Source organism: Leucopleurus acutus, assembly GCF_964270905.1.
Source record: "Leucopleurus acutus genome assembly, chromosome: 3".
Taxonomy (NCBI): domain Eukaryota; kingdom Metazoa; phylum Chordata; class Mammalia; order Artiodactyla; family Delphinidae; genus Leucopleurus; species Leucopleurus acutus.
In genome coordinates this window covers 8,736,614-8,873,216 of record NC_139145.1, presented here as the reverse complement: position 1 = coordinate 8,873,216, position 136,603 = coordinate 8,736,614, and the positions used below count along the sequence as shown (strand labels likewise).

General features: G+C 53.3%; 8 protein-coding genes across 12 annotated transcripts; 2 read left to right on the top strand and 6 right to left on the bottom strand.

Annotated features, from left to right (window-relative positions):
• Positions 1-18,686: 18,686 nt before the first annotated feature.
• Positions 18,687-35,218, top strand: IL27RA (interleukin 27 receptor subunit alpha; the record flags this gene model as incomplete). The annotated part of the gene is given in 15 exon segments (XM_082835619.1): positions 18,687-18,786; positions 19,199-19,316; positions 22,574-22,731; positions 22,814-22,971; positions 24,442-24,601; positions 24,907-24,980; positions 28,352-28,535; positions 28,631-28,819; positions 30,717-30,818; positions 30,893-31,051; positions 34,008-34,133; positions 34,504-34,597; positions 34,783-34,876; positions 34,996-35,154; positions 35,156-35,218. Coding segments are annotated over 15 exon segments (1,938 nt in total).
• A 675-nt stretch (positions 35,219-35,893) lies between these two features.
• Positions 35,894-44,311, bottom strand: PALM3 (paralemmin 3). 2 transcript variants are annotated; one of them, XM_082835381.1, is made up of 8 exons: positions 44,174-44,311; positions 41,524-41,572; positions 40,546-40,626; positions 39,884-40,026; positions 39,661-39,745; positions 37,969-38,014; positions 36,803-37,872; positions 35,894-36,604 (listed from the first exon to the last, which is right to left on the bottom strand). In XM_082835381.1, exons 1-8 carry the CDS (start codon positions 44,212-44,214, stop codon positions 36,089-36,091), a joined length of 2,031 nt encoding a protein of 676 aa, XP_082691507.1. In that variant the 5' UTR covers positions 44,215-44,311; the 3' UTR covers positions 35,894-36,088. The 2 variants fall into 2 exon arrangements, with proteins under 2 accessions (XP_082691507.1, XP_082691506.1); XM_082835380.1 differs by having other exon boundaries at positions 35,894-37,872.
• A 5,102-nt stretch (positions 44,312-49,413) lies between these two features.
• On the top strand, positions 49,414-51,788 carry MISP3 (MISP family member 3). Of its 2 annotated transcripts, XM_082835097.1 has the most exons (3): positions 49,414-50,572; positions 51,086-51,159; positions 51,419-51,788. In XM_082835097.1, the coding sequence occupies exons 1-3, from the start codon at positions 50,005-50,007 to the stop codon at positions 51,434-51,436; spliced, it is 660 nt and encodes a 219-aa protein (XP_082691223.1). In that variant the 5' UTR covers positions 49,414-50,004; the 3' UTR covers positions 51,437-51,788. The 2 variants fall into 2 exon arrangements, with proteins under 2 accessions (XP_082691223.1, XP_082691222.1); XM_082835096.1 differs by having other exon boundaries at positions 51,086-51,788.
• Positions 51,789-55,031: 3,243 nt separating this feature from the next.
• LOC309958742 (UPF0575 protein C19orf67 homolog) lies at positions 55,032-57,801 on the bottom strand (the record flags this gene model as incomplete). Its single annotated transcript, XM_082834860.1, has 6 exons — positions 55,032-55,206; positions 55,671-55,805; positions 56,147-56,332; positions 56,419-56,519; positions 56,637-56,781; positions 57,467-57,801. The coding sequence occupies 6 exons, from the start codon at positions 57,799-57,801 to the stop codon at positions 55,032-55,034; spliced, it is 1,077 nt and encodes a 358-aa protein (XP_082690986.1).
• A 1,209-nt stretch (positions 57,802-59,010) lies between these two features.
• Positions 59,011-62,493, bottom strand: SAMD1 (sterile alpha motif domain containing 1). Of its 2 annotated transcripts, none has more exons than XM_082837466.1 (5): positions 61,015-62,493; positions 60,301-60,595; positions 60,114-60,210; positions 59,904-60,015; positions 59,011-59,739 (listed from the first exon to the last, which is right to left on the bottom strand). In XM_082837466.1, exons 1-5 carry the CDS (start codon positions 61,969-61,971, stop codon positions 59,581-59,583), a joined length of 1,620 nt encoding a protein of 539 aa, XP_082693592.1. In that variant the 5' UTR covers positions 61,972-62,493; the 3' UTR covers positions 59,011-59,580. The 2 variants fall into 2 exon arrangements, with proteins under 2 accessions (XP_082693592.1, XP_082693593.1); XM_082837467.1 differs by having other exon boundaries at positions 59,011-59,706.
• Positions 62,494-63,358: 865 nt separating this feature from the next.
• PRKACA (protein kinase cAMP-activated catalytic subunit alpha) lies at positions 63,359-80,965 on the bottom strand. Its single transcript, XM_082836938.1, has 10 exons — positions 80,717-80,965; positions 73,237-73,298; positions 72,654-72,782; positions 69,878-69,976; positions 68,767-68,849; positions 67,864-67,990; positions 67,676-67,771; positions 67,450-67,572; positions 65,241-65,405; positions 63,359-64,827 (listed from the first exon to the last, which is right to left on the bottom strand). Exons 1-10 carry the CDS (start codon positions 80,760-80,762, stop codon positions 64,702-64,704), a joined length of 1,056 nt encoding a protein of 351 aa, XP_082693064.1. The 5' UTR covers positions 80,763-80,965; the 3' UTR covers positions 63,359-64,701.
• Positions 80,966-83,826: 2,861 nt separating this feature from the next.
• ASF1B (anti-silencing function 1B histone chaperone) lies at positions 83,827-91,972 on the bottom strand (the record flags this gene model as incomplete). Its single annotated transcript, XM_082835875.1, has 4 exons — positions 83,827-84,033; positions 84,415-84,591; positions 86,564-86,679; positions 91,864-91,972. The coding sequence occupies 4 exons, from the start codon at positions 91,970-91,972 to the stop codon at positions 83,827-83,829; spliced, it is 609 nt and encodes a 202-aa protein (XP_082692001.1).
• Positions 91,973-109,460: 17,488 nt separating this feature from the next.
• ADGRL1 (adhesion G protein-coupled receptor L1) lies at positions 109,461-136,336 on the bottom strand (the record flags this gene model as incomplete). Of its 2 annotated transcripts, XM_082836239.1 has the most annotated exons (23): positions 136,224-136,336; positions 132,113-132,326; positions 128,088-128,197; positions 124,400-124,414; positions 119,992-120,792; positions 118,827-119,141; positions 117,960-118,063; positions 117,485-117,670; positions 117,118-117,156; positions 116,765-116,948; positions 116,484-116,606; positions 115,744-115,958; positions 115,279-115,449; positions 114,631-114,840; positions 114,317-114,537; positions 114,041-114,107; positions 113,554-113,645; positions 112,753-112,921; positions 111,351-111,479; positions 111,068-111,164; positions 110,846-110,974; positions 110,690-110,707; positions 109,461-110,203 (listed from the first exon to the last, which is right to left on the bottom strand). In XM_082836239.1, exons 1-23 carry the CDS (start codon positions 136,291-136,293, stop codon positions 109,461-109,463), a joined length of 4,422 nt encoding a protein of 1,473 aa, XP_082692365.1. In that variant the 5' UTR covers positions 136,294-136,336. The 2 variants fall into 2 exon arrangements, with proteins under 2 accessions (XP_082692365.1, XP_082692366.1); XM_082836240.1 differs by lacking the exon at positions 124,400-124,414 and having other exon boundaries at positions 136,224-136,333.
• Between the last annotated feature and the right edge of the window lie 267 nt (positions 136,337-136,603).

Sequence of the window (136,603 nt, the reverse complement as noted above, 5' to 3'; positions counted from 1 at the left end):
TTACAGAGACACCCGCCGCCCGGGCTTCGCTGTCCTCCCCGGCCCGGCCCGCCACCCTGGGGCCGCACGGGTTACCTCGGCTTCTCCCTACTTCTGTCCGCGGAAGGGCTTTCCACAGGTCTCGGAGGCGATGTTGGGAGGGGGACAGAACGTGCCGGGGTCCCCGGGCCGGGCCGGGGGGGTGGGGGTGGGGGTCGGCCGGTCGGTTGTTGTTGTTGACTCGCGTTGCCGGGTTGCTTGGTCGCCACGACTACCGTGGCTATGGCGCCTCCGTTTCCCTCACCGGGGCAACTGTTGCTACCCACCCTACTTACGTCACGCGCCGGGGGCGGGGTCCAGGGTGATTGGCGGCACTGGGAAAAGTGATTGGATGGCGCCAGGCCCTGCCGCTAAGCTATTGGCTCCAAGGCACGTCTTTCAACATCCTCTCGACTTCCCGACGCTCTGATTCATCGGTGTGAATGTCCATCGAGGGAAACTAAGCCTTCAAAGGCAGAGGAGCCCGTCACTCCCTCAAGGAAGCTGTGGGCTAAGAATAAAGGGGTGGGGCCTGTAAGGTCGGGACTGGTTTGCGGCCGTAAAACTTGCCTTTTGGTTCGACTAAAGGGACGTCAATCTAGCCCAAAGGTTTGCCGCGCTCTCTGGCTGGAAGCTGTGCGCATGCGCAGCACGCAAGGCCAGATGGGAGTGGTAGTCCGTTTCTGCGTACTTTAAACGCCTTACCAAATATGAAGTGCAAGAAAGTAAAGCTCTTCCTTCAGACTTCTCCCTTCCCCTATGGGCCAGTTCTTGGCCTTGCGCGCTGACGTCACGGGAGGAATGCGGTGACGCTACGCTGCTTGTCTGTGACGTTGGCGGCGGAGGCCGGGCTCGGGGTTCGATGACGTCACCGGGCACGCTTTCCCTCCCCCTATTACCCTACGGTGGTAGGATGAACGTGGGGAGCCGAGGCGGGCGGGGTTCGATCCCAGGGCCGCGATACCCACCGCCACCATTTCCGCCTAAATCCATCCCGCTCTCTCCCGCCTCCCCGCCCCATTGGACCTGGAAAGGTCAGCGCTGCCGGGGCTACCGCGGCTGTCTCGGCCCTGCAGGAGGCGCGGGCCGACCTGGGAAAGGTCTCCAGCAGGCGAGGGAGACTTAATTAGCTGCTTATTCCGCGGGCGATAAGCAAAGGTCACCGTCCAGCCCCTCCCGGGGCAGCTCGGGTTGCTCAACCGACAACACACAGCTCCCCCATCCTTCCCCCACTCCCACCCCGAGTCCTCCGTGCCTCAGTTTCTCTAGGGGAGGAGAAGAGACAGAAGCGGAACTTGTACTAGGGTGAGCGTCTTGGGTGGAAAAACTCAATCATCAAGATGAATAACATTCTAATGAAGTATTGCAATATTTTTTAAATATCAAAATTAATGGGAAAAAAATAAATCCATGGTGAACAGAATAGCAAAATTTTAAATAAAGACGGGATCTGCCGGGACTGGGATTAGGGCGGGGTGAGTCATGCGAGTGCAAGGTCGAATCTTATCTTTTGCTTTTTGTTGACATTAATTTTTTTTTTTTTCCTGGCAGCGACACACAGCTTGCTTCTTTATACTTTTTGTTTTTTTCCTGGCAGCGGCACAGCTGGCCAGGATCTTAGTTCCCAGACCAGGGATTGAACCCCGGCCCTCCGCAGTGAAAGCGCAGAGTCCTAACCACTGGACCGCCAGGAAATTCCCAATTTTGACTTTTAAAAATATCTCGATGACTAACTTTTTTGACAACCCTTAAGTTTTGTGTCCTAATCCCCACCAAAGAGGGAGGGAAAAGAAAGCAACGGCTCAGAGCCTGAAGTTCTAATTCAGATTTTGCTGTGTGACAAATGAGAAAGTGGCTCCACCTCTCTGGGTTTATGTTTCCTAGTTCAACGAACATTACACTTTCCTCAGGCAAGGCCCTGCCTGTAAAAGTGAAAAAAGCAGACAAGTCCCTAGACTCTGCATTCTACTACAGGAGGAGACACAATAAGCAGTGAAATTAATACTCAAGATAGGTTCGTAAGAGCTGTGAGGCGCTACTATGTAGAAAATAATCAGAAAGGACTGATAATATAGCACAGGGAACTATACTCAATATTTTGTAATAACCTATAAGGGAAAAGGATCTGAGAAAGTGTATATATATATATATATATATATATATATATGAATAACTTTGCTCTACACCTGAAACTAACACAATATTGTAAATCAACTATACTTCAATTTAGAAAACAACAACAACAAAGACTCTTAAAAAAAAAAAAAGCAACATTAGAGTGTGCGTGATAAGAGAGACCGCTGTAGCCCACGTAACCTGAGGAGGGGCTCCTTCGAACTGCGCCTGAGTTGTAGAAAGCAGGCAAGCCCCACAAAACGGAGGTGGAGGGAACTGCAGAAGCAAAGGCCTGGGGACTGGAACAGACATCTGGCAGGGGTGGAATTAGCAAAGAGGAACGTGCCAACAGGTGAGGTCAGAAATGTAAAGGTAGTCTGATGATTCTGCCGAAATCCTCCCAAGAACCCAGCAAAGCAGAATATTCCCCCCACTTGACAGGTAAGCAAACAAAGGCTCAGAAGGGAAAGTACCTCCTCTAGGATCATGTAACTGAAGGCAGCAGAACCCAGACAGCCTGTCTCCTTCTCTGGGACTTTTCAGTGTGCTTTTCTGCCCCTGGGTGTGACCCTCGATGGAAGACTAGAAGGGGCAGTCCCCGTCTGCTTGGAAATACTAGCTGAGCCCCAAGAATTAATGAGACTTCCAGGCAGAAGGTGCCCGAGATAAACCCTGACTGGCAAAACAAGTCGCTCGACCCTTGCAGCTACTTCTGTGAGACAGGTTTGGGTGCCAGAGCCAGCCATGTTGGGTGGGGGAGTGCCAAGAAGCCCTATTTTTACTTCTCACCCATTTCCCCACCTTCCTGAAGTCCTTGAACCCCCAAGATTGGTACAATCAAGCCTGGAAATCATTTCTTCAATTAAAATTACTCATTATAAAACTTAATGGCAGGGAAGGCAGTGTGGGATTAGAAATGCTCTATATTTTTATCTGGTGGTGGTTCCACAGGTATATAGCTGTAAAAATTCCCTGAGCTCTCCCTTTAAGATCTGTGCACTTTATGTATGTTATACCTCGATTTGAAAGTTAAAACACACACACACTTATTAACCCATTGGAAGTAGCTCTCAACCAACTCCTTTCCGAAAATGTTGGTAATTAAAAGTAAGGAATTAAGCACGATCTTGCCTTCCCAGTAGTAACTTTTCATGGTCACCAAACAGTCTAAGAATGCCAGCTAAAAAATGTGGAAGGAGAGAATTCCCTGGCGATCCAGCGGTTAGGACTTCGCGCTTCCACTGCAGGGGGCCTGGGTTTGATCCCTGGCCCCATCCCTGCTTGGGAAACTAAGATCCCGCAACCTGTGTGGCATGGCCAAAAAAACTGGAAGGAATGAGAGAATTAGAACAATCACCATTTTGCAGAAGCCAATGAAATAATTGATTTGGGCAGTATTCATCAATGGGTGTTCTCAAACATCGGGTGAGAAGATGTTGGGGAGCAAGATACGCCCAGGGTTCACTAGGTGTAGGGATGCAGACTCCATCACAGAGGCCAGACTGTCACCAGTGTTAGCTGCAGTGAAGCTGAGCATCACAGTACAGGAACCCTTGGGCCTCCGGGGCCTCCTGATGTGATACCAATGGAAGTTCATAGCTTCCCCTGGGACACATCTTGCCAAAATGTTAAACTTGACTCTGATCAGGTCTCTTGACCTAACATCCAGTTTGCAGGAAATGGGAAGCATAGAGGAACAAGTTAGATGACATCAGGAAGCAACTGACAAACCCCAAGGGTGGAGTGTGCTACAGGACAACTGTCCTGGTGTCTTCAACGCGTCAGTCATGACAAAAAGGAGTGGGGGACTTCCCTGGTGATCCAGTGCTTAAGACTCCACGCTCCCACTGCAGAGGGCACAGGTTCCATCCCTGGTCGGGGAACTAAGGTCCTGCATGCCTCGCAGTGCGGCCAAAAAAGAAAAAAATAAAAGAGTGGGGACTGTTGTAGGGCAGGCGACATCATTGACATTTGAGGCCAAATTGTTCTTTGTCGCAGGGGCTATTCTGTGCACTGTAGAGTAGTGAGCAGCATACCTGGCCACCACTCACTACATGCCAGGAGCACACAACCTCCCCAACCCCTCCCTTTGCCAGGTGTGACAACGAGGATGTCTCCAGACACAGCCAAATGTCCTTGGAGATACTGCCCTGGAGGATGGTGGAGCAACCGACAGAAGGACCAGGGTCCCCAGGCTGTCTGCCAGCAGAGACAAACATTCTCTCTTGTTTAAGCCAGTTATTGGATCCCTGTTAAATTGAGAGAGAACTACAACTTTGGTAATTCTCTTCCAAGTTTTTATATTCACTGAGTTTTGCACCAGATAAGAATGCTCATTGAAGCAGGAAGTTGGAAGCAATGTAGGTGTCCATCCCTCAGGGACTAGAAAGATGAAATAAGAACGCGGAGTGATAGAGTACTAACCTAACAGTGAAAGCAACAAAGTAGCTCTTAAAAAATGTGATGCTGTTGCGGTGAAACTCAGACACTATAGCATTTTAAAATAAGGCAACCTTGCTCCTGACCCAAGAGTGAGAGGTCTTCATGGAGTTTTGCTAAAAGAGAGAAAAAAAGAGATTAAGAGCCATCCATTAATGTGCCAGTGAGTAATGAAATAAGAATCTGACACTTGGTGCATTGAAATGCAAACAAGATGTCCTTCTGTTATGCTGGAAATTCATCTTAAAAGCCTGTGCATTTCTGCTTATTAAACATGAGGTGTAGTGAATGATTAGCAGGCTGGTTCTTCTTCTTTTTTAAAAATTTTTAAAATTTATTTATTTTTGGCTGTGTTGGGTCTTTGTTGCTATGTGCGGGCTTTCTCTAGTTGTGGTGAGCGGGGGCTACTCTTCATTGCGGTGAGCGGGCTTCTCATTGCGGTGGCTTCTCTTGTTGCAGAGCGTGGGCTCTAGGCGCGCGGGCTTCAGTAGTTGTGGCACGTGGGCTCAGTAGTTGTGGCTCGCGGGCTCTAGAGCGCAGGCTTAGTAGTTGTGGCACACGAGCTTAGTTGCTCCGAGGCATGTGGGATCTTCCCGGACCAGGACTTGAACCCATGTGCCCTGCATTGGCAGGCGGATTCTTAACCACTGCGCCACCAGGGAATCCCAGGGTGGTTCTTCTAACTTTTCAAACTATGTACACAGTAGGGTAAAAGAAATATATTTATTTATTTATTTATGTTTGATATATAAACACTGTGCAGATATATCCATGAATCTGATGCATGAAGACAATCTTCACGCATGGAAGATTTCTGGAGGCACTGAAAAGAAGATTTGTAAAAGAAAGGAATGGACTGAGATTTAAAAATAACAAAGATCTGAGAGAGAATGCCCTAAATAATTGGGCTTTTAGAGAAAATGCTTGGGGTGCATGCATATCTACATGAACCTGTGTCAACCTATTCCCTGTCCCCCCAACTCTGGAAAGACAAGTTTTTGTTGGGAGGAGGCTGAAGGAAAGAAGTTAATAAATGCTTTCAATCTGGTTAAAAAAAAGAAAAAAAAAGTAAAAACAAAATAAACAAAAAATCCCACAATATATCACTGAAAAGGATACAGATGGAGATCTAGTACACAATGTCATTTTGCAAATTACAGCATACTTGTATAAGCATATAAAGTAAAAGTATGAACACACAAAATGATACATCCTATTATTTAAGAATATCTACCAGCTTAAGAACACGTAGCAAATGCCTTAGGGATGCTGGCAAAGGTTTGGGAAGGGCAAGGAATTGGGAATCTGGGATGGAGGGGACAGAAATTAAACTGGTGAGGGCTTTGCATGAACCAATGAAGGTATGATAGAATCTGGGGAGAAGCGGGGCTGGGGTGAGACCTGGGTTCATGGCAATTTGCCGGGGGGCAGATATCACACTGCAAAAGGCTGAGGGCCAAGTGGGAGGGGAATAATAGAGTGAGTACAGGTGAGATGTATTTGGGTGAGGAAGTCATATTCTACATCTGCACTGTCTTATATGGTAATTGCTAGTCCTGTGTGGCTATTTTTACAGGAGGGGATGCCTTTTATTTCTTTTTCTTGCCTAACTGCTCTGGCTAGGACTTCCAGTGCTATGTTGAATAGAAGTAGTGAGTGGGCACCCTTATCTTGTTCCTAATTTTAGAGGAAAAACTTTCAGTGTTGAGTATGATGTTAGTTGTGGGCTCGTCATATATGGCCTTTGTTACATTAAGTACATTTCCTCTGAATAGCAGTTTGCTGAGAATTTTTAATCAGGAAAGGATATTGAATTTTGTCAGATATTTTTTCTGCATCTATTGAGATGATCACATGATTTTTATCCTTCATTTTGTTAATGTGGTTTATCACGCTGATTAATTTACAAGTGTTGAACCTCTTTGCATCCCTAGAATAAATCCCACTTGATCATGGTGTATGAGCCCTTTAATGTATTGTTGAATTTGATTTGCTAATTTTTTTTTTTTTTTTGGCCGAGCCACAGGGCATGCAGGATCTTGGTTCCCTGACCAGGGGGCAGACCCTACTCCCTGCAGTGGAAGCTCAGAGTCTTAACCACTGGACTGCCAGGAAGTTCCTGATTTGCTAATATTTTGTTGAGAGTTTTTGCATCTAGCTTCATCAGGTATATCGGCCTGTAATTTTCCATGTGGCTATTAAAACTTAAAGAAAGTAAAATAAAATACAATGAAGAATTCAGTTCCTCAGTCTCACAGGAAACATTTTAAGCGCTCAACAGCCACATGTAGCTAGTGACTACTATATGGGAAAACACATTCTCATTGGCCAGCACTGCTCTAAACCAACTCTGAACAGATATTTCAGAGACTCGGGGAAATGTTAACATTCGCTTTGGTGTAAGATGATACTGAAGAATGACTGTATATTTTGTTAGGTGTGAAAATGGCATTATATTATGTACGAAAATGTGTGTTGTAGTATTTAGAGATGAAAAATGGTGTCATAAGGTTGAACAGAGATGGTGTGTTTAAAGAACCTAGGACAAAGCCAGACATGTAGCAAATCCTCAATAAACGTTAGTGGTCAGTAATCTTAAGAGTTTAGAGAAATGACAAATCGGGAAAAAATATTTACTACACATTTCATAACCATATGGTAAGCTTCCTTAACATATAAGAACTGCTAGGGGAGTTCTGGTGGCCTAGTGGTTAGGATTCCGGGCTTTCACTGCCGTGGACCGGGTTCAATCCCTGGTCAGAGAACTGAGATCCTGCAAGCTGCATGGAGTGGCCAACAAAACAAAACAAAAGAAAACAAAACAAAACAAGGGACTTCCCTGGTGGCGCAGTGGTTAAGAATCCGCCTGCCAATGCAGGGGACACGGGTTTCAGCCCTGGTCCAGGAAGATCCCACATGCCATGGAGCAACTAAGCCCGTGCACCACAACTACTGAGCCCACATGCCACAACTACTGAAGCCTGTGCGCCTAGAGACCGTGCTCTGCAACAAAGAGAAGACACCTCAGTGAGAAGCCCACATACTGCAACAAAGAGTATACCCTGCTCGTGGCAACTAGAGAAAGCCGGCTCGTAGCAACCAAGACCCAACGCAGCCAAAAATAATAAATTAATTAAAAAAAAAAAAAAAAAAAAAAAAAAAACTCCTAGGAATCAGGAAGGAAAAGATCAACAACCTGAAAGAATAATGGATAAGGAAGGTGACCAGAGAGGAAAAAGAAAACTATAAATAGCTCTTAAACACATGGAAATATGGAAACATGTTCTGTCTTGCTTGTGGTTAGGCAAATGCAAATTTTCTCTACTCTGAGATACCACTTTTCACTTGTTCTTTTGGCAAAAATCCAAAGTTTGATAATATTCGGTTGGTGAAGCTGAAGGGAAACAGGACTCTTATCCATTGCTGGAGGGAGTGTGAATTAATCTAACCCTCAAGGAAGGAAATCTGGTAATATCTGTAAAAATTACAAATGCACATAATCTTCGAGCCAGAAATCTCACATTGCAGAATTTATATACAGATACACTTGCATACGTGTGAAATGACATTGGTGCAAGGTTCTTCACTGCAGTGTTAACCTAAGAACAAACGAATGAAAAAATGTCTGTCTCTGGCAGTGAAATTAACTATGGGGTATCTACATGGCAAAATACCATCCGGCTGTAGAAAATGACAAGGGTGCATAAAGAGAGCTTTGGAAAGGGGAGCACTCCAGCATTTGTTGTTAAGTTGGGGGGGTGGAGGAGGAAGGTGCAGAAGAATATGTAAAACATGTTACCTTGAACTGAAATTCTGACACATTCTACCACATGGATGAACCTTGAATGATTACACTAAATGCAAGAATCTAGACACAAAAGGGAAAGTCCTGTATCGTTCCAATTTGCAATGTACCTTGAAAAAGCAAATTCATAGACAAAATGTGGAATGGTGGTTACCAGGAGCTGGGAGAGGGAGGAATGGGGAGTGCCTGTTTAACTGGGGACAGAGTTTCAGTTTGGGAAGATGAAAAATTTCTGGAGATGGGTGATGGTGATAATTGCATGACATTGTGAATGTACTTAATGCCACTGAACTTTATACTTAAAAATGGCTAAAATGGTATATTTTATGTTATATATATTTTACCACAATAAAAAACCCAACATTTTAATGCTACCTTTAATGTAAAAGCAGGTGTGTGTGTGTTGGAGGGGGTGGAGGGATAAGGACTTGTATTCATATTTCTTTTCATATGTGCACAGAAATTCCAGAAAGATACTCGGGAAATCAAGAGCAGTGGGTTACCTGTGGGTGAAGAGAGGGGAACTAAGACTTGGGAGGGAGATACTGCAGCATAAACCTTATACTTTTCGTTTTTTGAAGCCCATGAATGTATTAACTGTTCAAAAATAAAATTAACTGGACTTCCCTGGTAGTCCAGTGGGTAAGACTCCACACTCCCAAAGCAGCGGGCCCGGGTTTGATCCCTGGTCGGGGAACTAGATCCCACATGCATGCTGCAGCTAAGAGTTCACATACCACAACTAAGAAGTCCGCATGTTGCAACTATGAGCCCGCATGCCACAACTAAAAGATCCCGCGTGCTGCAACTAAGACCTGGTACAGCCAAAAATTAAATAAATAAAAAAATCAAAAAATTAGTTAACAAATTAGGAGAATGGCTTTATTTAGGATTGATTGGTAAGATTTGAGTGCTTTTTTTTTTAAAGATCTGCGTTGTGGGTGTTTTTTTTAATATAAATTTATTTATTTATTTATTTATTTTTGGCTGTGTTGGGTCTTAGTTGCTGCACACGGGCTTTCTCTGGTTGCGGCGAGTGGGGGCTACTCTTCATTGTGGTGCGCGGGCTTCTCATTGCGGTGGCTTCTCTTGTTGCGGAGCACAGGCTCTAGGCGCACGGGCTTCAGTAGCTGCGGCACGTGGGCTCACTAGTTGTGGATCACGTTCTGGACTGCAGGCTCAGTAGTTGTGGCACATCAGCTTCGTTGCTCTGTGGCATGTGGGATCTTCCCGGACCAGGGCTGAAACCCGTGTCCCCTGCATTGGCAGGCAGATTCCTTTTTTTTTTTTTTTGCGGTACACAGGCCTCTCACTGTTGTGGCCTCTCCCGTTGCGGATGGAGCACAGGCTCCGGACGCGCAGGCTCAGCGGCCACGGCTCACGGGCCTAGCCGCTCCGCGGCATGTGGGATCTTCCCGGACCGGGGCACGAATCTGTGTCCCCTGCATCGGCAGGCGGACTCTCAACCACTGCGCCACCAGGAAAGCCCTGGCAGGCAGATTCTTAACCACTGTGCCACGAGGGAAGTCCCTGAAGTGCATTTTTATGCTGCCCATGATAATGGTGATGATGATGATGATGACAGTAACAGTAATGATATTGGTAGCAGATAACATTTCCCAATTCTTATATATGAGTTTCCTATGGCTGCTGTAACAGTTCGCCGCAATTGGGTGGCTTACAGCAGTGGAAATTTATTCGCTCACAGTTTTGCAGGCCAGAAGTCTGAAATCAAAGTGTCAGCGGAGCTGTGGCTCGCTCCCAAGGCTCTAGGGGAGGATCTTTCGTTCTCTTGCAGCTTTTGGTGGCTTCTGGCATGACTTGGCCTCTTTGGCTACATCACTCCAATCTCTGCTTCTATCTTCACTTGGCCTTTTCTCTTCTGTCTCTGTCTATTAACACTTGTCATCGGATTTAGGGCCCACCCAGATAATCCAGGATGATCTCATTTCAGAGTCCTTAATTATATCCACAAAGATCCTTTTTTCCAAATAAGATCACGTTCATAAGGTCCTGCGATATATCACCAGGAGGTGGTCACCATTCAACCCTCTGCACTTGGGTGTCATGCCCAGTGCTAAGCACTTTGCATAATTTCACCCAAGTCCTCAAACAACCCCATTAAAGTAGATACGCTTATTATCTACATCTTCCCAATGAACTCATAGAGGTGCAGCGCCTTGCTTGCAGGAAGTGGGATTTGCACTCAGCTGTGATGGGCTCAAAATTCTGATTCTGTGTGAGGCACGAAAGAAGCTTCTGGTTCTGGGACAGTCAGTTAAAGTCAAACAGTCAGGCAACAAATATTTCCTGACGTGTTTGTTCATCAGCAACCCCTGGGCCAGGACTGGGGATATGGAGAAAAGGGCAGAAGGGTACATCCGTAGAGAGTGGCCAGGAGAAGAGGCAGAGGAGGGCAACATATTATTCATCAGCCCTTTTGAAGCAGTACAGTCAGATATGACCCCTGTCTTCTGGAGCGTTGGCCTTGGCCTTGGGGGCAACCAAGGCCAGGAGTCTGTCATGAAGAAAAGGACAAAGGAATAAAGTTCAAATCCAAAAGGGATGTGTCAAGTAGACATAACATTTAAGGGGCTTCCCTGGTGGCACGGTGGATAAGAATCCGCCTGCCAATGCAGGGGACACGGATTCGAGCCCTGGTCTGGGAAGATTCCACATGCTGAGGAGCACCTAAGCCCATGCACCACAACTACTGAGCCTGAGCTCTAGAGCCCGTGTGCCACCGCTACTGAGCCCATGTGCTGCAACTACTGAAGCCCGCACGCCTAGAGACCACACTTCACAGCAAGAGAAGCCACCCCAATGAGAAGCCCGCACACCACAATGAAGAGTAGCCCCCGATCGCCACAACTAGAGAAAGCCCTCGTGCATCAGCAAAGACCCAACACAGCCAAAATAAAAATAAAAATTAAAAAATTAAAAAAAAAGAAATAACATTTAATTAAACAGCACTTACTGCATGCCACAGACTGTTTTAAGAATTTGACGCACTCATTGAATCCTCCTTGTTTTACAGGTGAGGAAACGAAGGCACAGAGAGCTTAAGTGACTTGCCGAGGGTCACACAGCAGGAACTAGGCAGACATGGGATTCGAACCCCGTTCTGCCCATCACCAGAGCCCTTATTGTCGTTTTTTGTAAATTGAGGTGAAATTTAAAAATATATAATATAAATAATTAAATAGGACTGCACTTCCACTGCAGGGGGTACAGTTCCGATCCCTCACTGGGGAAGCTCCACAAGCTGCACGGTGTGGCCAAAAACAAAAAACAAAACAAATAAATAAATAAATTGAGGTGAAATGGACATATAAAATTAACCGTGGTAAAGTGAACAATTCAGTGGTATTTAGTATATTCATAATGCTGTGCAACCACCACCTCTGTCTAGATCCAAAATGTTTTCGTCACCCCAGAGACATACCGGTAGGAATTACTCCTGATTCCTCCCTCCTCCCAACCCTTGGCAACCACTAGTCTGCTTTCTGTCTCTATGGGTGTGGCTATTCCAGACATCTCCTATAAATGGAATTATCCACTATGTGACCTTTGGTGTCTGGCTTCTTTCACTCAGCATAATGCTTTCAAGGTTCATCCACATTGTAGCATGTGTCATTGCTTCGTTCCTTTCTAGGCTGAGTGATATTCCATTGTATGGGCGGACCATATTTTGTTTATCCAGTCATCTGTTGATGGGCATCAGGGCTGTTTCCACTTATTGGCTATTGTGACTAGTGCTACTATGAACATGCATGTACATGTAACATTAAAATGGTCAATTTTGGGCTTCCCTGGTGATGCAGTGGTTGAGAGTCCTCCTGTCGATGCAGGGGACACAGGTTCGTACCCTGGTCCAGGAAGATCCCACATGCCGCGGAGCAGCTGGGCCCGTGAGCCATGGCCGCTGAGCCTGCGCATCCGGAGCCTGTGCTCCGCGACGGGAGAGGCCACAACAGTGAGAGGCCCGCGTACTGCAAAAAAAAAAAAAAAAAAAAAAAAAAGGTCAATTTTATTTCATATGAATTTTACCTCAATATTTTTTTTTTTTAAAGTGATGCTGTCAGCTGAGAAGGCCCAGAAGCAACAACATCAACTCCCACCCTCAGTAGCAATGAGCAGACTCAGCATCCAGGTCTTGGCTTCTCAATGCCACTCTCCAGTAAAGGGAACACAGGTTCCTTGGGAAAATGGCTGATACTAGGACTGGGGCAGGGGAAATGCAACATGAGCCTGGAACATCTTGTGGTGCCAGACAGTAAGGAAGTACTTAAAAAAAAATATATATATATATATATATATATATATATATAGAGAGAGAGAGAGAGAGACAGACAGACAGACAGACAGACAGACAGAGAGACAGAGAGACAGAGAGACAGAGACAGAGAGAGATAGTCATGTCAAAAGAGCAGTGCCTGAAAGAAAATGCTTAGAGCAGAGACCAATTGAAAGAGCTCCCAATGGCCAAAGCTGGAACAATTTGGGTGGTGAAATAAATAATAATAGTATTGAATTTTAACCCAAAGAATAAAAATAACTATTCATGAGTCCATACTGGTATAAACAAATAATTGCACAAGTAAATAAATGGAGATGAAACAACTCTTCCTTACAGAAGAATTCCAAATAATAAATAATAGCAAATGCACACGCTCCACCAATGAATGCTAATATCAGTGGGTGGAACAGGAAACAGGATCTTTGCATAGCCTCAAAGCATCTCACTCAAAGCATTTATTAGTTAGTATAGTTTTAACATATGTCCACAAATTCTTCCATACTCCTCCCAGACAGTGGAGTTTAATTTCCCTGCTCTGGATGGAGGCTGGGAATGTTCTGTTTCTGGACCTGAGGGGTGGATGCAGAAGTGTGTTCAGTTTGTGAAAATTCTTCCAGGTGTCCACTGATGATCTGGGCACTTTTCTGTATGTGCCCAGATCTGTATGAACTTTGATAAAAAGTTCAATTTGTTAGAATGAAAAAAAAAAAAAGGAAAAAAAAGAAAGAAATAGACTCAGTTATGTTTCAGAGATTCAGTTATCTGTTTCAGAGATGCCCAGGTTGGTGTTAAAACTAATTCAAAGCAGGGAATTCTCTGGCGGTCCAGTGGTTAGGACTCCGAGCCTTCACTGCAGAGGGTCTGGGTTCAATCCCTGCTTGGGGAACTAAGATCGCATAAACCATGTGGCACGGTGAAAAACAAACAAACAAACAAACAAAAAAAACGAATAAAAAGCAAAGAAGTGGTGATGGCTGAAGTCAGGATGGTGGCTACCTCTGTAGGGAAGAAATTGTGACTGGGGATGCGGGGTGGGGGGCGGTTGACATCTGTGGTGCTGGCACTATCCTTCTTCTTGATCTGGGTAATGATGACATGGGTGTTTAAAAAAATCATTATTTTTTAAATTGAGCAAATTGCAATGTTTTTCACATTTTGGTGGTGTCCTGGAGCCGGCTTATACTGACTTGTGAAAACTGATTGTTACCTTTTCAGGAATTTGGCAACATCACACTGATATCACGCTGGTAGCTTGAAATTGGCCAGAAACCTATAACTGGTATAAATCAGGGCCTTTTTTTTTTTTTTTCCCGGAGAGCCCATTGGGGTTTACTTGTTGTGTTTTGTTATTGTTTAATATTTTTAAAAATTGAAGTATAGGGGGCTTCCCTGGTGGCGCAGTGGTTAAGAATCTGCCTGCCAATGCAGGGGACATCCCTGGTCTGGGAAGATCCCACATGCCGCGGAGCAACTAATCCCGTGTGCCACAGTTACTGAGCCCGTGCTCTAGAGCCCACGAGCCGCAACTACTGAAGCCTGCACACCTAGAGCCCCTGTGCTCTGCAGCAAGAGCAGTCACCACAATGAAAGGCCCGCGCACCGCAACGAAGAGTAGCCCCCGCTCGCAGCAACTAGAGAAAACCCGCATGCAGTAATGAAGACCCAATGCAACCAAAAATAAATAAAATAAAATAAAATAATTTATTTTTTAAAAAATTGAAGTATAGGGACTTCCCTGGTGGTCCAGTGGCTAAGGCTCCGTGCTCCCAATGCAAGGGGCCCGGGTTCGATCCTGGTCAGAGAACTAGATTCCGCATGCCACAACTAAAGATCCCGCGTGCTGCAACTAAGGCCTGGTGCAGTCAAATAAATAAATAAATAAATATTTTTTAAAAATTATTAAAAAAATTGAAGCATAGTTAATTTACAATGTTGTGTTAGTTTCAGGTGTATAGAACAGTGATTCAGTTATACACACATTTATATATGTGTGTGTGTATATATATATATATATTCTTTTTCAGATTTTTTCGCTTATAGGTTATTACAAAATATTGAGTATAGTTCCCTGTGCTATACAGTAGGTCCTTGTTGGTTATCTATTTTATATATAGTAGTGTGTATATGTTAATCCCAAACTCCTAATTTATCCCTCCCTCACCCCTTTCCCCTTTGGTAATGATAAGTTTGTCTTCTGTCTGTGGGTCTATTTCTGTTTTGTAAATAAGTTCATTTGTATCCGGAAAGCCCACTGTTAAACAGCCCACTGTTAAGATGGTACATTTAAAATTATGGTAACATAACATGAAATGTACCATCTTAACCATTTTAAGTGTCCAGTTCAACGACATAAAGTACATTCACATGGTCGTGCAACCATCACTACCATCCATCTCCACAACCCTTTTCATCTGCGAAACTGAAACTCTGTTGCCATAACAATGTTTTAAAAAATAAATTTACTTCTTTATTTTTGGCTGCATTGGGTCTGTTGCTGCACGCGGGCTTTCTCTAGTTGCGGCGAGCGGGGCCTACTCTTCGTTGCGGTTCGCGGGCTTATTGCAGTGGCTTCTCTTGTTGGGGAGCGTGGGCTCTAGGCACGCAGGTTTCAGTAGTTGTGGTGCATGAGCTTAGTCGCTCTGTGGCATGTGGAATCTTCCCGGACCAGGGCTCGAACCTGTGTCCCCTGCATTGGCAGGCAGATTCCTAACCACTGCACCACCAGGGAAGTCCCAAGAGTATTTTTTAATCCTTAAAAATTTTCCCTGGGGGGAGGGATGCATTTGGAGATTGGGACTGACATACACACACTACTATAAATAAAATAGATAACTAATAAGAACCTACTGTATAGAACAGGGAACTCTACTCAATACTCTGTAATGGCCTATATGGGAAAATAATCTAAAAAAACAGTGGATATATGTGTATGTATAACTGATTCACTTTGCTGTGCACCTGAAACTAACACAACATTGTAAATCAACTATACTCCAATAAAAGTTAAAAAAAAATTTTTCCCTTGGAGAGCATGAGCTCTGGAACCAGAGGCTCTGTTTGAACCCCAACTCCCACCTCCACTTACTAGCTGATCTTGGGCACCTTAGGTCACTCTTCTGTTTCCTCACCTGTAACCTGGAGACAGTCTTAGTCCTAGTCTCATAGTCCAGTGGCTCTTAAAGGTGTGGTTTCTGAACAAGGACCAACTGTATAGCACAGGGAACTCTGCTCAATGTTATGTGGCAGCCTGGATGGGAGGGGAGTTTGGGGAAGAATGGATACATGTGTATGTATAGCTGAGGCCCTTTGCTGTGCACCTGAAACTACCACAACATTATGAATTGGCTATACTCCAATATAAAATAAAAAGTTAAAAAAAAAAAAAGTGTGGTTTCTGGACCGGCAGCATTAGCATGGCCCGGAAATTTGTCGCCAATGCAGATTTTCAGACACTCTGCACATAGGGCCCAGTGATGTGTGTTTTAACAAGCCCTCCAGGAGATTCGGAGACTTGCTCAAATGAGAACTATTATCATAGGCTGTTGGGAGGATTAAATCAATTAAACAAATATACATATTTAGAGCAGTGCCTGGCCCCACAGTGCATACTGTGTAAGCACTCATTTTTCTTGTTATTATGGAGAAGGCCTGGGACCCTAGCAGTATGGTGGTGATGGGGGGCTGGCTGTGCCCTCTCTCCCGGTCTGGTGGGGATCTGGGTTCCTGGTCTCTGCTAAGTGGAGGCCTTCTCACGTCTCTCTGTTGAAGATGACAGTGAGCTGGACCACGTCACCCCATCCCTGGTGAAAGGTTAGCGCTTGGTCCGGGAAACGGGAAAGGTCAGTGCTGGAGGGGTGGAGGGGGCCGCGTGCCTGCCTCCTCTCTGCTAGTGGAGATAAAGGAGGTCACTTTGCTCCCCCATGACAGGCATGACAAGAGGGGGGAGCTAAGATGTATAAATGGGGGGCCAGGAGGCGGTGGCGGCACCAACCACAGGAAGCTGCCTTGCTGTGCCACCTCTCACATCTCAGGCAGCCCTGTCCAGCATGGCCAAACGTCCTCTGCTGCTGCTGCTGGCCATGGGGGTGCTGGCTGGGGAGCTGTGGACAGAGGCCCAGGCAGCACCCTACGGAGTGAAGCTTTGCGGCCGTGAATTCATCCGAGCAGTCATCTTCACCTGTGGGGGCTCCTGGTGGAGACGGTCAGACATCCTGGCCCATGAAGCTATGGGTGAGGCTGGGGAGGTGCTGTGTGTGTGTTAGGGGCACTGACAGGACACAAGATGGGTCCAAGGAGCCAGGGACAGAGGTGAGATGAGGGGCTGGGGCAGGAGAGTCCCTCCTCCACCACATGCAGCTGGGGAGATGGGCCAGGCCCTCAAAGCTGTGTCAAGGCTGGGGGAGCCGGATGGGGGAGGGGCAGCAAGCCATCCACATCAGCTAAAAGTCTGCTGCTACTTGGGAGCCCTGTGCCCTGCATTAGGCAAGGCTGCTCTTTGCACAACACTGGGACGTGCCTTTCAGAAGCCGAAACTAAAGTGCTTTCCAAGCCTTCAGGGAAGGGAGTGTGAGGGATGTGGTGAGTACAAGGCTAGATTTGCCACCTAGTAGGTGACCCTCCTACCAAGTTGCTTTCCTCCCCTGATGCTCTTTATCTGCAAAAGGGAGGCACAGCCCCTGTATCTTGCAGGTTTGTTAAGCAGCAAAATTCAGTGAAAACAGATTGGGACAAAGTTGAGTGCCTACCATGTGCCAGACACTATTCTAAGTTTTTTTAAATGGGTATTAATTAACTCATCTACTCTGTATAAAACCCTGGAAGGTAGGAGTTATTATTATCCCCGTTTTGCCGACAAGGAAACGGAAGCTGAGAGATGATAATGGGATTGGTGCTCAGTCAGTTCAGCTCCCAAACACATGTTCTTAACCATCAGGTCCTCAGTAAATAAATAGTAGGGGAAAAGATATGACAGAAGAGGAAAGTCAAGCTCAATGAGGTTGAGTAAGCTGCCCATCAAAGCGGGAACCCAGGCCTGAATGGAATCAAAATCTTTACTCAGGAGGCTGAGTCACAAGAACAGAGAAGTAGCTGGACCAGCCAGGATCCTGGACTCTGGGTTTGACAGATGAAATCAGCAGCCTCTGCTAGAAGGGGAACTGGGCAGCCAGGGAGCACCAGGGTGAACGCCCCAGCCCTGCCATCCACCTAACCGGTATCCAGCTGGGCACCTGTTTCTGGCCCCTCATGCATTCATTCATCAGCGAGTCTCAGAGGTCAGGCACTGTGGACTTGGACAGAGTCCCCCCACCCAATCCTGACCTTTGAGCAGCCTGCCTATCCTGACCCTACCCTGACCCTGACCTCTCCGCAGCCCATATCATGCCTTTCCTGTCCTACACTGTCTCCTGCTGCAAAGGATGCCCCTACTCTACCCAAACTGGCCACACTGAGACCCTTACCCAAACTGTGACTCTCTCCTGTCCCAACTGTGGCCACTGTCCCCTTGCCAGCCCCAATTATACCACCACCCCATTCCAGCCTTTGCCCGCTCCCGTCCCCCTGTCTGCCAGCCCCTCTTCCTCCGACCTCACCTGCTGGGGGTTCTAAAGCTGCGGACCCCAGGGTTGGTGGAGGGCCCCCTGGGTTCCCTTCATATCCTGGGGTGGGAAGCTCAGTGGGGAGAACGGATCAGAACCTTCTCCAACCCCAAAGATAAAAAGTTCCAAAGGACTCGGCATCCTGTTGGGGGAGGGGAGGGGCAGGTGTCTGCGGAGCTCGGCCACGCCTCAGCGCCGCCCACCCCCTACTACCCCTCCTCAGCCCCCGCGAGGGACTTTCCGGGGCAGCGGAGGGGCGGGGAGCCGAAGCGCAAGGTGCGGAGGCGGCTGGGAGGGGCGGCTCCGCTTCCCTTTGCTGTTCGGGTGCTGGACCCCGAGAGACAAGCGGGCGGCGCTGCAGCGCTGGGCCGGGCAGGGCCGGGCCAGACCGGACTGGGGGCGCGGGGACGCCATGCGGGGAACCCGGGCCGCTCCCTTCCCGCCGCGGCGGCGGCCGAAGCTGGTTTTGCTGCCTCTGTTGATGCTGCTATTCTGCAGGACTCGGCCCCAGGGTGAGTTACGGAGCGAACTCGTGTCGGCGCTCTGCCGCCGCGCTCCGCGGAAACGCACATCCTCCAGGGTGAACCGCAAGTTTGTGGAATGAATGACAAAGGTCCGGATGCCACTCTGCTCCCCCCCGGGACAGGGACCGGGCGATGAGAGGAGTTGGGGAATGGGCGGCAGCGAGGTGGGAGCCAGGGTCCGGGGTTGGGGGGTGGTAGGGGAAAGGGCTCTTCGGGTGGTAACAGGATGTAGCTGATAGAGGGAGGGGAGGAGTTATGCCCTAAGCCTGTGGAGCGGTGCCCAACGCCCCCTTCCTGCTGATCACTTCCGTAAGGGGTGGGGGGAGTTCAAGTTCTGGGGTGTGAGGGCGGCTGGGGGAATTGACCCCCTTCCCTCGGACCCTCCCTCCTCCCTCTCCAGGCAGCCCTGGGCCATTGCAGTGCTATGGATTTGGACCCTTGGGCGACTTGAACTGCTCATGGGAGCCTCTTGGGGACCTGGGAGCCCCTTCCACGCTGTACCTCCAGAGCCAGAAGTAGTGAGTACAATGGAGTGATTTGGGGAAACAGAGGCTTTGGCAGAGTGACCACTCAGGTTCTAGACTTCTCAGGTTGAGAGGACCCATTAGTCCTGCCCACCCGCACCCCCCAGCCCTGCCCCACTCTCAAGCCCTTCACTTCCAGGTTCCCTCATTTCCTTGCTGTGTTACCCTGGACCAGTCACTTTCCCTCTCTGAGCCTCTGTTTCTTCCTCTATCAAGTAGCGATAATAATGGAACCTGCCTCTCAAGGCTGGTTCTGAGAATTCAATGAGTTAGGCACTTGGGAAAGAAAATGCTTAATGATTAGAAGCTATTTTTATTGCTGTGTGACCTTAGGCAAATAGCTTAACCTCTCTGAGCATATGAAAAGATCATTTGGTCTGGTGCCAGGGATGCAGCAGTGAAAGAGACACAGAAAGCCTTGTGAAGCCCACATTCTGAGGGGGTGACTGATGTTGCTTCACAATGAATCACACCTGGAAACACAAATTCATTTCAAATTTGGCTAAGTGAGAGGAGAGGGAAAGGAACATTTGAAGATGGGAACAGGGATGGGAGGCTGTTTTTTTTTTTTAACGATGGTAAAATACACATAAAATTTACCACTTTTTTTCTCAGCCTTTTTTAAGTGTACAGTTCAGTGGAATTAAGTACAGTCACATTGTTGTGCAACCATCACCACCACCCATGTCCAGAAGAGGGGCGGGGGCTAGGGTTTTAAATTGGTAGAGGATGAGGGAGTAAGAGAAGCTCTTCCCCTTTTTTTTTAACGAGGTGAAATTCACATAACATGAAATTAACCATTTGCCAGTGAAGGGTTCAGTGGCGTTGAGTGCATTCACAATGTTGTTCAACCGGTGCCTCTATCTAGTTCCGAAACATGTCCATCACCCCAAAACGAAGTTCCATCCCCAACAGCAGGCACTTCCTATTCCCTGGCAACTACTAATCTACTTTCTGTCTCTGAATTTGCCTGTTCTGGACATTTCACATAAATGGGATCGTATGGCCTGTGGTCTTTTGTATCTGGCTTCTTTCACTTAGCATGTTTCTCAGGTTCATTGATGTCGTAGCGAATCAGAACTTCGTTCCTTTTTGTGGCTGAACAATATTCCACTGTATGGATATACTATGTTCATCCACTCATCTGTTGATGGACATTTGGGTTGTTTCCACCGTTGGGCAATTGCAATTGGGCGATCGTGACTAGCACTGCTTTGAACATAATGTGTACACGTTTTTGAGTCCTGTTTGCAGTTCTTTGGGGTATATGCCTAGGAGTAGAATGGCTGGGGCATATGGCAGTTCTGTGTTTAACTTTTTGAGGAACCACCTAACTGTTTTCTGCAACAGCTACGCCGTTTTATGTTCCTACCAGCAACATAACATAACACATGTGTTTTTGTTGTTTTTTTCTGAAGGCCTTGATTTGAACCTTTGAAATCCAACCCTTTGGGATGTCCTCAACGCCTCTCTCTCTCTCTCTGTCACCCACAGCAGGCCTTGCCAGCTCTACCTGCTACATTATGCAGAATCTGGCACTCCTCGCTTCCTCAGCACCCACCATAGTCCAGTTCCATCATCGCTGGCCTGGACCGTGCAGTCACCTCCTCCCTGGACTCGGTTTCCACCCATAGCCCCACAGTCTGTTCTCCACCACAGCATCCAGAGGACACCTGTGAACTTCGGTTTTATTTTTTTTTTAATATTTCTTTCTTTCTTTCTTTGGCTGTTCTGGGTTTTAGTTGCAGCATGTGGGATCTTCGTTGCGGCATGCGGGATCTAGTTCCCTGACCAGGGATCGAACCCGGGCCCCCTGAATTGGGAGCACGGAGTCTTTTTTTTTTTTTTTTAATTTATTTATTTATTTTATTTTTGGCTGTGTTGGGTCTTCATTGCTGTGCGCGGGCTTTCTCTAGTTGTGGCGATTGGGGGCTACTCTTCTTTGCGGTGCGTGGGCTTCTCATCGCAGTGGCTTCTCTTGTTGCGGAACACAGGCTCTAGGCGCGCAGCATTCAGTAGTTGTGGCACACAGGCTCAGTATTCGTGGCTCGCGGGCTTAGTTGCTCTGCGGGGCATGTGGGATCTTAACAGACCAGGCCTGGAACCCCTGTCCCCTGCATCGGCAGGCGGATTCTTAACCATTGGACCACCAGGGAAGTCCCGCACCTGTGAACTTCTGAATCAGGGCATGTCCCTCCCCAGCTCACAGCCCTCCAGGGCTCCCACCTCACTCAGGGTAAAAGCCGAAATCCTTCCTGCAGCCCAACAGGCCCTGTATAATTTGCCTGTCACCTCCCTGCCCTCACCTTCTCCCACTTTCTCGCTCACTCACTCTACCCCAGAGGACAAGCCTCCTCCTCACTGTTCTTCGTAAAACACCAGGCCCAGTTTGGCCACAGGAGCTTTGCACCAGCTGCTCCCTCTTCCTAAAATGCTCTTCCCGAGGTATTGCGTTGTTCCACACCACATCCTTCAGGCCTTTATTCAAATGTCTCATCAGAGAGCTTTCCTGACCACCTTTCCTAAAATAGCACTGTCACTCTTCATCCTATCATCACACTGAATCCCTCTCACCCTGCTTTATTGTTCTCTGTATCGCTTATACCACCATCAGTTATACATTTATGAGTTTCTCATTTGCCTCCCCCACTGGAGCACCAGCTCCGGATAGTGGATCCTTGCCTGCTTTGGTCATAGTCCTATTCCCAGCTTCTACAACAGAAGTATATATTTGCTGAGTGAACAGTTGCGTAGAAGTCAATGTGCGTATACGTAATAGGTGCTCAGTAAACAAAATAACCAATGCTCATGTAACATGTATTGTGCCCCTGACACTTGCTGTTCTAAATGCGGTCCATTTCTCATCTCATTGTTCCCCTCCCCATTCAGCCCTTTCAGCAAGCACTTTTTAAAAAAGACATTTATTTATTTGGCTGTGCCAGGTCTTAGTTGCGGCACACTCGTTGGGACACGCGGGATCTAGTTCCCTAACCAGGGATCGAACCATGGTCATTGGGAGCACCGAGTCTGAACCACTGGACCACCAGGGAAGTCCCTCAGGAGGCAATTTTATCACCCTCGTTTTGTAGATGAGGAAACTGAGGCACAGAGAAGTTGAGTTGCTTGCTCAAGGTCACACAGCTCTGAAGCAGGAGAACTGGGATTTGAACCCAGGCAGAAAATATGTTATCATTATGGCTCTGGGCCCAGCCCACCGTATGCTGCCCCGATTCTCGCATCTCTCCTCACAGCCACTCCAACAAAACCTGGACTGTGGCAGTGCCCACTGGGCAGAGCCGGGTGACCATTCCACGGGAACAGCTCACCACGTCTGACGAACTCCTTGTCTGGGTGGCCAAGGCAGGCCAACCTCTCTGGCCCCCAGTCTTCGTGAACCTCGAAACCCGAAGTAACAGGCGGGAGTGGGGGTTTGCTATGTGTGGGGTGGGTGGTCTTGGAGGCCCTGGCTCAATGCACCTCCCCTTCCTCAGTGAAGCCGGATGCCCCCCAACTGTACCCTGATGTGGACTTCTCAGAGGATGACCCCCTAGAGGCCACTGTCCAATGGGCCCCTCCTATGTGGCCACCCCATAAGGTCTTGGTCTGCCAGTTCTACTACCGAAGATGCCAGGAGATGGCCTGGATGCTGGTGAGTGTCAGGGACCCTTTTCCCCCACTCTACTCTGGGCGGAGCCCGGGACATCATTCCCAAATCAGACACCTAGCTCAGAGCTCATTCCTCAGCTGGCCCTGGAGTCTGTCCACATTCCTCACAGAAGGCCTGTACATGCATCTTGTTCAGCTAAAAAATGTTCCCCCAAGATAATCTATAAATTCCATGCAGTCCCAATCCAAATTCCACTTGGAATTTTTTTTTTTTTTGGCCACGCCGCGAGGTTGTGCTTGTGGGATCTTAGTTCCTCGACCAGGGGTTGAACCCGGGCCCTCGGTAGTGAAAGCAAGGAGTCCTAACCACTGGACCTCCAGGGAATTCCTTCCACTTGGAATTTTTGAGAAACTCAGTAAACTTCCTCTAACATTTTTGTGAATGAATAAAAATCCTCAAATAGCTTACCTTAACCTTAAAATAAGAGGTTAACAGCAGACACTTAGCATCTACTGTGTGCTGTCTATTGAATCCTTACAAGAACTCTTTGAGGTAGATGTGTTTTATGCCTACCCATTTTACAGATGATGAACAGAGCCTGGTTTTCAGTAAACGCTCAAAAGTAATAAAAGCAGCTCACGTTTCTGAGCACCTGCCACGCGTCAGGGCCCAAGCTAAGCAATCTGCATGGATTATCTTGATGAGTACCAACCTCCCTATATAGTAGATGCTTTTAAGATCTCTATTTTATAGTTGGGGAAGCTGAACCTCAGAGAGGTTAAACAACTTTCCCAAGTTCACACAGCAAAAAAAATGGAAGACAACTCCAGTGCAATGGGACCCCAGGAGTTGGGGAGCCTGCCCATGCACTTTAAGAGCACAGCACCAAAGTTGCAAGTATTTTTCATCTCATATCTCATTGGCCAGAACTTAGTCACATGGTCTCACCTGATTGCAAGGGAGACTGGGAAATGTAGTCTTTATTCTTGACACACGTTCCTGACAGATACTCAAGGGTTCTATTTCCAAAGGAAGAAGGGGAGAATGGATATTGGGGATAACCCACTGTTTCAGTTACAGCTTTTCATGCAAAACACTACAATATAGAGCAGAGTTGTTGTCACTATGAATATTCATGCAATTCAGAGCAATGCTCAGATGCAGACTTTGCAATCTAACTGCCTGGGTATGAATCTCAGCTCCAGAACTCACCAGCTATGTGACCTTGGGTATGTCACTTCCCCGCTCTTGGCCTCAGTTTTCCTCATCTGTAAAATGAGAAGAATATTAATAATAGAATTTACCACCTACTGCTATACCTGGCACAGAGGATAATCAACTTGTCTCTTTTTTCCAGGGATTGTCCCAATTTTAAAACCAAAAGCCCTGTGTCCTAGGAACCCACTTGATCCCAGGCAAAGCAGGACAGTATTGGTCATGCTATTGACATATAAGGCCAGGTACTTTCAATTCAATCTTCAGCCTCATCATTCTCCCCTGTCTCTCCCCCAGCTGGAACCTGAAGTGAAATCCATACCCCTGACCCCTGTTGATATCCAGGACCTGGAGCTAGCCACTGGCTATGAGGTATCTGGCCGCTGTCACGTGGAGGAAGAAGAGGATCTGTGGAGCGAGTGGAGCCCCATTCTGTCCTTCCAGACACCACCCTCTGGTGAGGATCTCTGGGCTTACCCCTACACCCTCAGCCCCTCTCCTGGAAGCCTGGCCAATCATGCCATTCTTATTTGTCATATTTTATAGTTGGGAAAGCTGAACCTCAGAGAGGTTAAGCAACTTTCCTAAGCTCACACAGCAAAAAAAAAATTGAAGACAACTCCAGCGCAGTGGGACCCCAGGAGTCGGGGAGCCTGCCCTTGCACTTTAAGAGCACAACCCCAGAGTTGCACATATCTTTCATCTCATATCTCATTGGCTAGAACTTAGTCACATGGTCTCTCCTTTTTTCATCCTTGCCAGCTCCAAAAGATGTGTGGATATCAGGGAACATCTGTGGGGCACCAGGCGGACAGGAACCCCTGCTTCTGTGGAAGGTGAGTTGTGAGGACCATGTCTCTGCACGTGTCAGGAAACCCCAAATAACAGTGACGTAGAGGACTTCCCTGGTGGTCCAGTGGCTAAGGCTCCGTACTCCCAATGCAGGGGGCCCGGGTTTGATCCCTGGTCGGGGAACTAGATCCCACATGCTGCAGCTAAAGATCCCACATGCTGCAACTAAAAGATTCCTCATGCCACAACGAAGATCCTGCATGCCGCAACTAAGACCCAACACAGCCAAATAAATAAAATAAATAAATATTAAAAAACCGAAAAACCATGTTGTAGGGAGTTCCCTGGTGGTCCTGTGGTTAGGACTCTGGGCTTTCTCTGCGGAGAGCCTGGGTTCAGTGCCTGGTTGGGAATAAAAATCCTGCTGAGCAGTGGGGCAAAAAAAACACAGACCAAGAAAACAAAAAAAAACAAGCCAAACCAAAAAACCCCCCAAAACAATGATGTAAACAAGACAAAGGTTACTATGCTGCCCTCTTGAGGTTGCTTCAGGGCTTCAAGGAGGGGATGCTCAGAGAGGTCCTGGCATAGTGCTGGGTGCAGAGAAAGACTCCACCAATGTTGGCTGAATCTAGGAGATCTGAGCTGAGACATGAAGATGGGTACAAGTGTTCCAGTCGGGGGGACACCAGGTGCAAAGATTTAGAAGCAAGACTAGGCTCAGCTCCGCAAAATATAGCAGAATATGCTAAGGACTTTGATGCTAGTGTTAAAGGGCATTGTGAGATGACAGACAAGAGTGAAACAGTCCTCACTGATGAAAATCTGCTGAGCACCTACCGTGTTCCAGACATTGCAAGGCCCTGGCTCACAGTAAATATGGCAAGAGACAAAACAACAGGGCTCATACTTTCTTGGGCCACACAATCTAATATCACTAACTTTAACCATGCATAATACTTACAGAGCTCTTATTATGTGCCAGGTCCTCGCCTCCAACACTTATTTACATTCACTAACTTTACAGATGGGAAAATGAGACATAGAGAGGCTACCCCAAACCAAACAACAGCTACGTGGCAGAGCTGAGGTTCTCTGGCTTTCAAACCTTAATTCACAGTTTCAGTGCCTCTGTTTTATTATTTTTTTTAATTCATTTTTTTTTCTTACTTTTTTGGCCATGCTGCACGACATGTGGGATCTTAGTTCCCCAACCGGGGATCAAACCTGTGCCCCCTGCATTGGAAGTGCAGAGTCTTAACCACTGGACTGCCAGGGACGTCCCTCGTGCCTCTATTTTATAACACATACTTTGTAATGCCCCCTTACTATACTGAAATGAAATACATAGCTAATATAACCCATATCTACATATATTTTAAAATGTGTATAATACAGTGTATTGTATTATAGCATACAGTGTACAGTGTATTGTAACATTCAGTAGAAAATAAAGGGGAAATAAGGCCACTACATAATGGCAAAATATTCAGTTCACCAGTATGATATGAATACTAAATCTGTACGTACCTCATAACGTGGCTTTAAAATACATAAAGTAAAAATCGATAGAACTACAAGGAGAACTCCATAGAGTCCACAACCGTCGTGGGAGATTTTAACATACCCCTCTAAGTAATTTCATAACAAGCAGATGGAAAAACAAGTCAAGATCCAGAGAATCTGAACATATGCATAACAAACAACCTAATGGACTCACACAGGAAACATCAGAACATGCATTCTTTCCATATGCAAACAGGACATTTACCCAAATCATCCACATGCTAGGCTATTGAGCTGGTTTCCAAGGACTTCAAAGGGATGAGGTGATGCTGGGCACATTGAAAAATTCTCTGATCAGAACACAGATTGTGCTGGAAATAGATAATAAAAAAGTGCTTAGAAAGTCCCCGTATGTTCAGAATATTTCAAAATTCAGTGAATGTTAAAACCAGGTCCCAAAAGGTTTTGTATTTATACATCAAAATGTGTTTGGTTCTAGGATCAGTTAAAATTATTAGACAGGGTTTTTCATCTACAGAAGTTTCTAGTTGGGATGACCTTCAGAAGTCACAAGGGACGTGGGACAATTTTTTTATTTCTAGGAGAGGGTAGTGTCCCTGGCTCTTGCCCATCAAATACGAATCATTGAGGCAACCAAATATTCTCACAAGTTTCCCCAAAGCACTCTGGAGAGTACTATCCTCTTTGCTATGCGTAATTACTCCTCTATACAACAGTGGGAATTTTGCAGTCCCAAAGAACTGCACAAGACAAACTAAGGTAAGGTGAGGGAAGACAGGGTCATATAAGTGCGTGGTCAGATCCTGCCTGTCTTTAGTTAAAATCTTTTTTATTTATTTATTTATTATTTATTTATTTATTTTATTTATATTTTTGGCTGCCTTGGGTCTTCGTTGCTGCGTGCGGGCTTTCTCTAGTTGCGGCGAGCAGGGACTACTCTTCGTTGCGGTGCGCGGGCTTCTCATTGCCGTGGCTCCTCTTGTTGCAGAGCATGGGCTCTAGGCGCGTGGGCTTCAGTAGTTGTGGCACACAGGCTCAGTAGTTCTGGCTCGCAGGCTCTAGAGCGCAGGCTCAGTAGTTGTGGCGCATGGGCTTAGTTGCTCCGTGGCATGTGGGGTCTTCCCGGACCAGGGCTTGAACCCGTGTCCCCTGCATTGGCAGGCGGATTCTTAACCACTGTGCCACCAGGGAAGTCCTAGTTAAAATCTTGATAATTTGTTTGTCATGGTTTTTCTTTTTTGCATTAATTATTTTTAATTAAAAAAAATTTTTTTTGACCGCGCCGAGCCTCATGTGGGAACTTAGTTCCCCAACCAGGGATCAAACCCACGCCCCCTGCATTGGAAGCGCAGAGACTTAACCACTGGACCGCCAGGGAAATCCCTGCATTAATTTTGATTGATTAAAATATTGCGTACAACAGGGTCCTACTGTATAGCACAGGGAACTATATTCAATACCCTGGATAAACCATAATGGAAAAGAATATGAAAAAGAATGTACACATATGTATAACTGAGTCACTTTGCTGTACAGCAGTAATTAACACAACATTGTAATTCAACTATACTTCAACTACAACTATACTGAAAAATAAAAAAAAAATTTTTAAATATTGCATTAAAATATAATTCATCTTGGTTGGATTTTTGGTATCCTCTTGTTTTGCCGCCAAGGTGAGTGCCTCACTCACCTCACCCTAGTTCTGGCCCAGGAGTTGTATTCTAATTCCACCTCTGCCACTGAGCCACTCTTGAGACTCGGTTTCTTCGTCTTAGAGTGAAACAAAAATATTTCCCAGACTGGTTTGTCAGGTGACCTCACTGAGAAGCACAGTATGTGCCTGATAAGTGGGAGATATTAACCACTTCTTACCCTCATCGCTCAGGCCTCGGGGCACTGCGTGCAGATGAGCTACAGAGTCTGGTTCCAGATTAAAGATCAGGAGGTGATCCAGGAGGAGACCTCATGTTGCAACATCTCCATCCCCACTCAAGCGGAGTGGGCTGGGGTGTCCGCCATCAATGCCACAAGCTGGGAGCCTCCTACCAACCTCTCTTTGGCCTGCTTGGGTAAGAGGCTGTGAGCTTCCTCTGAGCAATGCCCTGGAGGTGCAAGAGGGGACTTCCCGAGTGGACAGCTGAGATTTCTCCTCCGTATCCTCTAGGTCCAGGCTTTGCCCCGCGTGGTGTGGTGGTCAGCATCATCCCTGTAAGCTCGGATCTGCTGGTGACTTGGCAACAGGGGTCCGGGGGGCTGCAGGGGCATGTGGTGGACTGGGCTCGAGATGGTGACCCCCTGGAGGATCTCAACTGGGTCTGGCTTCCTCCTGGAAACCTCAGTGCTGTGTTGCCAGGTGAGGCCCCAGGACACCTGGGTTCCCATTTCAGCTGTTGGAGAGTGGACTCATGGCTGGATTTGCAGAAGAGAGTGTTCAAGTATCATTAATTCATGCAAGAAATATTCATTGACTACCTACTGTGTGCCAGGCCATGTTCTAGACACTGGTACACAGTGATGGTCGCTGATGCGTATTGGCATTTACCATAAGCATTAAATCATTCAAACTTCCTTATAAAGTAGGTTTCTGCTATTATCATACAGATAAAGAAAAAGGCCCAGAGAGGTTAAGCAACTCACCTGAGGCCATACAGCAAGTATGTGGTAGAACCAGGATTTGAACCACATAGTCGGGCTCCTGAAGCTGAACCCTGAACCATCACCCTACTCTCCTCTCAGCAGCATCCCCACCCTCATCCCCACCAACATCTCCATCCTCATCTTGTAGGGCAGGCACCCAATGAAACAAAAAACAAGTACATCTGTAATGTAATTGGGGCAAAGTAAATCAGGGTAAGGGAGAGGAGGGAGGATAGCTATGTCAGAAAAAAAAGGTAGGAAAGGTCTCTCTGGGAAGGTGCTATTTGAACTAAGACCTGAAGGAGGCGAGACAGAGAGCCATGAGGATGTCTAAGGGAAAAGCAAGAGGGAACAAACAGTGCAAAGGCCCTGGGGCAGGATTGTGCCTGATGTGTTAGAGCAGCAGTGAGGAGGCCAGCGTGGCTGGAGTGGAATGAGCAAGGGGGAAAGTGGGAGGAGGTGAGGGCAGGGAGGTGATGGGGCAGAGTGTGCAAAGCCTTGTGGGTCATGGGGAGAACTTTGGCTTTTGTTCTGAGTCAGGTGGGAGCCACAGAGGGTTCTGTGCAGAGGAAGGATGTGTCCTGACTCAGGTGCTTACAGGCACCCCCTGGCTGCTGTGGGAGGAACAGACTGGGAGGGCAAGGGTTGGAGGTAAGAGACCCAGGAGAAGGGACTGTGTATGTCCAGGTGGGACATGGTGGGAACTGGACCAGGTGGGGACCAAGGAAGGGAGAGAAGCAGGCAGATTCTTGTTGGGGAGTCTTAGAGCAGAATTTTGGGGACCCGTTTGGATATGTTGCACCTCATGTGCTCATCCAAGTGGAATTGTCCATGGGACTATCAGATACTCAAGTCTCAGGTCTAGCAATAAGTTCTAGGCGGAGATTTAACACTGGGGAGTCTGTCCTTGGTGTAAAGAACTTGGGAGAGCACGAGAAGGTGTTGAGCGAGAGATTTAGCACAGAGTCCCAAGACCCATAAGTATATATGGACAAAAGAAGAGGAGCCCCAATTCTGGAAAATTCCCAGTTGGGGAAGCCCATATGGCAGCATTAGGTTTTGAGAAGGGATTTCAGGAGCCTTACTTACTGTGATGGGCGGTGTTAGGGCCCCACTCATAGTCCAGCATTTGACTATCTCCCAGCCTCTGGCACCTGCATTCCTGGCCTGAGGGCTTTTTCTGATCTGAAGCATTTTGCCTGCCTGGACAGCTGGAAGTGCCGGGGAATCAAAGCCCCTCAGATGCAGCCCTCTACCAATGACTGATGATGGTTGATGGATAAATACCCCAGCTCCCACCCTCCTCGGGTGGGACAGTGCTCAGGATCGTGCTCTCTGCTGCCACACAGAGTTCGCCAGCAGGACTGAGCCTTGGTTGGCCATGTTGGGAACTTGTTCTCTAACACATATTTACTGGGTGACTCTCCTTCCCTGCTTCACTTCCCCACTGCCCTATTGGTGTTTTCTGGGGTTGCCTCCCAGATCAGTTACATTTATTCAAATTCTTATATCAAGGTGTCCTTCTGGGGACACAAATGAAGATTCCTACAAAATAAGAAATGAGTCGGGGAGGGGAGCCAACTCTAACTGGTCTTTGCTCCTCCCCCACTCAGGGGATTTCGAAGGAGGGGTGCCCTACCAAATCACGGTGACAGCAGTCTCTCCTTGGGGCTTGGCCCCTGCCCCCTCCGTCTGGAAGTTCAGAGAGGAACTAGGTAAGTGGTGGGGCTGGAGGATGGAGGGTCCTGGAACCCTGGCAGAACTTGACCCGCTGACTTTCTCTCACCAGTACCCCTGGCAGGGCCAGTGCTTTGGCGACTCCAGGATAGCCCCCCAGGGACCCCTGCTGTAGCGTGGGGAGAGGTCCCAAGGCACCAACTTCGGGGCCATCTCACCCACTACACCCTGTGTGCACAGAGTGGGACCAGGCCTTCTGTCTGCATGAATGGTGAGCTCCACTGCCGCCTGCCCCTGCTCCCAGCCCCCACAAGACCCACCCTACCCCTCCCCTTACCCCCAGATGGGCCCCTTTGGCTCCCTCTCAGCCCCTGGGAGAACACACACTATCATGGGTTCCCTAGTGGATAATAACCCCGGTGGCTATCAACGTAATAGACTGTCATTTGGCTATTAAAAAAGGAGACTCCGATCTATATTTATTGACATTGAAAGATGCCTGTCATATCTTATTAAGCGAAAAAGGTAAAAGGATTGTAAAACTTTGTGGGGTTCCATTTTTGTAAAATAAACCCAGTACTGAGTGAAGCAGAGGCACAAATATGAAAAGAAATTCCCCCACAATGTCAATAGGGACTGTAGGATTACATATGATTTTTTTTTTTTTTTTTTTTTTTTTTGCGGTACGCGGGCCTCTCACTGTTGTGGCCTCTCCCGTTGCGGAGCACGGGCTCCGGACACGCAGGCTTAGCGGCCATGGCTCACGGGCCCAGCCGCTCCACGGCATGTGGGATCTTCCCGGACCGCGGCACAAACCCGTGTCCCCTGCATCAGCAGGCAGACTCTCAACCACTGCGCCACCAGAGAAGCCCTACATGTGATTTTTAAAATTTATTTATTTGGCTCTGTCGGGTCTTAGCTGTGGCATGTGGAATCTAGTTCCCTGACCAGGAATTGAACCCAGGTCCCCTGCATTGGTTCTTAGCCACTGGACTACCAGGGAAGTCCCTAAAGATGACTTTTATTTCTTTTTCATACGTTTGGGTGTAGGCTAAATTTTTACTCTGAGCACAAATTCCTTTTTAAAATACCTTTTTACCCTTTCCACTCCAGTTTTATTGAGATGTAATTGACAGCATCACCGTGTAAGTTTAAGGTATACAGTGTAACGGTTTGGCTTACGAATATTGTGAAATGATTCCCATAAGTTTAGTTAACATCCATCATCTCATATAGATACAATAAAAAGAAAGAGCAGAACAATAATAAAAATTCAAAATACCCTTTTTTTCTAATTACCAAAGTTATCTGTTCTTTTTTTAAAAACTGACACATTGAAGTATACTCAAGTATATCGTCATTCTCATCATTTCACTGATACGGACAATGCAGCTTCCATATTTTGCCATGTGTACGTTAACATAGAGATAGGAGTTGTGCTTTTTGAAAGTTTTAAACTTTTTTATTATAGAAAATTTCAAGCACAAACAAAAGTTGGAAAAAGGGCTTCCCTGGTGGCGCAGTGGTTGAGAGTCCGCCTGTCGATGCAGGGGACACGGGTTCGTGCCCCGGCCCGGGAAGATCCCACATGCCGCGGAGCGGCTGGGCCCGTGAGCCATGGCCGCTGAGCCTGCGCGTCCGGAGCCTGTGCTCCGCAACGGGAGAGGCCACAACAGTGTGAGGCCCGCATATCACAAAAAAAAAAAAAAAAAGTTGGAAAAATAGTATAACAAATCCTTGTGTACCCACCATCCAGTTTCAATGGTTTTCTGCATTTTATCAATCTTGTTTCAATTTATCCCCCCACTTTTTTTTTCTAGAGCCTTTGGCATCATTTCACCCCTAAATAATTGGGTACTTCAGCATTTGTCTCTAACCGATAAAGCCTTTTTTTTAAACATAGATACTTTGCCATGATTGCACCTTGCACAAGTATATAGATGTCCTTAGGTTAAAAATCATATATATTTATGTGTACATGTACCTATAATTAAAAGAGGACTATGTTATAGGCCCCTGAAGCTTATGAACGTGGTGTTTTGCAACTTTCTTTTTCTCACCCGATTTCACTTGGACATCTTTCCGTGGCAGTATATCTTGATCCGTATTCATGTCTCCTCTAATCCTATGACAAACCAAAAAGCTGCTTCCTCTCTTGGCTTAAAAACCAAAAAGGGCAATTCAGTTAAAAAGTAAACAAAAACAGTTCCAGGAGATGCAAATGTATTCCCCTCGTCTGGGGTGAATTTCCCTTCACTGGATTCTGTGCAGGTGAGGGATATGATACTCATGCATCCTTTTATTTATTCAAATATACAGTCGACCCTTGAATGGCAGGTTCGAACTGCGCAGGTCCAGTTATACATGACTTTTTTCAATAGTAAATAGTACAGTACTATCTGCGTTTGGTTGAATCTGCAAATGTGGAACTGGGCATCCAGAGAAACCACAGATAAGGAGGGTGGACTATAAGTTATACTGTACTTAGATTTTTTAAAGAGTGGAGGGTCGGCACCCCAACCTCTGCATTGTTCAAAGGTCAACTGTATATCTTTTTTTTCTTTTGGTTTCGTTGCGTCTTTGTTGCTGCACGCGGGCTTTCTCTAGTTGCGGCGAGCGGGAGCTAGTCTTTGTTGCGGTGCACAGGCTTCTCATTGTGGTGGCTTCTCTTGTTGCGGAGCGTGGGCTCTAGGCGTGCAGGCTCAGTAGTTGTGGCGCACGGGCTTAGTTGCTCCACGGCATGTGGGATCTTCCCGGACCGGGGCTTGAACCAGGGCTTGAACCCGTGTCCCCTGCGTTGGCAGGCGGATTCTAAACCACTGTGCCACCAGGTTAAGTCCCCTGTATATCATTTTTGAGTGCTTTTTATGTGCAGGCGCTGATCCAGGTGCTGGGAATATGGCCCTCGTGGAGCTAACTTTCTAATGGGGGACATGAAGGTATAGACAAAGTAAATAAGGTCTAAGCAGTGTGTCAGATGGTGATAAGTGGTGGATAGAGAATAAAGTAAGGAAGATGAGTGGTGAAGCAGGCGCTATTTTACTCGCGGGGCGGGGGCGGTCAGGGAAGGCCTCACTGAGAAGGTGACCTTGCAGCAAAGAGCTGAAGGAGATGAGGAAGGAGCCATGTGGCTATCTGGGGGAGAGTGTTGCAGACAGCATGGCACGTGCAAAGGTCCTGAGATGGGACTTGACTGCCTCCCCAACCGCTCTGGGTGTGTCCTTCAGTGAGTGGCAGCACCCGGACCATCACCCTGCCCGACCTTCACTGGGGTACCTGTGAGCTGTGGGTGACCGCGTCCACCATCGCAGGACAGGGCCCACCGGGTCCGAGCCTCCGCTTTCACCTACCAGGTATGGGCCTGGGGCAGGACTGCCATGGGAGGGGTCCCGGAGAGAGGGGCATTGGAGGGGGTTATGTAATCATTACTGAACTTCAGGGGGTGGACATGTAGACTTCGGGGTGTTGATGCTGCTAAATACTGCTGTGGATTATCAAGCAATGTGTGTCTCTGACCCTTTCGCTCCATCCCTGACCTTGACCTTTTCACAAGCCCCACTCCCACCCCAATATTTCCCCCACCCTTAGCCCCTACCCATTCATAGGCCCTGCCCTTTTATCCACCTCCCTTACCTATTCCCAGCTCCACCCATGAGCCTTACCTGACCCCTCCCCACCTCCCTGGTGTCCAGATGTTCTTCTGCCCCTCCCCCCTCCCTCCAGATAACACCCTGAAATGGAAAGTTCTGCCAGTTGTCCTTCTCGTATGGGGTTTGCTCCTGGCGGGCTGTGGCGTGAGCCTAGCTACCTCCGGAAGGTGAGGCTGTCATACCCATGGGTCTCTGCCCAGGTTGGGAGGGCAGCTGGACGTTAGCTGAGCTTGGGGAGAGATGTGGTAAGGGGATGAGGCTTCAGGGCTCTGTGACGTTCCCGGACCCTACGATCTGGGCATGGGTGTCTAGCCGCCTGGATTCCCTGCCCTGACTCTTACCTGCTTGCCAGGTGCGTCCACCTGTGGCACAAGGTACTACCCCACTGGGTCTGGGAGAAGGTTCCTGATCCTGCCAACAGTAATTTCAGCCTGCCCCACATGAAGGTGAGCAGAAAGCTGGGCTCATCAGGGCCCTCTGGGGGATTGGGGAAACCTCGGACAGTGGGGAGTAGGTGAGAATTGGCGGGTATGAGGGGAGGAATCTCAGCCTCTTCTCTTCCCAGGAGGTGCCCCAGGCCCAGCCCCCTGGGGACTTGCCCATCCTGGAAGTGGAGGAGATAGAGCAGGTACCGATTATGGAGGCCCCCCAGGCCTCAGCCCCACTGGACTCTGGATATGAGAAACACTTCCTGCCCACACCCGAGGAGCTGGGCTTTCTGGGCCACACCCCAGGTTCCAGGTTATGGACTGAACCAACCCCAGGAGGGGAGAGGGGTGCTCATTTGACAGATGAAGACACTGAGGCTCAAAGAAGCTGAGTCACTTGCTTGAGGACACCCAGCCAAGGAAGAGCTGAGATTGAAGGACCCCTACAGAAAAGGGCCTGGCCCTACAGGGAATATACGGATGGATGAGGGAGCAACGAAAAATATATAAAATCCAGAGTGGCAGGTGCCTTCCCAAATCTGTCCTGCTGCTGTAACAGAACTGTAGTTGGGTACACTCCCAGCCTCCCTTGCAGCTGGGTGCAGCCATGGACTGAGTTCTTATGCGTGGAACATAAGCAGAAGTGACATGTGCCTCCAGTGGGTCTGCGTGGGGGCTCTTCCACATTCCCTTCCCTTTCCCATGAGCCCTGTGATGTGCCCTGTGATCCAGCTTTGGCCACACCCAAGGTGAAGGTGGAGCAAGAAATGGAAAGGAACCAGAGTTCCTGAGTGATTGCCTGGATCAGAAGTGCCCAGAGAAATAAATGCTTTCTGTTTTGATAGCTACTGTAGCTTGAGGTCTTTTTGTTATGGCAGCCATATCTACACTCTCACTGATTCATAATCTTTGATTCTAGCAGAGTGAAGCCCTCCACTTCCCACCAGGAGACGGTGAGGTGGCTCTGTGCCAACAACACACACACTCACACTGTCCAAATGCTCAACGTTTTATTTTCAAGTATAAAGGCTTTGTCACAGAAAGGGGCCAGGGTCACAGGCAGTGTGCAAGGGGTCCAGGAGCCCAGGTGGAGATGGACATGTGGACCAGCTGGCTCCCAGGTGCCATCACCAGTCCCGTGGTGCCCTGTCTGCGCCTGGGACCATCTGCTGATGCCAAGAGGCCGAGGTAGCTGTGAGAGGAGCTGGGAGTGGGGTAGAGGGCGTGGGCTCACATAACCGCACAACACTGGCACGTCTTCTGCTTAGGGCCACTCGCCTCTTCGCCCTCGGGAGGGGCAGATGGCTCCGGCTGCTGGGCAGGCGCGTAGGTGGGCACAGCCTGGGCACTGGGGTTGGCCCTGGGCTCCTCCACCTGAAGCAGTGGCTGGCACTCAGCAGGCTGCTCCTGAGCTGGGGTCTCTGCCAGGAGCGGGGTGGCATCCCCAGAGGGGTCCTGGCCCTCATCAGAGGTTTGGGGCTTCACTGCTTCTGCTTCTGGGGAGCCTTCCTGCTTCTCCTGGGGCTGCTGTCCTTCTTCCTCCGGCCTTGGCTCCTCCTTGGCCCCCAGGGGAGCCACTTCCTCACTCACTTCCTCTGCCTGACACTCCTTTCCTCCTCCTGACTCTCTCTGCTCTTCCGGACTCAGATCTCCCTCGGCCCCTTGAGTCTTCTCTGTCTGCAATGGCTCTTCACCTGCCATTCTCTCTGCCTTCAGTGATTCCTCATCTCCTTTTGTCTCTGCCTCCGACGGCTGCTCACCGCCCGTTTTCTGTACCTTCAGTGGTTCCTCGTCTCCTTTTGTCTCTGCCTCCGACGGCTGCTCACCGCCCGTTCTCTGTACCTTCAGTGACTCCTCGTCTCTTTTTTCCTTTCCCTCCAATGCTTCCTCACCTCCTATTCTCTCTACCATCAGTGATTCCTCACCTTCTTTCCTTTCTGTCACCAATGGTTCTTCAATTGCCTCTAACTTTTCCTCACCTCCTTTCTGCTGTACTCCCAACGGCTCCTCCCCTCTTTCCCTCTCTGCCCTCAGAGGTCCTTCAACTTCTTTGCTTTCTGCCGACACTGGTTCGTCACCTCCTCCCATCTCTGTCTCCACCTTTTCCTCAACTCCTCTCCTCTCCGGCTCCAAGGATTTCTCGCTTCCTTTCCTCTCCACTGCCAGTGACATCTCTGCTCCTTCTGGCTCTGCGCCTGCCATTCCCTCACTTCCTCTCATCCCCGCTAATTCCTCTGCCCACCTCCTCTCCGCCTCCCACGTTTCCTCCCCGCCTCTGCCGCCTGCCCCCAGTGGACTCTCATCCTTTCCCTCCCTTCCCAGTGCCTTTGGCCCTTCCAACCCCTCCAGCCCCAGCTCTTCCCACTGCTCACTGAGGGTCACTCTCTCCACCCAAATGAAGGACCCCTCCTCTCCTCCAAAGCCCCCCTGCCCATCACCATCAGCGCTGCCCCTGGGGGCACCTTCCCCTTCTCCAGAAGCTGCTCCCCCCGGTCCCTCCCGCAGCCTCAGTGAGCTGGTCTGTGCAGCCTCCAGGCCTCTGCCCGCCTCCCCCATGGCCTCTGAGTCGCTGCCCTCTGTGCCTCCCACCCCTTCCCAGACTACCTCCACGATATCCCTGTCCTCCCTGACCCATGAAGGGAGCTCTAGGCGTCCGGCTTCCTGTCTGTCCCCGATGGCCTCCATGACCATCTCCTCCACCTTAGCCTCCAGCTCTGGGCCTGTGGGCCCCGTGGTACAGTCCTCCGTGGCCCTCAGCCCCTCCCAGACCACCTTCACCGTGCCTCCCCCTTTGGCCTCATTCACTCCCCCATCAGACGCCGCCACTCCCTGACTCGGCGCCTGCTCCGGAGGGGGGCTGGATCCAGGGCAGGGGCCATTGGCTTCTGAGGAGGCCACTGCTGCCCCAGGGATCCTCCTTGGGGCTGGCGGAACCCCGACAGACTCGTCTCTGGACTTAGAGGGGTCCACTGGTCCGGCTGGTATGGAGGCGCTCTTGTTTAGATCAGTCTGGTCTGGGGGCGTGAGGGGAGAAGGGGGAAGGAGAGATGGGGCAACAGAGTGAGATTCAGGTCCTTCCTCTTGCGACCCCCAGACCTCAATACACCCACCTGCAGGACCTGCCTCCACGGTGGGCTGGGATAGAGGACGGTGACCCTGCAGGGAGGGAAGAAACAAGGTCAGGCCGGCCCACATCTCCACTTCCAGCCTCCTGCATGCCAGTACCCCTCCCCTGCTCAAACACCATCGATGGCTCCCCGTTACCTTCAGGACCAAACCCTCTGTTGTACCTCAGCCTTCCTCACCTGTCTCATCTCCCTCTGCTCCATTGCGTTGCACACAGTAGGTGCCCAATCAATATTGTGGCCGTGCAGCCAATCCCTCTGTATTGGGGACCTACTCTGCCAGCTACTGAGGTTACTTAAGGGACACTTAAGCCTTTTGCTATTGGAACTTACATTCCAGTGGGAGGAAGCAGGTAATAAACATAAAACAAATCTGTAATTCAGGGAGTGAGAAGGACTATGATAGGAAAAAAAGAAAAGAAAAGAAAAGCAGGATAAGGAGCTGGGGAATGCCTGGGAGGTGATGGGGTGCCTCCTTTAGGTATAAGATGCAGAAGGGCCTCTTGGAGGAGGTGACATTGAACAAAGGCCTGAAAGGTAAGAAGAGCCAGCCTTGAGTCAAAAGGTAGGAAAGGGCATTCCAGGCGGAGGGCACAGCAAATGCAAAGGCCCTGGGGCTATAGTGATTTAGGCAAGTTCAAGGAATAGAACAGAGGGTCAGGGTGGCTAGAGTGGAGTGAAGGAAGGGATCAAGGGAAAGATGAGCCCAAGGGAGGGGAGCTGAGGACACCCCTGCAGGCCACCTATGCCAAACCCCACAGATCTCCTAACCTACCCTCCTCTTTCCAGCCTCTAGGCCTTTGTCCAGGCTGTTTCCTCTGCCTGTATTCCTGATTCCCTTCCAGATTCAGCATAGATGTCACTGCCTCCAGGAAGCCGTCCCTGAGCCCCCAACCTCACTCAGGTACTTCTTATGAGCTTCCCCTATATCCTGGGCTCCCCCTTCACAGACTCTTTGCACCCCATCTCCTCATCTGGACCGTGAGCTCTCTTGGGCCAGGAATCATGCCTTGCGCATCTCTAGCAGGGAATTCCCGGCTTAGACTAAAAACCCAACAAGTGCTTCCTATCCCAATTAAAGGTCTCCTCTCCTCTTTCGTCCTGAAACAGGCACCTGGGAGCCAAGGTAAAGCATCAGGGAGAGGTGGGGACTGTGGAAAACCCACACATCACCGTGGCCAGGTGCAAATATTACTGGATCTTTGGACTTCAAGGAAAACACGGAGAGTCAGATTTTAATATGAAGTTGTCTTGGTTTTCAAAAACCTGTATGTTGTATGGCCTGCGTTGTATCTTAATAGAGACATTACCAAAACAAACCCCAAAACTCCAAAAGCCACGTAGATGCCCCAAATCATGCGAGCATCTCACGCTGATGAATTCCATGAACACTTCCCCACATTTGCTGACTGCTTTCCTCATTCAGGTCGTATTGGCAACCATATATCAAAATGGTCCCTTGTGCCCGTTCCGGGTACTAAGCTATGATCTCACCAGCCCTCTCTCACACCTCTTCCAGGTGTGTGCTGTTGTTATGCTCATTTTAGAGATGGGGAAACTGAGGCTTGGGCAAGGAAAGCAGAGGACCCAGAATCTAAACTGTGCTTGAAGAGGTCCTGCTTTGGGTTCTGCTTGCCGCACCCCCTCCTCCCACCGCCTGCTCCCCTAGCTCCTCACCTGTCGGCGCCAGGTGGGCTTGCCTGTGGGCTTGTGCTGGGCACCTGTGGATGCACTTTGTAACAGCTGCAGCTGGGACTGGAGTCTGGGGAAGAGAAGGGGCTGCTGGGAGCCTGGACCTCAGGCTTATGGACCAACCCCACCCGAAGTGTCAATTGGAGTGGGCTGAGGGGCCTGGCCTAGTCAGGCTGGGGCAAAGCTGTCAGGCAGGGGCCCTACTCACGTGAACAAGCTGCCTTCCAGGTTCCGGATGCGGGCCTGAGCCTGGTCCTCAGGTGACTGGGGGTCCTGTGAGGCGGGGTCCTGGGGCCGCTCCGGCTCTTCAGCTGCCCCGTCCATTAGCCAGCGTTCCCGGAGAGACTTCCTCTGGGCATGGGAAGGGGCACATGGACTACCCCATCTCATGTAGCGCCCCCCTCTGGATGTCCCACCCTGGGCAGATTTCTTATTGCCCTACGACCACCCAGATGGGACAGACATTTCTCCCTCAGGCTGGGATACGTGCCCCAACGATGCCAGGTGGGGCAGACACCCCGTTACCAACCCATAGCTTTCCCACGCTGGAAAAAAAACACCCATCGATCTCCCCAACCTTTCCAGAATGGGACAAACACCCCCAAAGGTGAACTCAATGTCCCTATGAGCCCCTCCCTACCCCAAAGAGGAACAAACACCTCCATTGTCCCCACACTCTTCCCAAAGGTGGAACAAATGTCCCCATCACAACCACCCACTCTCCCAAGCTGGGGAGGACGCCCACCCCCAAAGCTGGAACCAATGCCCCCCCATGTTTAGACAGAGCCTCCTTTGGTTCCCAGAACTGACTCTCACAGACACTCCCACTTCATTGCCCGGGCTAAGCAGGCGCCCCTGCCGGCCCCCAACCTTGAGTCGCTCCACACGGAGTTTCTCCTCCTCCAGCTCCCGGCGCGCGGCGCTGATCTCCTCCTGCAGCCGCCGCTTCTCCTGCGCACAGAGGACCAGGAGCTGCCCGCGGGCCGGGTGAGGCCGGGTGGGGCCGCCTTCCCCCCTTCCTCCCTCCCTCCTCCGCCGGGCTTCCGGGGGCTCCCGGGACTCCCGGGACTCCCGGGACTGCAAGCCGCGCCGTGGGCGGAACACAAGTCTGGGCCCCGGGCCGGAGGGGGCTGCGGAGGCCCTGACTCAGCAGCGGGTGGGGGCGGGGCCGGCGGGGGCGGGGCCGGCCGCGCCCGGGATGCTGCAGAGGCCTCGCCCGCGCGGAACTGGGGTCTGTGGGTGGGAGGGCCTTGGAATGGGAATCCGGGGGTAGGGGGTGTCTGAGATATGGAGTTAAGAGGGACGGGATTCAGAGAGATGGGAGTCCAGATATGAAGATCAAAGGGAGGCGGCTAGTGAGATGGGGGGTCGGAAATGGAGGTACAGTCATGGGGATCCAGCGAGACTAGGATGTAGAGAAGGGGTCCAGAGAAATGGGGGTTAGTGAGATGGGGGGTTCAGAGAGATGTGGTCCACAGAGACGGAGATTTAAATATGGGAGTTTAGAGAGATGAGGTTCAGATATGGGGGTCTGAGAGATGGGGTTCAGACATGGGGTATCTTGGAGACTGGGGTTCAAGAATGGAGCATCGGATGCTATAGATTTCAAGAGTGCGGAGTTCGCAGCTCTCCATTCTAGGGGTGTCAGTGATCAGAGGAACTGGGGAGCGGAGGGGCCTGAGGATTTAGGTGGGGCGCCCCGAGAAAGGCTGGAGCTGAGGGTGCTTCCCGCACCTTCAGAGCCCTAGGCCTGCTCCCTGTGATAGGAGGGAGGAGAGGAAAGGGCTTGGGGCAAGGCTAGGGTTGCCCAGGGCTCCAGGCTGACCGCACTGGTAGGGCTTCACTTACCGCGATGACCTCTAGCCGCTGCCGGTAGAGGGAGCTCTCTGCCATGGGCCTGCAGGGAGAGGGAGGCGGCTGCCAAAGGGGTCTCCCAGGGGCCCACACCTCAGCAGGCTCACCTCTCGAATACCCCTCTCTGAGCCAAGATCCCTGAGCTGCTGGGAAGCCAACCAAAACCCAGCACTTTCCTCTATTTCCCCTTTGCACCTGGGAGGGGTCGGGGCAGAGGGCAGGGGTTCTGTGAGGGAGAGAGAGCAGAGACCATGACAGACTGAGCTAAATCCCTTCCTAGGCTTGACAACACCTCTCTGAGCCTCAGTTTCCCCATCTGTAAAATGGACCAGGATAGCTTGACCTTCACCTTGCAGAGAGAGATGGCCTTGCAAGGAAGTATCCATGCAGGAAAAAACTTAGGACATAGTGCTCCAAAAACAGTAGCATAGTTTATTATTAATAATAATTTTAGGGAATTCCCTGGCCGTCCGGTGGTTAGGATTCCGTGCTCTCACTGCCGAGGGCCCAGGTTCAATCCCTGGACGGGGAACTAAGATCCCACAAGCTGTGTAGCTCAGCCAAAAAGAAAAAAAGAAAAAAATTTAAATAATTCCCACGGCTAATAATGTTTTTGATTAATTATAATAACCATTCCCAGAAACTCTCGAATCCCACCAAACCCGAACAAGGTCCTTTCTGGACCTTGGCTCCTACACAGCATCCCTTAAGTGCTGGGGGGTGAGGGAGTCTGGGGAGAAAAGTGTCCATCCCACCATGGACACATGCCATTGCCATGGTAACTCCGGAGTTGCCTCCTCCACCTGCAAGCCACCATCCCTGGGGGCAAGGGTCACCAGGTCACACTGCCTAGTGCCGGACTCTGAACTGGGAGGAGGGGGAGGGGGACTCGCCGTTTAAGGTTTAACCTGAGATTACCCCCATTGTTGTCCTCCTCAGAGCACCCCAGGATCCCCAATTCCCAGCCTCCAGGGCCACCCCTAGTCCATTTGGGCTCCCCCTGGAAGCTGGAGGCTGACTGGTACTGCAGGGCACTTCAGGGACAGTCATCATTACATCGGCCTCTCATCAGAGACACGCATTGAGCACTGACTATGTGAAGGTGCTTCACAGGCCAATACCTAGAAGGATATATCTGTCTGCCTGTTGGCCCTGACGCTTAGCCCAGGGTGGGCACAGAGCAAGCCCTCCAACATTTATTAAGTTGAGCACTAACTAACCTCATTGCCCAAACTCTGGTGGGGCCTCCCAGATCTTCTCTGGCCTCACCATGAAGGTATAATAGTGAGTTCACACTTAGCACTTACTATCTATAGCACTCTAAGTGCTCTATGGGGCTTTCGCTAGGCTCCCACAGCCACCTCCCCCTCCCCCTCCCTGCCCTGATCTTGAGACATCTAGTCAACTTTTTGCTGAGTTGACATTCCAACTGAGAAGAAAATCAGCCAACCATTAGCCAGTGCACACCAGGTGCCAGGCACTGTTAAATGCTTTACTCACGGTAACTTATTTAACCCTCTCTACCATCTTAGAAGGTAAGTATCAATAGTAGTACTGTCCCCATTTGACGGATGAGAATACCGAGGCTCCAAGAAGTGGCAAAAAGACTTGTCTAACGTCCCTGAGTCAGGATTGGAACTCAAGGCTCTCAGATCCCAAATACTGGGAACACTGTGGGGAAGAGGGAAGTCTAGGCATCCTCCTCTTGACGGCCAGGAGACAAGAGATCTGTCTGGGGTGTCCCCAATTCCAGTTGGGGCAGGATGCTGAGGTCATGCTTTCCAAGGTATCCCAAAGGAAGCTCAGACCCCCTGTTAATAAGTTTGCCCCTGGGGGGAAGGCTAAAGTCCCCCCTCTGCTCTCCCACCCCCAAGATGTAATCTCCCTGCCTCTTCCTTGCTGGGGGGAGGATCAGATTCCCATTGCTAGGCAACCAGGTTTGTAGTTGGTGAATAATGCAACGGGGAACCCAAAAGAGTGAAGAACCAAATTGGGGTCCCTGGGGGGAGCCCCTTTTCCAGAACTCTTTACAAACCTCTGGAGCCCCTCCACCCTCTTACTTTAAAAAGCCCTCACACCTCGAATATTAAAATAATCTGCACATTTCGTTAGATGTTGCTTATCTCTAACTCTGCAAGAAGAACATTCACGGTGGTGGCTTTTTGCCCCACCAAGAACAGTCGGTGGTCATTTCATTAAGCAGGTGATCATTTCCATTTTCCCATTCTCTTTCGCAGTTTGGGAGCTGTTAACTTTTTCCTGTTGGATCTCAAGCATTTCCTCCCACCCTGGACACTGAGGGCTGATTCTAGAGGCAAAACATAGGAGTCAGAGACCTTGACATTCCCTGCCCCTCACCCAAGTAATAGCCCCACCCCCCAGGCTGGACTTTGGGCTTGGGCCTGCCAGCGGAAAGTCCCCAAAAAAGACGGGGGTGAGGGTTCACACCTCCCACCCGACTTTCTGGGGAGGGGGGGCATTGAAGAGCCTGGGGGGCTGGCTGCCGGCCGCCCTTCACTCTCCCTGGCCCCCTTAGGAGAGGCTAGCTGGAGGTCTCACCTCCCCTGCTCCGTGGAAAGGCCAGTGTCTTCCATGAGCCCCTCCCAGGCCCTGCCCACTGGCCCCCCTGACCCCAGACACTTACATGGGTGTGGCCGGAGACCACACCTGGCTTTGCAGGGCCATCTCTGCCCAGAAGCCCACGTTCTGGTCCCTGAGTCCAGGACCCACCACCCGCTTGCCGAAAGGTGCCCTGGAGGCTGTGACTTGGCTGTCGGGAGTGGGGGGGGGTTGCAGGCGGGCACTGGGAGAGCTGGTCCAGCTGGTTTGGGCCAGGAGGCGGGAGACGCATGGGCCGGGGCGAGGGGGGCCGGGGGCTGGCGGGGCAGTTCTGGGGAGGTACTATCAGCTGTCCTGATCAATTATTTACCAGCCAGTGGCCTCGTTGCTGCACTCAGCTGCCTCCTGGCAAACACACTCTCACATGTGTGGTCTAGCGGGTGGACGGGCGTTTGGAGTCCCCGACCCCCTCAGACAATGGTACCTCCACTTGCCACCCTAGACATTTCTAGTCCAGTCGCCCACCAAGGGTCACCCACCTTTGAATACTGTTGAACACCACACAAGGGATACTTTTACAGGCTAACTGCCCTCCCTTCTTGGACCCTGGTTCTGGGGCGAGGAGGAAGGGCTGATCCAGCTAGAGGATTCTGGAGACCAGAGCCTGTGCCCCATGGGAACCAGAACGTCTGGGCTCTGGACAACTCTGGGCAACTTCCCCTAGGTTTCTAGGCTTCGGTTTCCCCTTTGGGAGAATAAGAGAATTAGATCAAACAGCCTCCAGGACCCCGGACACCCCTTAGATGTGATAACAATTGGGGGAGTGTGGTGATGGGAAAGGTCTAGAGAGCTTCCTACCTAAATCTTGAGGGTCCTTGTTCTACCCCACATCCCATTCTTAAAGGGCCAGCACCCCTTTTCTCAGCTGATTATATGTTTCATCCAACCACTCTCTTGGGGAAATCATTTTTACTCTCCAGGCTGGTATCCTGCAGCCCCCAGTGCTTCCCTTATCACAGCCCTGGTCACACTGTGCAATTCTGACATAAACCTCAATGAGAAGAGCGCTTGTCCTGGGCTCTTTGCTTTACTTATTTATTTTTTAAAATTTTAAATTCATTTATTTTTATTTTTATTTTTTATTTTTTGTGGCCACACCACACTGCATGCAGGACCTTAGTTCCCCGACCAGGGATCAAACCCCCTGCATGGAAGCGCGGAGTCGTAACCACTTGGCCGCCAGGGAAGTCCCCTGGGCCCCTTGCTTTAGAGGGCCTGCTCCCCATGGGGCAAAGGGAATGTACCCAGCTGAATCGTCCCTCCCTGCTCTAGATCCTACGCAGGGTGTCCAAGAAGTGGCCAAGGGCAGCTGTGGGCAGAGGGGTGAGGAAAGAGCATGGGCATGTGGGATGGGCTCCCTAGGTGCGTGCACAAGGCTCCTCGCTGTGTAGGACAGTTTGGGGTGGGAAGCAAAAGGGGCCAGACTGAGGGCTGGGGTTTTCCTGTGTCCCACATTCAAGTACACAACTCCTAGGGATTCAAAATATTTTCAATTGAACGTGGTCATCTAGGTCATTCTACAAGTATATTTGTCATGATAGGAAGAGGGAAATATATATATATATATATATACATATATATATATATATATATATATATATATATATATATGCAGCGCCACACGGCTTGCAGGATCTATTTCTCGACCAGGAGTTGAACCCAAGCCTCGGCAGTGAAAGGGCCGAGTCCTAACTACTGGACCATCAGGAAATTCCCCTGAGAGAACATATTTTTTTTTTTTTTTTTTGCGATACGCGGGCCTCTCACTGTTGTGGCCTCTCCCGTTGCGGAGCACAGGCTCCGGACGTGCAGGCTCAGCGGCCATGGCTCACGGGCCCAGCCGCTCCGCGGCATGTGGGATCTTCCCGGACCGGGGCACGAACCCGTGTACCCTGCATCGGCAGGCGGACTCTCAACCACTGCGCCACCAGGGAAGCCCCGAGAGAACATATTTTTAAAAATGAGTTTTTAATTGCGGTAAAATACACACGACAAAATTTACAATTGGTGGCATTCAGTACATTCGCAGTGTTGTGCAACTTTTGCCACTGTCTTGTTCCAGAACCTTTTCATCACCCCAGAAGGAAATCCGGTACCCATTAAGCAGTCACTCTCCACTCCCCCCTACCCCCAGCTCCTGGCAACCACCGATCTGCATCTGTCTCTATAGATTTACCTATTTTGGACATTTTCTATCAACGGGATCATACAGTATGTGGCCTTGTGTGTCTGGCTTCTTTCACTGAGCATAATGTTTTCAAGGTTCATCCACACTGTCGCATGAATCAGTGCTTCATTCCTTTCTATGGCTAAATAATATTCCATTGTATGGATGGACCACATTTTTTTATCCATTCATCTGTTGATGGACATTTAGGTTGTTTCCACCTTTTGGAGGAGAGAATATCTTTTACTTCATTGCTTGTAGTTCGATTTAATAACTGTTAACTCTTCGGATGTATAATATATAGGCTTCCCTTTGTACCCTTGTCGTGTGTTCCACCTTGAGGCAAGATTGTTCTGTTTATAATTGTGTCTGTCTCCCAAGCTCAACTGCAACTTCCAAGTCTGGTTTATCTCTTTGTTCCCAGCATTGGGAACATTCTTAAACAAGTGTTAGGTGTCAGGCACTGTTTTAGGCGTGGGGCATTTGGGTGAGCATGACAAACAGAAAATGCTGTAATGCAGCTCACTTTGCAGCCTGGGGTTGGGGGAGACAGATAATATACAAATAAAGGAAGAAATAAAGGTAATTGATGATAACTGCAGTATTGGGTGAGTTACAGAAAATAACAGGGATAGGGTTAAAGAAGAGCTGTGTTTGATGTAGGCTGGGTGATCAGAGACCGCTTCTCTGAAGAACCAAGACCTGAATAGCAGAAGCCAACCATGTGATGAGTCATTCCAAGCAGAAGGAAAGGCAAGTGCAAAGGCCCTGGGGGTGGGAATGCAGCTGGGGGGTTTGAGGAAAGCATGAAGGCTGGGATGGAGGAGTGATCAAGGGAGATGTCAGGAGATGAGATCTGAGAAGTGGGAAGGGCCTTCTGAGCCAGGGTAGGGAATTTGGATTTTTCTTCTAAGTTTGGTGGGGAGTCACTGGAGGACAGTGAATGTCTGGGACAAGGGTGGCGAGAAGTGGACGAATTCAGAATATATTTTGGAGGCAGAGCAAACAGCAATCCAATATATGAATGGATTGGGGCAGGGGCTGAGGGAAAAAGAGAAATTGAGGCTGACTTCTACATTTTGGGCATGAAAAACAGAATGAGTGAGTTGCTATACATAGTAGAGAGGAATAGAGTTGGGGGAAACCAAGAGTTCTGTTTCTAAAGTGTTCATTTTGGCATATCTATTAGACTAGGGACTGTTGGATATGAGTCCCAAACCCAGGGGAGAAGTCAGAGCTAGAGACATAAATTTGGGAGACATCAGCATAGGGATGGTATTTAAAGCATGAGATTGGAGTTTGTCAAGGTCTGAGTGTTGGCAGGAAAGAGACTGTATACTTAAACCAAGTAATTGATGAGAACTCAGTAGAAGGAAATAATCAAGGCATAGTGCATACCCTGGATTCGCCACAGCCAGGAGCTGTTACCACCCCATGGACCCGGAGGGAGAGAGCTATGTGGAGCTGCTGCCTGCTGTGGAGGGACACAGCCAACAAAGCTTGGAGGAAGGGGGCATGGGATAAACATCCTGACCTCACTCACCTCTCTCCCATCAGCCAAACCCAATGGAAGCCAGAGGGGAAGGAAGCCCATTGATACAGGTGAACCAGAAGTCTGAGAAGGGGTGCCTGGGAGGTAGGAGGGAAATCAGGAGAGGATGGTGTCCTCCAAGACCAAGGAGCTAATGGAGAGGGAATCAGGGAGGAGCCAGTGATCAGGTCTGGCAAATGGAGGTCACAGAGGTCCTTGGACAGAGAAGGTTCAGTGGCGTGGTGGAACCAAGAGCCCAGTAAGCATGGCTGGAAGAGGGACAGGAGGTGATAAAGAGTCCACTGTAGAGACAACTCATTCCAGAAGTACAGTTTTCATCCTCATCACCTCCCGAGGGAGTAAGCACTATTATCCCCATTTTACAGACAAGGAAACTGAGCCTCGGAGAAGGCTGACACTTAGGTTCTGAGTGGGCCGGAATCAGGTGGGCCTGATTCCAATTGGGTCAATAGAGTCAGAGGAAGGAAGGAGGTCAGACGGTCAGAGGGAGGAGGGTAGCAGCTTGAGATTGGGATCAAGGAGAGAGTAGAGTGGGAGGGTGGACAGAAAGGGGCGTCACCAGGGTAGGCAGAGAGTTGGGGGATTATTGGGGCTCCTGAGGCTGTGTAGCCCCCCACTTTCTTTAGGTAACTATATCTTTCTTACTGGTCACCCCAAAATGGTGGGGGGGGGAGGCAGGTTTTGGAGAGAGCCCAGGGGAAGAGAGTGGAAAATGTCCCTGAGGGTAGGTCGCCTGCTCCCGGCATCGATTCTGGCCTTGAACGTCATAATCTGGCCCCAGCTGCAGGGAGCTACTTCCTCCCGTAAGCCTGGATACTTCTCTGAGCCTTCCCAGTCGCCTGGGTCCAAGGTGACTGCCTTTCAAACCTCAGCCGCTCTGCTGAGCCCTGGGCGTTCTGTGTGTGCGTCCCTCCCTCGTCCCTCAATCTGGGAGTGCACTTGGCGGTGGACGCCTCGCGTACTTTTCCTGGAGAGGGTGAGGGGAAGGGCCCTCTGGGCTTGGCGCGGGCGCTGGCTCACCGCTCGGAACCTTGCTGAACCCAGGCACTGGGAGGGAGACTGGGGCGGACGGTGAGGCGGTTCCTGGCGCCCCCTCCAGCCCGAGCTGTGCGCTGCAGGGGTGGAAGGTGGAAGGACAGCCCAGAAGCCGTGGGCGTTGCTGCTGCGCGGGACAGGCAAGGCCCCGGAAAGATGGCTTCGGGGGACACCCCACCAGAGGACAGCGTTCAGAGGCCCAGCCAGGCGTGCAGCTAGGGCCAAGCCTCCTGGCAATGCCGGGGACGTGAGGCCGAAAACGTTCTAGGGTGGCGCCCCCTGAGTGAACACTGCACCCAGACTGGCGTCCCAGGTAGCGGGCTAGGTCTAGGGAAGTCCTCTTTTAAACGGGCCAATGCCCTGAGCTGACTTGAGGCGTGCTAGTGGAAGAAATCCAGCGCCCAGCTGAGGCGCCCCCGTCTCGAGGGCGGGGCCAGGGCGGAGCCCGGAGTCCTGCCTGCAGGTGCAGGGGGCGTTGCCCGGCCCTGCCCCCCCGGGGACAGTTCTTGGAGGCCAGGGGCGGGTCAGAGAAGCGGCCGGTGCAGGCTACGCCTTGGAACCCGCGGACGGCGACTGCAGCTACAGGTGCCGCGCAGGGCGGTGTGTCCCAGCTCTGGGCATCAAAACTCCAGCGCTGGGAGCTACGGCTTCCCAGCTGCTCCCAACCCTGGACACCGAGGCCCCCGGGCCGGAGAGCGAAGCCCTGGGGTCGTCCGAAGAGCGGGGCCCTGAGCCCCCCGGGTTAGACAGAGAAATTCCCGGGCCTGCCGCAGAGCAGGATACCGAGGTCCCCAGGCCAGGAGGCGAGGTCCCCGTGCCCTCCCCAGACCAGGGCGCGGAGACCCCCGAGCAAGAGAGCGAAGTCCTCGGGCCATCAGCGGGGCAGGAGGCAGAGCGCCCTGGACCGACCGCAGCTGAGGGCTTTGAGAGTCCTGGGCGAGGCAGCGACGACGCTGAACCGTGTGAAGCGCGAGGCGCGGGGCTCCTGGAGCAGTGTCCCTCTCAAGGTCCGGAAACCTCCTCTGAGTCAAACTCGGAATCCCCCCAGCTGCGTTTTCTACTGCGCTCCGAGACCCCACAACAGCCCCCAGAGCAGCCGTTCATGGAGACGCCCATCGAGCGCGAAATCCGCCGCAGCTGCGAACGCGAGGAGAGCCTGCGCCGGAGCCGGGGCCTGAGCCCAGGTCGCGCGGGCCGCGAACTCGTCGAACTGCGTGTGCGGCCGGTTCTCAGCCTGCCGGGCCCCGGCTCCGCGCTCCCGCGCGCCTTGGAGCGCGCTCGGGCGGGCGCGCAGATGCAGCGAGACATCGAGCGGGAGGCCCATCGGCAGGCGGCGCTAGCGCACCCCGAGATCCCAAAGCAGCGCGCCCGGCAGCCGCCTCAGCCGCTGGGCGAGCTCAAGCGCTTCTTCGAGGCTGCTGGCGGGTGCGGCTCCTCGCTGGCGGCGGAGGGCAGCGCGGACCCGCAGCGGCTGCCTGAGCCCGGAGGCCGGCCACGTTCAGTCGTGCAGAGCCGGTGCCCGGTGCTGGCCCGCGCCCCGCCGCCCATCGCACCATGGCTGCTGGAGCAGGAGGTGCGCGAGGTGAATGAGCGCGAGCGGGAACTGCAGCGCCAGCGCCTCAGCGTCTACGGCACCGCCGAGTTCAAGGAGCCCGCGCCCAGCCTAACTGGTAAGCCACTGGCGCCCCTACGCTGGGAATTCCCAGGGCTCCAGCCGCTCTCACCGACTGCCCAGCTCCAGTGGCCCTCTGATCCTCAGGGTCCCCCTTCCTGGCTCCCAGACTCCTCGGGCCCCTCTCAACTCACCTCTTCTGGGCTGCCCATCCCTATGCTCCACACCCCCGGACCCCGTCGGACTCCCAGATCCAGCCCCCCTAGGCTCGTGGTGAGGGAAGGGAGGAGGATCCCACATGTCTTTGTCGGGTTCCAGGGAACCCTCCCTGGGTTCAGGCACACCTGGATCCTCCCTCTGAATTTTCGGGTTCCTACCTCCCCACCCTGGGTTTGTTTGCCTCTCTCCCCCCTCGGGTTCCTCCCTCCTCCCTCATGATGGAGGCCTCCATGGGGAGGAGGGGGGTGAACGCCTGTGTGTGTTTAAGGGGCGCGGCCGCTCTCCTTCGTCCTGGCCGCCTCCAGCTGGTGAGAGGAGGGGCAACCTCGGCTGAGCGCCCCTTCCCCCGCAGCGAGCAGGGGCGACGGAAAGCTGGCGGTGATCTGGCCTCCCCGCAGAAAGGCTTCGGAGAACGGTCTGGAGCAGGTGGGAACCCCTTTCCCCTCCTGCCTCAGGCGTCTGTCGCTGCCCCCCACCCCAACCCTCTGCGTGCGAGAACGCTGGGCTGGGGAAAGGACCCCCTGGGAAGTCACTCTGCGCTAGGACCCAAAGTCCCGGACGTGGCCCAGGGGTGTCGAGAAGGCGGTGGTCCTGGGGCCCAAACTGCCCCACCCGGGGCCTGGGTGTCCCCACTCGCGGTGCGCGGGCCCCCGAGGCATGCCTTCGGTCTGGCCCCTCTCTCCAGGAGGAGCCGAAGCCTTGAGGTTCGAGCCGGCTGGGGTCCCCGGACGAAGGTAACATGCCCGTCAGAGGACCCAGGCAGGGGCGCCCAGGAGTGCCCTCCGGATCGGCGGAAGACCTAGAGAGGGTCTACAGGTCTGAGCCAGGAAAGACGCAATCGATCAGCCCCTCCTCGAACCTGACTTTGTGAAATTGACCAGAATCTTCTATAAAACTGTTAGTCCCAATTGGGAAACACCACTATCACAACCCCGCCAGTAAAACTGCCCCGCCCTTCACCACCTAACTGCAAACGGAGCTAGCCTCTCCTTCCGGCCTTGACTGTTAGATAGGGGTCACCTCCTCGGCTGTCCCCCCTCCCCAATAAAGCCCCTTCTTTCTGGGCAGTGCAGGCTGCTTTTTTCTGGGTCCTCTTCGTCTGCGGTGGGGTGGGGCGGGAGCGCGGCGAGAGGAGCAAGGCTTGAGAAAGTCGCCGGAGGCGCCGGCCGGAATGCAGAATGTCCCCTATCTCCCTGTTCCAGGGCCGCATATCTCCCCCTGCCCGGCCGGGGCCCTAGTGCCCCCTGGCGACGCGGGCGCGAACTGCGGCGTTGGGACAAACGAACTCATGCCCACCCTTTCCAGATTTCGTCAACATTTATTGGTGCCAAACCACATGCCCCGCGCAGGGTGCTGGCTAGACAGAGGTGATAAGAGGTTGTTCCCGCCCTTGGGGACATAAACAATGGCTACAAAAAAAAGGGAGTGGTATTGGTTCAAGCTCCTTAGTAGGGCATGCAAGGCCATTTATAATCTGCCTAGCAATTGCAAACCTCACATGCCTACAGACCTTAGGCAGATATTAAGAGAGAGACAGGGTGTGCTGTAAAACAAATGCCTCATTTCAACAGGCAGGTAGGTGTTCTTCCATATCACCAGTGCTATGAGTGAGTGAGCTTAGTGGTGTCAAGCTTCTGCTTTCCAAAAGCAACTGGAGGGAATTCCCTGGTGGTCCAGTGGTTAAGATTCTGTGCTTTCACTGCCCAAGGCCTGCGTTCAATCCCTGGTCTGGGAACCAAGATCCCACAAACCCCATGGTGCAGCCAAAAAAAAAAAAAACCAACAAAAAAACCCCAAAGCAACTGGAAGTCCAGGCTTTAAAAGAGAAATCTACCAAACTTTAATTGTGACTATTTAGAAAACTTTAATTGGTGGGGGGCAGGAGGGGACAGCAAGCAACACCTGTTTGCAGTAGGGCTTATGGCTGTCAATTGGCAAGCCCTCCTTAATTTCCCTCTGTCCCAAGACAAGGGGTCCAAGGCTCCCCTGGATGGGATTCAAGATAAGCTGTAAGACTGCATCTGTGCAGTATATTCTGCAGTGTTAGTGTATCAGCTTCTTAGAGGTGCGCTGAGACCCAGAAAAGACTTTTAGAATCGTTGTTTAAACTCCTGGATTTGTCCAATTCTGTATGCCCTGGGTCTAGCTCACACAGCACTGCACCCCAACAATAGCTCAGCCCAAGGACCCACCCCTGACCCCACCATCAGCACACTGACCACATGGTTGACCGTGACTCTGGGAGGTACAGAGAGAAAAGCAGGAAAGAGCCAGCACTGCCAAAGTGGAAAATGGAAACGCCAAGAACCTGTTCTTAATCCCCCCGGCAGGGGAGCTAAGAATTAAGTATGTAGAGTTGACAGAACTGCTTAAGTGTAGGCCTGGGTTCTCTAACTTTCTTGCATATTAAAATCACCTGAGGCACCCTTATGCCAAATAAATCAGAATCTGATAGAGGCCTTGGCATCAGTAAAGCTCCCCAGGTGCTTCTGACATGGAGCCAAGTTTGAGAGCCATGAGGTCGATGTAGGCTAGCATTTCTCAAAGTGTGGTATCTGGACGAGCAACGTCAGCATCACTTGGGAACTTGTAAGAAACACACATTCTTGGGCTCCATCCCAGACTTAATGACCAAACCCTCCACATGATTCTAAAGTTAGAGAATCATGGGTGTAGACAGGACCCAAGAAATTAAGCCTGTTTCCTTCCTCTCTCAGTGTTGTCACCACCCACCAGAAATCTAGTTTTAAGTGGCTTGTGGATTTGTCTTAAGGGAAATAGATTAAATCTGCATGTCGCTAGTCCAAATTGAGATGTGCTGTAAGTATAAAATACACAAAAGATTTTTAAAACCTAGTACAAAAAAAGAGGGCTATCTCATTAATAATTTCTTACATTGATTATATGTTGGAATAATATCTTGGATATATGAAGTTAAATAAAAATATCACTAAACTTATGACCTCTTTATTTTTCTAATGTGGCTACTAGAAAATTTGAAATTACATATGTGACTCGCATTTGTGGCTCATTTTAAATTTCTATTGGACTGGGCTAGTCTAAACAGTGGAGGGGGGCCTCAAATCCGTGTCAGGGAACTTCAGAACCCCTTTGGACCCGTTCAGACCTGGGTTGTGGACTAAAAAATCCTTGATGCAGTCAGAAACTGTCACCAGAAGCCTCCAATCCCACCCCGAATGAACAAGGGTTTTGGTCCAGTCCTGATTTACTTCACCTCTCACGTTCTTTTTTGTCACTTGTAAACTGGGATAATCATAATACTTATGATAATACTATGTACCAGGGACTATTAGGTAAGCGAGTGTTTTGCTCCATGAAGCAGGGCTCCAAGTCTCTCCTCCCACTCTGAAAATGCTAGGGGGAACCAAAAGGTGTCCCTTAGTTTAAAGCGGGGGGTTGCTCGCAGCTGAGTGACAGCCGGGTCAGCAAGGACACCCCTCCCCTCGCAAGTGACCAGTTGCTATCAGAAGAACCCAGCTCAGGTCCAGGCTCCGCCACTTGGTCGCCGTAGCTCTCGGCAGGCGAGTTCACCTCTCAACCCGTGTCTTCTCTCCGGTCCAAGGTTGGGGTGAGGTTTAGCGACCCTAAGTTGGATTGCCTCCAGGCTCTCCCACCCAGCCCGCGCCCCGGACACCCCAGGGGGTACGGCGACCTGCACAAGACAAGACCGAAAAGCTGGAAGAAAAGATCTAACCTCGGCTCTTAGGAAACTGATGGCTGGCCCTTTCCCGGGGCACGTTGGGAAATATAGTCTTTTTCGATACAGGGAAATAATTTCCGGGTCAAAACATAAGAGTGGGCGTGGCTCTGCGTCCCTTCCCACAGTGGGCGTTGAATTTCCCGGCTACCCAAAACTTGAGGTTTTCTGGGTTCCGGTTGTTGACAGGAGCAGCTACTTCCCTTTTTGCTTCATGCGCGCCTCTGCGCATGCTCTGAGCTTCCGTCCTCCCGTCGTGGACTATGGTTTTGTTTCCAGAGACTACATTTCCCAGAAGGCCGCGCGAGTGGGCGGGGCCCCCTCTCCCCAAGGGGAGGGGAGCGGCGATCCGAGCGGACGCTGAGCCTGTGACCTCTTTCTTTCTTTTATTTAACATAAAACCGGTGTGTCCACCCGCAGGGCCCCGCGGCCGGGCCGGACCCAGTGCGGACGGGCTAGCTCGGCCTGGCCCCTTGGAAGGCGAGGCGGAGCTGCACTAGGAGAACGAGTGAGCCCCTCCACTACTCCCTCTCCTGGAGTTTGGAACTGTCAAGCTCCAGCTCCCACCCTCTCTCCAGGTTCAAGACTCCTGCGCGGCCCACGCCGCGGGCCCGGCGGCGCTCGGGGGCCGGGCCGTGCCTGCCTGGCCCGTGAGGATCTGCACCAGCAGGTCGGTGGCCAGCATGTGCGACGGCTCCTCGAAGCCGATGGTCAGCAGCTGCTCGTAGTCCCCGGAAGGCTGCGGGGACAAAATCCTGGGGGCCGGGGAGAGACAGGCCTGGATGTGAGCGCCCCCTGCTACTCGGGAGCCCCTCCCCTTGAGTGAGAGGCTGTGGCTGAGAGAGGCTTTGTTTCAGCTAGGGGTGGGAAAAACCCTGGGGGAAAGTGATTTTCTTGTTGATGAGAAACATAGAGAGTAACGGCTCTGGGAGGCTGAACAACTCTGGCCCTGACCTGGCCAATTACTTAGCTAGCTGTGTGTCCTTGGGCAGGTAATTTATCCTCTCTGAGCACCTATTTCCTTCTTTGTAAAGTGGGGCTAGTAGTATAGACCTCAGTGGGTTGTTACATGAGTCTGCATAAAGCGCTTTTCAGGGCACAATAAAATGCTATCATTATTACCAACGGAAACAGTGTTGGGGGAGGTAGATGGTGTTTGTTTGGGTTCTGCCCCTCCCTCCAGACCCCACGCCCACCTTGACATAGCCCTAGCTCCTACCATGAAGAAAGGTCATCCTCAGCTGGTCCTAGGGGCACCCATCGGCCGATGGACCACAGCTTCTGAATCTGGGGGCATGAGTTGGTTGGACTCTTGCCTGTGTCTTCCCATGTATCTCTATAGCACAGGAAGTAGCTGGGAGGGGAAGGGGCAGCAATTAAATGTGAGCAGTTTCCTAACTTCTGTTGAAGGGTTTTAATTTTGGAGGTAAGGTAGAAACTCATCAGAAGTTGCCTTCAAGTTCTCAGGTAGGGATATGATTCAATACTGAGGCTTTTTCTCACTGTCAGCCTACTTTTAAGATGAGGGCTTTTATTTTGATGGGGGCATATATATATTTTTAAAGGTGGGGATGACCTTTCAAAGGTCCTTGATTTCCTGCTTGGCTTTCCGTGCTTTGATGGTGGTGGTTCAGTGGCCCAAACTGGCATTCTCCATAGAGAGGGGAGGACTTTGATTCTGATAAGGGGACTCACTAATCCACACGGGAATCTTGCCCCTGGCTGCTGGACTCTGGGGTGGTTTCCAGGTTCCAGCGCATCTTCTTATAGAGGTATCGGGGCAAGCGGCTGGCGGTGTAGGCAGCAGGGGCACAGTATCTAAAGATGGACACCTCGTGGGAAGGACTGATGGAGAACCTCCCGCAGAAGAAACAGGAGATGCTGGCAGGAGATGGGAGAGTGGGGAATGAGGGTATGCCCTGGACTCCTCCACCCCTGACCCCAATCCCAGTCTCCTAACCTTTTACCTTAGGGGGTCAGTCTCCTCCAGGTTCACAAACCCAAATGATGCATACATAAGGACCAGCTGTTCCAGGCGCAGAGTCAGCTGTTGGGAGATCTCCAACAGCTGCATGGAAGAGGGGGCATAATGTGATTAGCTGGCCTGCCATGAGCGTCCTCCCCATCCCCCAGGCCTGAGGGATGAAGAAAGGGGCATAGGGTCTGGGAAACCTGCTCCACACACCCCCTTTCGGATCAGCTCCTGCAGGGCTCCAAAGATGGGGGGCACACTCCGTGCAGCTGCCTCCAGGTACAGGAAGTAGGGCTCACACATCTGCAAGAAGGTGGGCATGGCCTTCGCCAGCTGTTCCTTCTGCACTCGGTCCCTGCTGAAGGGAGAAGGGGGCCTTTGCCTGAGGTCCCTGGCTCCCCCACCAATTTCTCCCATTCCACTCACTGCCCACCTGTATCCCTGACCTGGACCCCCACTACAAACCAAATCCCCCAGTGTCAGGCCTTTCTCAGAGCATCTTCCAGGACCACCAGCATCAAAAACATTTGAAACACTTGTTAAATGCAGACACCCGAGTCCCAAGACTGACTTTGACTTACTATTCCCTGGGTGAAGCCCAGAAATCTAGGGTTTAAACAACCTCCCAGGGGATTCCCATGGACATTGATATATGAGAATCACAGTCCCCTTTCCCTTGGTCTGGGAATCATATTATCCTTTGAGGCCTCAAACTGGTAGCCAGTAGGCCAAATCTTGCTCAGATAGGTTTTGTGTAGCCTGCCCAGGGTTCAAAACCTAAGCCAACGGTTACAAAGTGGGAGAAGAGTTCTAGCGATTTGGCAACTCCAAGGGCCCACATAATAGCCCGCACTCCCTAACCCCAAATTTCTGCACAGTCCTCATAACTCTTCGAAATTGGATTGCTGCTCAGCTAGCTTCATTTACCTCCTCTGGCTCCTAATGCTTTTGAGTTTGCAAATCTAGTGTCTGTCACCTATTTTGTTATTCCCTTCTCCGTCTCCTTATCCATGGGTAGAACCTAGGACCCCGTCCCACATCACCTGTAGAACAAGTAGCTCTGGAAATCATCTGCCTTCTTGAGCAGGTAACGGAGCTGTTCGCTGATGGGGCTGAACATGGTGTCCAAGGGTAGGCGAGGAGGGGCGGGCCCGGGGCCTGGGGCCAGAGGCTCAGGGAAAGGCGTAGAGGTGGAGGCCTCGGGCAGCTGCCCCTGAATATCCTCGGGCTCCGCCTTGGGTGAGTCCCCAGGTCGGCCAGTGGGAGGCGACCATGAGGGGTCTTCGCAGGGCTGTACCCCAGGTTCCAAGTCGTCCGGGAGCGGCGTTTCCCCAGGGCCCGCGGGGAGCGGCCCCAAGAACCACTCCCTGGTTGCCATCGTGCGGCGGGAGGCGGGGACCAGAGCTCTTTAAGCCTCCGCTGCTCACATTGGCCGCAGGTTCGACCCCGCCCAGGGTACCTCGGACTTGGCTGGGAGCGCGTCCCCCTCCATCTCACCCGGGCCTCGACCTCTCTGCCGGCGCTGCGTGGAGGGAGTTCAGTTCATTTGAATTTCAACACGCAGGAGGGGCGAGCCGTTCCGGCTCGCGCTGCGCGGCCCGGCCGCGGCGCCTCGCGCACACGCGCGCTCCCGGAACCTGGCCGTGGGGTACGCGCCGGGGGAGGCGACCTGGGCCGCTGCTGGCGCGGCAGTGTCCTGGGGGTGCGACCTGGGGCCAGCGCATTTGACTCTCTGAGGCGATTTCCTAGGGAGGAGGGGTCTCTACTGAGCGTCCAAACCCCGGGGTTGCAGGTATAGAAAACGAGGACGGCCCCGCCCCACTCGCTGAGTCTCTGACTCCCAGGACACGGAATCTGTATATTTTTTTAAAAAACTAATGGAGTTGAGAAACTGCATTAGAACTTAGCAGCACTTGTGATGTAGTGGTTGTTACTAACAATAATAAAAATTTTCACTTGGAAAAATTTTCCCATCCCATGACCTCATCTGATGGCCCAGTCCTTTCCGCCCCTTTTATGGAGAGGGCCAGGAGGCCTGAAGACCCTACCATGGGCCCAAAACAGACCCCTGCCCGCAACAGTTGTAGGCTGGATTCTTTGTAAGATGCAAAGGTTGTCAGATAATAGAGCTATGAAGCCAAACATATTAATTATACTTAAAGACTCTGGGTAAAGAACTCAGACAGGTGTCAGGCTGCACCCCGCGTGACCCCGAGCAAACATCTTTGCTGTGATGAGCCAGTTGCCACATCTGTAAAGTGGATTTTTCACGAGCCCTGCCTCATGGGGCTGTGGTGAGACCCAGAGAATGCCCGTAAAGCCTATAGTTAACTGCTAGTCACTTAACAAATATTTGAGCACCTACTGTGTGCCCAAGCGCTGTTCTGGGAATGGGGAGATGGCAGAAGCAGCAAATATTCCTGTCCTCCTGGAGCAGTTAGCTGGCTGTGGGGCAGCCCCATTCACTACCTGTCTCCCTCCTCAAACAGTTCTGTCCTAACCCAAGACTCCCAGGAAGCTGGTGTGGATCTCCACGTCCCCGACTACATTCATAAAATGGACGCTGTGCCATGCTTTTCTTCTCTCTTTTTTTAAAATTTTATTTAAAAAACCTTCGGTGCAATATTAAAAAGCAATACAGCCAGCTGGAGCGACAATGAACAGAAAGAAATGGGAGGGGTAAGGAAGCTCCAGGGACCCCCTCCCAGCTGCTCCCAGGGGCTGGAGGCCAGGGACAGACTGGGGAGGGGCCTGGGTGGTGGGGGAGGGGGGAACGGCCACCCACCAAAATGAACAGACAGAATAAAACATTTATATAGGAAACATCTGGCTGAACTGAAGAGGATCTAGGGAAGATGGGAAGCCCCCATTTTACTTTTCCAAAAATGTCCTAGACTGGGTGAGGGGGAGGGTTGGCCTCCTGGGGTGAAATAAGTAGGCCCTGTCCCATCCGACACTCCTCTATCAGGGAGTCCAGGCTGTGCTGGGCGCCAGAGGTGTGTGTGTTGGGGAGACACAGGGAAAAGAGGAGTAGGCATGCCCCCTCACTGGAATCTGTGATGAGGGCTGAGGGTGTCCCCGACCAGCTCCCGGACTCTGGGGGTCTTGTGTAAGGTGGGGACTGGGACTGGGCTGGGGCAGGGGCGAGGCTTGGCGCTCAGCCTAGGAAGCCATCGGGGTCGTCATCCTCAAAGTGGCCTTGCTGCAGCACCTTGATGTGGTGCTCGTAGATTTTCAGGGCTGGGCCGAGGCGGATGGACAGGCCGGTCAGCACATCTGTGCGCTGCATGAGCAGCAAAGACTTGCCATCGATTTCCTGGGTGGGACAGAGAGAGAGAGAGAGAGAGAGAGAGAGAGAGAGAGAGAGAGAGAAAGAGAGAGAGAGAGAGAGAGGGAGCGAGAGCGAGCGAGCAGGGTCAGAGCACACACCCCCACTAAGGCCCTGGAACGCTGGGGCTAAGTTGAGGGTCAGGAACTCACCTGCTCTTGGAAAGCTGTTGCCTGCTCGGGGAAGCCAGCCTCGGTGAAGTACTCTACCACATCTGTCACTGTCCACTCCACAGGATCAGCCGGCTTCTCCTTGCGCCCAGAACTGTGTTGGAACAAAGGGAACCAGTGAGCAGTGATGCTCCTCTGGTTCTGTGATACACACCTGGGCGGCACCCCTGTGTCTCAAACACCCCAACTTACGGACAGCCAAAGGGGGTCCCATCAGCCCCAGGTAGGGCTGGTTTTCCTGGGGGCAAAGGCACGGGGGATGGGGAGTCTGGCCCAGTGGCAGCAGAGGCTGGGAAATAAAAAGCATATGCCTGTGGTTTTGTCTCGGGGCTCGGTTCCTCCCCACCAGGCACCCTCCCCCACCCAGCGGGGTCCTTACCTGATCCCCCTTCCTTATTCATGGCGGCCATGGAGAACACCTGTCGGGTACCACTGCCTGGTGCTGGCCCCCGCCCTTCATCCTGGCCCTGGTGGGGTCCACAGGGTGTCCACTCCTTGATCCTCTCCTTGGCACTCTGAGGGCCCCGCTCGCCATTAAGCTGCTGGTGCTGGGCACCTGCAGGACGGTCACCCTCGGGCACCTCGGAGCCCTCAGACACTTCGTCTTCATCATCTTCATCTTCATCATCTTCATCCTCCTCTTCCTTCTCAAGCACTCGCTCTTCTCCACCTCTCTGGTGCAAGGGAGACAGGCACGCAAGGTTAGTAGCTGTTCTGGCCCTGGGCCCAATCCCTGGGATCTAGGACCAAGTGATGTGCCTCACTACCACCTTTAATATCAACACGGACTAACTTTTACACATTCACTCCATGCCAGGCTCTGTGTTAATAAAGCCCTCAGTAGCCAAATCTCATTAAACTCGCTCAACAACCCCAAGGAGTCGCTACTGTTATTAAGTCGCGTTTTACAGCAGAGGAAACTGAGGCTGGGGAAGATCAAGTGACTTGCCAAGGTCACCACCCGCCGAGCCCGCCGGGAAGAAGCGCAAAGCCCCGGCCGCCTGCGGCCCGGTTACTACCGGGATTCGCGCCCCGCTACCAACTTCGCCCGCACCTGCCCACCGCGCGGCGCCCCCCTCCGCGGCGCGCTCACCTTGCTCCGCGACGCGCGGGCGCTGGCAGCCGATGGTGCCCGCCCGGGCCTGTCCCCGCGGGGCAGCGCGAGCGCTCCGAGGCGGGTGCGCTCCAGGCGGCCCCGCGCCGCCGCCTCCTCCTCTAGCAGCCCCTGCACGCGGCCGCGGGTTAGGCGGCCGCCGGCGCCGCCGCTGCCCCCGAGGTAGCGCACGACTTCCCGCAGGCTCACGGGCCGCGCCGGGCCGCCGGCCCGCGCCGCGCCCCCCTCCGGCGGCTGCTGTGGCTGCGGCGGCGGCTGCTGCTGCTGCTGTGGCGGCGCCGGCGGCTGTGGCGGCGGCGGCAGCGGCGGCTCCCGGGCGGCGACGGCGGGCGGGGGGGCGCGGCGCGGGCCGGCCGGGGGCGCCACTGCCGGAGGAGCAGCGGGAGCGGGCGGCGGCGCGGCCAGGGGCGCGGCCCGCTGCGCGCGGGGGCCCGGCTGCGCGGGGCCGGGCGAGGGGGGCGCTGTGGCGGCGGCAGCGGCGGCCGCGCGGGGCGCCCGGGCCGGGGCGGCGGCGGCGACGGGCGCGGGCGGTGGCGGCGGGGCGGGCGTGGGCGGCGGCGCGGCGGCGGCGACGGCGGCGGGGCCCCCGCGGGGGGCGCGCGGCGGGGCCGGCGGGGTGGCTCCGCGCCGGGGCGGCTGGACGCGCGCCGCGTTGCGGTACGAGATGCTCCCCTTGTAGCTGACCCGGAGCACGGCGCGCTGCTGGATCAGTTTCTCGAGCTCGGCGCGCGTGCGCTCCGGCTCCGGGCCGTGCCGCCGCCGCACCATCCGGCAGATGCGCTCCAGGTCCGGCCGCGCCTTGCGCGAGCGCAGCGAGTCGATGGTGTCCAGGATCCACTCTTGGTAGTGCGGGGAAGCGGCGGACGACGAGGCAGCGGCCGCCGTGGTGGCGGCCGCCGCCGTCTCCGGCGGGGGTAGGGCCGGGGGCCCCGCCATGCCTCCCGCCCGGCCCGGCTGCACCGTGCGCGCTGCCTCCCTCCCAGCGCGGCGCCCCCCTCCCCGGCTCCCCTCCCTCCGCCGCTGCCCGCCTCCTCCGCCTCCCCCCCCCGGGGGGCGCAGCGCCTCGGCGGAGCGGCGGCGGCGCTGCTGTTTCTTTGCAAAAAAAAAAAAAAAAAGAACGAGAGAGAGGGAGCGAGAGAGAGAGAAAAAACAGTGAGAGAGAAAGAAAAGAGAGAAAAATATATGCACACACTCACTCACTCGCACGCACGCACACACAGACCCGCTTCTGCTGGGCGCGCGCGGGGCCGGGGATGCGAGGAGGGAGGAGGGGAGCGCGGCGCGGCCGGCCCCTCCCCGCCGCCGCCGCCGCCGCCGCCGCCGCCGCCGCCGCACGCGCGCCCTGCGCCCGGGACACTCCGGCCCCCCTTCCTTCCCTCCCTCCCTCCTCCCCGCCGCCCGCCTTCCTCCCTCCCACCCCCACGCGCCCGCTTTTAAGGTGGAGCCCGGGCCCCCCGCCCGCCCCCTTTACCCTGCGCTTTCGCTCACTCAGGCTCGCTCCGGCCCCCCCTTACAACTCCCGCGCGCTTTTTAAGGAGGCGCCGCGGAGTTGGCGCCGGGGCGGGGGCGGGGGAAAGCGGCGGGCGGGGGAGGGGGAGGGGAGCGCCTGGGGGAGGGGAGAGGGGGCGGGCGGGGCGGGCGGGCGGTGCTCGGCCGCCCTCCAGCCATTGGGCGCGGGACCCAGACGTCCCCGGCGCCCAGCCCCCCTCTCCACGCCTCCCCGGCGCGCTCCGCTCCCGGGACCGCACTTACCGGGAACTCGCCGCCCGTGGGTCGGGCCACCGCGCTCTACCGGGGCTGCGGGGATCCTCGGACCACCGACGCCTCCGCGACCCTTGGGCGCGCTTGGCTCCGCGGGGAGGATGCGGGAAGGGGGGCGCGCACCGTCACCCCCACCCCATACCCCCCTACCAGGGCCGCCCCCGCCGCCGCTCGGCCTCCCGGCGCGCCGGCCCCAGCTTCTCCCTAGAGCGCCCGCCCTTTCGGCCTCTGGCTGGACGCAGAGGGGGCGCGCCTCAGAATGTGGGGACCCCTAATCTGGGGTCAGAGGGCAGTTTGGCGCCCCCTTCTCCTGCGGGGCGGGGAGAGTGGCAGAATTCCAGCTAAACCCGGTTTTACAAGGACTGCAGACCAGGTGCTGATCAGCCTGGACGCTGTGGTCCGAAATTCCCTTTCCAACCCCCTGGGGGTGTGTGGGTGGGTGACCGAAGTCAGGAACACCAGCGACACTTTTTTTTTAAACAAAACTTTATTGATAATAGTTTTCAAATATGTTTACAACAGCACACTGTTCAAGAGGAAGTTGCGTCCTTCGCAGCACACAGGTTGAATCGCCCCCGCGCCCACCCGGGGCCCCACCCCAGGCCTGAGAGCTCCTCCTGGGATGGGGAGAAATTATGAGAGGGACAAATATGGGGATGAGTGGGGTGACTCCCGACTTTTCTATTGAGAGAAAAAAACCACAATGGGGGGGCGGGGAGAACGGGTGATTGACAGCGGACAGCTAAGCAGAGGAGGAGCGCCCAGGATGGGAGGGGTGGGGGCGGAGGCTCCTGGGTGAATAAAACAAGCAGCCCCTCCCCAGCAACCTTGGCCTTGAACTCTGGGCCGTCTGCGGGGTGGGGGGGGGGGCTTGGCCTCCTTTTGCGGGGGTGGCCTTCCCAACTGAAAGGAGGCTGGACATTAAAATCTAGTTGAGAATAAAATTAAGAAGTTTGGGGAGAGTGTTACTGGGAGGAAAGACCCTGGGCTCGGGGCTCCCCCTCTATCTTTTCAGGGGACAACTCCTCTTTGGCAGGGAGAGGGGCAGCTGCTTTGTCTAGGTCCCGAAGCCCACGGGTGAAGACAGGTCTATTGGGGCAGAAGGGAGTGGGGACTTCCTAAAGGGGCTGAGACCCTTCCAGGCTTGGCAGGGGACCCCGAGGGGGCAGGGGGTCGGGGGAGATTAGCAGCTTGGGGGAGAGGTTGGAACCCCAGCTCCTTCCTTTACAGTCTGCTTCCCAGCCTTGTTAAAATGGATTTGGGGAGGAGGGGCATGGGAAGGGGTGGGAGAGGAAGGAGCGTGGGAGGCATTGGTGGAACTTAAATAAGATTGTAAATTGTTTTTTTAAAATATTGTATTAAGTAGCCCGCTGAACATGTCACTAAAATCTTTCCTTCCCTGGCAAGATTGCTCTGAAGGGAAGGTTACCCTTTCATTCATTTGCCCTTAGAGAGTGGTGCCTGTGGTTTTTTTTTTTTTTTTGGGTGGGGGGCAGGTGGCTGGAGTTAAGTTTGGGCCCCTCTTTCCACACCCTGTCCCTGACACACCAGCAAGACCTGGTCTGACCTGAAGAAGGGAAGAACTGAGAAACTCATTTAAAACAGGCAGAAATGGGCTAGGGTGGGGGTCTGTGGGGGAGGAGGGAGGCAAAAGCAGTAGGGGGGACGGGGGGGGGGCCAGGAGGGAGAAGGGGGTGAGGGGGAGCAGCTGGTGTTTCCCTCCAAATATCTGGGCTTCCTGCTCCCCCTACCCTGGAGGGTGGGGCGGGGGCGGGTGAAATTAGATGCAAGGGACTCTGGGGCCCTCTGGCTGTTCAATCCAACCCTCCCACCCACCACAAAAAAAAAAAAAAAAAAAAAAAAAAGAAACAAAGAAAGAAAACCCATGGGGGCACAGGCACACCCCTAAAACTCAGAAAACTCCTTGCCACACTTCTCACTGATGGAGACTCGGATCTCTTCCTCCTCATAGTCGTCAAAGTTACTCGTGTCCCCAGGGCCTTTAAACTTTGGTATGAAGGGAGCTTCCACCTGGAGAGGGGTCAAGAGCCATTCAGACCTCAGCAGTCAACATAATCATCGTTACAACAATAAATGCGAATGGGCTAACATTCATGAGATCACTTACTCTGACCCAGGCCTGATCTTAGCATTAGGGTATGGACTCATCTTAACAACCCAAGAATCTTATTATAGCCAATTCACCCATGGGGAAACTAATTTCCAGAGAGGGAAGTCTGTTCAAGGTCACAGAGTGGCCAAATGACCCCACAATTCTGTTTCTATACCCCCAATGCTCTAAGTTGCCTTATCTAAACTGACCCAGAGCCCGCAGCCTATTTTCAAATTCCCCTTCCCTTTTCATCTCTCCATTGGCAATACTCCCTGGCTCTTGCCCACCCCCCTCCAAAACCCTCAGAGCACAAGGGGAAGGGGGGGCCTACCTTCCTTTGGTAGATGGCGATCCAGTCGGTCGTGGCAAACCACTTGTGGTTCTTGATGTCATTGACCCCGTTCTTGAGGTTCCCAAAGCGTTTGGTGAGGTCCACCTGCAGAAGGTTCCGCAGCAGATCCTTCAGGTCAGAGCTGAAGTGGGACGGGAACCGCACCTGGAGAGGGGGTAACACAGACAGATTGGGAAGCTGATCTGGAGCTTGGGGAGCCCAGAACACTGCCTTCACCATCCAATTGTCTTATTGGGTGGAGGACCCCAAACCAGAGTGTGCATCGGAATCCCGTTAGAACAGCTTGCTGGGCCCACTGGAGTTTCTGATTCGGGATATCTGATTCAGGTGGGGCCTGAAAGTCTGTATTTCTAGCCACTTCCTGAGCCATGCTGATGCTGCTGGAGAGGTAAGAGCTAGGAGGTTCCCATTTTATTCTTCTGTCTGCACCATGCGGCTTGTGGGATCCTAGTTCCCCAACCAGGGATTGAACCCAGGCCCTCGGCAGTGGAAGTCCACGGAGTCCTAACCACTGGATTGCCGGGGAAATCCAGAGGTTCCCATTTCTATTTCCTGAGAGGAGGAAACTGAGGCTCGGAAGGATTAAACAGCTTGCCCAAGATCACTCAGAGGAGCAGGGCAAGTTGGTTCCGTCTGGGGTCTGCTGGACTCCAGAACTTGCATTCTTAGCCACTGCTTCCTAAGGCAGCTCTGCTAGGGTCTGGGGACTTCAGAAATATTCATGCTTCTGAGAGAAATAATTGTTTGTCTATTTCTCTCTCTGCATAGCTAAGGCTCTTCCATTCTCTGAGGCTCAGTTCAACTCTTCCAGAAACTTTCCCCAAATGCTTTGAGTCCACAGCTTTGTATGCAAGCAGTCACTGGATTTAGAGCTGCAAGAACCGACTTCCAGCACTGCTCTGCCTCTTCCATGCTGTGTGACCTTGGCCACGGCCCTTAACCTCTCTGGGCCTGTGCCTGCCTCTCTGGCACGGGGCAGATATCCCAGGGCTGCATGAGGGAGATAATCCCGCTGAGGGTGCGTGGGAACTGTGAAATGCTACAAAGAAGGGAGTCACGCTCATTTCTCTCCCGCCTCGAAAACTTCTATGGCTTTTTCTTCTTTTTTTTCCCCACTCTGGGCCATTTTCTTGGCAATTTCTGTTCTGCCTGGTGGTAGACACCTCATCTTTCCCTTTTTTAGTGACCCCACTTTGCAGGTGGTGATTCTCTCAACCTCTCTGAGAGGCAAGTGGCTAGTTCCCCAGTTCTGAGATGGATAAGACTCCGAGAAGCGAAGACATTGGCCTGAGGTTTCAAAGCCGATGGGTGGCAGAGCTGGGACTTAGAGCCAGTTCAGCCCACCTAGGCTGAGCTGGGAGCCACTCACACCATTTCCTGGGCCAGATGGAGGGATGGTTGGTCCTCCTGGTGAGGTGGGTGAGCTGCAGTGAGAGGTGGGGTCCCCAACCTCTTTTGAGACGATGCTGCCGTGTGATCTTGAACCAGACATGTCCAATCTCTGCACCTCGGCTTCCTCACTCCCTCAGAGTGGTGGGGTACGACCGAGGGGGTGCATGGGGCAGCGGGTACTTAATGCACTCCGGGGCTCTAACGGTTCCGCCACCCCTTACCCACACCCTGCAAGTTAGAAAGTCTGCATTTGGGAAAGGAGGCAGGGCCTTATGTCCAAAGTGACTCCCCGGAGGGGTCTGGGGTAGCGCCTGGGAACTGAACATGCTTGCTTTTTTGCTGTGAAACTTGTGAAAATTCATGCTAACGGGGCCGACTAGAGACGAGACCAGCCTCCTGGCAGGCAGGGCAGGAGTTTGGGTGAGACCTGGGGTTTTGAAAACCCTTAGGATTTGGGCACTGTGGTCCAGAATCAGACAGCGAGGTTGTGTGAAGTGGTAGCCTCAGTTAGCGTAGTGCGTGTGCCTGGCTTCACCACCTGGCCTGACTTGATCAACTTCTCGATTGTTCTTTTTCTGTTTTTCTTTGGCCGCCCCACACAGCACTCGGGATCTTAGTTCCCCAGCTAGGGATCGAAACTGTGCCCCCTGCAGTGGAAGCAAGCTCAGAGTCCGAACCACTGGACCGCCAGGGAATTCCCTAGGCTGTTCTGACAATGACGATCAGGGCTCCACAGTGAGCAGGACAGGCAGGGAAGGGTCAGGCTTAGGCCTGAGCCCCCATATCCGGGCCTCACCTTCCCAGAGACAATCTTCTCATAGATCTGGATGGGCTGGTCAGCGAAGAAGGGCGGGTAGCCAGCGGCCATCTCATAGATGAGAACCCCCAGGGCCCACCAGTCCACAGCTTTGTTGTAGCCCTGGAGCGAGAGGAGGGGAGCAGGTGAGGGGAGAAGGGTGAGGAGGGGGCCGCTGGCAGTGGAGCAGGCCTCAGAGCGGTGGGAGGGGTAGGGAAGCGCCTACTTTACTCAGGATGATCTCGGGGGCCAGGTACTCGGGGGTGCCGCACAAGGTCCAGGTGCGGCCTTTCACACGCTTGGCGAAACCGAAGTCTGTCACCTGTGGGCACAAGAATGGGCGGTTGGCTGGGAGGGTGGGAGGGTTCAGGCTGTGGCCACCTGGGGCTGCCCCTCGCCCAGCCCAGTGGGCACCTGAATGTAGCCCTGCTGGTCGATAAGGAGGTTCTCCGGCTTCAGGTCCCGGTAGATGAGATCGAGCGAGTGCAGGTACTCAAAGGTCAGGACGATCTGGGCTGCGTAGAAGCGGGCATGGGGCTCACTGATGGGGACAAGCAGGGAGAGGATGGGTGAGAGTGGGTGGCCACACCAGCAGGACCTGCCCACCCCCTAATGGTCCAGCAGGTGGGCCTATCGAGCTGCCTCCAGCCCAGCGATTAAAATGCATCAGCAGAGAAGCCTTATTCATACACAGCCCCAAACTGGAAAGAGCCCAAATGTCCATCCACAGAGGAATGGAATCACAGATTGTGATAGATTCCTATAATGGGATCCTACCCAACACCACCACCAGGACAAACGATGAATATACCCAACAATGTGGCTGGATCACAAAACGATTATGTGAAGCAAGAGAAGAAAGGGACAGAAGAATATGAACTGTGTGATTCCATTTATATCAAGTCCAGACCCAGACCAAACACATTTGTGGTGTTTGAAGCCAGAAAGGACATTTGCCTTTGTTGGGGTGGTGATTTGCCAAGAAAGGCATTTGAGGGAATTTTCTGGGGTGGTGGTTACACATGTGAATGCAGCTGTCAAAACTCATGGAACAGGGTATTGAAAACCTGTGCACTTTATTGTATGTAAAGTGCACATCTATATAAATAAGATAGCACACATTTTAAAATGACACGAAATTGCCCACTTACATGGTGACGCCTAAGTCACCGTGTTTGTTTTGTTTCGTGGTGGCTGAGACGTCGTAGATTCCTCAGCTCGGGGGAACAAGAACCCACAGGGACCTGAAGAGGCCACTTCCACGGACGACACCCATGCACACCCCAGGCCCAGGGTGGCAGAGGGCGTCGGGCTCACCTGAACCTCCCGATCCGCCGCAGGTGTGAGAACATCTCCCCACCAGGCACGTACTCCATGATCATGTATAAATTTGAGTTGTCCTGCGGGAAGCAGCAGCTGATCAGGGCCCCACTCCCCAAGCCCCAGGCCCCACCTGAAGGCAGGTGTCAGACACAAAGCGACAACAACAATTTTGGTTCCCATGTGAAGCGCGTTCCAAGCGCCAGGCACTGTGCTCACTGATTACCTGTCTCATTTCATTCTGCCCGTGAGAAAGAAGGGGCAGCCATGATCCTGCTTACGGGGGCCAAAAGTGAGGGCTGGCTAGAGGTACATCAGGGACCTGGCTGGCATGCCTGCGCTGCAGAGAGAACTCTGTGGTGGCTCCTGTCTGTGACTGTCTTGAGCAAGGCTCTTGGGGCCACACTTTTGTCATCTGTCAAATGGGACCAGGATGGGCTACAGATTTCGTGAGTCCCCCCCTCAAAATAAAAGTGAGGCCCCTTGTTAAAAAAATGATTATGAATTTCAAGATGGTGGCAGCAGAGCCTTAAACAAAGCCTGGGGTCCTTGTGACTGCTGGGGTCACAGGCCCCGAGGGGCCTTTCCCAACTCTCACAGTCATGGCTTAGGACGGCACTCAAAACAGCTCACGCAGGGTGCTCATGATGCGGTTGGAACTGTCATGGCAGCCCCACCACGTGGGGCCTGCCATGATCCCCATTTTACAGATGAAGAAACTAAGGCTCATGGGGGGTGAAGTTTCTTGCCAGGGTCACACCGCCAGGAAGTGCAAGGCTGGGATTTGAACCCAGGCTGAGCGGCAGTTTGTGGCTGTGTGTCAGGTTCTTGCTGTAAATGGATCGATGATTTTGAGGGATGTTATCCAGGTTGGGGGACTTGCCCAAGGTTATCAAGCTATAAGTTGGCAGGCCCAGCTGAACTTGGGGTCTATGAGAGCCCCAGGCTGACTTGCCCTCCACCCCCGGGGGCCTTCTTCACCGCTCCCCGATCAGTGGGTCTGCCTTTTCGGGCAACCACTGGTTGTGGTTGGCTGAGCCCCAGCTCTGGGAACCCAGAGGCTGCGCCACCCGGCAGTGGCCCTGGTCTGCGGCCGCTGGGACCCCACCTTGAACGAGAACTCGAGTTTGACAAGGAACGGAAAGTTGACCGCTTGCAGGATGCGCTTTTCGTTCAGGGTGTGCTCGATCTGCTTCAGCTTTACCACCTGCAGGGGTGGGAGAGGAGCGAGGAGCGGGTGTGAGAGAGCTCTTTTCTTCCCTGCCACCCAAAAGTAGATGTGCCAGGGCCGGGCTGGGTCCTCCGTCCAGAATCGTTTGAGTGCCTGGGGCCTGTCAAGCCCTGGGCTGGGTGCCTGTCCCCACATGGCATGCAGTTCAGGGCAGGAACACATGAGTCACCAGGCCACAGGGGTCAGAGCTGTGGTGGGGGAAGCTTGGGGCCTGTGGATGCCCAGATAAGGCATCCGGTGAAGCCTGGGGAGTCAGAGAAGGCTTCCTGGAGGAAGGGGCAGCTGAGTTGAAACCAAACAGACAGGTGGGAGTAGCACCCAAGGGGTGGGGATTTAGAAATACCTTCCCTGCATCTAGAGGACACTCCGCCCCCCACAACCACTTGAACCCAGGGCTAATTCCTCCTCAGCCCTCAGCTGTCCCCAGCAGCCGTCTCACACTCTCTGACAGGAGCCCTGAGGGGTATGCAATGGGAGCATGCAAGTTTGGAAGCCCAGATGCAGAGAGGGAGGGTGCCGTGCCCAAGTTCACATGCAGCTAGTCAACATCAGTCCAGCCTGTCACACGCAGGCAGCCTGGCCCCTTGGTCAGCTCTAAGCCCCACTGCACTGGGGCTTTTTCTGCTTTGCTCACAGCTACATCCTTTGGGTCTATACCTGCACCGTCCAGTAGATTCCTCACTAGCCACATATGGTTGCTGAGTACTTGAAATGTGGTTCGTTGGCTGGGGAACCAAGTTTAAAATTTGAAGAATCTAACATGAAAATTTAAGGCTTCCCTGGGGGCGTAGTGGTTAAGAATCCACCTGCCAACGCAGGGGACACGGGTTTGAGCCCTGGTCTGGGAAGATCCCACATGCCGCGGAGCAACTAAGCCCGTGCGCCACAACTACTGAGCCCGCACGCCACAACTACTGAAGCCCTTGCGCCTAGAGCCCGTGCTCCGCAACAAAGAGAAGCCACCGCACTGAGAAGCCCGCGCACCGCAACGAAGAGTAGCCCCTGCTCTCTGCAACTAGAGAAAGCCTGTGCTCAGCAACGAAGACCCAAGGCAGACAAAAAGAAGAAAAGAAAAAAATATATATATATAGTGAAAATTTAGGGACTTCCCTGGCAGCACAGTGGTTAAGAATCCACTTGCCAATGCAGGGGACACAGGTTTGAGCCCTGGTCTGGGAAGATCCCACATGCTGTGGAGCAACTAAGCCCGTGTGCCACAACTACTGAGTCTGCACTCTAGAGCCTGTGAGCCACAACTACTGAGCCCATGTGCCACAACTACTGAAGCCCTCGTGCCTAGAGCCTGCGCACTGCAAAGAAGAGTACCCCTCGCTCGCTGCAACTAGAGAAAGTCCATGCACAGCAACGAAGACCCAACTCAGCCAAAAATAAAGAAAGAAATAAAGAAATTAAAAAAAAAGAAAATTTAAAAACTGATACTTGGCACAGTTACCAGACAACTTTCAAGCCTGTTTGGAACAACCTGGGCTATGTGAATCTGCTTTTTCAATTTCTCTACTTTTTCTTGTCTTTCCAGTGAAAATTAACATCTGAATGGAGATGTGTTATATGTGTAAAATGCACGCTGGATTTCTAAGACTTAGTACGGAAAAAAAGAATGTAAAATGTCTCATTAAGGATATTTCTACACTGGATACATACATTTAAATGATAATATTGTAGATATACTGGCTTAGTTACAACATATTGTTAAAATGAATTCTGCCTTTTTTAAACTTTTAAAACTAGGATTCTAGGGAATTCCCTGGTGGTTCAGTGGTTAGGACTCCATGCTCTCACTGCCGAGGGCCCAGGGCTCAATCCGTGGCTCGGGAACTAAGATCCTGCAAGCCACGCAGTGCTACCAAATAAATAAAAATAAATAAAATGAGGATTCTAGAAAATTTAAAACCATATGTGGCTTGTGTGATATGTCTCCTGGATGGTGCTGCTCTAGAGCATCGCCTGGCAAAAAGTAGGGTTTCAAAAATATTTACAGGGGCTTCCCTGGTGGCGCAGTGGTTGGGAGTCCGCCTGCTGATGCGGGGGATACGGGTTCGTGCCCCGGTCCGGGAGGATCCCACATGCCGCGGAGCGGCTGGGCCCGTGGGCCATGGCCGCTGGGCCTGAGCGTCCGGGGCCTGTGCTCCGCAACGGGAGAGGCCCCAGCGGTGAGAGGCCCGTGTACCGCAAAAAAAAAAAAAAAAAAAAAAAAAAAAAAAAAAATTTACAAAGGGCAGGGGGTGGTGTGATGAATTGGGAGATTGGGATTGACATATATACACTAATATGTATAAAATGGATAACTAATGAGAACCTGCTGTATAATAAAATAAAATAAAATTCAGAAACAAAATATTTACAGAAAGAAGGTCTGTGTAAACATCGCTTCCCCCAGGAAGACTTCTGGCTTCCTCGATACAGGCTAGGTGTCTGAGCCCGTGTGGGCTTTACGTCTTAGGGTGCTTTTCCTCCTGGGGAAAGCTTCCTGAAGGCAGCGTGGTACCCTTCCTGCCCTTGGGTCTGGTACATTAGGGAGGCTCAGGAAATAGCTGGTGAGTGGATAGGTGGGAAGACCACTCCAGGTGGTGGGAAGAGCCCAGGCAAAGCCCTGGTGGCTGGGACCAGGGCCTCGTGGCAGGGCTGGGCTCACCTTCTGTTTGTCGAGGATCTTCATGGCGAAGTGGTTCCCGGTCTCCTTGTGCTTCACCAGCATCACCCGCCCGAAGGAGCCCGTGCCGAGGGTCTTGATTCGTTCAAACTGATCCAGATGGGCTGTATTCTGTGGGCACAAGGGTCTGGAGGGTCAGGGACCACCCCCCGACACCCCGTCTAGCCTGCTAGGCCAAAGTTCGGGGTGTTCCCTCTGCAACCAGCAGAGGGGGCCCTGGGGACCAGGTGGAGCTAGGGGGGTGAGGACAGGGGGTGGAAAAACAAGATGGCGGAGGGTACATTCCTCAAGGCTGGTGGCAGGGGCCAGATCCGGCCCTGGCCTGGGGCCCAGGAGCTGCTGGCAGCTGCCTGGGGGGCAGGGGCTGCCAGTTGGATGGGATTGGTGGGGTGGGGGAACCTGGCAGTGAGTGATCAGGTGCCCCCATGGGCATCTAGGGAGAGAATGAGGGCAGGTCTGGAGCCCTCCACAGGGCCGTAAAATCCTAGCCATGGCACAGGGATGCAGTTGAGGGGCAGGGGGCTGTCAGCTATCCCTCCCAGGGCTCTGTACCCAGGGGGCTTACCTGAGCAGGATTTTCCCATTTTTTAAGAAAATCTTCTTTGGCTTTGGCTAAGAATTCTTTCACTGAAAGGAAAAGAGGAGAGCGTGAGATGGAGGCCCCATCTCGTTGGCGTGGGCCTGGGCTATTCCTGGGGAGAGGCCGGTTTGTGGAAAGTGGGGTGCAGTCGTCTCAATCCAGAGCCTGACCTTCTCCCAGTGCCTTCGGGTGTCCTGGCTGAGTCTGAGGGTAGCCTGGTGGGGGGGCCCTGATCTGGGCTGGGGTCTGGGGTCTCCTTTACTACAGAGAGGTGGGGTCCAGCCTCAATTCTGTCCCAAATGGGGGACAGGGCAATTCGGGGGTCACTCTCAGGGGGACAGAGAGCGGCGCCCAGGCCAGCCCACCCCCACTCGCCCCAGTTCTGACTGACATTCCAGGGCCAGGGGACGACGCCAGCCGAGGTATTTATAGCCTCGGGATTTGGCTGTTCCTCTGGCCCCTTCTCTGGGGAGGCCGGCCCAGGGTGGAGGCCTCTGGGGCTCGGGTAGCAGGCGCCCTTGGGGGGTTCAGCTGTTGCCTTGGCCCCCGGCTGGCTCCATTCCCACCTTTGCCAATGGAGGGGGCCTCGTTCCAGAGCTCGCTCAAGGGAAGCCTCGCCTGATGCCTGCCCCCTACAGGCCCTTCAGCACCCCAAGGCGAACATCACCGTCTGGCTAACATTGAAGACTTCCTGGCGGACCCTGGGCTTGCTGCTTCGCGTCCACTATCTCATTTGGTTCACTTGTCAACTTTCATTTTAACCATTCTGTTTACCACCCTAGGAAACTGAGGCCTGAAAACAGGCATTCCCGCCCATGTGGAGAGGCAGCCCGGCAAAACAGTTAAGGGCCAGGACTCTGGGATAAGATCAAGTTCAGATCCCAGCCTGGTCCCTGATGAGCTATGTGACCTTAGGCAACTGATCGCACCTCTGGGCCTTGGTTTTCCTCATCTGTAAAATGGGGATAATAATAGTAATGACCTGGTGGGGTGGTTGTGAAGACTGAATGAGTTAATCTTGGCAAAGGGGGTTTGGATGGTGGCCGGTACAGGGGTTAGTGCCATATAAATGTCAGCTATTAATTTTGCTTTTAAGTAGTTTTTAAAATGGAGATATAAAATACAGGAGGAGCACTGAGTGCTCAAATCTTAAATGCTCAACCTGATGGATTCTTACGGTATGGACGTGTCCTTCTAACCGTCCCCTGGGGTCAGGTGCGCGGTTGTTCAGGGACCCTCCCTGAGTGCCAGCTCTGTGCTGAGTGCTTTCCATGCTTAATTCCTACACTGATGGCTCAGAGCTGCTATGACTCTCATTGTACCCATGAGAAGACTGGTCTCAGATCACTTCCCGGACCCCACTGCCCACGAGGTCAACTGCTTTGCTTCTGACTGGTTGCAGGGCACCAGGATGGCCCATGGACAGAGCTGTCCTCAACCCTGATGTTCCTGGGACGGATGCCACCCTGAGGGGTCCTGCACACTGGTACTTTGGCCTTGCCTGTCAGATATCTGCCTATCTCACCCATATGCAGTGCAGGAACCCCCACAGCCTTTTGAGTAGCCACCCCCCCGCCCCCCATCACCCGCAAGGCTCTCCCTCAGCATCTGCAGAGAAGAGCCTTCCGTGGAGCTGCAAGCGTGGCAGATGGAGGAGAGACTGTGGGCTAGGAAAGCCCTACAAAGAATGACCAGGCGGAGAGGGGGTGGTCAAGGAATGGCCGAGAGTCCTAGGCTGGTGCCTGGCTGAGCCACCAACTGTCTGAGGCCTCCCTGAGCCTGGGGGCTGCACCACATCCAATGCTTTCTCTGGCAGAATCTTTCTTGACACACAACACATTCCAAACGTACACACTGAATTCTGGATGAAGGTGGGGGTGAAGGCACCCTCTTGGGATTCTACCGTCACTCACCCAGAAAGGCAGAGAGGAGCGAGTTTAAGAGGAACCCAGGAGAAAGCCTGGTCCTGCTTCCTCTTTTGCTCTCAGCAAAATCCCTGAGAACTGCCATGTCCTGTTTTTCCCGCCTTGGTGGGTCTGTCTGTCTGCTGGTACCCCACTAGGAGGCTCCACACGGTGCCTTGACTCTGACACAGCCCTGTTCTGGCCTTTCGAAATGCTGAAGGGTCCAGGCTGTGTGCTCTCTGGTGCTATCAGCTTGCCAGATTTGGGGATGGGGCACAGGGAGTGGCAGTACCAGAAAGAGTGGGCAGATAAAGAGGGATAATGATGGGGGGAACCCCAGCCAGGAGCCCCCATACTCACCTCTGCTTCCTGCCTCTTCCAGCAGAGGGCAAAATGGGGGGTAGAGTGGGATGGGGTGATCTGGGGCCCATCTACCCCTGGCCAGCGAGGCTCAGGGTGCTGGCTCTGCTTAGGTGCCCAGAGGGTGCAGCGCAGGTAGCCCAGGAAACGGACAATCACATGGCCCCAGAGAAGCAGCTGCAGCCACAGCTGGAAGGTGGTCTCTGAGTCCCCATCCCAGCCTCTACCTGACCCCAGATCCATCCCAGGCCTCCCTAAGCTCTCCTGGAACCTTCCCTTTGCAGGGAAACCAGGAATACGCAGAGCCTCTGAGCTGGCTTCCTCGGGAAGGCCTCGGGGGACAGGGGAGGAGGAGCTGGTTGCCAGGGAAGCATTTAAAGGTACCTGCTCCCGCTGGCCAAGGTTTGTAAAGGCCCCTCCTTGGCAGGAGGTGGTGGGAAGATTGTCCTGAGGGTGTCCCTCCTCAGGCTGGCCTGCCTGTCCTGGGGGTGGGGTGCTAAAGCTAACTTCCCGTTCCAGGGACTACACTGCTCCCGGGCTGCCAGGCCCTGCCTTTCTCGGTGGGTGCTGGACTACCCTGAGGATGACACCCAATGTGCCCAGGGCAGTGCCCACTGGGCAGAGGGGAAGGAGTTAAGGCTCAGGCCCAGGCAGCAGCTGGGGCCTCCCTGGGGGCCAAAGAGGCCCCAGAGCTCCGTTAATTAGCCGAAAGAGCAGCTGGAGAGAAAGGCGGGAGTGGGGGGGGGCAGTGAGAGCTACCCTATCTCCTCCCCCAAGTGCTCTTTGAACCTGGAGCCCCCAAATTCTGCTACTTTGAGAAAGAAATGGGTACATCTGACTTTGTCTTGCTTCTATGCAGGGGCGGAGGGGGGAATGGCATCCTGGGATGTCCTTGGCCTCTATCAAACCTTGCCCTGTGCTTGGCTCTGCTCTCAGCCATGCAAGTCCAAACCGGAAACGAAACGCTAAACCCTGGGGTGGGGGAGGGGGAGGCAGCCTTGACCATCTTCCTCCTTCTTTCCAGATCCCAAAAGAAGTGGAGGGTCAGTGGCAGCTTCTCCCGAGAGTGCCTGGCACCCATGGCCCCTGCTGACAACAGGAAGTGGCAGAGAAGGGAAACCCAGCTGGCTGCTGTCTTTAGAGCTTGTCAGCCGGCCCATGTCTCCCACAGGAGGGGTGCCAGCCTCCACCGTGGTCCGGATTCAATTGGAGCTCACAGAGAGAGCATCCCTCAAAAAGCCAGGGCCCCATCAGGAGGCAGGAGCCCAGCCTCAGACCCCTCCAGACAACAATCTCAGGACCTGCTACTCCCCGAAACCTGGTTGTCCTGGAAATTCTGGGGCCGGAAAACCAAGCCCTGGACTGGACCATCCCCCAGCCTGAGCTGGACCCCAACACTGGACTGGACCGACCCGCAGTCTGATGGACCCTCATTCTATACTGGGCCACTGTCCATTATGACGTGGACTCCATCACTGAGCTGGACCAACCCCCAATCTGAGCTGAACCTCAACACTGAGCTGGACTACCCCATTGCCCGGCTCTGAGCTGGACCCCCGCTCTGGGTGACCATCCCCTCCGTGTCTGAACTGAACCACCCATCTCGCCTGCTCTTCCCCAGGCCCCCCAGCTCAGGGTTGTTAGTAAGGGAGGGTTTCTAGGGCCAGCCAGGGGTCCACAGACTTTTCCTCTTCACCTGTTCCCTAAACTCTACTGCAGTCCTTCCCTGACTTGAGTGTCAGAGAGTGCCTGGTAAGTTGCTATAGCAACAGGGCTCAGCCTCACCATTGCTGGGGTTGGAAGCCATCACTCAAGTCTTCCTCTCAGGTCACCAGGACTATGGTGGCTGGGAAGGCTCATGAGACCTGCTGCACCAGCTTGGCTGCCCATCCCCAAAGCCCTGACTATAGGGGGAGCCAGGGAGTTGCGGGGTGGTGTCAGGAAAAGAAAGCCAACCTGGGGCCAGTGGGGGTGCAGGGAAGGGGCAGAGAGGACCCTCAAGCTTCTGTAAGCCTGGTTGGGCTAAAGGAAAAGCTGCCTTGGCATGACCCTCTTGGGCACCCATACAACTGCCAACGCACAGACAGTGTTTGGCCCTTTCGGACTTCTGTAGTACGTTAGAGGGCCACAATTCTTCCCATTTAGAGACCTCTTGGGGGGCAGTTCTCACTCTCGGAGACTGGATCTGCTTGTCCCTGGGACCTGGTGGGGGGGGATGGTATCTGGAGGGCTCCTTCTCACCAGACCTGTCCCTTCTCCCATGGACCAGCTCTCAGGGGTGCCTTTGGTCAGGGCAGCCAAGGCCTGAGCCCCACTTGGCCGCCTGTCCCAGGGCCTCTTGAGGCCACTGCCCTCTCTCAATTCCTCCAGCTTGCTCGGGGCCCAGGGCTTGGTCTTGTTTTTCTCTGCCCTCTTAGCATCTTACCCAGGCTCTGGCAACTTTGGGTACAGATTTCCCTCACCCCACCCCAGGGCTCATTCTGGATCCCTACCCTCTTGGGAGGAAGCCAATGCTGTCCTGCCCCGGCATGGAGCCGGTAGTATAGGGGGCTGCGGGATGCTGAACTGGTGCCTACTAAGGTTCGGTCATCTTCCTTACTCCAGTAGGGCTGACATCTGGCAGATGAAATTCAGGTGCCCCCTGCAGGCTGGCCTGGCTACTACTACCCCACCCCCAGCCGACCCTGGTTACGAGAAGGCAAATTTTGTCTTAACTCCATCCTCTCAGAATTGGAGATTTGAAGCGAAGAGGGGCTCCCTGCCTCATCCTATTTCCTTCTCTGAGAGCCCCTGCAAGCCTCTGGAAGGAAGTACAGCTTAGGGCCTTTCCCAAAGTGTGACATAGGTCCCACTGGCGGGGCATGAAATGATTTTAGGGATGTTTCACTTTTCTAGTTACATTGTATTTTAATGCATATCAGAGAGAATATCACTGGCACAGCAATCCTGTGATTTCATTTATAATATTGCTTAGGACAGATCAAAATTTACATCTGAACAAAAGCGAGTCAAAATTTTTATTTAAGTTAACAAAATAGAAGTGAATATAGTAAAAATCAGGGAGGCGGCTTGAGAATGTTTGAGTTGGGAAACCCTGGGGTCCAGGAAGTTGTCTGGTAGGTGGATCTGGATGTGAATCCTGCCTCTGTGGCATCATCTATGTCAAACTCAGAGAGCTTGTTTGGAAAATTCAGATAACAGCCCGCTATGAAAAATCACTCGAGCAGATAGATCTGTGGAGACCATTTAGCCTGGCACATCCTAGATGCCCAGTAAACAGTGGCTCTATTTCACCTTGATAGTCCATTCCTGGGTGTCCGGCCTGTGCTCTGAATTAGTGGTTCCTTCCGAAGCCTCTGATCTTTTTCTTAGGGCTCCTTTTCCTTGCGTGGCTTTCCACCCCCACTCCCCACTGCATGTGTTTGATACGCCTTGAAAGTTTTCCAGGACTATGTCATCTCCCCAACTTTCAACTGAGCCACTGCAATGTACAGCTGCCTGCCTCCACCTTCCACCTCTCAGCCGGTCTCACCTGCTGGGGGCCCGGCCCCTCCCCCTCTGCCTAGTCCCCTCCAAGCTCATGCCCAGACCTTTTTTGGTCACTACCCACCTGCTCCTCTGTCATCAAGCGCTCAGCTACAGGCACTTGCCTTCCCGTCCCCCACCCATCGGTGACATGTCAGGCCTCTCCATGGTTGCTCAGTGACTCTGAGTTCTGCCATTTGAGTCTGGGTGGGAATAAAGTTCCCTGGCTTTCATGCCTGGGTCTTTCTGGGAGGGAACATTCAGGGAACTCAGACACTGGGGTTTGAGACCAGTAACTGGGAAGAGCATATTTTGATGTGGCCATTCCTTTTCAACTCTATTTCTGGGTAACTGGAAGGGGATCCTAGCTGAGGTCCAGCTTTAGGCCTGGAGTGATGACAATTTAAGAGCTGGAGGACTTGAGGAAGGGGCTGGAGACCATTTCTGAAGGCATTTCCAGATAAAGAATCTCTTTCCCCGGCTGGCTGGAAAAGGCCAATATATTTGGGAGCTGAGGGGGAAATAGTCCCCTCTCTGGCTGAACGCTGGGAATGATCAGAATCTGTTTGTCTCTTGGCAAAGCAAGTCATTAGATGTCAACCACTTCTCTTCCCAACTGCCATCCCTTGATACCTCCTTCTCACCATCCCAGCTCAAGCTGAATGAGCCTTGCTAAACCCAGACCCTCTTGATCCTCTACTTTTCATCCCAAGCCAGGAGCGGGTGAAGAAGCCTGGGGGACTGGGTGAATGACAGAGCCTCAGTTGTGAAACAACCATTTATTGAAGGGCCCTCCAAGGAGCCTAGAGCTCACGGAACAGCAGGAGATGGGAAGGGGCTCTCTGCTGACACCCCCCCCCCGCCCCAACCCCGGAAAGAGGATGCAATGAATTCCAGCAAGATCGGCTCAAACTTGGCTTTTGAAGCACAGAAGTAGTTCTCTAGGTTCATAAACAGTCTGCTACCCCAGCCAGGGACAGACGCTTGCTTGGAGGAGGAGGCACAGCAGAGAAGCAGAGTGACAGAGTGAGAGAGGGGCAGAGGGACCCAGAAAGATCCTGTCCCCCATGCCAAGTGACACAGAAGAGAAAAACAATGCTGGAGGTGGCTCTGGGAAGTGCTCAAAGGGGACAGAGTGGGTTTGGAGGGGGGCTGTGATAAGGTGAAGAGGGGAAGGGCAGGAGAAAGATGGCGGGGGCTGGAGGGGGGGAGGGGTGTGGTCACCAAGTGGCCAAGGTCCCTGCGGGGTGGAGGCATACCCCATAGCACTCCCAGACTGGCAGAGGCCTGGGTCGGGGTTTGGCAGTGGGTCACATCTGTGTAAGAGGTGAGTGAGGAAGTGGAGGGATTAGAATCTGGGGAGAGGGACCAGGAGAGGAGACAGTGGGGTGGTGACAGGGCCCCATGTGGGGCCCCAGCGGTCATACGTACCATGGTTGGCAGTGACAGCTGGGGGGGAGCACAGTCTTTGCAGTGGGGGGCGGTCTTTGGCAAGGGGGCTCCTACGGGGCCATCTGCGGGCCTTGGGCCCCAACCTTGGACAGGCAGGGGAAGGGGCGCTGAGGGGTAAGCACAGAGAAATGGGGGGGCGCGTAGGGGGAGGGGCCAGGCAGTGATGGATAGGGAGGGGGCTGGCAGCGCGGGGCCGGGATCGGGGTCACGGCCCGGGCACTCACCGCTCTCTTGCTCGCTGCCCTTCTTGGCCGCGGCGGCGTTGCCCATCGCGGCGGCGGCGGCCGGGGCCGGTCCCGGAGCTGCGGCGCGGCGGGTGCTGGAGGCGGCCCGCGGCCCCGGAGCGCGCTGGGCGGCGGCGGCGGCGGCCCCTCGGGTTGGCTGCGCTGGCTGCGGCGCCGCGACCCCCGCCCAGCCCCTGCTTCCCGCGTCTCTCCGCGCCCGCCCGCCCGGGAACCTCAGCCCAAGTCCGCTGCTGCTGTCCGTGACGCCCCCGCAGCCCGCAGCTCATTGGCCTAGGCCGCCCTGACTGACGGTGCTGCGCCGCCGCCCATTGGTTCTCCGTGACCCTCCCGTGCTGCCATAGGCTCTCGGCCCCATGACTCGCCCCTAGGACGCCTGGCCACTCGCGCGCTTGCGAGGCCCCAGCTGGGCGGGCCTACGCGTCTGACTGGCCGAGGCTCGCGACAGGACCTGGGGTCCGCCCAGCGAGGCCGCCAATTGGCGGAGGCGCGCTGTCCGGCAAGCCCCCGGCAGAACGTTCAGTGTCAATCCGGGGGTGAGAGGGCGGGGCGGAGGTGCAGTCTGCTGCCCGGGCCCGCCCGGCGGGGCGGCGGAGGCTGGCGGGCGGCGGCGGAGCCGCGCTCCGAGGCCCAGAAGGCGGTCCAGGCGGGCGCTCGCCCGGGTCCGTGCGCGCCGCAGTCCCCCGCCCCCGCTCAGTGCTGCAGCGGCTGCCGGCCAGCCAAGGTTGGCGCCGCGGCCCCCCCACCCCAACCCCGGCGCAGCCGCTGTCCACCTGCCAGCGGGGGAGGGGCGCGGCAAGCGCCGCGGGTCATAGGTCTCCGAGCCGCCAGCCGTCGTCATTCATAAGGCCTGGCGCAGGACAGCAGCAGCAGGCCCAGGGTCCATGCCGGGGTCCTCCTGGGTCTCCCTCAGCTACAGCCCGAGCTTCAGGAGGATGCTGAGCTCCGGGAGGGGGGCGCTCAGTAGCCATCCCTTTGCTGGGTGCCCACGCTGGGCTCATGCCAGTAGTAAGAGCTGGCACTTGTTAAATACATTACTTCGTACCACACTCCTGTCACGTAGGTACTAGTCTCATCACTCCCATTTTACAGATGAGGAATCTGGGGCACAGACAGACTGAGGATTCCCTCTGTCTGGGCAATGCAAAAGGAACCTCTTCTCCTGGAGCAGAGGAGTGCAAGATAACCCCTTTTTTCAGGGTGCCCTTTAAATACAGCCTGAGGACGGTCAGTTTCCCATTGCCACATGTCTGACACTCAGGGCCAGATCATCCTACGCTGGGGTGGAGGTGGGGGGCTGTCTTGTGCACTATAGGGTGTTCAGCAGTATCTCCAGTCCCTCTACCAACGGCACGCCAGTAGAACTTCCCTCTCTTCCGGCAGTTGTGACAACTAAAACCATCTCTCTAAAGACATTGTTGAATGTGCCCTGCGGGGCAAAACTGCCCCCAGCTAAGAACCACCGAAGTAGAGGAAGGCCCAAACAGGAAGTGACACGACGGGCAGGAGACTGGATGAGCCAGCTCTCCTTGGCTTGGGGAGGCTAGCTCGTCTCAGGTCTACAAGCCAATTCACTGCTCTGCCTCTGGACTTGTATACAACCTGCACCCCACCCAGCAGCTGTCTGGACCTATGTTCCTAAGTCCACCACAGTCTCAGGGAGGGAAGAGTCTATGTTTTTCTGTGAATTGTGGGGAAATGGCTCATCAGCCAAACCACTCCACCTGGGGCTGTGGAGTTACAAATTAAGGCTAAGTAAAATTTACTAAAAGTGTTGCTGTGTGTATCCTTGGAGCACAATGTTAACTAATTTCTGTGGGTCAAGGTCAAAGTCTGAAAAATCACTGGTTATGCTCTATCTACAGAACAGCTGGGTTGCTTAAGTTTTGACAAAGAAAAACCCCTCCCTGGACCTCAGTCTGGAATACAACTATAACAAGCAAGACTAGAGTAAGAAGCTGAGCAAGCGGACAAGGAGCAGTCAACCTACTGGCTGGGGAAGGAGGCTGCCCGGTCATGAGGAGAGATGGACAAAACTGCCTCAGTCTACCCAAGACAAAAGCAGAAACAGTCTAGATGAAGTGCTTTTTATTTGTAGACCAACCAAACATATTTAATATAAAAACCTTTCAACAGACAAACTACCATCACAACAGCATCCATGTAGCAGCGAGGGGATGCGGGCAAGGGTGGGGAGCGTGGTGGAGGGGGGAAGGTTTTCAGGGTCCCTCCTGCTTCTCTTGTCTGCACTGTGGCCTCTGAGAGCATGAGGTCTTAGCAGAGGGCAGATCAAGGCAGCCAGAAGCAGAGGGGCCCTGATACCGATATTGAGACAGAGCACAAAAGGCCCCTCCAACATACCATCTTCCCACAAGGGCAGCCTCCAGGGAGAGCCAGATCCAGCTGGGAGGCAGCAGGAAGGTGGCTGCGACTGAGGGGAGCATCAACCATCTTTTCTCAGCATCCTGCTGATCACCCTTCTGGGAACAGAGTTTTCCAGAGGGCTACTGGATTGAAAAGACCTAAAAATCATCCTAGGAGAAGGACAGAAATTGTGTCCGAGTCCACCTTCTACCAAGGCTCCTGGCCTGTGACTCCAGAAAGCTGGGTGGGTCTGCTCAGATGTTTGGGAAGGAAAATGAATGACAGAGCCTTTGGCCCAACAGGGCTGAAGCCTTGCCAGGCATAGACCAAGAAATCCTCAAGGCAGGCCAGGGAGGTCTGTGGGAAGAGCTTTGGGTCAACGGTACTATTGGAGTGCAGTGACACAGTGGCCCGCAGGTGGAGTTTATAATGTGTGTGGAAGCGAGAAAGGACACGAGAGAGAAAGAATTAAGAACTGAAGTACCTGCTTCTTTCAGGCCTGGGCAGTAGAGGTGAGATGATCCTCTGGGCCGGGGCTGGGAGAGAGAGACCTGAACCCCTTCCTTCCTTGGTGCCAAGTTTGACTGGCCTGGATATAGTTGATGGCCCCAAAGTCCTCCACGTGGCCTCCCTGAGACTCTCTGGTAGGCCCGGCTGCCCCCTCCAGATGTGCCAGGAGACTGGCCCGCAGTCCCAACTGGGCCCAGGTAGGGCCTACAGTCCCACAGTTAGATGCAGTCCATGGAGTTCTCAGGGAGGAGCCCAGGGATACAGCCAGGGAGACCTAAGCCCTTGATGGGAGTGCAGCTGAGGGGGAAGCCACAGCCCAGGGCTGGGTCGTGGTTCTCTATGGCCTCCAGCCTGTCTGTGTTGTTGTCCCAGTTGATGTGGAAGCGGGTCACCCGGGGGTTTGAGGTCAAGATGTTCCGCTGGAGCTGGGGCAGGAAAAGGAACGTAAACCCTCGTTAGCATGCCCTCGCGTTACTCCCACACAGCAGGGCGCTCTGAGATCCCGCCCCACGCCCAGGAAGACCAGACCTTGTTTATTCCATCCCCACCAACAATATGTGGAGAACTCCAGGGAATGCCTGTGCACCATGATTTAGGGCCGGGGCCTATCTAATCTTGATTCTGGGAGGCAAAATTCTGAGAAACAAAGACCTTTCTCTTTCCTGTTCTAGCCCGGCGCTCCAAGAGCTGAGCACTACTTGAAAACCTTAAGAAGTGACCTTGGCTCCCAATTCCAACGACTCAACTACCCCCAGGTGCCAAGGAGCTAGCCTGTCTGAAGCAGGAAGCGTGGAGAAAGGACCCACCTGAGAGAAGTCTGGCTTTTGGGGCGGGTTCTCCCGCAGCTCAGGGTTAGGGTACTCATTGTTGACGTAGTAGCCCACTCGGATGAACTCCTGTCCGTGGTAGGTGCAGGTGATGAGGACCACAGTCACACCCACGGCGTCCGTCTCAGGGATGAGGGATGGGTTGGGGGCATCGGCCTAGGGGAAACACAGGCCGGGCCTTAGAGCGCTGATTGCCAGTCACACCTTGACCGGTAATACGATTCTCAAGCAACGTATATTTACTGAGCCAAAAGTATGGGTCTCTGCCCTCAGGGGTTTTCAATCCAGCGGTGAAGACAGAATCAACCACACGAATGCCTGTAAAGTGCCGAGTGTGACAGGTACCATCAAGGAGAAGTATACGGTGCTGAGGAGTGTAGTAAGCAAGGGGGAGAGCGGTATAAAATGAGGCTGAAGAGGTGAGCAGCTGGGTACCAGTCAGTTAAGGGCTTGGGAAAGATCGAGAATGTTTAGCAGGAGACAAGTGTGGCATCACTCCTGCCGTCTGAAAAGACGACCCTGGAGGCCAGTGGAGCTGCGATAGGAAGAGGGCTAAGTGGGAGCAGGGAGACTAGGCAGGAGGCTACAGAGGTCATCCTGGAGAGAGGACAGTGGCTTAGATCAGGCAGTAGAGAAGGAGAGAGAGTGGACAGATGTGGGGTGTGTTGTTAAGGACAGGATCGGCTATATGACTGGTGCAAAATGAGACCAACACAAATGAAAACACAAGGGACTTCCCTGGTGGTTAAGAATCCGCCTGCCGATGCCGGGGACATGGGTTTGAGCCCTGGTCCGGGAAGACCCCACGTGCTGCGGAGCAACTAAGCCCATGCGCCACAACTACTGAGCCCATGCTCCGCAACAAGAGAAGCCACCGCAATGAGAAGCCCGTGCGCTGCAACGAAGCCTGTGCGCTGCAACGAAGAGTAGCCCCCGCTCGCCACAACTAGAGAAAGCCTGCACGCAGTAACAAAGACTGTGTTTGCCAACACAGGCCAAAAAAAAAAAAAAAAAGCAACAAACAAACAAATGCAAACACGGGGCCTCGTGTTCAAAAATTAGTAAGGTTCAGCCAGCGACAGCAGAACATCATACCAAGAGTGGGGCCCAGTGTGACTGCATGGGTCGCATGCCTAGGAAGCCGGTCCTGGCTGTGGGGTAGGTTAGGTGGATTGGATATGGGTGGGTGAGGGCTTAGGTGATGGGATGAGGCTGCTTAGATTGGGGCGGGAATAGCCAAGATCAGGTAAGTGAATGGATTTGAGCAGAGGCTCTCAAACTTTAGTGTGCCTAAGAATCACATGAAACCTGCACTTCTGACAGCCCCTGTGATGCTGGATTAGAGAGCTATTGAGCAGCTACAGTGGATCCTCATTATTCAGGCATTCCGTACTTGCCGATTCGACTACTTGCTACAATGTATTTGTAACCCCCAAATCAATATTCAGGGGCTTTCACGGTCATTTAAGGACATGCACAGAGCAGGGGTGGGTAGAACCAGGCAGTCTCAGACTGTAAACACGTGTCTTTTCTGCGGTCTCAGGGCCACGGTTTCTGCATTTTTGTTGGTGATTTTGCTGTTTAAAAGGGCCCCAAAGCGTAGTGCTGAGTGCTGCCCTGTTTCTAAAAGCAAGAAGGGATGTACTTCATAGAGAAAACGTGTTAGATAAGCTTTGTTCAGGCATGAGTTATAGTGATGTGGGCCATGCGGTCAATGTGAATAAATCAACAATACAAAATAAGTTGTCTTTAAACAGAAAAACATAAAACAAGATTATGTATTGACTGGTTGATAAAAATGTGACTCGCAGGAAAATAACGCTGTATTTCCTCTAGGGGCAATGATTTAGTATTCACTAATTCACTAATTCAGTGTCTGCAGCAACTTTACAGAACATAACTCCCGTGAGTAATGAGAATCAACTGTAAATCAGTGGCTCATGGTAACAGTTATGACACAGCGGTGGAGGAGAGGGAGGTGTCCGAAGTACCTTTGAGAGAGGTCAGACAGTGCTTGAGAGCAGAGCTAGGATTTGAACCTGAACTTCGACCAATGAACCATTCTGTGTGCTTTTGGGTAGAAGAGGATATTTCTAGGTGTCAAGGCCTAAGGCCTCGTCTTTCTTACCTGAAAGACGAACATGTGTCTCCCTGCTGGGACAGGGCCAACCAGCACTGAGTCTAAGATTTGATCAAACTCCTCACTCTCGGCTGAGCCAACGTAAATGATCTTCCATTCCAGGTCTGCAAGGATACAGGGTGTTAAGAACTGAAACGGCTTGACAGCAAGAAGGCTGGGAAAGGGCCTTCTCATGTTAGTTTTGGATAGGTCCTTAATATATTGATAGGTTTTTATTCTCAAGGACACCTGACACCCACTGGGCACTAAGTGCCAGGCACTGCGGTCCCGATCACTGGGGCAGGCGCGAAGCTCTATTTCCGGTGGGGAAATTTCTCCTGTGGGCCTAGCTTTGCCAGGCGACCTTGACTCGGCACCTCCGGGGAAACTTGGGCCTCTCAGAGCCTGAGGGTGAACCGTATGGCAGAGGTTGAATTAAGAGCCACGTGACAGAGGCGTGGAGGCGTGCTGAGGAGGGAACAGCAGGGAGTTGGGCCATTTGAGGGCCCTGCCCACTGGGTGCCAGGATAGGAAGCAGCATCCTCTTTCACACACAGGGACCAGTGCCACTGAACTGAGTAGATCCCTCGACAACTGGGGCAGGGCAGCAGACTGCAATCCAGTAGGACAGCCAGCTGGCAGGAGGGGAAGATAAGGTCGCTGGGGGAGCCAGCCAGTCCCCAGGTCCTCCAGATCCAGCACCAAGTCATGCCTGCTCTCAGACGTTAGGGCAACAGCGACTCAGTCAATAAATATGGCATCATACGGCCACCCTCTGAACCCCAATTTTCTTGCATCCCATCCAGTCGGGGACTCACATTCCTGGGTATGTTCCGGCAAGATAAAAGGGAAAGTGCTCAATGAGACCCTGACCGTCCATCGCAGGAAATTCCCAGTGACTGCGGCCTCTTGCAGGAGGTCCAACTGTATCAGGGGCAAGGTCATGCTACTACATGGAAATTTGGCAGGAGACCTGAAACTTATTTTAGGTTCTTTGAAATTACACAACCTATGGCTCCAGCAGCCGGGGAAAGTTTCACAAGCTGTGATTTTCGCAGGAAGCAAACTGTCTTAGAAGCTGCCGTGTTCCTTGGTCTAGTGTCCCACAAGAGCACCCAACTTTGGAAGCACGGCAATGCCCGGCCATGACTATGGAGGTTTGTCACCAGGGCTCCGTGCCCTTTCTCGATACACTGGCCTCCTGTCCTTCTGCAACTGACACCCAGGCCTCCTACTCAGGGACCCTAACAGATCTGTAGGAGGTGGTGGCCATTGGGCTCACTGGGGTTCAGTCAAACTCCAGTCTCTTAGTATTTGCAGGGAGGAGTTAAGTTTACTAATTTATTTTTATTACAAGTAGTGGCACAACCAGAAATAACGTTTTTGGATGAAAAGAAAACAAGCTAGCTCTGTTCTCACCTTCCTAACATAGCTTTATCATTTGATACCTTTCCTTCTGGCCTTTTTTCCCATCACCAGGGGAGTCACACATGTGTGCATTAACTAATGTGCTGCAGGGGGAGACAAAAAGGAGATTTTAATAGAGCAGGCCGGGGTGTATGCCGTGGGCTCTCAGTGTTCAATACTGTCGGCAAGGGAGTTCCCTGGTGTCCCAGTGGTTAGGATTCTGGGCTTTCACTGCTGTGGCCCGGGTTCAAACCCTGGTTGGGGAACTGAGATGCCACAAGCTGTGTGGTGCAGCCAAAAAAAAAAAAAAAAAAAAAAATACCATCAGCAAAACCTAAACTAAGATTTTGTTTACCGAGAAAGCACGTTGGCTGACCAGAAGAGAGAAATGCAGGCGGACAAGCAAATGGATCACGATAGCTCCCTCCACACAGGCCAGAAAGAAACCAGAGAATTAACCAAGGACTGCAGAGAAATACTCAAGGGTTAGAGGAGCTGATAAGATCACCTATGGAAGACAGAAGACGACTGAAGTGAGGATCTACAAATCGGAATTGCCTGAAACCTGCTCAAGTGTCTTAAGCAGAAGCATACTGAGGTGACTTCATTTTTGAATGAGATACGGGGCATCAATCACCAACACAACACAAACTGACTTCTCCTGAATATGGGACATGGTCACACACATGTAGTATTGTGTGCCTAACCTTCTGAGTAATTTCAAGGGTAAAATGACTACATTACTTTTGTTTTTTCTTCTTGGCCATGCCACGTGGCTTGTGGGATTAGTTCCCTGACCAGAGATTGAACCCGGGCCCCCTGCAGTGGAAGTGCAGAGTCCTAACCACTGGACTACCAGGGAATTCCTTACATTACATTTTGTCTTTATGCCTTAACTTTATAATCTAACCACTGCACAGGATGGTGCTCTACTATGTATGAAAACAAAACCCAAACCAATGATATGATGAAAGACATGTTAAAAAAAATATATCATAGTTGAACTAGCTGGAGAATCTGTTTCCTGCCTTAAAAACAACAACAGGACTTCCCTGGTGGCGCAGTGGTTAAGAATCCGTCTGCCTATGCAGGGGACGCAGGTTCGAGACCTGGTCCAGGAAGACCCCACATGCCGTGGAGCAACTAAGCCTGTGTGCCACAACTACTGAGCCTGCGAGCCACAACTACTGAAGCCCACGCGCCTAGAGCCCGTGCTCTGCAACAAGAGAAGCCACCTCAGTGAGAAGCCCATGCACCACAACAAAGAGTAGCCCCTGTTCGCAGCAACTAGCGAAAGCCCGGGCACAGCAATGAAGACCCAAGGCAGCCGAAAATAAATAAATAAATTTATAAAAACAACAACTTATCTAGCAGGACTTTTTCTGTTTATCACTTTTCCTTTGTTCGTAATCATACAGATGAACCTTGGCCTGACCTCAGGGTGTTAGATGTGGGTCAGAACACCTGGCTCCAAGACTTATTCAAGTAGTACCTGTTGAATTTCTCAACTAAACAAGGGAAAAACACACCCAATGTACTGAATGTAGACCCATGCCTTGGAAGCATCTGGAAAGATGCTGAGGAGAAAAGAGAGCAAAAGGGGTTCAGAACCCTTGAGAAATGGGTCAGACTGGGGATTGGGCGTTCAGCTCTTCAGCTGCCAGTGTCTGAAGTCACCAGGTAATAAGACTGAGATTCCTCCAGAATCTGAGAGACTTCTAGAGCCAGGCCCATTCCATCTGTCTGGGAGGCAGGAAACAAATTCTGTCTGCTCTGTGGGAAGAGGCAGAAAGGGAGTTGGCAGGTTAGAGTGAAGGACAGCTCAACAGGTACAACCAAAGAGTCTAGATTTCTAGGCCAGAGTTGGCTTTCCAACTGGAATTTCTCTGAGCAAAAGCTTTATTGTCCAGGCATAAATAATAACAGCACCCCCCTTTCCCTCCTCTGAGTCCTGTTTATGCTCCACTTCTAAAATAGGATGCCTTCTTTCCCAGGTTATAGCAAAGATAAAGAACCCTGGACACAGAACTCAGAGACAAAACCTAGGGTTAATAATTCTACAAACCAGCTGTGTGACCTTGGAGAAGTCATTCCATTTCTTTCTATTAAAAAATAATAACCAGCAGATTGATTTTAGCCTTTCCTGCTCTGATTCTATAAACAGATTAGTAAAGTAACAGAGCAGGAGCTTTGTAGGAATGAAAGTACTAGATAATGACCATGCAACCATTTTTAAATGCAAGAAGCACAAACAGGCTGATTGAAACCCGATCTCCTGCCATCTGGGAACTGTGAATCCCTTAACCTATTAGCTCCTTACATCTCCTCCTGGCTTTAAAATTAAATCTTATTCCACAGGGTCATTCTACACCTTATTTATTTATTTACACCCTGCCTTGTTCCAGAAAGGATTTAACTGGGCTTATTCTACAGTTAGTCACAAGCAGACCCCTTAATTTAAAAAGGAGAGAAACTGGGGAGAGACTGGTCCAATGGCCCAGCCCAAGCACACACACATTGTATCAACCCCAGGCTACTCCACGGGCTGACATGCAGGCAAACCACCCACCCACCACTGAGAGGTGCTGCTTAGCACACCCTGGCCTCACAGATCTCCACCTCCTCAGCCGCTGCCTCTTCTCTTAACCACCAAGTGGAGAAGAGATCTAATGGGGTACTTCCCCCTGAAAGTCGTGCCAAGGCTCGCTGAAGGACCTCAGATTTTTCGATTTTTATAGACCTCGACTTGAAAGGTCTTTTACTCTTTGTGGCTCCCATCTTCTCATCTGTGAGATGAGAGCCACGTCCACCTTTGTTACACAGATGAGTAAGTACATCTGTGAAAGCACCTTGGAAAAGATGCACAAAATGTTGTGACCTCCCAGATGATTGTTTGAAGCCAGATACCTTCACGGCTCAGCCTGGAACACCCACCCCGCAAGACTAGGTCAGACCATCAAAAATGTTGGGGGCATTGCTGCAGTAGGTCAGCAGGAGTCTGGCAGGCAAACAGTAGGAACCAGCTAATGCTTGCCTGGCCATGCCACCCCTCAGATTTGAGTATGCTCACTGAAGCCCACAGTCAGAGAGGCAGAAAGAACAGGAGCTGGGGAGATCAGGTTATCCTCAAAGACTGGAGCCAGAAGCCAGGCCATGCCTCCCCGGGTGGAGTAGAGGGTTGGGGCCAGACTAAGGAGGAAAGCCAGGTTCTAGGGTATGTGGTTTGGGGTAGAAAACAAGCAGAAGTAGCTGGGGTTGGGGTTAAGTATCAGCAAGTAGGGGAGGAGATTATGGGGAGACAAATGGGGAGATGGGGACGAGTGAGGTCTTGCCACAGGGCGAAAGGATCTTCACAGGGAAAATGGGGGAGGGGGCTGAGGTTTCCATATGGGAAATTGGGAGGGGGTTGGGGTTTCCGTTGGGGAAATTCGAGGGGCCTGGAGGTTAGGATCGCCATAGGAAAAGAGTGAGGTGGGAGTGTCTCACCACAGGGGAGAGGGGATTGGTGGGGAGGACTGGGTGGCTGCAGTGGCAGTCTACCCGTACAGAAACAGAAGGTGGGGAGTTTCTTGCTACAGGGAAGACGGGGTGGCTGAGTGTCTCTGCAGGTTAAAGAACGGAGGCTGAGAAGGTCTCTACATAGAACACAGGTGCCCAGGAGGAGCGCCACAGTAGAAAGAGGGGAATGATGAGGTCTCCACGGGGGAGAACGGGAGTAACCGTGGGGGTGGGGGTAGGGTAGTCTCCAAGGGCAGGTTGGCACTGGGAGGGGGTTTGGTTCACCGGAGATCTCGGTTGGGGGAGGAGGGGTGTGTTTCACAGGGTTGGCCTCGGGGTTGTCTCCAAGGGGAGGTCAGGGTTGGCCCAGGGGAGAGGGGGTCTCCACACGGGCCCAGCCTCACCGTCTGCTAGGGCCTCATTGCACTCGAAGCTGATCTCGAACCGGAAGGGGCTGTGGAAAGGGCTCGGATTCTCCAGCACCGCCACGTTCAACACCGACACCTTAGCCATCGCCTCGTCGGGTCGCAGCCGGGGCCAGAGCTGGGGCCGAGCCCGCGTCTGGGTCCTATCGGGTCAGCGGAGCAGCGTTGCCCGAAGCCGCTCCCGCTCCCTCCGACCGCGATCTAAAGTGCGTATCTCCTCCGCGCGCCTCCTTCAAATAGCAGGTCCCACCCTCCGGCTAATCACAGTCCACGCTCCACGACTGCGCGAGCTCCCCCTCAGCCAATCCTGGAGCGTCGGTCTGCGCGCCGAGACTCCCGGGACCAATCCGTGGAGCTCCCTCTCCGGGATGAGGGAGGGAGGCGGGACCGTCTCTTAGCTTCTTTGGGTGTCCGCGGAGAACCAATCCCCAGAGTCTCCGACTCGGAAGTCTAGGGAGGGGTGGGAGGGGTCACGGCGCAGGGCCCCTCTTGGCCAATCCTGAGGGTCCCCGCACCAGCGAGGTCAGCGCTTAGCCCCGCCCTTCCGGGAGACGCATCCAGCTAGGGACAGCGCAGCCAGCCTCCGAGCGGTGGCGCGCGGCGCTCGCTTAAGAGGGAAAGAAGGGCGGTGCTCGACCTGCGGTGATTGGCAGGCAGGAGGGGGGAGGGAATAAAGCAGATTCTGTGAGAGGTTATTGGCTGAGATGGCTGCGGGAAGCGGGAGGGGAGAAGAATCGGCCGGGGATTCGTGGGAGTGGAGCGGAAGTCGGCTGCTGGCGCGGTTGAGCCGCGTGTGAAGAGGAAGGAGGAGCGTTTGTACCTTTGGCGTCTGTCAGCTGGTGAGCGTTGCCGGAAGTTTCTCGAAGGGGGCTCCTGGCCCCTCGGGCCCAGCGGCCTGGGAGAACGTTGTGAACGTTTAAGTCACCCTTGAGGGGAGACGGTGGGGCCGGTACGCGGCGCGCTGAGTCCTGGGACCGGGAGTCGGGCCTGGTTCGAATCCAGTTCTTACACCCTCGGGAGCCTCTGGGGAGGTTTCATGTGGACAGCGCTGTAAGTGGGAGTTCGAGTCCGGCCTTTGCCAGTCGCTACCCGAGGCCACGTTTCCCTGCCCATTGAACGGGGTCGTGAAAATTGACTTTCCTGACTTACGATTACGTAATACATCTAGAAACTTCTCTCCACACTCCCAGGCGTAGGCCGGACCACCGTGACCCCCAGCCTGGAAGACTCTAGGGACCTCCGCACTCACTGTGCTTCCACCAGCGGCAACATACCTAATTTTACACTTTTCTCTAGTAACCACGTTAAAAAAAGAGTTTTAAAAAGTTAATTTTAATATACTAAAATTAATATAGCCACAATATCATTTCAACATGTGATCGGTATAAAAAAATACAACAGAGGTATCTTACTTTTTGTTACTTAGTACTAAGGCTTTGAAATCCTGTGTGTTTTACACTTTCTACCACATCTGTGATCCGGACCCTGCATTTTCACCGGAAATAGTTTAGGTTTCATAAAATTTACAGTTGAAATGTAGATTCACATACCCAAGCTGTACCCAGCATACTTAAAAGTTTCCCATGAGCTCAGTCTTCTGTCGGTGTTAAATTGAAATGTTAATTGATGAAAGTTAAGCGACGGGAATGTTCTGTTTCACAGCGGCACTAAGCCACATGCAGGAGCTGCAGGAGCTCGTGATCCCCTGTGGCTTCTGTATTGGACAGTGCAGATCTGAAACAAATTGGATCAGTCAGCCCCCCCCACTTAAAATGTGAGTGGTTTTCTGTTGTTCTCAGTATGAGAATATTGTCTTCAAGACTCTACATGCTTTGTTTACTAACACCCAGCCCCCAACTTCGGTCCAGCCAAACTGACCCTCTTTTAGTTTCGTAAAAATCTGACATGGCAGCCCCACCTCTTCTTCCAGCTCTTGCCATGACTGGGGCCTTCTTGTTATTCAGGTCTCTGCTCAGATGTCCTCTCCTGGGAGAAACCTTTCCAAGGGTCCCCTGGACAGTGTTCAGACTCAGAGTGTAAGCCTGAACGGTACTGTTTCAAGCCACTAGCATTTTTTTTTTTTTTTTTTTTACTTACTAGATTACAGGTTTATTATAGAAGGATCTAACTCAGGAAGAACCAGATGAAAGAGATGTAGAGGGCAAGGTATGGGGAAGGGGGGGTTGTGTGTGGAACTTCCACGCTCTCTGAACTTCCATGCTCTTTGAGCGCGCTCTCTCTCCCCATTGTCCGCGTGTTCACCAACCCAGAAGCTCTCTGAACCCTGTCCTTTTGGGTTGTTACGGAGGCTCCATTAGGCATGATTGATTAAATCACTGACCACTGGTGATTGAGCTCAATCTCCAGCCCTTCACCCGTCCCGGAGGTGGGGGTGGGTTGAGCAAGCCACTAGCATTTCTTATCCAGCCTCCTCTGTGGCCTCATGATGCTAGGCATTATTATTATTTTTTGTATCTCTATCTCATATTAAGTAAAAAAAAAAAATTTTTTTTAATTATAAATTTGTTTATTTATTTTTGGCTGCATTGGGTCTTCGTTGCTGCATGTGGGCTTTCTCTAGTTGCGGTGAGTGGGAGCTACTCTTCGTTGAGGTGCACGGGCTTCTCATTGCGGTGGTTTCTCTTGTTGCGGAGCACAGGCTCTAGCTACGCAGGCTTCAGTAGTTGTGGCACACAGGCTCAGTAGTTACGGCTCGCGGGCTCTAGAGTGCAGGCTTAGTAGTTGTGGCACACGGGCTTAGTTGCTTTGCAGCACGTGGGATTTTCTGGGACCAGGGCTCGAGCCCGTGTCCCCTGCATTGGCAGGTGGATTCTCAACCACTGCACCACCAGGGAAGCCCAGATTTTTTTCCCCCATTGAAACGATTTGGCTGCAAGAAAATTCACATTACAATCAGTTATGATTTCTTGGCAGTCACTGGGCATCCTTGGGAATTTTTGTGACTTGAGAAAATCTAATTTTCAAATTATTTCCAAATGTAATTCGATTGTTTATGAATACAAAATTTGATGAACGAAGTTGTTATGATATGTTTTCTAGACATTTAATTAAACATTTATTCATTACAACTTCGTAGTTTTCTTTCTGCATCGTGGAACTTTTTTTCCTTTATTCCCAGCCCCAACCTTTTCATAGCCTCTGAAAAGCTCATCAGCCGTAAGCATTATGTCTGTGGTGCTAATGAAGAAAATGGCCCTGTCTATAATGCCTTCTCCCTACAGCTGGCTGAATAATCTTCAGTTGTAAACCAGATCATGTCATTACCCTGCTTAAAACCTTCAAAGGCTTATCATACTTAGAATGAAACTTACGATCTTTACTTTGGCTTAGGAGGCCCTGCACACTGGCTTAAGCTGACCTCTCAAGCCTCAGCTACCAGTCTCCCTCTTGTGACCACTCTCAAGCCCTGCTGGCTTCATTTCCCGTCTTTCAACACACCAAACTTATTCCTGCTGCAGGGTTTTGCACTTGCTGTTCCTTCTGCCTGGAATGTGCTTCCTTCAGATAATTGGGTGGCTGTCTCATTCTCATCATTTATGGTTCACCTCAAATGTCTCTCCCAAAGAAGCCTTCTTGGACCACCCTAGTTAAAGTAGACCTCCATTAATTACAAAAACCTGCTTTATTTTTTATCTTAGGAGCACTTACCAGAATCTGTAGATTTGTTGATTTTAATTGTGCTTCTTTTTTTTGGCCGCACGGCTTACGGGATCTCAGTTCCGCTATCAGGGATTGGACCTGGGCCAGTGGAAGCGCCGAATGCTAACCACTAGACCACCAGGGAACTCCCTAATTGTGCTTTTTATCTCTCATCATCCCTCAGTAGACTGAAAGCTGGTTGAGGACAGAGATCTCACCTGTCTCACACTGAAGTCTCAGTGTATTGCCAGAGCTTAGCATAGGAAGTCTTAAATAAATTTTTTTTTAAAGTGTAAATCCATATAAAGACTTAGCATAGTACCTGGAATGTGAAGAGTACTCCATAAACACCATAAACATGGACTGTTAGTAGCGCATAGTAATTAGGAGATAAGTCATCATTTTTCTTATGTAGTATTTCAGGTGCACTCACACTCAAAAACAAGCATAAGAAATGCCATGACAAATATGTTTTTACCCATTACCCAGCTTAAGAAGTAAAACATTAGCGATGCAATTGAAAGGTCTTATATACCCCTGCCTGAAACCTGTTACTCTCCCCTTTTTTTCAGATGTAACTGCAATCCTGGTTTTGGTGTTTATTTTTCAGTGCACGTTTGTATATCTTTAATATGTGCCTTTAAACTATGTGTAGTATTGTATGTCATGTTCTACAACTTTATACAAAAGAGTCAACTATAGCAGGCCTGAGACTGCTCTCCTTAGAAAGGCCTGTTTGCAAGGTTGGCCCTTGGTTGGTGTCTAGGAACTTGGATTTCAGGAGGGTTCACACCATTCCCTAAATAATACAAGGGGCTCATGGTGCCTAAACTGTAGAAACAATGTGATTTGTGTCGAACACCTGCTTTCCTTCTGGAGTCTGGAAGTTTGGTACTTGACCAGCTGCCCCACCCGCCCCCCACCCTAATACCCTGGGCACTGTATCTCTAAGGAGCTTTCCTGGTAGACAACATTTCACACGTGTTGTCACAGCTCTGCTATAGGAACTAAGCATGTCCTTTGTAACTCCACTGGGAGAGGACTCTTGGAAGCTTGTGCCTGGTTTCCTCCAGACTTTGCCCCATGCACCTTTTCCCTTGGCTGATTTTGCTTTGTATCTTTTCACTGTAAGAAATCATACCCTGGGGAATTCCCTGGTGGTCCAGTGGTTAGGTCTCTGAGCTTCCACTTCAGGGGGCACAGGTTCAATCCCTGGTTGGGGAACTAAGATCCCACATGCTGCATGGTGTGGCCAAAAATAAAAAACAAAAGCAAAAAACTAAAACAACAACAACAAAAAAGAAATCATACCCTGAGTAGGCTATATGCTAAATCCTGTGAATCCTCCTAGTGAGTCAGGGATGATCTTGGGGACCCCCAACACAGTATCATACCACATATATCCTGACAGGGCTGGAACTAGGATGAGGAAAGCAAGGACACAACATTTAAGGAGACACACCCTCCAAGTCACACAAGTGCCATCCTGTACCTGCATGACTCTGAGGGTGAGTGCCTCCTAAAATTTTCATTCTAGACACCTAACTTGCTTCACTCTGGTCCCAGCCCTACCTTCTTTTTTTTTTTAATTAATTAATTAATTGTGGCTGCCTTGGGTCTTCATTGCTGCACGCAGGCTTTTTCTCTAGTTGCGGCAAGTGGGGGCTACTCTTCGTTGCAGTGTACGGGCTTCTCATTGCGGTGGCTTACTCTTGTTGCGGAGCATGGGCTCTAGGCATGCAGGCCTTAGTAGTTGCCGCGCATGGGCTCTAGAGCACAGGCTCAGTAGTTGTGGTGCACAGGCTTAGTTGCTCTGTGGCATGTGGGATCTTCCCGGACCAGGGATCGAACTCGTGTGCCCTGCATTGGCAGGCGGATTCTTAACCACTGCGCCACCAGGGAAGTCCCCCAGCCCTACCTTCTGAAGCTGCTTTTTTGGGGTCAGACATAATGCTTTTGTAAAAAAATAAATTTATTTATTTTTGTCTGTGTTGGGTCTTCGTTGCTGTGCGCAGGCTTTCTCTAGTTGCGGCGAGCGGGGGCTACTATTCGTTGCGGCGCGTGGGCTTCTCACTGCGGTGGCTGCTCTTGTGGAGCACGGGCTCTAGGGTGCGCGGGCTTCAGTAGTTGTGGTACGCAGGCTTCAGTAGTTGTGACTTGCGGGCTCTAGAGCGCAGGCTCGGTAGTTGTGGTGCATGGGCTTAGTTGCTCTGCAGCATGTGGGATCTTCCCGAACTAGGGCTCGAACCTGTGGCCCCTGCATTGGCAGGCAGATTCTTAACCACTGTGCCATCAGGGAAGCCCCGAACATAATGCTTTTCAAAGGTATATATATGACACGTGTATAGCTCTAGTCGTTTATTTTCACTGGTGTATGGCTGTGCTGTCTGATGTAGTAACCATTAGCCACATGTGGCTATTTATATTTCAGTTAATCAAAATTAAATGAAAAATTCAATTCCCCAGTCACTTAGCCACATTTCATGTGTTTAATAGACACCTGTGGCTAGTGGCTACCACATTAGATAGCTTAGATAAAGAATACTTCTGTGATCACAGAAAGTTTTGTTGGATAGTGTTTACTTATCTACCTCTTGCTTGGTATTTAGCTTGTTTCCGGTTTTCTACTCTTACAAACAGTGCTGTAATGTTTATTGTTGTGCATGGCTCTTTGTGTACACATGCAGGAGTTTCTCTAGGCTACATACCTAGGAGTTGAATTGCTGGGTTTTGGGAATATTCACCTTTGCTAGATATTGCCAGTTTGTTCTTCAAAATGATTGTTCCAATTCTCACTCCCACCAGCATTGTTGCTATTGCTCAGTGTCCTTATCCATACTTGCTATTGTCAGACTCTTACATGTCTGTCTTTATGATGGGTGTGAATTATTGGTTTCAGTTTGCATTACCATGATTAATAGTGAGATTGAGCTTTTTTTCATGTTTATTTACCATTTGCCTTTCGTGAATTGCCTGTTCATATCTTTGCCCATTTTCCTGCTGGATTGTCTTCATCTTACTGAGTGCAGGAGTTCTTACATCTGAGGCATGCCTTTTCATTTGTATGGTGTCTTCTGATGTTCAGAATTTATTATTATTATTATCATCATCATCATTATTTTAATGTCATCAGAATTATGAATCTACTTATAGTTTGTGTTTTTTTTGTGTCTTGCTTAAGAAATCTTACGCTGCAATCAGTAAGATATCCTACTGTATTTTCTTCTGGAAGGTCTACTTTTCATATTTAGCTTAAAAAACAAACAATCTGGAATTTATTTTTGTTTATGATGTGAGGTAGGTTTAATTTTTTTCATTTGGATAACCATGTGTCCCAGCTCCATTTATTGAGTAGTCCAGTGGTTCTCAAAATGTGATCCCCTGGGGATCCCCAAGAACCTTTTAGGGAATCCATGAGATAAACTATTTTCATAACAATTCTAAGGCATTATTTGCCTTTCTCATTTGTGCTGTGTTGTCTGTGCACTGTTGGTACAAAAACAATGGGTAAAACTTCTGGCCCCTTAGCAGGAAACAGTGCAGTGTCACCATATTGTGGTAGTGGTTGTCATTGTATTCCTCACCACCACACACACGCTCAATGTTAAAACAGTTTCACTTAAGAATGTCCTTGAAGAAGCAGTGAAAGTAGTAATTGTGTTAAAGCTTAGCCCTACAGCAGGTCTTTCTAATATTCTGGGTGGTGAAATGCGACGCTTGCATAGAGCACTTCTATCGCATGCTGGAGAATGATGGTAGTTGAGGTAATGTACAGTTGTTTGAGTGGAGGTGGAACTGCTGACTTTTTTCATGAACACAGTTTTTACTTGAATAATTGCTAATTATTAATTATTCAGACTAGGATATATGCTATGTATTTTCTCAGAAACAAATGCAGTGAGTGGTCACTTGGAGGAAAATTAACAGTGTGTTGCCAATGATAATATTTGAGCTTTTAAGCAAAACTTAGACATTTAGGAAACTTTTATTCACCACCATCAGCCTGACAACTTTTCAATATTTAAAGGTTTTCCTGATGAGATCAGTGGTGATATTATTAACAGATATATTTAAAAAATACTGTAGAGTGAAATGTAATAACTCAGCATATCAATATTTTCCTAAAGACCAATGCATGATGTTACAAAATCAGTCATAAAAGATCAATTAAAATTTGTAAGGTAGACCAATGGGTTTCAGTGTAACAGAGTATGAAAAGTTTATTGATACAGTTTCATATTCAACATTGTAACTAACTTTAATACACCACCACTTGTTGAGTTTTGGTATAGTAACAAAGTAAAATATCCCCAATTAGCTGAAAAGGCTATGACACTCCTCCCTTTTCCAACTATGTATCTTTGTGAGGCTGGCTTTTCTTCACATACTTCAACCAAAACAGGATATTGCAACAGATTGATTGCAGAAGCCTGATGTGAGAATACAGCTGCCTTTCATTACACCAGACAGTAGGAGTTTTACAAAAATGTAAAACAATGCCATTCTTTGCACTACTTTGTTTTTAAAATATGCATATAGTTACTTTTTAATAAAATAGGTTATTTATTTTAACATTTAATAGATTTATTAACCAATTTAATTTAGTTAAATATTTAAAAATTTTGCTCAGTTTTAATTTCCAATTCAGTAAATATAAATAATCTCTATCCCCATAAACAACAGCTCATTAGGGTCCCCATTAATTTTTATTTTGCGGTACATGGGCCTCTCACTGTTGTGGCCTCTCCCGTTGCGGAGCACAGGCTCCGGACGCACAGGCTCAGCGGCCATGGCTCACGGGCCCAGCCGCTCCGCGGCATGTGGGATCTTCCCGGACCGGGGCACTAACCCATGTCCCCTGCATCGGCAGGCGGACTCTCAACCACTGCGCCACCAGGGAAGCCCCACATTCATTTTTTAAAAAAAGATTTAATTTTTTTTTTTAGAGCAGTTTTAGGTTCATGACATAGATTTCTCATATACCTTTCCCCCTCCCACATGCATAGTATCCCCCATCATTAACATCCACCACCAAAGTGGTGAATTTGTGTACAATTGATGAACCTATATTGACACATCATTATCACCTAAAATCCACAGCTTACGTTAAGGTTCACTCTTGGTGCACATTCTATGGGTTTGGATAAATGTATGACATGTATTCATCATTACAGTATGATACAGAGTATTTTCACGGCCCTAAAAATCCTCTGTGCTCCTCCCAGTCATCCCCCTCCTTATCCTCATGAATTTTTAAAAGGGTAAAGGGATCTCAAGACCAAAAAAATATAAGATCCTCTGGATTAATCCATCCTTTTCCTAGTGATTTGTAATCTCTGCCTAGAGCAAGTTTCCATCTAGTCACAGGTCTCTTCCATTGGACTTTTTGTCTCTTCCTGTGCCAGATACCACATTGCCTTAAATATTACCACACTATAACCCGTCTTGGTAAGGCTAGTTCCCCACCTTGTTCTTTCTTCTTCCATTTGTGCTGGTTATTCTTGGTCTTTGTTCTTCCATAGAAAGTGGGGCACACAAATACTTTTTCCTATTACAAAAGTAATACATATTAATGCAAACAATTTTTAAAATACAGAGCTGCGAGAAAGTTAAAATTACCCTGTTAATATTCTGGTGTATAGCTTTATATTCTGCATATATTTTATTATTATTTTTTAAAGTCAATTAAAATTTATTTTTTCTTTTTTTAAAACATTTATTTTTTGGCTGCATTGGGTCTTTGTTGCTGCACGCTGGCTTTCTCTAGTTGCAGAGAGATGGTGCGCGAGCTTCTCACTGCGGCGGGTTCTCTTGTTGCCGAGCAGGGGCTCTAGGCACGCGGGCTTCAGTAGTTGTGGCGCATGGACTCAGTAGTTGTGGCACTCGGGCTCTAGAGCGCAGGCTCAGTAGTTGTGGCACACAGGCTTAGTCGCTCCGCGGCATGTGGGATCTTCCTGCACCAGGGCTCGAACCTGTGTCCCTGCATTGGCAGGTGGATTCTTAACCACTGTGCCACCAGGGAAGTCCCTGCATATATTTTATATTTATACACACATATACACATACACACATACACTTGTATATATACAGTTTCATATTTCTATACACACACTTTTTGTATATACATGCCATCAAGACAAAAGTAAGGTCATACTTTACCCTGTTTTTTATATCTAGGTTTTTACTCTTAGTATTATTATGAATATATTTCCACGTCCTTTAGTGTTCTTCTGCATTATCATTTTGAATGGCTGCATGGTATTCTGTTTATGGATGTGCATTATTTATGTAACAGTTTTCTTTGCTAAAATTTTAGATTCTCTCTTGTGTTTCACTCTTAGAAGCCTTACTACAGCGAACTTTTCTTGTCGCTGTCTTCATGCACATGCATGGTTCCTTAGGGTCAATTCCCAGGAGAGGACTGGTTGGCTTAAAGTGAGGGCTTCAGTTGTGAGAAGCTGGGATCACTTGGACAGAGGCAAAGGTTGATGGAAGACAGTGGGGCAGGACAGACAGAAAAGAGTAGTGGTTGCAAGGGTTTTGGTCAAGGTGAGTCCCAGTGAAGTAAGAAGGGATATAAATGGGGGAGGGTCCTGTCATCACAGCTCATTGCCATGACTGAGAAGTTTGAAAGGGTAAGAGAGAGGCAGAATAAGCCTGAGGATATTGTAGGGATAAAGGAGTAGCCTCAGCCTGGCACCCCTAGGCCTTCCCAAGAGTTCACGGGAGAGAGGAGGTTTTCTCAACGGCAGAGGCTCCAATGCTTTGAAGCCTTTGGGGATCTGAAGCGAATCCTCTGTTGCTCTGCATTAAGACCTTCCCTCTGGCTTAACTCACGTGAGTCCACTCTGGACAATCCTAACATACTAGCTACATAGGGACCATCAGGGTGTGGCATGATTAGTGGGCATCTCTGATGTGGGGAGCCAGATAGTCAGCTTCCCTTAGTGAATGCCGAGTGGGGTTGGTGGGCAGTGATGGGGCCTGGGCAACTGCAGCTGGGTGCAGACAGCCCTCAATGCAGCCCCTGGGACAGGAAGACCAAGATGGAGGCCTGGTCCATCTTTCTCTTACTAGCTGAGTGAACACGGGTATGTTCCTGAACCTTTCTGGGCTTCAGCTTCTGCAGTTGTATATTGGAGCTAACTAAAACCTGCCTCACTGGGTGGTTGAAAGGATTAAATTGGACAGCATATGTAAAGCATCTACAGGGTGTGGGCACTTTGAACTGCATAGTAATCTTATTTTTTTGAGTAAGTCATTTACTCACCCTAACTTCAGTCTCCTCATCTGATATATGGGGATAATATATATCTTGTGATAATTAAATAAGATGAAATGTAGGAAAGAGCTTTGAAATGAATATCAACATAAATGTTACTGTTCCTGGGCACGTGCTAATGGTTGCCCCAAGTGTGTACAGGTGCCACTAACAACCACTGAGGGTCACAGGTGGTCAGGCACAGCAGGTTTCACTGTGTGGGTAGAGGAGTCGGATGCGTACAGTGCCGGGAAAGTAAAGGACAAAAAGGTGGAAGAACTGGCTGTGTTCTCATCTTATGCTAGGATAAAATTTCAAAGTCAGAGCATGAGGTCAAAATCATAAATAATTAAGTTTACGCTTAAAGCTCCTGAATTTGCTCACAGAGCATCTCTCTGTAAGTCTAGTAGAACCAGTTCCTCTTCAGCATAGGATAGGGTTGGGCACCAGCTAAATCGCTGAACTTAGATTTCAGGGCCATGCTGAAGTAACAACAGCATCGCACAGTGAGGGGTGCATGGGAACTGAGAGCAGCTGAGGGAATGGTCTCGACTCTCATCTCAGGCCTACTCTGGGTCCTGTGCTCCATTCAGCTGTGTGTCCTTTCACAGATATTTATTGAGCGCCTAGTGTGTGCCAGACACTGTGCTAAACAGTAGGGAACAGCAGTGAAACAACAGACCATTGTACATTATTTTCTGGTGGGGGAGGCAGACAATAAACAAGCAAAAAAGGCAGTTTGTGAGATGGGAGCGCCATGGGGGCCAGAGCAAGACGGCTTGGGGAGTTCTGGGGAGGCTGGCTGCAATTTAAGTGGAGTAGCCTGGGAAGGCCTGCTGGGAAGCTCCTGTTTTCATAAGCCCTAAAGGGAGAATAGGTGAACCCTAGGAACAACCAGTGTAAAGGCCCTGAGGCAGGCAGGAGTTGCCTGCATGTTTGTGGACAGTGAGCACCCCAGTGTGGCTGGAGTGGAGGGAAGGAGGAGAGCCGTAGGGACGAGATCTGATGCTGTAGGGCCTTGTGGGCCATTGTGCTGACCTTAGCGTTTCGTCTGGGTGAGAGAGGAGGCCTTTGGAGAGTTTTGAGCAGAGGAGGGACAAAAAATATGCTTACTGAGATCATTCTGTTTTGTGTGTCCCCTGAAGAGGGACAAGGGAGCTAGTTAGGGGACTGTTACAGTGGTCCTGGTGAAAGACAGTGGTGGCTTGAACCAAAGTAGTGAGAACTAGTTAATTCTGGGTATTTCAAAGTTAGAGGCACTACTGCATCTACTGTCAGATTAGATATGGGGTATGAAACAATGAGTGAGTTCAAGGGGGGCTTCAGGGGTCTTATCTTGAGTCTCAGGATGGACTTGCCGTTAATCAAGGTGGGGAAGCCTGTGGGAGGAACTGGAACAGTGGTGTGTGTATACATGTGCATGGAACTGGGTTTAACTTTGAGATCCTACCAGACACCCAGGGGGAGATGTGGAGTGGGTAGTTGGATGTAAATGAATCTGGATCTCAAGATGGAAGTTCAGGCTGGAGCTCTACGTTTGGAAGTCATCAGCATAATAGATAGTACAGCTGACACTTGAAAAATGCAGGCGTTAGGGGTGCTGACCCCTGTGCAATCAAAAATCTATGATAACTTTTTTTTTTGGCTACACTGTGGCATGCGGGGATCTTAGTTCCCAGATCCTGTGCCCCCTGCAGTGAAAGCATGGATTCTTAACCACTTGGACCACCAGCGAAGTACCTCCACGTGTAATTTTTTTTTGGTGGTACGCGGGCCTCTCACTGTTGTGGCCTCTCCCGTTGCAGAAGACAGGCTCCGGACGCGCAGGCTCAGCGGCCATGGCTCACGGGCCCAGCCGCTCCGCGGCATGTGGGATCCTCCCGGACTGGAGCACGAACCCATGTCCCCTGCATCGGCAGGCGGACTCTCAACCACTGCGCCACCAGGGAAGCCCCATGTATATAACTTTTGACTCCCCCAAAACTTAACTACAAATAGCCTACTGTTGACTGGAAGCCTTAACCATAACATAAACAGTCAATTAACACATATTTTGTATATATATTATATGCTGTCTTCTTACATGAAAGTAAGCAATAGAAAAGAAACTTATTAAGAAAATCGTAAGGAAAATACATGTACAATACGGTACTGTATTTATCAGTACCGAAAGTGTATATCATTTATTTACAAGATGAATCGTCTGTCAGTACCTACATCAATATTGTCTTATAAAAAACACTGTAGATATTACACATATTACTAACACTAGACATCAAAAATGAAAAGAAAATGTGAAAAAGAAATTCATTTTTATTTACAGGTATAATGATTCATGCACTGAAAATGAAGAAGCAGCAATATGATTGCTTTATGGTAGCCTAGTGCAATCGATGGGGCTGTGTACGGTTTGTCAGTGTGTGCATAAGTTTTGATACATTTTAACTTTTTATAATAGATATGTGTGTATTTTATGGTAGTAAATGATAAAATAGACTAGTATCTACATATATTCTGTGCATTCATGACATGCCTCAATTTTTTTGAAGGTTTCGAGGTTACATGGTTCATTTGCGAGTTTTTTCCAATTGTCGCAAATCTCCAAGAATTTTTCCAATATACTTATTGAAAAGAATCCTCATCTAAGTGGACCTGTGTGGTTCAAACCTGTGTTGCTCAAGGGTCAGCTGTATTTAAAAACCATTTAATGAGATGAGATCTCCCAGGGAGTGAGTATAGGTAAAGGTCCAAGGCTGAGCCCTTGGGCACGCCAACATTAAGAGGTCAAGAGATGAGAAGGAACCAGTGTGGAGACTGGGAAGGAGTAGCTGGGGAGTGGGGAGGAGGAATGGCTGAGTGCGGCATCCTGGACGCCAGTGTTGCGGGCAGAGGGGCATGGAGAGAAGTGCTTGCACTACTTGGTCATTTCTCTCTCTCTGTGCACTGTGAGAATGTGAAATACACATGATGCAATTCCACTGTGCTGTCTTGACCGAAAATGCACCATTCCAGTAACGTGTGGGAGTCTAGAAATAGCAGCTGGAATCAGACAGGCACAGCATACAGTTCCTACGCTATGCTCTAATATAGCCTGTGGACCGAAGTCCAGGCTGAGAAGGGCTTGAGGCGCAACATGGCACAGTGGCCTGGCCCACAGAGACTTGGATGTGCATCCAGGTGCTATAAGCCTCAGTTTGTCCATCTGTAAAATGGAGCTCGAATAACCTCCGCCCAGAGCATTTATGAGGATTCAGAGAGAAACTGCACCTGCATTGCCTAGCAGGCCCTTGAACCTACCAAGTTCTATAAACATTAATGATTCTGTGACTCACCAGTCCTCTGCTGTGGGTTCTAAATGCGGCAGTGCAGGTTCCTCACTCGGTCCCAGCCTCACGGGGATGCTCCGTGCAGATCCACTCACCTGTTTCTTGCCTCCCCCCGCAAATGAGTCACGCTACTCTTGTCATTCCAAGAAATCTTAATTTCTTTATTGTTTGATTTTTTTTTGACTCAACAATTTTTTTAAACTTTTTTTTCTGAAACGTTCTTGTTGTTATGAGCCTTTTGTTTTGTTCTCGTTAAATGCACTCGACCCAAAATTGGTTTGGCATATCGAAAAGGAGACCAAGGAGGGACTGGGGGCATGGGAGAAGAGGGAGGAGGCCCAAATGGACAGAGGGTAAGAGAAGGGGAACACAGAGACAGTGAGAAAGACACAGGGAAAGAGGTGGAGACACAGAGAAAAAGGCAAGGAAAACCAAAACCAAAGCCAAAAAACCCCCACCAAACCCAGAGAAAAATAAGATTTGAAAGCAAATGAATTCAGGAGCCCAAGAAAGGGAGTAGGAGAGGAAACCAAGACCCTTCCTTCTTTATACCGTCCCAGCTGGAGTGGGGGCATCAAGGCACCAGGTCTGGTTGGGGTGGGGGGACACCTGGGCTCTCTGGGTAGCTTTGTGCTGGACTGCAGTGGTTTCCAGCCCTACCAGGGGGCCCTGCCACACAACTCTGAGGCCTGGGAATCCACCTTGGTGATTCTGGCTGGAATGGGAACCAAGGGACCCGCTGTACCCTCTCTCTCCCTTTGACTGTCAGAGTCTGGAGAGATAAAAGGAGGACTGGGCAGGGGAGAGGACGCAGGAGTTCCCCTGGGAACTCCCCCAGCCCACCCTCTCTTCCAGACCTCTTTGCTGGTCAGAGGCATTCTCTGACTCTAGCTGGGCTGATGCCTGGGCTGGGCCCACTCTTCCATCTACCCTTGTCTCCCACCATCTCTTCACAGGTCTCTAGCCACCCCTCCCCAAAGAGGAGTTCCTGGCCTAGTGAAGCCAAGGAAAGCCACGGAGCTGTCTCCTGCCCTCCTCACAGAGCCATCTGCGCAAGACCGTTCCTATCCTTACTTCACCTGCCCGTCCAGACTCACCCATGGTCTGGTGAAACGGGTTAAAACTCCCTACCAGAAAACAGATGGAACCCACCTTTACCTTCTCCCCACGCCTGTCCCCCCATGTGGGACAAACCACCATCTTTGGGTCTGGCCCCTTCTCCCCTATAACTGATGGGGACAAGCCAGCCCTAGCTCCTCAGGAGAAGGGAGGGGCTTTTTAGCAGCAAAAAGGGTCCCTCCAGCCACCTATCTGTCCCTTTCCCCCAGTTCCTCCCCGGAGTTCCTCCCCATTAACCCAAAGTTCATGGCAGCAGCAGGCTGAGACCCGAAGATGTTTGAAAACTCATGGCACTTGTGAGAAAAGAGGGAGGGACAAAAGAGATGAGGGGTCAGAGCAGAGGTGGAGGGCCACCCCTGGAGAAATGGCAAATGACAGGGCTGGGCTAGTATGGCAGTGGGACTATGCTACCCCCAAAGAGTTGGGGGGGGGGTGTTGCTGGGAAGGCCAGGGTGACAGACTGGAGAGGGGACTGGGAGAGGTACTCAGGAGACATCCCAAGCCTGGAGCTTCCAGCATCTGCAGGTTTGGGGTTGAACCCTCTGAACATGGGTGTCCTGACCCCAGCCAGGCCCTGGTACCTGGCTTTGTCTCCCCTGCGGGGGCGTGTTGGGTAAGGAAGGCAGTCTCTCACCTCTCACCTCCCCACCCCGTGAAGGAGAACCACCTCACCACCCCCAGCCCTCCCTCCTCAGTCATCTGTCAAACCCTGCTGCCCTCATTTTCCTTCCCCTCTCAACCTCTCTAGGCGGGAAATCGGCCCCTTCCTCCCAGGCCGAGTCCCAGAAGCAATGTACAAGAAGCAGGAACTCCAAGGGACAGCGCAGCCACCTTGGCAAAAGCATCTTTGGGTGTGAGGGTGCCTCCCCCGGGGCCAGTGGGGAGGGGAAGGGGAGACAGGCCCCAAGTCCTGGGGCAGGCAGTGAGGTACACGCCCCAGGAGGGCTGACTGATGCCAGGGAGAGGCGGATGAGGGAAGGAGGCAACAGAAACGGGTGCCGGGTGCCGGAAAGGAAACGGGTTCTTTGTTTCGATGTTGCTTCTAGATTTTGTTTTCTGTCTCTGGATTGTAAAAAGCTGCTCTGGCGGCCCGCCCACCCGGCTGGGGATGCACACGTACACAGAGAAGTCCTGGCTGCCAGGGCCCGGCGGCGCAGCTCTGCTCCGGAGAAATCCCGGGCTGGCCGGGCCGCAGGCTCCTGGTGGCTTCAAGTGATGAGATTTTCTTTCTTTCTTTTTTTGTCTTTTTTTTTTTCTTTTTCCTTTTCCATTTCATTGAAATATTTACAGCAATGGGGACGGAGGAAGAGGAGAGAGGGAAGGGGTAAGAGGGCCCCCTAGGGAAAGATCCAAGCCCAGGACCCACTCCCCAGGGAGATCCAGACCCAAAATCTGCTCCCCATAGCCAAGCCCACAGGACTGGGAACTGCTCAAGTATGGCCACCCCTGTGGGCTGGGGGCCCTGCGGGGAGTTGTGCTTCATCAGGAGTCGCCCCAAGGGAGGGGGTCATTGGGTGCACTCAAGGAGGGCTGAGGGGGCAAGCTTGCTGGGAAGGCTGGGACGAAGAGCAGAGAGAAGGAGCTTCGAAGAAAGTTCCACCTTTAAACCACCAGCCACAACCGCCCATTCCTCTTGCCCTGGGGCTTTCTCCCCGCTAGGGCTCTCTCCCCGGTCAGAGGCCCCAGTCGGTCAGAGGCCCCAGTCTCCGTGGAGCAGGGAACTGTAGTGCAGAGGAACCTGTCCATCTGTCCTGTCCCCACTGCTCCATCCCGGTGCAACTGGCAGCACTCTGGCTGCAAAGAGAGGAGCAGCTGACGGGTTCCATCCAGCAGGGCCTTTGACCCAGGGAAACCAGAGCCCTCACTTCCCTCCAGGGAGTAGGATGAGTAGGGGGTGGGAGGGGGAAGTCAAGAGTGAGCTGCACCCTTCCAATTTCTCCTTCCTCACTCCCCTGGGGACCTCCTGGTTCCTCACTGCACTTGCCCCAAAATTGAGCTGGTGCACACGGCTGGTGGGAAACCCTGTCTGTGAACCCTGCACCTCGGGCCCCCAGAGCAGAGCCCCCAAGGGGCCTGGAGGGCCCATGGCAAAGGGGCACCTGGAGAGAATGGCCCAGCAGCCAGTCTCCATCAGCCTCCCTCTGCCACCAGAGCCCTACCCAGGGTTCAGTCCCCGGCCTGGGACACCAGCCCCTGGTCCGTGAGGTCCCTCAGAGACTGGTAACCAGTTGCATCTGCCCATCCCCATCGGGCCCTGGCCCCTCGAGGCCTGGGGCCGCCAGGTAGCCCTCGTGGCTGGGCCGCCGCACCTGGTAGTAGCCCTGCAGGGGGTTCCGGGCCACCAGGGCCGGCGGGCGCGAGGTGTAGTAGATTTCGGGGGGGCCAGGGGGTGCAGGTGGGGGTGGGGGCAGAGCCTCACTGGGCCCCTCGGGGCTGCTGTCCGGGTAGGAGGGCGAGTCCCGCAGGTTGGCCCCGCTGGCGTAGAGGGAGTCCCGGCCCGGAGGGGAGGAGAGGGGCCGGCTGGTGGCCCCGTCCTCCGCTGTGCAGCTCTCCGACTCGTCCAGATCGCTCTGGTACAGCACCGACTGGGCCCGGGGCAGCAGCAGTGGCTCCTCCAGGGCCTTGTAGAGAAGTTCGATCTCTGCCCGGTCAGCACCCCCGGGCCCACCTGCCTCTTCCTCGCCGCTGCCCCCTGGCACTGGCGGCACGGGGGGCTCAGGTGGTGGAGGGCCCCTGGCTCCGCTGCTGCCACCCCGAAGGTTGTTGTGCACCAGCTCCGAGATGATCATCTTCTCGAAGGCGGCAGCGTCGGCCAGGTTCCGGCCTCGAGGTGGCTCGGGGGCCCCATCTCCTGGAGGGAAGTCCCCGCTTCGCAAGGAGTAACTGTTGTTGAAGTTGCCATTGAGGGGCAGCGTGTCCATGCCGCAGGCTTCTCGGCCTCCCAAGGGGTGCTCTGCAGGCAGAAGGGAGCTGCTCAGAAGGAGAGCCGGGCAGTGAGAGGGGCGCAGGCCATGTGGACGGGGGTGCCTGCTTTCACCTGGCTTTCCCTGGGTTCACCCCTGCCCCTGGGGACTGGGGTCTTGTGTTCCCTCTCTTCCTCACTGGCAGTTGAGGACACCAGCTCAGCAGACGACTAGTGGAGGTACGTGTGGGGACCAGTTCCCCCAGGGTCCCCTCGCAGCTGGGAGCTTAGAGTCTCAGCAGTATGAGATCTGGGTGACCAGATCCCTTTCCAACGCTCTGTCCCCCCCATCACCTTCATTCCCCACCTAACGCGACACCCTCCAGCCAGCTGCCAAGCCAGAGACTGTCTGTATGTGTGTGTGTGTGGGGGGGGGGGGCACTCGAGTTCTTCTCTCTAAGTTAGGCCATTTGAGGAGGCCACTGTCACGTTCCCCTCCCGGCCTTGGAAATATTCCCAGGAAACAGTCACACTTACTGGGTTCCCGGTAGCTCCCTGCAGGTGCCGGCCAGGAGGGAAAAGAGAGAAGGAGAGAGCAGGCTCAGGATGCCAAGTCTCGGCTCCAGTTCAGGAGGCACAAGGATGCCACCTGACCTGGGCTGTCACCCTCTCCTGGCACCACAGTGCTCTCACCTGGGGAGTTGAAGACGGCGGGTGAGGAAGGATTGAAGCCCACCGACTCGGCAATGAGAGTGTTGTAGGGGCTGGTGCCCCCACGGGGCTGCAGCACAGGGTTGGTCAGCAGATGGTTCCCCATGGTACCTGCCCAGGAGGTCAGAGGTCACAAGGCGGCCAGGAGACCTGGGCTCGGGAATCTTGAGGGACTGAAGCCGGGGGTGAGGGATCCAGTCTCACCTCGGTTCAGGGTGGGTGTGCTGTTGATGTCGCCCGCCATGAAAGAGGATTCCGTCTGTTTCCTCACGGTGTCGTTCCACATCCTCCGGATTCGGCTCTGGGGACACAGCTCAGACGTGAGGGGGCCCTTGGGCCGCCCACCCTCCACGCTCTTTCTGAGACCACCTGCCTGATGAGCACCACCAGGGACCTGGGCAGAGAACTGCCCTGCCTCTTGGGCTCTCGGTTCCAACACTCAGCCCCAGGGAGCCCTGCCTGGCGCCCCAGCCCCCGGCCTGGATACCTGGGTCCCCGTGTAGTAGCGGGTGTTGCTCCGTATAGCTGAGGTCTTGAGTGAGCCGTGAGCGCCCCCGGGCGGGGAGCGAATGCAGCAGTAGGAGTGACGCAGGCACTTGCTGTACTCCTTGTGCACCTGCGGGGGCGAGGAGGACAGGCAGTAGGCGCCCCCGCCTCGGGGGTCCAGTGGCCAAGCTGCTGGTGGGGTCAGAAGCGCCACTGTCTCCTGTCTCCCAACAGCCAGCCAAGAAGGCTCTCTTCTCACTCGGGCCTATCCTCCTTCCTCCACCCCCACCAGTAATTTCTCATCCATTCATTCACTCAGCAGATCTTTAATGAGCATCCTCTATACGCCAGGCGTGCTGTAGGCCCCGAGGACAGACACAAGTCAGACCCAAAGCCCTACTTCTCAGAGCTGGTATTTTCTAGCAGACAGAGACTGACCACGGGTGAAACATCAGTGCGTTATGTAGGGCGTCTGACGGTGTGAGGTGCTGCCGAGAACTATGGCCGGGAGTTAGGCAGTGCTGTCGGTGGGGGTCGGGGGCACGATTTCAAAAAGATCAGGGGAGGCCTCACTAAGGAGACATTTCGGCAAAGACCTAAAAGAAATAAGGCAGTGGGCCCTGTGGATATGTGGGGAGGGGCAGGGGACAAGCCCTGGGGAGGGTCCCTGTCTAGGTGTCTGAGGGAGCAGAAGACAGAGCGTGGCTGGAGGGAAGGGAAGAGAAGGGGAAGCCCAGGTTGGACCGTATGGGCCTGGGGGCCTCTGTAAGGATGTCACTGTGTGTCCGATGAGGACCATGGGACAGTTTTGAGCAGAACAGTCAACCTTGCACCCAAGACTTGTGATCACTGCCTCCTTCATCCCCTCCTTAGCCTTACTCACCTCACTGTCCCCTAAGACCAACAACAGTCTGACCGGGCCTCCCCACTGCCTTCAGGATATGAATCTACAAACGCCTCAGTTTCCCTGGCTTTAGTCTTGAGTCTACTGCCCGTACACCCTTCTCCACATTCTTCTGCTTCTGTTATCTTCCTTAATTTATTTTTTTTTTAAGATTCAGACTGTAACACACTTTATTTTAAAAAGAAACTTCCTATCACCACAAAATTCACATTTTATCCCACAACTATTAAAGTCGGAAATGTTCTGTCTGGGTGGCACCCAGAGTCATCTCCCTCCACATGCTTGACTTGTGCCCTACACCCTGGGGAGGGTCCATCAACCATGTCCCAACTCCCCAGATCTGCCTTGCTTTCTCGTTCCTCTAGGCCCCTGTATCTTGCTCTTTTCCAGAACCCTCTGCACCCCTGCCTAAATCCTCCCTGTGAGCCTGTGCTTCCCTCCAGGCAGACACAGGTCCCGCTACAGAAGGCAGGCACCTGGTCCCTTCCCTGGACCTCACCTTCTTCTGTAAGGCGCAGTGAAAGACGAAGATGAAGACCCCCTGGAAGGCGTTGAAGGTGGTGAAGAGATAGGCCATGACCACCGACTCCTTATTGATGAAGAGGAGGCCGAAAGCCCAGGTGAGGCCCAGTAGGAAGAGCAGCGCAATGGCCCCCAGGGCCCAGGATCTGGGGAGAGGTGGAGAGGGAACAGGGACATCAAAGTCCCTGCCAGCAGAGATGCCTCCCCCAGAGCCCTGCTGCGTGTCCCTCTTTGAGCAGGCCTGCCCAGTGACACTTTCACCCAAGCTGACCCTGAGGGGCAGGCAGAGGTCAGGGCTCTGTGAATGGCCAGTCATTCTCCTGCATCCTTCATCCTTTTGGCCATATTTCCAGACCTTTAAACTATCTTTTGCTGCCTATCTGTCTTTAAGTTGCCCTGAAATGGACTTTTTTTTTTTTTTTTTTTATGCCGAGTCGCATGGCTGGTGGGATCTTTAGGTCCCCGACCAGGGACCGAACCTGTGCCCTTGGCAGTGAAAGTGCAGAGTCCTAACCACTGGACCGCCAGGGAATTCCCTGGACTCACTTTTTGAACTCAGTCTCACCCTTAGCAATTATGTGCCTAAAACCACAGCTGGATGTGCTAATACTATGTTTTCTAATACTCGTTAAATAGATACATAACAAACACAGTAAAACACCATCTTTGTCCTTAAAATCACAGTACGTGACACCAGAGGCGAGAACACCACCTTTTAGGAAACGCCGGGAGAGGCGTGGAAAGTCCCGGGGCACGGGTGGGGCGAGGGGGTGCTCACTTAATGTTGTCGAGGCGACTGGAATCGGGCTTGAGCACGGAGGAGCTCCGGATCATCTTGTGCAGAGTCACCATGAGGAACACCAGGTTCACCTGGGGGCGGGACAAGGGGAGGGGCTGGGCCAGGGTCCCTCTGCCTCCTAGCGTCAGCTCCTGGCCAAGTCTCAGCCACGACCCCCCTTCTTCAGGGTCCCCTCTGCTGCTGTACCTGCCCCCAGGTGCCTGCCTACTGGTGTAACTGTTAATGTGGCTTCGGGGCCGGGGGGCAGGGCCCATGGCCTGACACAGAGCCGGGGCTCAAATCACAGCTCCTGGAAGGACGGACCTCAGTGCTGGAGCTCTACAGGCCCACTCTGCTCTCGTTTTCTTAGTTGGCTGCTCAGTTCTGATGCTTTTCAAGGGCTTGGGGAGGAGGGGGGCCTTGGGGTCAGAGCTAGGCTGGATGAAGGACAGAGACTCAGTACTGGGGGTACCGCCTTCCAACTTACCACGATAACAAAGGAGACAGGCCCAATGAAGCTCCAAATGAAGTAATTGTCCACTCGGAGCCAGCAGCTGTGAAGGAAGCAGGGCCAGGGTATTGAGAGGTGGTGGGGGGGCGGGCTCTTCCCTCCCTCTGACTCCAGGAGCCCAGGGACTCTGCTGGCTGCGGCCTCGGGGCTCAGGAGAAGGGAGGCCAGTGCCCTGAGGGTCCTGGCCCAAGGGATGCTGCTGAGCAGGGAGCCAGCAAGGGGGAGAGACTCGGGGGCGAAGGGGGCACTCACGCCTTCTCGGTGCCGTAGCTGCGGTAGTCGATGGCGGCTGCGATGCCCACCACCAGGGCTGGGAAGCAGTACCCGCCCAGGTAGTAGTATTTGGTGCGGGAGTACTCGCTCTCAAACACCTCCACCAGCAGCAGATAGAGGTGCACGCCCTCCAGGCAGAGCCAGGAGAAGGCAGCCAGGAAGAAGTAGTGCAGCAAGCCAGCGAAGATGGGGCAGGCAATCTAGAGAGTGGGGAGCACCACAGGTGAGGGGCTGCCCCGGCCGGCCGGTGTCGTCTCTCCCCGCATCCTCTCCTGCCCTGGAGTCCTGCTCACCTCATACTGAGTCTTGTCTATCCCAACCAGGAAGAGCAGCTCGGCCAGGAAGAGGTTGATGCACAGGTTCTTGTGGATGGTGTTCCGGTCAGTCTGCAGTCCCCGCAGGAAGCAGAAAGTGGAGATACAGATGGCCAGGCAGACCAGGGAGATGACGATGCCCACCCAGGTGATGACTGACAGCAGTAGCTCGTTGATGCGGCCCTGGTACTGGGGGAAGGAGCAGGGGGTGTACTTAGCGCCTCTGGTCTTGCACGTGGCCAGGGCTCCGCTTAGGTGCCAGCTACGGGCAAGGCCGTGGGCCACGAGCACCACTGGTGCAGCCCACCCGGCCTTCTGCCCCCCTGGCCAACTTGCTGGCCCCCACCCCTCTGCAGGCGGCACGCTCACTTCCTCATGCTCTGGAAGGCTCGTGGAGAGATGACAAAGGTGACACCAACGTGCTTCTCCAGAGTGCCTTGGGAGAAGGTGGGACCGTGACCAAAGAGAACCAGACGTGTGGCCTCATGCCCCGGGCAAGACTCAGGCCCCCCATGCCCACGAAGCTGGCCTTCCCCGGCACCGCCCATGCAGCACTTTCTATGATGCCATGCAAAGCCGGGCCAGAAAGTGGGCCCGCCCGGAGGAGCGGAGCGCTGGCCAGCTTACGATCTCGCGGTGAGCCATGAGCACGGCAAAGTTGGTGAGGTGGCTGCAGGCACACGTGGTGTGGGTCTTGTTGGACTCCACCAGGCGGCAGCCCTGCGTCGACCAGTAGCCCAGCATGGAACGCTCCGAGTAGTTCCAGAAGGAGCAGTTGGCATTGAAGTGGTTCTTGGCCTGTTGTGTGGTGGTGACCGGGGGGTCAGATCCAGGGAGTCCCACTCCAGCCCGCACACCCGGCTATGGGGATAGCGACAAGCAGGAGACGAGTGCCTGGGGCTCTGGGCTCCAGGTGACAGTCTGAGACCTCTGGGGACAAAATGGCCCAAGCTGCTGAGGTGGGGGCTGGGGCCCCAGGGAGGGGTTGTAACTTGCTCTTGGGGTGGGTGAACACACAGTAGGGGGGGATGCACAGCCAGGGACAATGGAGGATGCTGGGACCTCACGGAGGGAGGGGGCGCCTCAGCTCACCTCCAGGTGGGCCACAGTGAAGATGACAGGGTCCATGAGGAAAACTCGGCTGGACTCCTTGTTGATGGACGCTGCGATGACCTGGGAGTTCACCACCAGGGAGGCGCCCCCCAGGCCCCCCGCGCCCGCTTCACCTGCCAGCTTCACCGTGGCGTTCTCGGTGGACAGGAAGAGGCCCAGGTTGTTGTAGAGGATGAAGACAACTTTGACCACTCCTGGGGAGAACAGGCACAGCAGGGTGTGTTGTCAGCCCCTGGCTGGTGTGCAGCTCCACCACGCTGGCCGCCAGGACCTCTGAAGCCAGGCAGGCTGCAGCCCAGGCAAGTGGGGCTCTGGGAGCCCTTCTGTGGGACCCCTGCTCAGTTATAGGCAGTTCTCAACAGCAGGGCAGTGGGCCGGGACACACAGGCTGGGTCCCCGGCCCACCTCTCACTTACTGTGTAACGTTGAGCAAATCCCTGACCTCTCTGGACCCTCATCTCAAATGGCGCAAGCCTCCCTGAACTGCCACTGCACAGGAGTGAGCCCTGCAAACTGCGAAGCGTGCTTGGCTCTGTGGGGCTTCGGGGGGGGGGTCTCCACGAACCCCCTGAAACGTTAACACTAGCTTGAATGAAGGACACCCCTGTGTGTGGCCACGGGTCCCAACCTCCTTCCGGATTCTTCAGTCCGATAAAAGCTAAGAACCGCCGTCCTCCGCGAGAGGAGCAGGGGTGCCCGCACGGGGCTCGGGCACTGACCGTTGCGGCTGTTCTGCTTGATGGTGTTGGCGGACAGCTGGATGGAGTTCTCGCTCGGGTACTCCTGGGGGAACACCAGCTCTTGCACTTGACCCTCTGTGTTCAGGACTGTGACCTCGAGGACTGTGGGGACAGGGGACGGCAGGGCACACAAGGTTGGGGGTTTGTCCACAGTCCAGAGGCCCGGGCTGTGGCAAGAGGCCCACGGTCTCCGGGCCGAGGGGGCCCCCACCGTTCAAGATTTGTGCCCGAACTTGCCCTAGCGCGATTGCAGCACTCACCCACGTTCTGCTTGGCGGCCAGGAAGCGGGCAGGCTCCCTGACATTGTCGGCCAGCAGGAAGGCGCCCTCCTCTAGGACGTCCAGGAGCATGGTGGCCGTGTGCACCTGCTCGGTGGCATTCATGTCCTTCCAGGACTCAAGAGCCTCTGGCCGCAGCAGGTTGTCCACCGTCTCCACCACGGCCTGCAACGGTGCGGGGGCAGCTCCGTGATTCCCCCTACATCCTCCAGTTCCCTGGGCTGGGCTCTGCGCCCCCTTCTCCGAAACTCCATCTCCAGCGCCACCTGGGGCCTGCCCAGGAGCGACAAGGGCTGCCCCACCCCCTCGGCCAGCAGGAGCCCTTGAGCCTCACCTTGATATAGTCCTTACAGGTTCTCTCTCGCTTGTGCATCTGGGGAGAGAGATGGAGGTGCTCTCAGGGCTGGTCTCCCAGCCCCACTCCTCTAACCCCGACACTCATGTCTGGGCCCCAGGGAGCTTGCTCTTCTGCCTCTGCTACTGACCTGGGGTTAGGCCATAAGCGAGAACCATTCCTAAGGGAGCCCACACCCCCAGGACCATCCAGGGCAGTTCAGGAGGGAGCCCCAGTAGACCTGGGGTCTGTCCTTCCTTCTCCCATCACCATGGGTGGCAGCCCAGCTCCGCGGTAACAGGCTGGTTATCTCCTAAGTTCCCAGGGCAGTGCCCCCTGCCCTGCTGGCCCTGCTGCCAGGCTCTACCTTGTTGTAGTTCTTGCCAGCTGACTCGCGCTCGATGGGCCGCAGGGCCTGCAGCTGGGCATCCAGGATGTCCAGCAGCTGCTCCATCAGCTTCACAGAGGAGGACACATCACCCGCATAGATGGAGCCCCGGGTGTGGCGGGCCAGCTCGCTGGCAATGTTGGCTGCGTTCTCCCCGCTCTTGATCTGTGTGAGGCGGGAGTGGGATGCCCCGGCTCTGTCAGGGACCGTTTTGCTTCCCTCTTCACGCGCCCAGCCTGCTCAGCCCCTCTCATCCCTCTCTCTGCTGCCCCTTCTCCCTGTCTGCCTTCTCCCTCCCCATCTATCTCTGCTCCCTCTGCAGGCCAGGGAGTGGACAGACCCCTGCTTGTCTCCCCAGTTGTTCCATTGCCCCCACTGTGCCCTGTGCCCGGGCACCCAGGGCCTGCTGTGTGAGCACGTGCGCCTGACTGGGAGGGGCAGCTTCTGCTGGTACCTTCTGGGCCACCTGGTTGACCCAGGGGGAGGTGCAGTTGCTGAGGTCAGGGCCCCGGGGGTTCCAGAGCCCCAGGGCTGGTAGACACTGGAAGGAGGCAATTCCTGTAGGGACAGACACACAGGAACAGAGAAGGGAGCCACAGGGAAGGAGAGAAGGATGGGCCAAAGCAGGGAGAAAGGAGATGACAGAGAGAGGGGGACGAGTGGGTGAGGAGAGAGGTGAGGGGAACACGGAAGACCAGACATGAAGCAGGCCGGACAGTCAAGAGAGGTGTCACTCTGAGGTGACATAAGCCACTCCTTCTTCCCCTAAACCCTCCCTCTGGGCTCCTCTTCCGTCTTTGCCTACCACAGTTGGAACCTTCTAGCTAAGCTCGCCTTGGAAGCCCCCCCCCCCACGAAGCCTCTTCTGACCCTCCCCTTGGGATCCCTAGAGCATGCGGTCTGGCTCCACCCTCTCTGGTACTTCAGCTGCTGTGTCCTGTCACCAGCTGCTCCCAGGCCTCTTCCATTTCAGTCTGAAGCCAGGACTCAAGTTACCTCCCGTGGGCTCCCCGCAGGGTCCACCCAGCGCTTTGCACGTGGCGGGTACTTAGTATCGCAGGAGGGGACGGGGGACGAGGCGTGGGGCACTAACTGAGCTGCTGCTGTGTCCTGGGAGCTCTGCTGGGCTCTGGGGACACAGCTGCAGACATCAGGCGTGACCCCTGCATGAAACCCACACTCTGCCAGGGGAGATGGACAGGTAAGTGCATCTACGTTGAGCTGAGTTAAGGGCATGTCCCCCGTCCCTTCCCTGGCCAGACCCAGCAGTGGCCACTCCCCAAGCCAGCTGCAGCGGAGGTAACCTCGGCTCTGCACTCACCTCGAGTCCCCTTGGGGCAGGGCCTCTCCACCAGCATGCCCTGCTGGGTGGCCGGCCACTGGACCCGCCGCACCTCTCGAGGTTCGCAGAAGAGTTCCGGGGACACGTGCAGATTGGGGGCGGGGGGCCGCCGGGTGCTGGGGGCGGGGGCAGTGGCTGGAGGTAGGTCAGGTCCCAGCTGGTTGACGGCACCCACAGGGTGCGTGGTGAGGGGCGCCTGGCGGAGTGGGGTGGTGGCCGCAGGCGAGGCTGTGCTGGTCAGGGGTGTGGGCCGGGCCGTGGTGGTCGTGCTGAGGGGTGGCGAAGTGGCTGGGCCTGGAAGGGAGAGGGGATATGAGACGGGGTTACCCCCACGCGTCAGGCCTACTGAAAGATATCCTGGTCCCCACTAGGTCTGGGAGAGCTCCCCTGGCCCCTGTCTGCCCACAGAGGTCCCTCGTACCCCTGGGACCATCTGAAGCATTGGAAGGTGGCAAAAATTCACTCATTTGTACTTTGAAGTCTGAGAGAGCAACCACAGAAGACGGGCCAGGAAGGAGGTGTCTGGAGGCTGTTGTACACAGCCACCTCCCATCCTCATTCTACTCTTACCCCGGGCTCTCTGACCTGGCCACATCCCTTCCCTCTGGGGGCCTCAGCTCCTCCTTTTGGATTAGAGGGGACTCTCTGGAGCCGTGGGGCTGCTCAGAGCTGGTTCGGGGCAGCTGAGGGGGCGGAATGAGACTGTGGAGGGGCCCCCAATCCCGGCCAACATCGGCGGCTCGGCTTTGCTGTTTTACTGATACTGGGCTTCCACCCAAGATTTTGGTTGAAGAGGTTCCAGGGCTCAAAATGCACAGGCCTCTAGGAGACATAGCGCAGCTTGGTTAGGAGCCCAGAGTCCTTGGTCCAAATCCTCAAAGGAGCAAGCTAATCCCATACTCACCCAGTGCTTGGGTTTCCTCATCTGTACAACGGGGCAATGATAAGCCCCGTCTCCTAGGCTGCGAGGGTCAGAGGAGTTAATTGCGTGCTTAGAACAGCCTCTGTCACCTTGCCATGTCACACTGCCATTGCTTCCAGGGCTCCCCGGAACCCACCTCCAGGCCCCCTAAGATGTCACAGAGTGCACCCCCCGACCCTGGGACCTAGGGGGCGTTTGGGAGCGAACTTGAGCTGTCCTCACCAGCACTGGGGTCGGGTGGCCCGAACTCCAGGCTATAGCGCACCACAAAATAGTTGTTCCAGACATACAGCTGGTTGTCACGAGGGTTATAGTCAACGGAAGAGACGAACTGGTAGGGGTTGGGGAAGGCCAGGCTGACGGGCTCCTCGCGGTTGGCGTTGGTGTTGAAGGCGTAGTCCACGCGGTTGCCGGCCGCCTCGCTGTCGTCATCCACGTACACGGAACGCAGCACGTAGAGGACGCCGCACACCATGAAGGCGTTGGACGCCGAGCGCTTGTCGTAGCCGGTCTCCCACGTGCCCTCGAAGCGCAGCGTGTAGGGGTTGAGCTGGCTCACCACCAGCCGCCCGTTGTTGCCCTCGGTGGCGTAGATGACCCACAGCCCGTTCTCGTCCACGGCCAGGTCGATGTCGGTCTTGCCCCCCCAGCGGTAGGGCGAGGTATCGTGGTAATTGGCCGTGTTGATGACCGTCTCCCCGCTCTTGATGCGCGTGCGCAGGTCGTACTTGACGATGTTGCGCGTGCGCTCCTTGTTGTAGAAGACGGCGCCGTCATAGACCACGAAGCCAGTGCCATCCACACGGTTGGGCAGGCGGTAGGTGGTGGTGTGGCGCGCCGCCACGTAGTCCTCCCATGAGGCGTACTCGGTCAGCGTGTCCGTGCGGTAGGGGATCCAGGGCATGACGTAGATGCGGTCACCCGCCTGCAGTGGGTCCTTGCACCATGCGCCAGACTGGTGCTCCGACTCGTGTGTCGAGGTGGGGTCCAGCACCTTCTGCAGAGTCCCTGGGCACACGAAGACTGGGCCGGGTGGGTGGGCGGGGAGGACACGGGGAGAGGAGCAGGGGCAAAGGAGGGGGAGAGAGAGAGGCAAGTTGGTCACGCGGCCGGGGGGGTGCCAGGCTGTCCCCTCCTGCTGCTGCAGTCACGGTTGCTTGGTAGGGCTGGTGATGGGAAGGGGGTTTCCGGGCTGGGACCCCTGCCCCGCCCAGCTGCCCCTCTCCCTGGAGATGTCAACCCTGGAGGCCATTAAGAGCAGGGTTAGTGGTGGGAGGTAGTGCCCCTCTTTCCTTCCCTGGCTGCTAGAGACCCCACAGGCTGGGGATAAGGGGTTTGGCAAGAGGCATCCCAGAGACGATCTCGTGTGCCTTAAGCAGGAGTGGAAAGATTTCCTCACTGCAGCCACTGGTGGCTTTGAGGTTCCAGGGACTCAGGGCCCTGCCCCTTCGCCATCATCTGCGCCCCTATGGAAGAGCTAGGGGTCAAGGGTCCCATCCTTCACCAACCACACCAGGACACAGAATTTTTTTTTTAACTCCATTTTCTTCCTCCTGCAAAAACTGCAAGGTAGAGTGATGTTTCCGTACCCACTGTGGGTGGGTGTCAGGAGCGCACTTCTATTCCAGGGTGGGAGAGGCACCCGAGGTTCCTGATGCAGCCTGTGGCAGCCCCCACCCCCAGTACCCATGAAATCAGTAGCTGAGGAAGGGTATTCGGAAAAGTCCAGCCCCTCCTGAGGGTGCCCAGCCCTGCCCCCAGCCGGCAGGGTCTCTCATGGGGTTTATTCAGCAGCAGACACTGACACTGGTGCACAGGGGTGAGGGGGAGAACTTGGGGAGGGAGAGGACTCCCGGGAGAGTTGGGTGGGGGGGAGGAGAGCTGTGTGGAGGGAAGAGAGACAAGGTGGTGGTGGTGGGGCTCGGCGAGGTCCTGGCTCCAAGGGAAGCACACTGGAGAGCACCTGGGAAGAAAGGGTTAGTGCTGGCGAGGAGAGAGGGGGGTGAGCAGAGAATTCACTCCAAGGCCCAGGCCCGACTGAGGGTCCCTTGGGGGGGCAGTCCCAGGTCCAGCTCAGAAGGGGCAAGGGAGGGAACCAGGTGCTAGGATAAAGACCCAGCCCGCCCCCAGCAGGCCCCGCCCCCCCACCTCCCCTGCCCTGACCCCGATTTACCTGCAACCATCCCCGGCTCGGGAGGAGGGACCAAGGCAGCGCTGATGTCAGAAAGGTGGGGGGCCCCGCCCCACCCCCCCATTCCCTGAAAAGGAGGAAAACCTCAACTGCATCTCGTTGGCCACCAATAGCCTGCCCACCCTTGCCCCGTCACGTCCCAGCGCCGCCTACTCCTAGCCTCCCCTTACTGACCCGGTGGGGGGTCTGGACTTTCACAGTGTGGCCAGGCTCCCCTCCTCCTCCTGTAGAGGTGATGTCCCTCCATCCAGGACGGCTGGGGGCCTCCCTCTCACCTCCCTGCTAGCAGAACCCACGGACAGGCCAGGGTGAGAGTTTGTAGTGAATTCTCTGCTCCTGCTTGGTCTGTCACCGAAGCAGCTGGCCCCGAGGGGACAGGGAGGGCTGGGACTTGGTGCCGGCTTGGGGGGGCGGGGGCTTGGCCACTTCTCATTTCCCCACTTCCAGCCTCATTCTCCAGGAGGCTCAGGTGGGTGGGTGCGGAGATCCAGCCCTCCCTTCACAGCAGCAGGGGGACATTTTGACCCAAGGGTCTCCAGGCACAGAGCAGCCAGGAGCATGCCCTGTTTTAGGAGGGGGAGGGGAGCTTGGGGCTCCACCATCTCCCTGTCCCCAGTGCCCTGAGGGGTTGGCCTGCACCTTCTGTTCAGCACACTGGCCTCTGCCCTTTTCCCCTGCCCCTGGGTCTCCCCTCTCCCCAAGCTAGGTCCCCCGCCAGCTTTGTGACGACTGAGCAGATGTGCTTGTGTGTGTGGGGGGGGGAAGTGGGAGGTCTCAGAGCCTAGCCTGGTCGGCAGGGCATGGCAGAGGAAAACGTGGTTAGAGGTTACCCTGGGGAAGGGGGAGAAGATGAGGAAGGGTCTGCCTGGGGCCATTGCCAGCAAGGACCCCCTCCCCAGCACCAAGCTCCCAATACCTCCTCTGCCCTCCAGCCTCCTCCCACCCGCCCTTTGAAGAGAAAAGATCCCAGGCTGCCGTATCCAAACCACCACCGGGCCTGCAAGAAGAGTGTCTGGTGCTGGGTGGGAGAGAGACTCCAGGAGAAAGAGAGGGAGAGAGTGGAGGGGTGCAGTGAGGGGCAGGGCGGTGGGCTGGTTGCCCAGGCCTCTGTGAGATGGGGGAAGGGACAAGGGGGAGGGGAGCAGCTCGGAGGGACCCCGCCCCACCTCCCTCAAAGGGGATGCTCCACCGACCACCGTAATTTCAAGGCAGAAGTGATCCTGAAAGGTCATCCCTTCCATCCGCGGCCCCTGCTGCCTGCCTCAGAGCTGCAAATTTCCCAAAACTTTCAGGGGAGGAAGCGACCATCCCCAAGAGCCCAGGCCTGCAGCTGCAGCCCTGCCCAACTCCACTAACGGACAGCTCTGCCCCCTACGGAGTTCTACCCAGCCCCCACTGGAGGTGTCACCCGCAAGAAATTATGGTGCTCGTGGAAGTCCCCGACCCGGCCTATACCTCCCCCGCCCCCCTCTCCCTGGTCCTCTAACCACAACAGCCCAGAAGAAACCCTGACTGCAGCTTCGCAAGTATTTCAGAACCAGAGAAAATGCTCCCCCGCCCCTCACTCCCCCAACCTTGAGGCCCGCCCCCACCCCCTCGTCCCGATTTGGCAGGCTGCCCTCCCCGGGCTGGGGACAGCTTATACCCCTCCCCAGGGCTGGGCCCCCCCGCTGGTGGAGGACAGGGGTTGGGACTGGGGGAAACTGGTACTCCATGCTCCAAAACAGCTCTGGGCCTTGGAAACGCCAAACCAGAAGGAACTGAAGCCGCCAGGAGCCAGAGAGAGAGAAAGAGAGAGAGAGAGAGAGAGAGAGAAAGAGAGAGGAGGAAACTGCTCCCCAAAAGGAAAACAAAGGTGTCCCCTCCACCCTGCCTCCCCCGAACCCCGACACATGTTACAAAAGCGGGGGGCAGGAGGAAGAGAGGAGAGAGACGGCTCACCCGGTGCCCTTCACCCCTGGTCAGGAGCCAGGGAAGGGGGTCCCTCCCTCCCCACCCGCCCTGGATGCTTACACACTTCTCCTGAAGGAGGCAAAAGAAGTATGAGAGAAGGCCAGGTCCCCCCCGGCCCCGCAAGGACCAGGGACTAGGAAGGTGGGCCGGGGGGTGGGGAGGCTTGGGGGGAGAGAGAGAGAGAGAGAGAGAGAGAGAGAGAGAGGGAGGGAGGGAGAGAGAGAGAGAGAGAGAGAGGGGCAGAGAGAGAGACGGAAGATCCTGCCGGGGCTCAGAGAGGAGCTTCCTCAGGTGTCTGGAGGGTGGAGTCACCCGGCTGCACCAGGGCTTGCCCCACCAGGGGGACACTGGGGTGGGGAATAGCGACTGGACCAAGTTTGGGGTGGGGGGAGAAGAAGGGGCCGGAGGGGAGGGTGGGTCACATAAGTATGGTGCAGGTAAAACAAAGTCTGAGTTAGGGGTTAGCATTGGTAACAGTGCGTTTACCTTTCTGCTCCACTTCTACTTTAAGCATCGGAAGAGAGAGAGAAAACAAATTGAAAAAAAAAATGTGCAAGAAAAAAAGAGAAAAAAAAAAGATTAAATTGCTTTCGTTTCTTTTCTGGCAACACGCCCCCTTTTCCTTTCTTTCCTCACTCCTGGTTCCCCAACCCCGAAGGTAGCATCAGCCCCCGCCCCCAAGTCCTTTCCTTCAGGGAGGGTGTCAGGGAGACAGTCACAGGGAGGGGAGACACATGGGAGGACAGAGACCAAGAGAGACGAGGGGTGGGGGGGGGAGGGGGTGTACAGGCAGGCATGGGGGCAGAGCCCTCAGATGGGAAGGGGCACCCTCAGTGCAGTGGGGACTGGGGAGGGGAGCCCCAGCTGGGAGGCGGCTCCGCTTAGGGGGGTACCAGGCAGGGATGGTGGGGAGGGTGAAGGAATCACTTAGATCCCCTTCAGCCCGGCCTGCTGCCCTCCTGCTAGAACCAGGGGCCCAGGGGAGGGGGTTCAGTGCCTCCTGGGGCCTGGTAGCCTCACGAGAGAGAACACACTGGACTCCTTCCCCTTCTGTGCCGGCCTTGCAAGACTCCAGCTGAGTTTCCCCAAACCCTCAGAACCCCAAGCAAGCCAACACACAGAGAGGGTGGCAGCATCAGACACAGAATGACAGAGAGGCAGACAGGCAGAGCCCCCTGGGCCTCAAAGAGCCCGGTGGGGGAGACAGAGGCAGAGAGGGAAGAGGCTGGGGTGGGGGGGACATCACAGATGGGGCAGGACAGCAGGTGGGGCACAGACACGCTCCCACACTCCCCCGGGGCAAGCCCGAGGCTCAGTTTCTCTGCCCAGCTCCCCCCTGGGGGCCCAGGAGCCGGGAGCTCCCCAGCCCGCTGTTGGGATGGGCGGGCGGCACCTGGGGGAGGAAGGGGGCATGGTTAGACTGTGCTCCGCTGCAAGGCAAATCCAGTGTTAGTCGGGCCTGTCCGGTATGTGTGTGTGGCAGGGAGCCCTGCACACCCACCGCTCCCTTCCCACGGTAGCCCCTGCACCCACCCCTGACCAGCACTGGGGTCACCCCAGCCTCTGAAGCCCAGGGCAAGATGGCTGCCCAGGGCACGCCCCCTCCAGGCTCTGTGTCCCTGACCCCTTGGGAACCTCTGACCAGGGCCTCGCTCTCCTGCCACCTCTCTGGAGGAGCAGTGTTTGGCTCCCTTCCCAGCGCCTCATCCAGGGCCTGGTACGCAGGAGGTGCTCAGAGAAACTCTGGGGGATAAGTGAGTGCCCGGCTTCCCTGTTCTGCGGCGTGGCTTCCATCACCCTTGTAACACCAGCCCTCTTCTTCTGGGACCGGGAGTTAGCTCAGCCCCCGCAAGACACATCCTTCATGTCTGTGACTACGAATGCGTGTATGCGTGCCCCTGCCTCTCCCAGGGCTCAGGCTAGCTCTCTCCCATCAGACTGGGGGCTGCCCATCCCCTGAGCCCTCCTGCTCTCTGAGGATCACGCCCTCCCACCCACACTTGGAGTTTGGCTCCAGGAGGTCTCTAAGCCCCTCTCCTCCCCACACCCTCTAACTTTTTTCCTGCTCCTTTCCCTGCACGGTATCCACTTTGGATGACACTTGGATCAGGGGATTTCTTTTTTTCCTGCCCTTTATCTTACCTGCTTCAGGAGAAATTGGGTTTGTCATCTGTTGTTAGTTTTATTTTTGATTACGATAGCAATTATAATAATTGGTAAAAATCATGATGAGGGAGTCACAAGAAAAGCAACAACTACCAAGTGCCCGGCGCTTACTCTGCGCCAGGAACCGTGCTAAGCACCTCTCGGGCAGCCTTTCGAGAACCCTGTCTATAGAGGGGGAAAGAGGACCAGTGAAGTGAAGCAACATGGCTGAGGCTGCCTGGCTATCAAAAGCAGGCACCATTTCCCTCACACCTACGGCTGACGGGGCACAAGGAGCTTTGACCCACGTTCTCTGTACTCCGGGCAACACCTCAGGGAAGGTGTTTGATTCCCCTCCCACCATTAAAGAGGAAGGTGTAGGTTCAGCTGGATCGAAAGGGCACCCAAAGCATTACTGAGCACATCCTGAACCAGGCTTGGGCCTGGGCGCTGGGGGGGTGAAGATGAGGCCTCTGCCCTGCGGGAGTTTACGTCCAGCACTCCGTCACCAGGAGCAGCCTCTGCGGCCAGCCCTGGGTTAGCCGCTTCGCACACGTGATCTCCTGGACTTTCGCCTCCTTCTGCAGCGGCCCAGAGAAAATTACGTCATTGGCTCAAGTTTCAGAGCCAGAAAACCCAAGGGCCGGGGCCGAGCCTCGAGCCCAGCCCGATTTCCCCACTGTGCTACGCTCCTCAACTCCTGCCCCCCTTCCCTGCTGCCCCAGCCATGGGGCTGGGCGGTGTCCCCAGTGCTGTGGGGAGGCTTCAAGGATCAGATGGGCGTCCCTCTCAGGCAGTGGCTGGAGGCCTTGGTCGCTGAAAGGAAAGGGTGAGGAGTAAAAGAAGAAGGTTATGGAAGCACATAAGCCGTCCCGTCTCCCCCAGCACGTCTGCAGTCACCTGCGAGGAGAAATCAAAGGTTGGGGGGAGGGGGGAAGGCTGGGGTGGGAGGGGAGAGGAGGGAGAGTCACAGGGCCTCCTGCGCCCCCACCCCTACCCCCTCACACTCAGACACCCTGGTGGCCCTGCCTCCTCCCGCCTCTGCCCGGAGGCCCTACCTCCAGGTTGCCTACATGAAGCTGGGGGTGCAGGGGAGGGGATGGATGATGGGGGAAAGGGAGGGAAGAGTAAGGGCTGGAAAGAAGGGCCACGTTAAGGGTGGGGTGCTGAGGAGGAGAGACCCTGTCATTGTTTGCTCCCCTTGGCCAGGTACAAGAATGGCAGGCCCTTGGCTCCCCAGATCACCTTTCTCAGGCTTCCTGGTGCCACCCTCAGTCCAACATGGTGGCACTTCCTTTGCAGACAGGAAGTACGACTGTGGTTAATGGGCAAACAAACCAAGAGTTAGGAATCTGTGGAAGATGCCCCTAGCCCTTCACACCTGATCTGCCACCAGGCCTCAGAGGGTGGTCTGCCTCTTTATGAGTACAGAGTCCAGCTTCCAGGACTGGGAAGGGGCAGGACTGGGGGCACGTGAGGGGTGAGGGGGACAAGAGAAAGGAAAGGGAACTCAGAGAAAGGGGGCTGAGTGAGAGGGAAGAGCAGGTGTGTAAGAGGGGGTCATGAAGGGAAGGGGTGAGAGAAGAGGAGGGAGGCAGAGGAATTAGAGGGCAGCGAGGTCAAGGTCCAGGGAGAGGAGAGGAGAGATATAAGTGTGCCAAGTGGAGTACGTGGGTGTGGCCTTGGAGTGTATAAATAAGCCCAAGGGCATGTGAAGAAGCAGGGTGAGCAGGCCAGAGTAACAAGAGTTGGAGAAGGTGCCCAGTGGATGGGGACAGAGTCTGTGAGGGTGGGGGTGTGGGTGGGGCAGACACCAGTGTGGACAAGGGTGTCTGAGTGAAGAGAATGTGTGAGGGAGGGAGCAGGCCCAGCTGTCCCCCGTGTGCCTGGCCCCGACTTGGCCCTGTGTGTGTGTGTGTGTGTGTGTGTGTGTGTGTGTGTGTGTGTGTGCGCGCTCAAGGTGTCTCCTCCTCACTCGCTTCTGGAAGGGGGAAGGGCCCGCGTTCGCATGAGGAACAAGATGACTCACTGTAGGGGACACAGTCGTACTGCACCTCCAGGTACTTGTAGGTCCCGGGACAGGGATCGGGAAAGGCGTCGGAGCCGGCGACCACCACGCACTGGGTGCGGTTGTTACACCTGTGGAGGAGAGACGGGCAGCTGGCAAAAGACAGGCCTGGAACTGGGGGGGGTGGGGCAGGGTCAGGAGAGGCATGGACAACCCCAGATTGGGAAGGAACTGTGGAGACCACGCCAGGGACCTTGTGTGGGCGTTGTTTTCTGTTTCCTGCCTGCTCTCTCCTACCAGATAGGATTCTTCTATTTCTAAGCCCTGGCATGGCATGAAGCTTAGGGCTGGGCCAGAGGGCTGGCCCCATAAACTGCTTCCCCAGCCACACTTCATCACTTTCATCCTGAGTGTCACCAGTGCCATTATGTCCTTTTTTTTTCTTTTTCTTCCTACATTGACCATAAAGCCCCCACTTTGTTCACAGAAGAGTAAGATGTGAAGCCATACACGCAAGGTGGTGTCTTTGCAAAGATGCTATTAATGAAATGCTCACAGTGTTTGCCTGTGTCCACCTCAGACCATGTCTTGACATGTCCTGCCCTTTGGACAGTGCTGCTGTGAGGCTCTGCAGTCAGGACAGGGGCAGAGTCTTCACCTCATGCTGAAGCCATCCTTGGTTCCCCATGGGGAACACCCCCAAGTCCCTGTCAACTTCTCAGGAGGCTGGCTACCATGTAACAGGAGGCCTAGTTAATGACAACAAAAGATGTTTCTTGCTGTCTGTTCCCACGGTCAAGGTCTCCGTTTCCCTGGAGCAGGCCAAGTCTCGGCTGGGCAGAACGGTGACTTGACTGTGGGTGTGTTCCAGTGGTTTGGGGGAGCTTCCTGACAGGTACAGGGCAGAGGGGGCTCCTGTGTCTTCCCTTCCATCCTGCCCTTAACCAATGAGCGCTTCACGCATGAGGACCTGCTTATACCCACCCACCTCAACCCCCTTCTTTAAAAATATAACACTGACCTCATAAGGCTAAACAGAGACTTAGTTACCTATGACCCAGAGAACTAGTTCTATTCCCCAAAGTGCTTTCACCTGCTGTAACACTGCGGGTGTATTCCTGTACGAATTCTTGTACACGAATGTTCACAGCAGCATCACTTACACAATCACCAAAAGGTGGAGACAACCCATCGACAAATGAGTGGATAAACAAAACACGGTACATCTATACGATAGAATATTATTCAGCCGTAAAAAGGAAGGAAGCTCTAATACACACTACAACGTGGACAAGCCTTGAACACATCACGCTCAGTGAAAGAAGCCAGCCACACAAGCCACGTGTTTTACGGTTCTATTTATATGAAATGTCCAAAACAGGCAAATTCAGAGACGGAAAGTAGATTAGGGTTGCCAGGAACTCGGGGGAGGGCGGGGAATGGGGAGTGACTGCTAAGGGCGACGGAGTTTCCTTTTGAGGTGATGAAAATGTTCTGGAACTAGACGGAGGCAGAGGTTGCACAATATTGTGAATGTCATTAACGCCACTGAATTGTTCACTTTAAAATGGTGAATTTTATCTTACGTGGATTTCACCTCCGTTAAAGATGAAAACAAAAAGAAAAACGCAAAAACGCTGGCTTTCCAGCAGGAGACTGCATGTCCCAGCCTCCCGTGCAGCTGGGAGGAAGTGCCCAGGAAGTGCCCGTAACTGAGTTCTGGCCCAGGAGGTGGGAGTGGGGGTGGGGTGGGTTGCAGCGCTGAGACAGAGAGAAGCGGGTGCTGAGGGCCTTTCCAGTTCTGATCTTGTTCAGGTCACTCTGTTTATTCTGGGGGGGGTCTCCGTCAGAGTAGTGGAGCTGGACCCTAACTAATATGAAGAGCCTCCAGGTGTGGCCTCATCAGAATCCCTCAGCCCCCGTGAACACCCTGCTCAGCGTCACCCCTCTAGGACTGAGACCCCACGCGCGTCGGAACTGGGTCAGTCGCTGTGCTACGTACTTGGGCACATGGCGGAGAACATCACGGACCCTGAGGCCAGTGCAGAGTGAAGTGGGCAGGGAGAATTTGGAGGTAGGAGGAGAGAGAGGCTGGACTGGGACTGTCCATGCAGGGCTGTCAGGAGACGGGAAGCGGGGAAGAGGGACAAGATTGCTGGAGGGGAATGGATGTTTGATTATTTCCTTTTTTTTTGCCGCTCTGTGCAGCTTGCGGGATCTTAGTTTCCCGACCAGGGATTGAACCCAGACCCTCGGCAGTGAGAGAGCACAGTCCTAACCCCCGGACCGCCAGAGAATTCCCGATGTTCGCGAGAGAAACAGTGGGAGGGAGGGGATGGAGCGGTTCTGGCCTGGCCCACCCACCTGATCGCGCCTGTCTCCTGCCCAAAACTCTCGGGAGGCTTTCAGTGACCCCACCCAGTGACTCTAGCATCCCCAAGGAGCTGTAGAGCTGGCCCCAGGCCTCCTTCCCTTTTCCAGTTTTATGCTCAGGATCCTGGAGTGAACCCTGCATTCTCTCAGGCGTTTGGCAAAAATTCAGTGAGCGCCTGTGGTGTATCTGGCTGTGGACACAGCGGTGACAGACAAAACTCCCTTTCCCCGTGGGGCTGACAGCCTAGTGAGGGAAGACATAAAAAAAGACACGATAAAGAGGCGAAATAGCCAACGGGACTGTGGATGGAAGTCAGGACTAAGGAGAGAGAGAACGCAGGGAAGGGGCTGGGAAGTGGCAGGGGCGGGGGCCGGGTTGCTGTGATTTTAGAGGGTGGTCAGGCAGGCCTCGCTGAGAGGTTAGTTAGGTAAAAACAAAAAATCCCTGGGGCTTCCCCGGTGGCGTTGTGGTTGAGAGTCCGCCTGCCGGTGCAGGGGACGCGGGTTCGGGCCCCGGTCCGGGAAGATCCCACATGCCGCGGAGCGGCTGGGCCCGTGAGCCATGGCCACTGAGCCTGCGCGTGCGGAGCCTGTGCTCCGCAATGGGAGAGGCCACGACAGTGAGAGGCCCGCGTACCGCAAAAAATAAAAAATAAAAAAAATAAAAAATCCCTGAGTAAGGAGAGGGAGGGGCCATGCGGGTGTTGGGGAACAGCATTCCTGGCAGGGGGAACAGCCAGTGCAAAGGCCCTGAGGGAGCCCTTAGTGGAAGATGCCTGATGGGTGTAAGGAGTGGGCCAGGTAACTGAAGCCCAGCGAGTGAGGAGGTGCGTGGAGGAGGTGAGGGCCGGGAGAGGACAGGGCAGAACGTGTAGGGCCTTGGGGGCCTCAGGGGAGGACTTAGGCTTTTGCTCTGAGTGAGGTTGGAGCCAAGGAGAGCTGTGATCTGAGGAGGGACAGGACCTGACTCAGGTGCTCCCAAGCACTCTCTGGCTGCTATGGGGGGGAACAGACTATAGCAGGCAAGGAGAGGGGGCAGAAGATACTGTAGCAGTCCCGGGGGGCTTGGTGGTGGAAGTGGCGGTCACATCAGGGTATAATTTGAAGGAAGAGCTGACCAGCTCTAGGTGGTGCGGGTGTGAGTGTGAAAGAGCCTTCTGCAGCTTTGCACACATGCACCCCACACTCACACACTTACAGACATAAACAGTCTTCACACTCCCTCCCTCACATTCTCACGCGCGTTCTCTCTGACATTCACAAGCACATACGCTTCTGCCATCCGTGTTCAACTGTCACCTCCTCAGGGAAGCCTGACCGGACCTCTGGGCTGTCTGTCAGTTCCCATGACATCTCACTCTGTCCCGCCACGGCTTTTACTCTGCAAGCCCCCACCAATCTCAGGATGAGCTTCTGGAGGCAACGGGCTTGTGGCAGAGGGTACAGGTTGGGGAGGTGACAGGCTGGCAGGGCATGGGCTAGGTCTTATTTGCTGTTTGCACGGGACCCGGCCCCTAGTAATTGCTCAGGAAACATGGGTCGAATGCATAAAAGGAAGACTAAAGGTGAACGGGATGTGCTGGCCAGGGGCGCATGGAGGACAGGCACCTTATTGACCCCAGGGACTGCTGCCACCCCATCTCCCAGGAGCCCCGCAGGGTGGGGCCCCTCACCTCTGGGACATGATCTTGAAGGCGTCTGGCAGATAGCACTGCACGTTCTCCATCTGGAAAGGGTCAGCGTCGCAGATCTTGTCATCTGTGCGCCCATAGTTGGCGTTCTCCACCATGATGACGTCGCTGCCCGGGCACCGCAGCTCAATGGGGTAGCCTTCGCATGCCAGCTCACGGCGCATCAGCCCGAACGGGAGCCCAGCCCGGCTCAGGCCTGCAGGGAGGAAGGGGAGAGAGTCACATCCGGGCCCAGGAAGGGAGGGAAGACCCCCACTGAAGAGGCGCCACCTCCAGCTTCACTGTATTGGGATGCGGACCGTATGAACGTCAGTTTACTCATCTGTAAAATGGGCTTCTCAGTGTGCCCACCTGTGTAGTAAGGCCATGAACCTGGCCCAAGGAGAGTCCGGCCTTTGCCTTGGCTCCTGGGCGGTGCCCTCGAAGCCCCTGAAGTGTCCTGCTTGAGTGTCTTTGTTTACCTGGGGGCCTTGAGCCACGCCAGGCAGCCTGTGCTAACCGTTATGGGTTGAACTGGGTCTTCCCCCTCCCCAAATTCAAATGCTGAAATCAAGCCCTAACCCTCAGGACCTGAGAATGTGGTCGAATTTGGAGATGGCTTCTTCACAGAGGTAATCAGATTAAAATGAGGTCATTAAGGTGGGCCATTAATAGGGCCCTATGGGGTCCTAATCCAATAGGAACGGTGTCCTTATAAAAAGAGGAAATTTGGACCTAGAGGCACACACAGAGTGAAGACGATGTGGAGACACAGGGAGAAGATGGCCATCTACAAACCAAGGAGAGGGGCCATGCGGGTGCCGGGGAACAGCATTCCAGGCAGGGGGAACAGCCAGTGCAAAGGCCCTGAGGGAGCCCTTAGTGGAAGATGCCTGATGGGTGTAAGGAGTGGGCCAGGTAACTGAAGCCCAGCGAGTGAGGGAACAGATCCTTCCCTTGTGACCTTCAGAAGGAACCAACCCTGCTGACGCCTTGACCTTGGATGTCTAGCCTCTAGAACTGGGAGGGACTACATCTCTACTGCTTAAGTCTCCCAGCCTGTGGTATTTTGTCACAGCAGCCCCAGCAAACTAGTACACTCACAATGTGGTTTCAGGTAGGCACTTTGGGTCACGCGGTATCAGCTGACCTCCGGAGGGGCTGGAGGCTGAGGTCAGCCATGTCTACGTGACTGAGCCCCGGTAAAGACTCTGGACACCAAGGCTCAGGGGAGCTTCCTGGGTTGGCTGGACAACATGCGTGTTGTCACTTATCGTTGTCAGGAGAGTTCCTGCTGCTTTTTTTTTCTTTTCTTTTTTTTTTTTTTGCGGTACGCAGGCCTCTCACTGTTGTGGCATCTCCCGTTGCGGAGCACAGGCTCCGGACGCGCAGGCTCAGCGGCCATGGCTCACGGGCCCAGCCGCTCCGCGGCACGTGGGATCTTCCCAGACCGGGGCACGAACCCGCGTCCCCTGCATCGGCAGGCGGACTCTCAACCACTGCGCCACCAGGGAAGCCCTCTCTTGGCTGATTTTAATCTGTATCTGTTCACTGTAATCAACTATAACCACGAGTATAAGGGTGTTTCTGAATTCTGTGAATCGTTCAGGCACATCATCAAAGCTGAGGGTGGTCTGGGGGACCCCCAAACTCGCAGTTAGTGTCAGAGGTAAGGGTGTGGCCTGGTGCACTTCCCTAACTTCACATCACCCCATGCAAGGTCCAGAGATGGTGCGGGAGGGAATGCGCTTGTGTTCTGGAAGAAACCACAGAGTCCGGCTTTGCCACTTCCCAGCTGACAGACCAGGTGTGTCCTTTGGACCAGGGCTTCTCCTGGTGTGTCCCAGGAATCAGCAGCGTACCCATCATGTTCACAATGTAGATTCTGGGCCCCCCGACCCAGGCCTGCTGAATCAGAATCTTGGGGATGAAACCAGGAGCCTTTGGATGGATACACCCACCAGTGGTTCTGACGCACACTATAGCCTGGACAGCCACTGCTGGAGCCTCACCAGGCCTCAGTTTCTGGATCTGTAAAATGGGCCACCACAGCCCAGGGCTGTACTGGGAGGATTCCGTGCTAGAAAATGTTCTTGAAGGAGGTGCTGTGCTCCGTGAGGACGTCACAGGGAGGGGCCTCCTTGCTTTCACCTAGGAAACCTCCCAGGGTTGCCATGACAATGAAAGAACTTGCCACGGGCATGCCCTGCTCTCAGAGGGGTTGCATTGTCACACGTCAGTCTCCATCCCATGCCATTCGGAGACTGAGAGCTGGGACTCAGGAGCCAGATGGCCAGGGTTTGTTTGTTTGTTTATTTATTTGTATAAATTTATTTATTTATTTTTGGCTGCGTTGGGTCTTCGTTGCTGTGCGCGGGATTTCTCTAGTTGCGGTGAGTGGGGGCTACTCTTCGTTGTGGTGCGCAGGCTTCTCGTTGTGGTGGCTTCTCTTGTGGTGGAGCACGGGCCCTAGGCGCGCGGGCTTCAGTAGTTGTGGCACATGGGCTCAGTAGTTGTGGCACGCGGGCTCTAGAGCGCAGGCTCAGTAGTTGTGGTGCACGGGCTTAGTTGCTCTGCGGCATGTGGGATCTTCCCGGACCAGGGCTCGAACCTGTGTCCCCTGCATTGGCAGGCGGATTCTTAACCACTGCGCCACCAGGGAAGTCCCTGGCTGGGGATTAAATCCCAGCTTGGCCACTTCCTGGCTGGTGGCCTCGTCCAGTCATTGACCACCTCTGTGCCCCCGTTTCTTTCCCTAAGGAGCTGATAACGCCTATCTCATAGATCCATGCAGAGGGTTGCAGTGCACACGGTACATAGTGAGATGGCAAGCCACTGATTACTATTATCATTCAGATGATCAAGGCAGCTAGTCTCTGTTGGACAGAGTGGGCTCAGTACCGTCCATGCCTGCTGGGGCAGCCACCTTCTTGGACACTGGTCCCAACCAAGCCTTGCAGGGTGTCAGAGAGAAGGGGGGATGCACAGAGTGGCCCTGGGCTCCAATGTGGGGACTGTCACTTGTAGATGAAGAGAAGGCACCAGTGCATGATGGCAGCAGGGCCAAATGGGCCCCTTTTTCCAGATCTAGTGCCTCCAATGCCACCTGGGGGCCCAACGGGGTTGGCAGCTAGGCCCTCGGGGTATTTTGGGATGAGTTGAGTCCCACTTGCGGGAAAGTTTTACGTGCGTTCCTCTAGCATCATCTGCTTCTGCAGCTAATTTTAGCCCTTCCTGGGCCCGGGAAGGAGGCCGGGGGTGGAGGGCTGGCTTGGATGGGTCTGGGGGTGGAAGCAGCCCCTCGCAGGCCAGCTGGCACTGTGGGGCAGGACCTGGATAGGTAGAGAACATGGGTGCTGGGGGAGGGGAGGGTGCCAGCTAGCTGGAGCAGTGCCAAGGCCCTGTGACACGGCTGAACAATGCCCCCTTCACCTCTGTGGCTCCCCGGAGGGTGGGGCTGTATGAGGCAGCAATGGGGAGCAGGGTCCACCATGAGTGCCCTCCAGACAGGGCTGGGAGGGGCAGGCAGGGGGCACACCCAGGGTGAGGGCGAGGCTAGCGGGCCTCCTCTCTTCCCGCCCTGCCCTTGCCCCCGCCTGGGCCCACCGTGGGGATTGTAATTGAGTAATCGGTGAGGGTGGGCGGGCAGGCTCGGGGCACTAATTGTGGTGTGTGCAGGATCCCGGGAACGGCAGAGGGCCGAGCCGGGTAATTAGTTGTTTTTAAATAAACGTCAGCGGGCATGCTTTAATTAAACCTTCTTCCCAGCGAGAGCCTCGGAGATGTAATCACACTGAGAGAGACACACACAAGACAGAAGAGCATCGGCTCACCAGGAAGGCCTGTCCCGGTCCCGGGAGGCCACATCCCGAATCCCAGGCTCTAGGACCCCTGGTGGGATGGACCCTGGTGCTCTGGGTTGGGGGGTGAGGGGCTGATCCGGGGACCCCTTGGTGGCGCTAGGGGGCATGATCCCCAAGTCTTCCTCTAGCCTGGTTCTGGGTGGTCTGAAGCGGGTACTGTAACGAGTGGTCGGGAGGTATTTCACTGTTTTATCTGCCCTCCTGGCAGGGATTTGCAGGCACGGCCCCTCCCCAGCCCCAGCAGCACCTACCTTGGGTGGCTGAGGTGACCAGGACGGCAGTGACGCAGAGACTCCAGAGCACGGCGGCCAGGCGGGCCATGGTGGCGGCTGGGGCGCGTCCGGGGCTCTCAGTGGCCTGTGCGGGCGGCCTCGCCCCGCATCACCAGGTGGGTACCACGGCCTGGCCCACCAGTCTGGGGAGGACAGGAGGAGTGAGGTGGGGGCCGCGGCTGACCCCCAGCGGGCCTAGTAGGAGGGGTGTTTGGGCCGGTCCCCTCTCCTCCTGCTGGTGGCTGAGGGCTTCCATCCTGCAGCCCCAAGAGAGGCTGGGCGATGGAACCCGCCCGGGCCAGCCGTATCTGACAGAAGCTGCACCCTTGGGCCAGAGGCTGACCCCTTCCAAGGCCTCT

What these genes read in the sequence shown, in the direction of transcription:
- PALM3 (XM_082835380.1), bottom strand. Translation starts at nt 44,214, where the DNA reads ATGGCCCTGCAAAGCCAGGTGTGGTCTCCGGCCACACCCAT. An exon ending in AGCGGCTAGAGGTCATCGCG is followed by an intron (nt 40,627 to 41,523) that starts GTAAGTGAAGCC and finishes CTCTGTGCGCAG; the next exon opens with GAGAAGCGGCGGCTGCAGGA. An exon ending in AGCCCACCTGGCGCCGACAG is followed by an intron (nt 38,015 to 39,660) that starts GTGAGGAGCTAG and finishes CCCTCCCTGCAG; the next exon opens with GGTCACCGTCCTCTATCCCA.
- MISP3 (XM_082835096.1), top strand. Translation starts at nt 50,005, where the DNA reads ATGGAGACGCCCATCGAGCGCGAAATCCGCCGCAGCTGCGAACGCGAG. An exon ending in GCCCGCGCCCAGCCTAACTG is followed by an intron (nt 50,573 to 51,085) that starts GTAAGCCACTGG and finishes CTTCCCCCGCAG; the next exon opens with CGAGCAGGGGCGACGGAAAG.
- SAMD1 (XM_082837466.1), bottom strand. Translation starts at nt 61,971, where the DNA reads ATGGCGGGGCCCCCGGCCCTACCCCCGCCGGAGACGGCGGCGGCCGCC. An exon ending in CCCGCGCGTCGCGGAGCAAG is followed by an intron (nt 60,596 to 61,014) that starts GTGAGCGCGCCG and finishes CCCTTGCACCAG; the next exon opens with AGAGGTGGAGAAGAGCGAGT. An exon ending in GGGACCCCCTTTGGCTGTCC is followed by an intron (nt 60,016 to 60,113) that starts GTAAGTTGGGGT and finishes GTTCCAACACAG; the next exon opens with TTCTGGGCGCAAGGAGAAGC.
- PRKACA (XM_082836938.1), bottom strand. Translation starts at nt 80,762, where the DNA reads ATGGGCAACGCCGCCGCGGCCAAGAAGGGCAGCGAGCAAGAGAGCG. An exon ending in GGGCAGCGAGCAAGAGAGCG is followed by an intron (nt 73,299 to 80,716) that starts GTGAGTGCCCGG and finishes TTTTCCTTTCAG; the next exon opens with TGAAAGAATTCTTAGCCAAA. An exon ending in CGGCGGATCGGGAGGTTCAG is followed by an intron (nt 67,991 to 68,766) that starts GTGAGCCCGACG and finishes TGTCCCCATCAG; the next exon opens with TGAGCCCCATGCCCGCTTCT.